The sequence below is a fragment of the Pseudochaenichthys georgianus genome, chromosome 21, assembly GCF_902827115.2.
Source record: "Pseudochaenichthys georgianus chromosome 21, fPseGeo1.2, whole genome shotgun sequence".
Classification (NCBI taxonomy): Eukaryota; Metazoa; Chordata; class Actinopteri; order Perciformes; family Channichthyidae; genus Pseudochaenichthys; species Pseudochaenichthys georgianus.
Genome location: NC_047523.1, coordinates 35,197,000 through 35,329,372, shown reverse-complemented (window position 1 = coordinate 35,329,372; position 132,373 = coordinate 35,197,000). Strand labels below are relative to the sequence as shown.

The following is a 132,373-nucleotide window of genomic DNA, read 5'->3' as shown; positions in this document are numbered from 1 at the left end:
AAGGTTTATGGCTGAAAAGCATTCTAGTTTACTATCTAGTGTAATATTAGAACTTACGATTCCGGGAGCTGTTGATAACACTATACTGGTCAAAGGCAAGAGGTCATTAATTTTGTTTCTAAGAGTAACAATTTTATCGTTAAAAAAGCACATAAAATCATTACTACTGAGTGCTATGGGAATAGAAGGCTCAATGGAGCTGTGGCTCTCTGTCAGCCTGGCTACAGTGCTGAAAAGAAATCTTGCATTATTCTTATTCTCATCTATTAATGAAGAGTAGTAGGCTGCTCTCGCTTTACGCAGTGCTTTTTTTTTGTGTGTTGGGGGGGCCGCAACTTCCAACAGGAGTCATTTGTCACTGCTATAGAGTGACCTGGCAGTGGAGACAATCGCATTAAATGATCTCGAGGATGCCCTTCCAGTTGAGGAACATGACAAAGTGCCCTCTGGGTTTCCCTTTCAGTGCAGAAGTATTAAAGTTCCTTTACAGTGGAGGAATTGTTTAAACATACTGTAATCTCTAGGATTAAACTGGATAAAACATAATACAAGATATTTTAGGCTGCCTTACGTGCTAGAAAACGTGCGCAATGTTGTTGTTGCTCATGATGCTGGTGCCCCTCTTGCTTATATTTTATCACTCAAGCCCCTCAGACAGTCCACCAAGGCTCAGAGCCTTCGGTGGGCTTCATATCAGAACAACTCTATCCACATTATTAAGGTCTAGCTTAGCCTGTCTTTTTATAATTGTAACACAAGTTTGACCCCCTCTAATCTGTAATAGGAGACACATTTCACATCACACATAGCTGTTGTCTTTGTTGGTGCTGCCAGCAGGAGATCACACGAGAGAAAGCTGAGAGCTCTGGGGCTTACATTTGAAAAAGAAAAAGGTCTAATGACCCTCTTCCCCCACCCTTTGTCCCTCAACTCATCTCCTCTGCACACCCCTACATTTAGTCTGGGTATTTGGGGCAAACCCTCCTTCCCATGTGTTGCCCCCCCCCTGACCTCACTTCGTCTTTGTCATGGACGTCTGGGTGCAGACATCTCATGGTGAGACGTAAATGTTCTGATAAGCTGTGAACAATGTTGTTACACGTTAATGATCCCGCCCGGAAACAGCCAACAAACACACACATATTTTACATCGAACAAATGCTGTGACTGCCAACTGTTTGGTTATTCAAACCATTAAGTTATTAGAAGCGTTTTCATTTGGATCTGGGTCTGGCCAAAAGTACAGCTATTTAATGCATGTTCGTTTATTTAAAGAAGATTGGGCTATTGGTCAATAAATACAAAATGTGACCATGATATAAGATTGGACCGTAGAATCCAAGCTCGAACACTTTAGCAGTTGCTATAATATATATATAAATGCATTATCTCAATGTACCCTGTTTCCATAGAAACGGCATGCTATGAAATAATTCATTTGAGATGTTCACAACCCAGACTTTCAACATTGTTCAGGAAGAAAACAACAATAAACAGCTGTCACAAAACATGTCATTATAATGTTATATTACATTAATAATGCCTCACTTTGCACCTAATTTGTTTCCCTATTTATGGACAAAACGCTGCAGAGAAACTGAGCTTTTTGGAACTTAGTGATGGGGTTTACAGTTGTCAGAGTTCATTCATCTTATTCCCACACCAGTTGTGCGGCTAGTCAGACTGTGAGAAGGAAAGGTGTGTGTGTGTGTGTGTGTGTGTGTGTGTGTGTGTGTGTGTGTGTGTGTGTGTGTGTGTGTGTGTGTGTGTGTGTGTGTGTGTGTGTGTGTGTGTGTGTGTGTGTGTGTGTGTGTGTGTGTGGTGTGTGTGTGTGTGTGTGTGTGTGTGTGTGTGTGTGTGTGTGTGTGTGTGTGTGTGTGTGTGTGTGTGTGTGTGTGTGTGTGTGTCATAGAGAGATAGCAACAATGTCAGGAAAAGCCAAATGTTTTCAGAAGCAAATCCAAAAGTTTCTTTAAAAAAGTCCTCATATTGAGCTTAAATGATGGTCGTCATGGGAAACACCGGCTGTCGAGCTTTGATTCTAGTGATTTCCATGTTTTTAATAGATTGCACATGCTGCGGTGCAGCTTCTCTTTCTGCACCTAAAAGGTTAACATTTGGGAGATGCAAGAGTGATGAATGCCCATTCATCATCTTCTGCCCTTCTGGAAACCTTTTCACGAGGTGTGTTGAACTAACATGGTTTTTGTGCAGTGGCTGGTGAGCAGTGACATGATTTCTGTGCAGTGTGTTAACACCATTCGTACACTTCCATAAGGGCACAATATGTGTGTTTATGTGTGTTGTGTATGCGCGTCTTCGTGTGCGTGAGTCTGGCCAGGCTGGGTTTGTTTGGCCAGCTGTTTGGAGGGAAAGCCTGATCCCATGTGACCTCGTGTTTCTCCAGCTGCTCTGGGATCAGAACAACCAGCGCTCTCTGCCAGGAGACCTGCAGGACGGGCCAAACCCTGCTCACCCTGCGCTCTGCTTCTCGTTCTGGATTAGTATTGGTAACAGTAGAGTGGGGCTGGTACAAAGAATGAACCCTTTTAGAGAGAAATCTGGAAACATAAATACAGACTGTACAACCCTCTGTAATTGGACAATAGGAAAAAAAGTCATTAGTAGCGTTCGGTTCCCAAGATGCACTTTCAGTTCGGTGTCGTATTTAAAACAAGTACGACTTGCTGCAGTGTGATAAACATCCTAAATGTTGTTTATCATAGTCTTCGAGGCGACAGAGTTTCAGGAACTGATGACCAGAAAGGAGATTCTCCCGAGGAGATAGTCGAGCTGAGATGAGGATTGGCGAGGTGCTGAAACCTGTCGGCTTCACACTGTCTCTCTCACACACACACGCACACACACAATATGCAGGGTACGCTTACCGAACACTGCCAGGGTGGACATGCATTCTCATGCTGCATATAAACTCACATTCATACACAAAGCCTGTTGTAATGAGAACATTATCATGCATGAGCTAATCACAGTCCCTATTTATAGTGTTGTTCACCACTTTGATCTGTGTGTGTGTGTGTGTGTGTGTGTGTGTGTGTGTGTGTGTGTGTGTGTGTGTGTGTGTGTGTGTGTGTGTGTGTGTGTGTGTGTGTGTGTGTGTGTGTGTGTGTGTGTGTGTGTGTGTGTGTGTGTGTGTGTGTGTGTGTGTGTGTGTGTGTGTGTGTGTGTGTGTGTGTGTGTGTGTGTGTGTCAAATGCTTGTGTGCATAAAATACAGAGAATTATTTATACGTTTAATATATCCAGTTTATTTGTATTGTATTCTCATTATTTGTATATTTAAATCGTTGTTAACATTGATAGCATATTATATAAAGCAGTACTTAATTAGTGAGACTTTGTGTTGAAATAATTAAAACTATTGGTTTTTATTTTTGCAGTTGCAATAATAACATCTTTGTTCTGGGTAAAGTCTAAATCTGTATTACTATGAATTTCAATAATACTTATAGTACATTTAAAAAGGAATGTTACTAGAAATAGGAAAGTATAATTATAATTCATATTAATTTAGCAGCTATAGAGTACATAAAATACAGGTTATCTTCTTTTGTATATTTTACCATATCCCTGAAAAACACTGAGAAAGCGTTTATGTACAAACTATTCTAATGCATCAATTATAAGAAACAACATTACCCCATGTGTGTTTCATACTATATCTTAAATTGCAAAGGAATCCATCTCTATAAATATTATAATATGTTCCACATGGTTGTGTAATCAGATCAAAAAAGATTTAGTCTGTGAGGTAATTATTAATAATTGTTCATATTCCCCCTGAAGTGAATAGACAGGTCATTTGTCAGTGAGAGGGTAGATAGACAGCTAGTCGTCGACATTTCCAGTAATCCCCGGTCTGTTCCCCGCTGTTGTTTACAGATGTCTCTCTCTCCGCTGCGAGTCGCTGATGTTTAAAAGTGTCCGCGCGGCCTTTTCACAGATTTCAACTGCCAGCGTCTCAGCTGGTCGCACATGTCTGTCAGCACCGCTATTACCATCCTCTGTGAGCGTGTGTGTGTGTGCGCGTGTGTGTGTGTCGGTGGGTGGGGACACACACCCGGGCCTGTGACCTTGAAACTAACGCTGAACATTATACTCAACACCTTACCGCAAGCACATGCACACATGCATACAAGTGAGCTAGCCCCTCTCCTCAGCCCGAGGCTATTGGCCCTTTTACTTGTTGAACATTGCCAACACATGTTCCAATCTTTGCATTCAGTGTGTATGTGTGCACATTTTAAATTAGTTCTGTCCTAGAAAAAAAAAACATCCCATCCAGCCCTGCTTGTAGGTAAAATATTAAAACTAGGCGGTGACATTAGTTTTTAGTTCAAAGTTCATAAACGACTCTTAAACCTTTTTCTATTTTAACTTAATATTTTTTTAACCTATACCGGCCTCTATTGCTACTGCTCTTCTGACTTTGCCAGGTATGACAGTTCAGGTGTTTTATGTTGATGCTGCAGTTCATTATGAAGTGTTGTACTTCACACCTACATGGTGGACAGACATCAATCAGGCAAAGCAGCGGTAGGAGAAGCACGTTTTGGAACAGATTAAGTAAATAAAGTATGCAGTTCATTTTGTTGGATGTAAATGTGTTAATTACGTTTAATTTAGTCAGCGGTACCTTTGATGCCTTGTGTTCGTCAAAGCACTTTTTCCATGACTAAGTGAAGACGATGTTATAACGGCTCAGAGGCCATCAACATTTCCTGTGACTATATTACCATGCGTTACTGTTGACTAAAAATGAGTATGTGTCCTCCTGAACACTAACCTGTATTTTCCAGCATATATAAGTACGAGATTAAGGAAAATAAAATATCAGAAAAATGTAAAGTGGAGAACATTTCTGCTTTTGAAAATAAGTGACAGCTGGACTTAGAATGTACTCTTATACGGATGCTCAGTTGATGGATTTTCTTAAAGTGACACTCCTTCCTTAGTATTTAGTATTAAGATGGCACATAACTGATCCCATATGCTTTATAATATCTCTCCCCTCCAGTCTTATTTTCCAAAACAGTTAAATGCAGCATGGATCAATTCATAGAGCTCTCATATTTTGGAGACGCCAAAGACATTTATATGTAAATGTGTTTCCCCTCGAGGGAAAAGTGTTTAAGCTGAAGCGCTGCGGTGCTAAAGTGAAGAGGCTCAGCGGCCATGACAATGTGCTAATGCTACAATGGGTCTCTAACGAGTGAGAGCCAGCACTATATCCCCGTCTGACAAAAGGACTCTGTTATGCTGGCTGTTAGCGGTTAGCTAGTGTGTGTGTGTGTGTGTGTGTGTGTGTGTGTGTGTGTGTGTGTGTGTGTGTGTGTGTGTGTGTGTGTGTGTGTGTGTGTGTGTGTGTGTGTGTGTGTGTGTGTGTGTGTGTGTGTGTGTGTGTGTGTGTGTGTGTGTGTGTGTGTGTGTGTGTGTGTGTGTGTGTGTGTGTGTGTGTGTGTGTGTGTGTGTGTGTGTGTGTGTGTGGTTCGTATCTAAACCAGGGAAGTTCCCTAGTGTGTGAGAGACAGATAGAGGGACTATAGAGTAGACCTTAAAATGACCAAATGGTATTGTATTAAAGGTCACCTGTTATGCAAAATCCACTTCTTCATGTCTCTTCTACATCAACATGTGTCCCCTCTTCTTCATGTCTCTTCTACATCAACATGTGTCCCCTCTTCTTCATGTCTCTTCTACATCAACATGTGTCCCCTCTTCTTCATGTCTCTTCTACATCAACATGTGTCCCCTCTTCTTCATGTCTCTTCTACATCAACATGTGTCCCCTCTTCTTCACGTCTCTTCTACATCAACATGTGTCCCCTCTTCTTCACGTCTCTTCTACATCACCATGTGTCCCCTCTTCTTCACGTCTCTTCTACATCAACATGTGTCCCCTCTGTGTAGAGAGATTCTGAAAGTTTCAGGAACAAAGATTCTCTCTCTTTTTGATCCATTTCTATAAAAACCTGTCTAAAAATGAGCTGATCAGATTTTGGCCACTTTATGATGTCATAACGATTGGCTTGTGTAACCATTAGCCAATCAGCAACCAAGGTAACCCTCCCCCCCCCCCCCCCCCCCCCCCCCCTTATCACCTGAATCTCCTCCTAGAGCACCATTGGGTTCTTTGTAACCAAATCTCTCTCAGAGGGGCGTGGGGAGGGGCTCCTTACTTTCATCTAAAGTAACAGACAGAGAATCAGCACTTTGGAAGCAGGGCTGAAACAGAGGGGATTATGGGTAATGCTGCAATGACCTGTTTGGTGTTTGGAGCACTTCAGAGACATGCTTTTTATATATCTGAGAGCTGTAATATATTGATGAAAGACAGTATAATAGGAGACCTTTAAGAATGCTATGTGTGTGAGTGTATGTTAATTGTTATGCATATGTTTACATACACATCTGTTAATATAAGGGTTATGAATTAGCTTGTATCAAAGTCTGTTGCTTCACGTGCGTGTTTCTGAGGTCATGGGGTCGGCGGCGGTGGCGACGGCCTGCTGAGGGTTACTGCCCGCGGGTCACAGAGCAGACAGGTTGAGCGACAGATCATTTACATCTCCCAGCATGCTCGGTGTTTTCTTGGCACAGGAAGTGCAACTGCTGCCGATTGATCATAGAAAAAGTCCTGATGAAGACGAGCTGTCGGCATCAACCTGTCACGCAGGATTCCCACAGTAGCAAACATTGGAGGGAGATACAGAGAGCTAAAGAGAAAATAAATGTCTTGCCAAAACAAAAACTAATTTTGAATAACGTTAATAACATCTTCTCAACGTTATGTTGCATTCGCTCTGAATGGTGGAAGAACGTTAGGCAAAGGTAGCTACTGTATGTCACAGTGTAGAACATAATCTGTAACCAGTAAAAGGCCTTAAATATCCTTAAGTACAAAAACTAAACAATTTCTGAATATTATTTATTATTTAATTGAAAATAAGTACGTTTTAATGTTCATAAGTAGAGCTAATTTTAGTTAATTTAAATACAGTTGCATGCTTGTGCATTTCCCTTGTGGAGCAGTAAAGGAGGAAACAAATCCTATTGGTTGTAATAATACAGATTTTATTTTTAACATAAATACAAAAATGTTCTTCAAAGTTCATTTATTATTAGAAGACTGTAACGATTGTGGGATTAGAAATCTTGTGAGATGTGAGCATGTGAGGGTATAATGTCTTCGCTCGTGTAAATCTCAGTGGGCTTTGGAAGAGCGGGACCCTCACGGCAGATTTAGAGTCTGGCCTGGATTAGGAGGATGCTTTCTTATCCCTCTCATGTTCCCACTGCTACCATTTCCTACTGAAATGCTAACAATGTACATGTCCATCGTACTGCAAGGAACTCGGGATAAAAGGATCCACCAAATGCCACATGTGAGAAGAGGAGACAAGTGCTGTGTGAGGAGATGAGGAGGCAGTGTGATGGTGATGAATGATTGGACAAGTGGAAAGAGTGAGGAGGGGAGAGAAGAAGAGACGAGGAGAGAAGGCCAGGCAGACGGTGACATCTCTGACAGCTTCAGGCCTCGGACACTCCTTCGGCCTCGGGATACATTTACATCTGATGATTGGGCGAGCTGTCCCGGACCTGTCACTGCTGCAGACTGCATTTATGTGTGTCTGCACATTTATAACCATCTTTTCCCAGGCTCTGAAATCCCTTTACACCAGTGTTTCTCAAACTTTTTCATACCAAGGACCACTTAACCAATAAATAAACACTCGCGGACCACCTAACTCCACACATATCAAAATACACATCGTTTTTCTAGAACAGATTACAAATCGGCTGAAAATGGTACAAACAAGTGGCCACATGTGTGATGAAGGTGTTGTGCTGGGCTATTTCATGCAATCGAAAGTGAAACTTAACCTCGCTCCATTGCGAAGATATTCCCGCGAGAGTGCGGAAAACTTAAATTGATTAATTAATTTCAAATGTGAAATGTTACCCATATACTCACGGACCACTAGGGGGCGCTCACGGAACACCCACTGGTCCGCGGACCACACTTTGTCTCTCACTCCATGTTGCAAATGTGCTAAATGCTAACATTATTCATTTATTTTGTACAGACCTGCGCTGTCTTTCAGGTTTATGTTGAACTGAAACTGACACACAACCTAAACCTTGTTACCTCACACATTCACTCTAGAAAACAAAAAGCTAGAAAAGGAGTTCCTTTTTTGCATTTGGCAGAAAAAGTGTTTGTAGTGCATGTGCAGTCAGCATGCTTAGTATGTCAGTCGTCAGAGTCGCACATTTCAGGCGGTCCAATGCCAACAATGAAATAACATTGCCTCACATTGGGCTCTATGGGAGTACACAGTCAACTTAATATTTGAAAAATGTGTGCATGTTTTTAAGCCATCTGTTGCTTTATACGCGAAGTGTTTTTGATACCTCTCGAAATCAAGAGCTTTCTTCCATTGTGACTTGCTTCCTTTTTTTTTGGCCAAGATACCACATATCTACTATTTCATATTTAACCATTCTAGAAGTATTAATGGCAACATTGACAACACTAAAATAAGGGGTATTTGAATGTATTGAAACAAAAGCCCCATTGAGATATAGCATTTCTTTCCCCATGTATTTTGACGAGGTTCAAATACAGATACACGTACAAAATAAGTTAGAAACTAAAATCACAGATACAGTCAGCTCACTCAACACACACCCCCAGACCTCAGTTGTTGTAAAAGAAAACAAGGACAAAGATCTGGATCATAAATCAATGTGATCAGCATATAGCACAATTATTCCGAATGCACACAAAGACATATCATATATTTAATTTACCTAACAAGTCATGTTAATGAAAAACTGCCAACACGACAATACAATCCAATTCAATGGACTTGAGTTGTAAAACCAGAACTGCTAAACTCATGGATATTTTGTACCATTTGCATTGATTAGAAAAATAATACAACGTTTTATTTAAATGTAAATGTGATTATAAACGTGCAGGAGACATATGAAGTGACAGTCTTGTGTATTTCATCATCCCTCTCTCAGCTGTGACTTGCCCTCTATGTCCCCCTCTGCTGTCCACATATCGAGTCGTACATACATCAAATAGTGTATACAGACACACAGACACCCTGGGGTGACAGGCTGGCATTAGTTTCTGTCTGTTCTCCATAGTTGCCTGTTTTACTCCTACTCACATGTATCACATATGCTAAGTGGGTGTCTGAGTGTCTGGAGGACTTGTGAGACTAATGACCGAGACGCACACCTGCCTGCCTGCCAGTTCATTCGCGATCAAAAAATACACGAAGAGATATCAACATTTGCTTAGTTGGTTCTTGGTGTTATACGTTCTTAGCATGTGTGCAGTGCTAACACCAACTGTTCTTGCACGTTATTTCCATCACAGCCACCTTATAAGCCTCGAGCATGCTGAGATGGTAACAGGCGAGACGGGAGAGAGAGGGGGTAAAGATTTAGTTTGGCGAAGGACTGGACAAGCTGATGAAGCGGGACACTTTGTATCTCCGGGGAGGGATCATGGCTCAGCCTGCATCAAGTTCTGCTTCCTCTTGTTTCTCAAGTTAGTGCCTTCGGTTTCTTTTGGAGGCCAAGCTTTAAATATCTCACACTGTGTGCCGCATGAGAAAAAACGATGATATAAGCACAACTTTGGAATGCAGCTTACATTTGATGGACGGTAATGTGAGCTGTGCCTTAACTATTAGATGTGATTACTGAACTGGACTTAATTGGACTGGAGTACGAGGCTATAGTTAGATAGAGCATTTTTGACTTTGGAAATGGTAGTTTGACATATTATCCAAGGTTTGTTATTGGATCTTCAGAGGTTTTTGACCATATTGCACCATCATCCATCTTCATCAGTGGATGGAATTCGTACAAACTCCAACCTGACAATATTGTTTTCGGATATTTTGCTATAGCAATGTGTTTGGCTAACTTTGTTTGTCTGATAGCAGGTTTATAGAAAAACTACTGGCCCGAGTTTCAATACATTTTGTAGAAAGGTGAAGCATAGACCAATGAAGAATCCATATATATTAGGTACACTAAATGTATTTTACTTCCGTCTATAATACAAAATGGAGCATTTCTGCTGCCGATACGTGAAGTCTAGAAAACAGGAAAAATGTATTCCCAAATGGGAAATTAATTTGAATTTCTCCCTCAAGTGGCAACAACAATTTGAAAATAATCTATAAATGTGATGTTTCAACTGCTTTAAGCAATAAAATACAATACACATTTTGGTAAGGTCCATGTTGGTTCCACACCACAACAAATCCCAAATAGCACTCACAAATGTGCTCAAATTGTCCCCTATGTATAATGAATCTGACACAACATTTTATATGACATGCCTTTGTGTCTACATTTGCAGTGGTTCACACTGTCCCGAGATTGACACCAGATGGACACACGATAAAGGAAATGTTCAAATTCGGCTGTGATCGTAGCAACATCGGGCCATTCGTGAGGGCATCTTAAGCCATCGTATGACCGCCGGTGGAGTTTCTCAGGCGCCGGGAGCAACTTTGTGAGCGGTGGCAAAATCTTTGGCATGCCAAAAAATTGCCGAAAGACCTTGCGAAGGTTCATTTTCGTGTTGAATTTGTGTGTCTATTTTGCCCTTCGTAAGGCCATTGTGAGGGCATCTTGTCAAATCGTGTCATCTTCGTCTTCGCCATCGGGCATTTTTCACCTCACAAAGACAATACGAAGGAAACAAGAAGCTGCCCGATTGTCTTAGGAAGGCAACACGACTACGTGAAGCCCTCACAATGCCGTCGTGTAGCCATCGTATTATAGTACAATTTGTGTTCTGTGAAACTGAAAAGGATATTACATTGTTTTTGTTACTTTCGTTGCAGTTGTATGTCTTAAATGTAATTTAGGTTAACTTCCTGTTTTATTTAGATGCTTTTATTTTGAAGGCGAGTTTACGCTGTTGACAGGAAGTTGTTGTTGCTATGGAAACACCATGACGGAGTGTGTGGTTCGGGTGCCATCGTGTGGACTTCTGTAGGCATCGTACTTGCTTCGGCTGTTGCTTGGCTGTTGACCAAGTTCGGGGCCATCTTCGTGCGAAATTCACAATTCCATATTCGTGTGTCCATCTGGTGTCAATTTCGGGACAGTGTGACGCGGGCTTAAACAATACAACATTTCCATTATTTGTAAGCCTGGCAGATGTAATCAGACACCACCAGTGCGAGCAAATTGATTTGTATGTTTCTTAAAACGAATTGTCTCATTTTCACACTGCTATCACATGACTGGCTGTGATCTGCCAGCTCCGGGTACCGGCTGGTGTGGATTTGAAATTAGGCCACAGCTGTCCCAGAGAACCTTATCGTGCTGCCATATTCGTGTTTCCCGCAGAACGGGGTAACCTTTCTGTCCCTCGGGGGCCAAGACAGAAAGGCTGGGACCATCTGACACCAGATCACACGTGGGGAATTTGGGGAATGGCGCTGTCCCTCCGCTGTGATCACCACACCAGGGTGGTGTCATTTCTGAATTTTGTTTATTTGTTGGCACCCTGTCGAGAAGAACTTCCCTTCAACTGCATGTTAATCTTGTCAGTAAATTACCAGACGTTGTAATTGTTGTCTTCAAACCGCCACGCGCCAATGAAGTTCACTAGTACACTCCTCATCATCCTATCATTTATTCTGCTGATACTCACTTATGTCTGCTTTGCTGCATTTGGATCACTAAGTCCCAAATACATAAACACGTAGCCCAGCATGGGTTTGGTGCCATGAGGCGCTGGTGGCACTAAAAAGGCACCAGTGTTGAAAAACCTCCCGGCCGCCCTGGGAAGCCATCTTCTATTTCACACCGGGCAGAATTGATGAGCTCAGCACTCAGCATCTCTGCTCTCCTGCTGAGAGGTAAAGACTTTGAGAGAAGGACATGTAGAAGGTGAGAGACAGTGGAGAGAGTGAAGAAGATAAAGATGTAGATGATCAGGAAGTGATTGAGTGAGTGACAAGAGAGGGATAAACAAGAACATGTAAGTGAGAGTTTGAGAGGCAAATATGTAATCCAAGATAAGCCGTATAAGAATGTATCTTGTTTCCAAACTGATTGAAATGTGTTTCGTAAACAGTAGTGCTAGTTGTTCAGATTTGGTCAGTTCAATAGTGTTGTACTGTTGATGTGAGCCACTCAAAGTGTCCCTGTTGTCAAGTCAGGTCAAGTGTAATAAATGTCAAATACATACACTGACATGCATGCCCAACATTGATACTGTAGGCACCTCAGCTCATCAGCTGCTAACGCTAACTAGCTCTCCCGCCGATGTCAACACCGATTTATTGGTCACAACGTAGCATCAGTAGTGAAAAAATGCGTGTCCTATTGACGCTTCAATGGTAAGTGTAATGTTATCCAAAAACATTTCCTTTCGTCTCCAGGGCCCAGGAGTTCAACACTTTTAATCCCTATCTGATCAAATCAGATTTGGATTTTGGGGAGTTCAAAACCAAAAACCTGGATTAGGATCACGTTGATATCCGATCAGATCAGGAAATCCAATCCAAGCTTTAATCTGGATCAAATCTTCAAAATGGGTAGTTCAAACCGACAACACAGGATTGGGATAAATTTGTTCCCTAAAAACTGGATTATCCTGATCCCACCAGAGGGGTGGATTTCCAGTGGATTACCAGAGCAAAATGTACTGTACAATTTATTTAAATATATGTTTCAATATAAATAAGATGGCAAAGTTTGTTGACTGAAATAATATACCATTTTTAGCCTTCATGGCAAATCAATTTCATTTTTCATTTTTTGGTCACGTTTGTGGTGGTCTATTTTGTTTTCAACTGAATGTTGATGACATAAATGTTTATGCTCATGAAATTATCACAACAAAGATTGTCAATCACAAATCTCATTTAGATTAAAGAAAAAATATCTTAAACCAAAAAAAAGTCCATCATCTGTCATCACCTTTCAAAAGTAATTGCGGACAACAGATGTCTTTGCAATGTGGTCTCTTGTCTTCCTTGTATTATTTTTCATGTCCACTAGATGGCGCTCTGTAGGATTAAAGCACTGATATTCAGGATCTAGTCATCTTGAAAAGGCGTAATCTGGATCAGGCTGATCCTATCCTGAATTGCTTTGAACTCCAGGGACAAAATCTGGCCGACTTGTCTGATCCTGGATCACAAAAAATGGGATTTCAAAATCTGATCGGATCTGATTGAGATTAAAAGTTTTGAACTCCTGGGCCCTGACGACGAAACCCCATTATTCTCGAGCCCTGATGAGAATACCTTTGGTACTGTAGATACAATATGAGTTCTGATGCCTTTCCTCAAATGAATAAAGTATTGGTTCTTTTGACCTCCTTGAATCTACTCTAAATATTTCCACTGTGATCTTTGACAGTTATATAGTCTGCTAAACAGTTACAAGTACTATGGATGAAAATGTCAGTAAACAGAGTAACTCTCTACTACTATTCTGACCTCAACCACTCACGCACCATTAAATGGAAACACTGTGCAGATGATCCGGACTTCATGTTTTTCCTACGTATTTGAAAGGCTTGAAGTCCTTTCCATGTTGTGCCCAAGTCCGTCAGGCAGCCGCCACATAATGCCCTCAAAGAGGAGGGTCAGAGCGACAGTAACAAATGACCTCCACCATCCATCACCATGTTAGTTACTTGGTGGTGAGATCAATAGGTATAGGAGAGCCTTGTGGAAAGTTGGGTGTCGTCACGGAGCGTCGAGCCACATTGACCGCTCGTGGAAAAAGCGTCTCTCGACCAAATGGCAGAAGCTCAGCCAGGGCAACTGACTGTGATAGATGAGGGACCTAGGAAAAGGGCTTCACAAGCACAACATGAGCTTTTGAGCGTTATCAGTCAAATCAAAAACAACCTGACTCCTGAAACCCACTCCTGCAGTTCACATGTCGAAGGGTCAGTCTTATGCTAATTAAAATCCCAAATGTCAGCCATGGGGTCAGTCCAGTTCACACCCCGCCATCTCTGCCGTTATTCATTCATCCTGCCACTTAACATGTTAGCCTGACACAACTACACATCAAGGAAAACCCAAGACTACAAGCGACAGACCAGAAAGCCAGAAATGCGCAGTGTGGAGATGAGGCGGGACAAACAGTAATGAGGAGTTCAGAGGGCAAAAATAACAAAGACAATGATCATGGCCATAAATTGTGCTGCAGACACATCAAGCTGTCTACGCACTCCGTAGGTCGAGTGTCAGCTGGTTTGGGAATGAAAACACTTAACCCCAGCGTAGCTTAAAAGGTCATAAATCACTAACTCTCCTCCCTGACATGAGTTACTGCCTCTCGTTAGGACTGGACATCCTTGTCTCTCACTTTCCGCCTCTCTCCTTCCTTCCCGGCCTCTTGTCCCATTCGTGTAACCAGTAGATGTATCCATTGCCTGTATCTATGAACAAGATACTCGTACCCAACCATCCAACAATGTGCCACAAGTGTGCCGAGAGAGGAAGTGTAAACCGTGGCGGTGGCATACGCACTGTATTTTTACAATTCGGACACGCGGCGCTCTGATGCGATACGGGCGGTTAATCTCTGGATGTACGTTTATAATCCATTCAAGCTCCTGTAAGGCAGGTTCAATATTCGGAACACCCCTGCTGGGCGATGGCACTCTGCCCAGGAGACCCCCGCCACCTGTACCGCCAGTGGATAGTGGTTCTTAACCTTCTCAACACCCCAGAATTCAGGAGCAACTTCATCTTAAATGGCTCTATTTCCAAGACTGATTTATCCGAGGCTAAACATAACCCTCAACACAGCAGTTATGCTCCTTTCTCAGCTAAGGATGAAATACAGGGGGCTTGAATCAACATGGACTTTAACAGTAGTGTGATGAATGAAGGATCTATACAGCTTCATAGATTTTTTTTTATTTTACACGGTAATTTGGGGATATGAAATAAATGTGCTGCCAAGGCGGTGTAATCGAACCGTGGGAGTCGCTGTGAGCACGGGGGAAGATTTATCGCCCGTACAGCATATTAGCCAGATAAAATGTTACTTGAGAGACATTAAAGCCCCTGCTCTGGGTGCTTAGGACTGAACACATGTGAGATAGCGAGGCCGAGGAATGTTGGCGGATAAGTGACGGAGAGGGGGAAATGTAGGAAAAGAGAGAAAGTGGAACCAAAAGAAATCCCCAGCGACCATATCTAATGATCTCTCACACATGCAGCTTCTCTTATCTCGGCAGCAGCTGAAAAGCCTTCTCCTCTCTTCTCCAGCGGCTGATAAAACAAGTGTGGCAGGGAGAGGATTTCTCAAAGAGATTTCTTCCGTTTTTCTATCCCTCCCCGACATCCGATCGGAACCACGGCGGCCGCCTCCCGAGACGAACTCGGCCGTGTTTATTCGGCAGCGGAAAAGGTTATCTGCAATTTCTGAAGGTGCGAAGCAGAGATCTGTCATAGTGAAGGAGGACGGGGAGTAAAGAGCGGGGGAGGGGGAGGGAGTTACGATGCAGAGATGGGATGAAAAGGACAGGATGTATTGGAGGATGGGGAGGTGGGAGAAATGAGTGAATTGATGGAGGTTTACCACACACTTTGAAAAGTTATGCGATTTTAATTGTACATCTAAGTCTGAACACTGAATATCGACAGCCCAAAGACAATAGGCTCCTTTTCTCTCCTCGTAGGTTGACAAAAAAAGCTGTTTCTGGTCTGATATATGCTTTACAATATTCTCGCATATACAGTATAACACCACCTGTTGTCACATGACCAGACAAGGGAGAGTAGTGTCCGACACAGTGCTCTGGCTGGTGACTGGGGAAGCATTTTGCCCGTTGGCAACTGTGGAACACTAGTGTGAACGGGTGAAGCTATAAAACTGAAAAGCTCCTCATAAAGAATACAGTTTGATTTCCCGTCGTCCAGGTGAAGTTTTAAAGAGGCCCTATTGTGCTTTTTGGGGTTTTGCCTTCCCTGTTGTAGTGTGTTATTTAGGTTTGTGGGCATGCAAATGGTCTGTACAAGTTCACACTCGCCCCACTGCTTGAAACACCTCCATTGGACTTCTTTGGTTTCTTCTGGAACAAAATCAAGAGAGTTGGAAACAAATTATCATTATAAGTGCCAGGGAATCCGTTCTATCTTAACTTAAAAAATGTCAAACCCATTGTTTCAATATATGCTTTTTTGTCAGTGGACGGTGATGATATAAATGCCAGATTGTCAACTGTATATTATTCATATTGAAAGTTGGCCCGAATGCTTTAAGGATAATATTTGAAAAACAAATCGGATTTTCTGGCTGCCTGCTTCCTCCTTTTAAATGTAGGATAAAAGAGCTCTACCTGCTTGTCTTGGCAGAAGTGAGACTGCAGTTTTGGCCGGAGGGTAACAACTTGAACCTCTGAAAGTGAAAGGTCGGACACTGTCAGAGATGAGAGGGAGAGCAGTTCGTATGAAAAGAAAACAAAACGAGGGGGCACCAAAGACAAAGCAGAGGAGGTTTGTGGACAGAGGGAGTTCTGTGTAATAGTTTTATTGAATTAATCACATGAGTGAGATATCGGCTGAGGCCAGAGGCGTCTGTCAGGGCTGCAGCGCTGAGGCCACGGTCTGCTTTTTATGGCCCGTGATCCCAGGACTGTGCCGCTCAGAGCCATGAAAGAATAGAAGCTTCAATTGAGTTATTGGACTGTGGAGCGAGAGAGGTGCAGAGAGGCCTTTAACTTAATTAAACACTAATACGAAGCAGTCAGTGCCTCTCTTTTCTGGGGGGCTTTCATGTGTGTGTGTGTGTGTGTGTGTGTGTGTGTGTGTGTGTGTGTGTGTGTGTGTGTGTGTGTGTGTGTGTGTGTGTGTGTGTGTGTGTGTGTGTGTGTGTGTGTGTGTGTGTGTGTGTGTGTGTGTGTGTGTGTGTGTGTGTGTGTGTGTGTGTGTGTGTGTGTGTGTGTGACCGGAAAGTTTGTGAGTCTGGACCCCCCCTGAAGTCTCCAATACTGACTGAAGTCAGAGGTGTTATTAGATGAGGATAGAAAGATTAGTTAGTGTGTGTGGTGTGTGTGTGTGTACTAGCATTACTATACTTGTGGGGACCTAAATCTGTTTACATAGTCACGTGTGGGGACTCGCCTCCTTATGGGGACAAATTGGAGGTCCCCATAAGGGGGATCATTAATGTTAGGGTGAAGACTTGGTTAGGGTAAGGGTTAGGCATGTGTTGGTTAAGGTTAAGGTTAGGATTAGTCTCCAGGAAATGCATGTAAGTCAATGTAATGTCCCCTGAAGTGATGTATACATGGTATGTGTGTGTGTGTGTGTGTGTGTGTGCGTGCGTGCGTGCGTGCGTGAGTGTGTGTGTGTGTGTGTGTGTGTGTGTGTGTGTGTGTGTGTGTAAGTGCACGCTTATGAGTGCACTTTTGTGTTTTTTTCGGCACTGTGTGGAAGTGTGTGTTTTGATAGCATTAGTCTGATAGGATTAGTCAGAGGCCACAGGTTGTGTGTGTGTGTGTGTGTGTGTGTGTGTGTGTGTGTGTGTGTGTGTGTGTGTGTGTGTGTGGTGTGTGTGTGTGTGTGTGTGTGTGTGTGTGTGTGTTGTGTGTGTGTGTGTGTGTGTGTGTGGTGTGTGTGTGTGTGTGTGTGTGTGTGTGTGTGTGTGTGTGTGTGTGTGACCGGAAAGTTTGTGAGTCTGGACCCCCCCTGAAGTCTCCAATACTGACTGAAGCCAGAGGTGTTATTAGATGAGGATAGAAAGATTAGTGTGTGTGTGTGTGTGTGTGTGTGTGCACGCTTATGAGTGCACTTTTGTGTTTTTTCGGCACTGTGTGGAAGTGTGTGTTTTGATAGCATTAGTCTGAGGCCACAGGGTTGTTTGTTTGTGTCTGTGTGTGTGTGTGTGTGTGTGTGTGTGTGTGTGTGTGTGTGTGTGTGTGTGTGTGTGTGTGTGTGTGGTGTGTGTGTGTGTGTGTGTGTGTGTGTGTGTGTGTGTGTGTGTGTGTGTGTGTGTGTGTGTGTGTGTGTGTGTGTGTGTGTGTGTGTGTGTGTGTCACTGAGTCCTCAAACCAAAAACATTGGTTTATGAGGAACGCATTTTTGGTATTTTATATTTTCTCTTTGACTTTTTGAATTGACTGGAAAACTGTTGTTCCCAAAGAAATGTGGACAGCCGGGAGGTCGCTGTAAACACTGTCTCTCTTATAGAAAAGATGAACACTTGTAAGTCAATAAGTGGTGGAAGTCCTGCTCTAATGAGTCTCAAAGCAAGGTCCCTAAATACATGCTTTCCTCAGCTTTTCACTATTTGGATCTCCCACTGAGAGCCAGGACACGTCACCGAACACCAGCGTAGCACCTCAGTGATGCTGCGGCTAAATGAATACAAACCCTTCAGTCGGGGTCCCAAACTATCCTTGAAAGCCTCTCCAGAAAGGGAGGACTTGAAGGCAGCATGTTATGCAACATGTTTTTGGTCACTAATCAAATAATATGCACATCTCTGCATTCTTGTTGCCAAATAGTGTAGCAATGTAGACATGTCTCACTGCCTACATTCTTACACGGGTTACAAAACGAGCAGCATGTATATCCAGAATCTCAGCACGTCTGTCATAAATACAGAATCAAATCTCTTTCACAGGCCATCCATTACTGTGATACTCTGTGTGTTGCAATATGTATGCACCCTGCTGAGGGCCCCTCTGCATTATCGTGCCACAGACATTGTTATTGTTGTTCCCCCTTGTGCATTTCCAAGTTACATAGCATTTAGTAATAGTTACACCATTTCAAACCACTATAAGTTGACAGACGTCCCAGGTAACTGCCAGCTCCATCTTTAGAGTATTACCCCAGTGGTTTAAAATATGTAACCCCTTTAGTTACATATTCCTGCTTCATGTTCTGCTGACTGATGAATGTTGCCCTAACTTCCAAGCATGCATTGGTTTGATGTCGGTGCAATATGAACATCGACTTGCCTTTAGTGCACTGAGAACACGCAGGTGACGATTACATGGCGTTTGATTTGTAGTTAAAGTACAAAAAACACCTGTATGGAGGATGATTTGAAACTAATAGCAACAACAACTTGTCAGTTCTGTCTACCGATAACATTTATATTAAAATAAAATAAGAAGTGTCTGTCAAGTTGCTCAATAACCATAGGTGGATCATGTCGGGGTTTAAGCATCTGCTGCCTCTTTGATAAGAGCTCCTCTCAGGTTCACGTATTGCTCGTCTCACAGCTCAATCACGAGAGGAGCTCTTTGTTTTCAATATGTAATGGTATATCACTTTGTCTGTCATTACATGAAAGGAACGCGGGTTACATCAACGTCTCCTAAATCTCCCCAGATTAGCCAGATGCCAGGAGGCTGTGTGGAGGCAGCAGGTTGTGTTTGGACTGGTGTTGGTCAGTGGTGTGTGTGTGTGTGTGTGTGTGTGTGTGTGTGTGTGTGTGTGTGTGTGTGTGTGTGTGTGTGTGTGTGTGTGTGTGTGTGTGTGTGTGTGTGTGTGTGTGTGTGTGTGTGTGTGTGTGTGTGTGTGTGTGTGTGTGTGTGTGTGTGTGTGTGTGTGTGTGTGTGTGTGTGTGTGTGTGTGTGTGTGTGTGTGTGTGTGTGTGTGTGTGTGTGTGTGTGTGTGTGTGTGTGTGTGTGTGTGTGTGTGTGTGTGTGTGTGTGTGTGTGTGTGTGTGTGTGCTACTGGCAGGAGGTCCGGTTATTGACAGAGGGATTACGGCGAGCTCGGAGTTCAAGCCTCTGCGCTGACAGACACCTCGCCCCAGAGAGAGAACACACACTCTGGAAACACACCTCGCTGCGCCCTCACCTGACCCTGGTGTGTGTTTTTATCACGGTGACGATCAGGCACCACTGCCGTCTTTATCGAGTTTATCATTCTCACTTTACTCTGAGGATTTATCTGTATTTTAAAGACGTCAGATGACAAGCGACCCATCATGCCTGCAGTCATGCCTGGTATTGATGATACAGAAAGTCCAGTGCGTATGATATTCAAAAGACTCCTGATGATATTCATGAAGAATTATATTCTGCACGAATGAAACGCTGTAGAAAGGTAGTCTGAATAAGTTCACTTGGTAGCAACAAGCATTGCTGTTTCTTTATAGAGATTGCTCATAACTCATATAGTGAGCCCCTGCCCCTTTAAAAACCGGTGTACACCACAGCGATATATCAGTCTGCCGTTAAGAGAAATCTGGAGCAATACTTCACTAAGAAACAAAATACTGCTCTGTTTATCCCCGAGATGAAATGATTGACAGCTCACTATTCTTTCTGGGTGGTCTCTAGTTTGTGGTGGTGGTGGTGGTGGTCTCTGTGCTAAACTCTTAGCTATTTTTCATCACTCGTTTCCACCACATATACACTTTAAAGAGAATAGCCACATTACGCAGGTCATGTGTTCCTCAGCCGGCCGCCCTGACGTGTCACACACAGAAAGTCACTCCCTTAAAGAGACACTGCCACTCTGGAGACCCTGCTAGCTGTGAGCGACAAATACATCAATATATATGCAGCCAATTACATCGCTGAAATATTGCAGACAATAACATCTGGCTTTGTAAGAACTTAGGTAATTCCATCTTCAACTTTTATCAGTTATTTTGTTAATCACGGTTGCTGAACAGGATTAGGTCATCGCCAGATGTTTGGGGGGTGAAAGATATGGCAACAATAAAATATATATAGTCTATGTTTTCCAGTGATTCCCCACTTTGCAAATACTTGTAGGTTTGTGAATTTGAAGAGAAAGGCCTTGTACGTTTTGAACTAATATGGGTTTTTTAATTGTGTTAAATTAATATGTTTTGACGAATAATACAAATTGAAGTCGTTTTTTATATTTGTGTGATTTGTAATACTTTTTCACATGATACCTGCCTCGACTAGGCCGCATTGGGTCATTCAATGGAAGGGAAATTGGCCGTTAAAGAAGGTTTGGAAACCCTGGATTTCTCCTGTTTGCATGATACAAAGATACATAGAGTCGGTGTCTGTGGCTCAGTGGGACCATCTTCTTCTTCTGAGAGCAGAGGCTCACGTTACTGCTTATGCAAGATCTGTTAGAGATAGAAGACACAGTCTATTTACGAACTGTAGAAGGATGCCTAAGGAAGGACACTCCGTCATAATCATGCAAACATCATGGTGAACACATGGTGAAGCTCTCGGTAAATCCTTGTCGGACCGTACAGTCTGGAAGTCATCGATGGAAGCGTCGTCCTCAGATAAATCCCGGTGCTGCCATGTTTCTGTAAAATAAATCAAACTACACACCAGTAGCCGGCTTTAGCATTATTAGCTTCTCCCTGTTGTAAACAAGGCAGCCATGCGGTAACAGCGCCCTGATGCACATCAGCAGCAACTCAACGGAGAATAAAACTAACAAAATATATATCAATAAGGGCGTTTAGAGAGGGCTTTAGGAGTAAGAAATAGCAGCTTTTGTCCAAAGAAATAACAAGCTCAAATAAGAGAGCTAAGTTGAAAATAGTAAAAGTCTAGCAGGCTCAACTGCAGGCTGCAAATCCGACCCATGGGCACCAGAAACGGATCACCTGGGCTGTCGTGGCTGAGAATGGAGAGAGTTGAACTTCCATATTTTCTAACTCAATCAACATGGCAGCCGCCTCATCACAGGCGTGCTCCTTCCTCCAGACTAATAACCATATCCTTGCCAAAAGCTTAAAACAGTGATTAACCTCGTCCCCTCTAAGTGCGGCCCCTCCTCCAGCTGCAGGGCTTCACCAGCGACCACACTTCACAGACATTCCTCACATTATTCCTCATTCCGTCCCATTATTCCTCGTTTCCTCTCGCTGGACCCACAGTAGTTTTGACACCTTGATCCAATTCTAGACCAAACAAGAGCTGGTCACGGCTGAGGATGATCCCCTGATCATGTCTGTCTCTGAGCCCGAGGACCCCGGGTCAACGGGGTCAACAGACCTCCTCAGTGAAGCCAGTAATTGGCTGTGTGTTTGGGTTTGTGTTCAACTACAACATCAGTGAGACTGCAGAGAAACAGAGAGGGAAGCAGGGATCTGATATTTTAGACAGGTGGGTTTTTATAAACAGGTGTATTAAATATTCAATCTTTTTACTTACATATTAATAATCAGGTTTATCAGTCATCCTTTAATTTTCTTCTTTTTAACCTACTCTGGGACATATATTAATGTTACTTATTTGCTATTTAACACTCAACACTCACTGTTTGACAATAATTAAAGCCTAACAGGTTCAGGTTCTTTGTTTGTACCCATAGGTAGATTCAGTTATCTATCCTTTTATCTAACTATTTTTCGGCTGCATTTAAATGTGTTTGTCTGAGCCATGACCAGAGTTGGGTGTAACGCGTTACAAAGTTACTGTAATAATATTACATTTGTCGGTAACGGAGTAGTGTAACGCGCTACTTTTATAATTCAGTAATCACACTACAGTTACTAACATTGCCCCGACACGCGTTACTTCGTTACTTTCTAAAATCAGTCATAATCAAACCTCAACAAACACCTGCAAAGAACACATGCTAAGGTGAAGCTAACGCACAGCAATTTGTTGTTTGTTTATATCACGCAGTCTGTTCTTCTTCTCTGTTTCCCGTTGTTGCCTGTTTTGAATGACGAATACACACTACCGCCGCCTGCTGGTAAGGAGAGTTATTGCCACTCACGCATGCGCAGTTCGTACGTGCTCGGCTGAAGTCTTTGCGGTGTCTGTTTCCAGTGCAACACATGGCCAACACACAGGAGAACACGCCGACGCAACAGCGTGAGCAGAGATAGACTGCGCTAAATATACAGATAGCAGGAGACAGAGGACAGCCACGGTCAGATAGCAGGAGACAGAGGACAGCCACGGTCAGATAGGAAAACATTCAGGATCTGGATCAGTCTTATGCGACAATGGAAACTGAAGTAAAGAGAACATTTGAAACTTTAGCAGTCTGCGTGATCTGCCTGCAGGGAGGGGCGGGCCGGCCCTGCGAGTAAAGTAACGAGTAAAGTAACGAGTAAAGTAACGAGTTACTTTATGTAGAGAGTAACGAAGTAGTGTAATATATAACTTTTTTTTAAAGTAATATGTAATATGTAATATATTACTTTTTTTTAGTAACGACCCCATCTCTGGCCATGACACTAGTGAGATATATAAAATAATAATAGTTATACTTAAAGGTGGGGTAGGTAAGTTTGAGAAACCGGCTCGAGATCGCTAGAATTTGAAAATACACAACCGGAGAAAATCTGCCACTTCCTCACAGAGCCCCTCCTCCAACACACACGAACGCGCACATGACCAATGAGGGCACGAGATAAGTTTGTGCCCCGATGGAAGGCTGACAGGAAGGTAGGCCATCCAATCCGTTTAGCCGGCCTAAACGGATTGGTTGTACTTTTTACAGTATTACGGCTTCTCCAGATGAAATTTTTTTTTGTATTTTTTGTCAAAGCACTTCAGATATTCATTGCTATCGGGATGTTAAGAGCATTCCATGGAATATAACAAAAAGTGTATCTCGAGCCGGTTTCTGAAACTTACCTACCCCACCTTTAAATATAATATATATATTTTTCCTGATGGACACTGTTGCCCATATTTCTCTCATAAAAAGCATCATTTTAAATACTATTGATCCCAATGATTGGCTCTCATCTTGACTTTTTAGTCCACTCTCAATAACGCCTCGTGTTTTTGAAAAATAATTTACTGGAAGATTTACGATACTGTCCGGGCTTGGACGAACACTTTGACTCAAGACGTGAAAGTGTGTTTTGATGCATGCGTGCAGAGTATTTATGATGTGTGCCTCCAGATTTGTGGAATTATATAGTAAGTAAGAAAACTTTGCAGGCCAATTGTGCCGTTGGTGTTTATGGATTTTCACAGGAAATACCGTAAAAGTAAATAGTCCGAGGCCTTCTCAGGAAAATATGAGTTGGAGGGTTAGGGTTAGCCCAACCGTCTCGCCTCTCAGCGGTTTGACTATTATTCACGAACAAATAGTTTCTGTCCGTGGTTTTCTTTGCTGCATGGATTAAGTTAGTGTTTTCTCACACAGGAAATTGCATGTCTGTCAGGAGGATTGTGGGTCAGCGTCCTGCTCGTAAATCACGGCTCTAACGGTGACCACGCACTAACTTCATGTTACACGAAATGGATCGCTCCCTTTTGTTATGCAAACTTGTTATTTTCCTCAGATTGTGCCACAACTCCTTTCCAGCAACGTTCACATTTCTCCAGCCTGATTTTCCTTTTTCTTCTGCAAATGAATCCCTTTCTCCTTTTTAATGTGCTCTCATTACACTCATTGGACTTTTTTCTAACACTTATTGCCTCTAACTTCCCATTGTTCCAAAAAAACACAATATAATAACACAGATTAAACCTTTAGTAAGCATCCAGTCATTTCTTCATTGCGCCAGAAGCACCCTGTAAATCCTGGATTGTTGTTAAAGTGTTTTTGGAGCTAAATCGTAGAAAAAGTGGGCTCGATTTTTATATTTATTTTCTGTGTTTAATTGGACAAATGAATAGCATTCCAGTCCGGGAGCATAGTGGCATTATTGTTCTCGGAGAATAAACACAGAAGGGTCCTGCGTGGACTATAAAACTCCAGAATAAACAGCTCTCTCAAAGCCCATATTGAATGTCTGTTTATGACTTGTAATATGAAGTGCAGAGCTCTAGAATCACTAATTACATCAGCTACGTGGATTTCTGCTGAGAGCTCCTAAAAGGGGTATTGGTGGTGTGTGTGTGTGTGTGTGTGTGTGTGTGTGTGTGTGTGTGTGTGTGTGTGTGTGTGTGTGTGTGTGTGTGTGTGTGTGTGTGTGTGTGTGTGTGTGTGTGTGTGTGTGTGTGTGTGTGTGTGTGTGTGTGTGTGTGTGTGTGTGTGTGTGTGTGTGTGTGTGTGTGTGTGTGTGTGTGTGTGTGTGTGTGTGTGTGTGTGTGTGTGTGTGTGTGTGTGTGTGTGTGTGTGTGTGTGTGTGTGTGTGTGTGTGTGTGTGGCTTCATAACAGCCCACAGAGGGCTGACCTCGGTGCAGCGCAGGAGGAAAAAAATAGTTTCCTCTCCCCTGATCTCTGCAGACTCTGGTTATTAAAACATGTTTCCCTCTTCCGTTGAGATGAGAGGAGGTGAGCTCCGACCCCCCCCCCCCCCCAACACGTGCAGGGAACACTTCTCGGACGCCATTAAAACCCTGACATGGAACGGAAAAGTCATAAAGAATCAGATAAAACACTTCTTCGGTGGCTTACTTGGTAGATCTATTGTTGGAATGATTGAACGTGTTGGATTTAATTAAGGCAGATTTTTCACTCAAGAAACCTCAATATTAAGGTCACATGACAAGAAAAACGCCATTTGTGACTTGTTCACGACTTGTGACTCAATCATCAGATTGAGTCACAAGTCGTGAATAAAAATAAAAATATAAAATAAACAATATGTGTTGATGTTCGATGATTTTAACCCTTGCACAATTAGCAGTCCTCGAACTTCAAGACGTTTATTTCTTTGGATGATGACGATTTAAGCTCAAAGTTCCTTCCTTTGCATTCCTCTTTATGAAACTAGCTGCGTACGAGGAGAACCATCACACAAACAAACATCAAGGCCTGAAGTGTGAAAGGTCTGAGGACAGCGGCGGGTGGAAAGAGAGCAGAGAAAGGAAACATTCATGGCCGTATGTGTGCAGTGGTTCAGTCCTGCTGGCTGCCTCTGCATGCACCATCACCTCATCACTCAGCACCCCCTCCTCCCCCCCACCCTCCTACTGCTGCATTACGGCTGCGTCTCATCAGAACGAGCCGCCACCTCATATCTCAGCGCAGGTATGGTCTCATTCATGAGTGCTGGACACAGATTTAACACGAGGCCCGGCGCTGGGTGACTTGCGGCTGATGGACGGCGCTCCCACCGAGCTGAGGTCATCGCAGACAGAGCAAATTGTTCTGCTGAGAAATGTTTCTGGACATGAGAAACTTTTTTTGATGAGCCAGTTGGCCTGGTTGATTTTTGAAGCAACACAATGTGAGAATTTGGATTTTTTTTTTAGGGCGATTTAACGTCCCTACAGTTTCAGAGTGGAGCTGCTCCAATTAGCAGAGGAAGAATTACTGGACAATAATGTTTTTTTAACTATTTTAGTAATCGATTAATTATTTAATCAAAAGTAGGAAATGGAAAACTTCAAGATTTTTAAGTAGATTGGTTGAGTAAATGTACTTACATACTCTTCACAACTGGTAGCTTTGGGCTTTATCTGTAGTTCAGGAGCTCAGCTAGTTACCTGTACTGACCAGGGAAGGTCAAATATTTTACCTGAAGTCACAATTCACTTTTTAAAGCTGCTTTTGGTCTGCATTATACGGTGGCCCTGAAGTGCAAGACACCACAGCATTTCAGAAAACACAGCAGCATTTCACAAAACGCCACAGCATTTCACAAAACGCCGCAGCATTTCACATTGGACGGAAAGGGCATTCCTTTAGGGAGAACACTTGTTTGTGATTGGACAGAGCCAGCCAGAGAAGCACTGCTGTGATTGGTTGTTTTTGCTGCCAGTCAAGAAATGACGCTTCGCGATTGGTCAACGCCCGACAGCGCAATATGTCCGAACCAAGGGGCAAACTCTGGGGTAGAGCCGGTGTAGGTACCATATCTGCTCGGGGTACCATATCTGCTCGGGTGTATTTCCGTCGCACCCGTCATCCGTCATATCCGTTATATTGTACAGCAACTCACCGCAACTCACCTCCCTCTGCTCCCAGTGCTCTGCTGCCACACACCGGCCGTCTGCGGAACTGCAGCCGGAGGAACTCGGGACAGCTTGTTATGTGTGGGGTGCTATGGTGGGGTCCCATGTACTTGTGCACGTAAATAATGTTTCTAATTATTTACAATTAAAAAATATATATATTCTGCGTTACTTTAGCCAACACTTTTATAAGGCCACGAGATTAGATAATTACGAAATGTGTAGATAGAATACATATCTTTCAGGTTGTTATTTTGTCATTATGTTTAATGTTTTATTTACCTTTTAGTATTTTTATATAGTATCTGAACTTTGGAGAGGAGTTGGGGGACACACGACACATCAAATCACATCTACAGATCAAGACGAAGCGAATGGAAGTACTCCTAGCGTGTGAAAATGTTTGTGAAAAACGTGTGCAAAGTCTCCGAAAACGGAGCAGTGGCTGTGATGCTAGCTTTGCGGCTAGTGGTTAGTTGTTATTGTTTGAAGTTGTTGCTATGGAAACAACATGACAGAGAACATTTTTATATCTTCTACATATAATAACCATGATAATAACGGACAAAGTAAAGAATGAAGTGTAGGCTGTTTATTTGACCGTGTATGATGGCCCTCTTGAGTTGCCGTACAATCCGTCATATGACGGATGACGGATGCGACGGAAATACACCCGAGCAGATATGGTTCCCCGAGCAGATATGGTACCGACACCGGGACGCCAATACGGAAGTGCCACACACTGCAGTTCATATATTGGCCGATAGGCGATGGCTGCAGAAAGGAGCCATTCCATAGACCCCATGTTAAAATGCCCAATTTTACAGCAGAAAAAAACATGTTTCTACCCCTGGCTCCATACATTTTATTATCGATATAGTTAGATTCCACCTTCATGATTATGGATCTGTGAGTGAATTGTTTTCTAACACGACCCTTTTATTTATATTAGGTCTTAACGTTTTTGCATAAATTAGGGCGTGGTCACATTGAGTGACGGCTCTGTCAAGTGACTGCTGTTGCTAGCTTCTTGTCTCTCTGCTACCTGCTCGGTGAAGCTACAGGGACTCTGCCTGCTCAGCTCATCCAGGAAACACAACTTGAAGCCGGCCGTGGCTGTTTGTTCTTCATGCTTATATATCGGACTATTGTGACTCGCTCTGCGGTTAAAACAGACGGTGCATGAATGCGGTAAGTGAAATTCGAGTGCTTTATTTATGTGTTAATGATTTTAATCAGCTACGTAATGAATAGTAAGGCTTGGGTTAGCGTGTAGCGAGTGGTAGCTACATCGGTGCTAACGATGCTAATCGTAGCCTCCAAGTTAAAATCATAGACTGTATATATAAAGGTTAAAACGAAATAGACACGTGTTAAGCGTTAAGTGGGATAATACTGTTGAACAAACGGCTTCTGTTTGAGGTTGATAAAATAAGGTTACATCCTTGTAACTTAGAGAGATATGTTATTATGTAGGAGGAACTGTATGCATCTAAGGTTAATTTAAATTGGCTATGCTCAAGTATGTAGACAAGTTAATGTCGAAGTAGTTATGTGAAATCAACCTCACAATAAGATGTGTGTATATTACAATTATTAATGTCATATTTCAAGATGATTACTTAGATATTACAATATGGGTTAGTTGAGCTGGAGTTCATTATCGAGCTTACACGTTAACGTCACAGTCATCTGAAGAACGAACCCAAACCTTGTTGTTTTTATTAATTGCATTACCAAATGGGTATCAAATAAACAGTAATCATTGGTAACACAACTTCCAAAGTTACAGTAAAATAAAAAGGACCCTGACTGGACAATACACAATCCAACAGAAGAGAATCAGTTATATTGTTTGTACACATGGTACTTTACATATATATATATATATATATATATATCTGTTTGTTTAAGGTGTCCAGGTGATGCAGACAGGCTGGACCAGAGAGTGAGAGACAGAACTGGACTCCTCACAGCAGTGCACTTCAGCACAGGTACAAAGACTCTTTTTTTCATACTGTACAAATAATCAAGAAAGATATTGGTATTGACTTGAATACACTGATATACATTCCATTAAACAATACTAAATACTAGATCACCTACACATCAGTTAAATTGAGGGTTTTTGCCATGCAAAAAGTTACATTTAGATGTTAACAAGCAATATGACTTTGTCAGCTTTCTAATGTAATGTATTGAAGGCAAAGATATTTAACACATAGTGAGAACTGCTACTATTTATCTCTCAATATTGTCTGTAGAAAATGTGGTAAAAGTTATTCTTTCAGTGAGACAACAGAGCAAGCTTCTACAGTTGCACTACGTTTTGATAACAGTTCAATATTATTTTGATAATAACATATATTTCAATGTTGATGAACTTCATACTTTTCATTCATAATCTGATTGTCTTTGTAGCTCACTGTTGAAATAAAACAAAAACATTACAATTACAAAATAATGATATCTACAGCCCCTAAACACACAAACACACCGCTTTCATAAATAACACACTTATTCTGCAATAATATGTTTTATGTTTCCTGTCATTTTTGTTAGGAAAGGACATGCCTGAAAGACACGACATGTTCTCCTTCTCTGAGGGTCAAGAAGAACATCCAAGAGGATCATTAAAAGCTGATGTTATGAGATTTTAAGACCAGTACAGGACATTCACTAAGAAACTACTTTTATTGTGAAAACACAGTCCGCTGATCGAATGCAGCTATTTCCACATCTACACTCCATCAGCTGATTATTTCTATTTGCCTCACTTTATGAGCTTCATATCACTTGTGCCTTGTACCGCAGAGTTTGCAACGTCACAAATAAATGGGGCTAATCTTCAGTCAGATGGGAATGTGTAATCTAACATTTTCAGTAAGAATAATGGACGAAAGGAGAGCAAATACAAATACAATTTATTGAAATGTGAACCAAAAGTTAATCAAATGTTTTAAATTAAAAGCACATATGGACAGAAGGTGTAAACCTATTAAATGTATAAGTAAACACATTTAGTCAAATAAAGTGACAGACTAGGCCTGTGCAGTTGGTATCAGCTGTGCCCAGCATGGGCTCCTCCATCAGGCCTGGTCCTCCTCGCAGAGGAAAGACCCTCAGTCCTCTCCACACCAACAGACAGGACATCCATCACACGGAGGTTTCTCCCTGAAGTCTCTGCAGCCCTCTGGACACCACGCTGTCTCAATCCGTTCACACTGAATATGAGAGGGGGGAAATGAAAATAATAAATGCTTTAGACAATAAGAAACATGAAGTCGACTGTTGAGTTGCTCAGTTTTTTTAGATTGTCAATACTATTACTGTATAACTAATATCTCAGGTTAAGAGGCTCCTTCAAATAAAGATTGGTCTTTAAATACATGTTGTCTTTTGAATTGTTTGTCTAAAGTCAAGGATCTAGAACTGGTACTTAGTTTTAATGATACAGTCTGGTTATTATGCTGTTTGGAGGAGGCCTCACAAGAGCACTAACTAGCTACCATCACATCACGGTTTCCGTTAGCCGGTAATTACCGGTTTTTAGCTGGTAAAATTTATTAAAAACCGGTAAATTCAAAACTTGCCGGTCAAAATGTCTGGTAATAATTAGGGAGGCTCCGATAGATCGGCCGCCGGTCATTATCGGCCGATATTCACTCTTATTAGTTTGATCGGTGCTCTCTATAAAGGCCGATCAGGAGAGCTGGATCTGATCGATATGGACATAAACGCGAGTGAAGTGTAACCGGACGTGAGAGAGAGATCAGATCAGCTGCTGAGTCTGACGGAGACACGCAGCTCTGCATGATCACCTGAAGCCCCGCCCTCTGTTTAGCGAGCTGCAGGAGCTGCTTGAGAAACTGACGGGCTGTCAGGAGAGAGAGGGAGGGAGAGGGGAAAAGAGAGGATCCGTTTCTCCCGTGTTATTATTATTCAAAGTTAATGTAAACTTTTGAATAATGTACTTTATCTACTACTAGTAGTTTGTTTGAATGTAATAATTATGTTGTTTGTTGTTTGTGGAATCATTTATTGAAAAATGTATCTGAATTTTTCGATCTGTTACGATTATAAACTGAAGCAATATAAAAATGAGCCCGTGAACTGAGTTTTAAACTGAAGCATATCTGCTCATAGTCCGGTAATTACCTGCTAACGGAAACTCTGCTACACAACTCTTATTATTATTATTGAAATATGACCGGTAAGTTTAAAATGTGTCCGGTAAAATAAATTCTGCCCGGACATTTGACCGGCGAGAAAAAATCCTAGCGGAAACCCTGCATCACATGTACCTTAGCTTGACTTAAATGTATTAAACGTATAGTTAAGTGATATCAAAATATAACTAATGTCATGCAAACATATTAATATTTGCTTGATTCCAGTGTTGAATTTAGCACAATTGCATACAAACGTTAAGGGATTTTAAGATTCTGAAGTATTATGCTAAAAACGCAATAACTTAGATTATTATTTATAGTTTTGCTGAATAGTTTCATGGCCGCTTACCTTAGAAACGTAAAATGCGACGGCAGTGTGCAGATGGGGAGCATGTTAGCTTAGCTTGGTAGCTTCAGCTAGCTCTGGAACTTCCAGCTCGGTGGCAGCAGGTCCCGCCTCGGCTCCGCCTCTTTGCCCTTATTTGGAGCATGCTGGAGAAGGCGGGAGTTGAACTCTGACGTCACTGTCGAGCCGTTAGTGGCCGACTCCGCCTACTAAGGGCTTCTCGGCAACTCTGCAGAATTATATGGGTGACGTCACGGACCCTACGTCCATTTATATATACAGTCTATGGTCCCAACACATCAGCCGTTAGCACAAACTCAGAGCTCACAGCTCATCATATCTGTTCAGAAACTGGACAAAAGTTAAACATGTACAAACCACAGACTGTCTATGTCATGGCGAATGCAGTCGCTGCTTTATTTATGTCTGTATGACGTTGTTGTGAGTGTGGACGGAGCAGCTACAAGTTAGTTTAGCCTAATGGATCCGATTCCATTCAGAAAACACGCATTTTAAAAGCGTTTCGCCTGCCGTCTGTCTGCAGACTTGCCAAAGCGTTAATTCATGGTTTTTACTAACCGTTATCAGTATGTAGTTACTTCGGCATCACTTTGAAACGTGTATTACAATTAAATCACGGTCAAATATGTTCATTTTGTTGTAGTTGGTATCTCCCATAGGATTTACATGGAGGTACGCCCCGCCCCCTCTCCAGCGCGTCTTGTTTGAATGACAGGAGCAAACACAGCTGACAGCCGCGGTGAAACTCGAGCGATTAGAGCGATGCGAATATTGGGTGGTCTACCATAGTATTTACATGGAGATAAGCCCCTTAAAAACCATGAGTTAATAAAGCATTAATTCTGTGTTTACTCCTGTCATTCAAACAAGACGCTGGAGAGGGGGCGGGCCGTATCTCCATGTAAATCCTATCGGAATCGGATCCATCAGGCTAAAATAACCTGTAGCTGCTCCGTCCACACTCACAACAACGTCATACAGACATAAATGAAGCAGCGACTGTATTCGCCATGATGTGTTGGGCCAATCACGAAGCGTCATTTCTTGACTGGCAGCAAAAACAACCAATCACAGCAGTGCTTCTCTGGCTGGTTCTGTCCAATCACAAACAAGAAGTGTTCTCCCTAAGGAATACCATGCTGTGGCGTTTTGTGAAATGCTGCAGTGTTTTGTGAAATGCTGTGGTGTTTTGCACTTCAGGGCAACAGTAGAATTATTTGACCAAACTGTTCACATGTTTGGAAGAATTGTAATATTGTTATAAAATTTGTAGATGAGTTTAATGTCTCACACTTTAGGTTTAAAGAAAGTATTTAAATTTTAGACCTCCGCATTTAAAAAGTAAGAGTGATAATGTTATTTTTTGTTGTTGTTGAAAACCATACCATGAAAACCAAAGGGCAACACTACCAATGTGTTACTCAATTTTCAAATACTCAGTACTTTATCCTCTGCCCCGTCTGTGGCTCTCTTTTCTATCAAAGATGTTGGTTTTAAAAATAGAGACATAGAATAGACATAAAATAGACACATTTCCACACAAGGTTTTTGTCTACGTGAGCTGTAGTTTAAACCAAATAGAAAAAATAGAGGAAATAGTGATTTTATTGTGGATTATTTTCAGTTGCGGATTAAAAAGTAATTTATGCTCTTATCGTATTTTTATAAATCTATAAATCTGACATTCTTACTTGCCTTTTACAGGATACCACTAATATAAGATCAAGTTGTGCTGCATTACATTTAATGTAAAGGGGACCTACTGTATCTTGCAAAATGCACTTTTTGATGTCTTTTATACATAAATATGTGTCCCCAGTGTGTCAGGGAACTCACGCGGCGTCAGAAAATAAAACCCTCTCTCTTTTCCTCCGTACCCGAATCTCTAAAAACGGAGCAGATCCAGATATGTGTCCGATATGACGTAATATCTGAAATGTGGACCCACGGCCCTATCAGAAACGTTGCTATCAGAAACAATGCCCGACTGTTTTGGACGTAATATGGTTGGTGTTTACATTAGCATCGCTAACACTCAGAGCTAACCTGTACTGGAGAGCATGTGTGTGAAGAAGCAGGAAGTAAAAAGGAACTCACCTTGTGGTATAACCGGCAAGAGAGAAAGCCTTTGAGCTCCAGACTGTTTCAGAAATAATCCTTAATCCATGATATGGCGTTTCATCACGGCAGCATTTAGTTTAGACAGTAGCTGCCGGGTCCCGCTTGAGCTCAGCCCCCTCCTTTTTATTTATCAACTGTTTTGTTTTTTTAAGCTTTATATCCTAAATCAGCACTTTTGAAACAGGAAGTGAAATAGAGGGATATGAGGCATGGACCATGGCGAGAATGGGGGATCTGTTTGGTATTTTGAGCAAAACACTTCATAAACATGTTTTTTATATATCTGAGACCTATGCTATTGCCTAAAAATAGCATGATAGGTGCACTTTAATATATTTCATGTATAAGTTATTTACACTCTGTATTCCACCATTCCCTAATTTATTTTAATTTTTTTATTTCACCTTTATTTCACCAGGATATGTCTCAGTAAAAAATCCACCTTGAAAAAAATAAATCAACAAAATGTCACTTATCTTTTGGTTTCACCCTCCTCTTGTTTTTTGTACACCTCCTGAGTTGGTCAGAGTTGCAGAGCGAAGAGAGTCGGTGGTGCTGTAACCGGAGTCCTGTCACTGCCAACAGCATCTATCTGTGGGGGGGTCAAACACATTTATAGCTCGTATCAAATTCACCGGCCACCAAATCAAGTCAGCAGCTCGGGCTGACGGTATCCTGCAGTATATAATCAGAGCACACGATGACAGACTATAGCAGCGTGCACCACAGAGGAACACTATCTCCTGTCCGTCAAAACCTAATGCAAATACAGCCTGTAAAATAACACTCTGTGCTGTCGGGGGGGGGGCTCTGCTTCCAGGGAGACAGCATCTGTCCTGTGGGGGGCTTGTTTGGAATAAACAGTGTAAGGGGTAACACAGGGCACGTTTATTTATATAGCACATTTTAACACAAGTGCTTCGCAGAAAACATTCAAAGCGCAATAGAAACACATCATAACATCACATTTAACTACGTTTTTAAAAGTAATTAAAAAAACTAAAATAGATATTATAATTAACACTCTGTAGCTTTTGAAGAAGAGATAACACCTACAAAACTCCTCTAAATATTTTATGGCAGTAAGCAGTCTTAATTAATATGTATAGGAAGAGGACGCACTACACACTCTTATCTACACTGTTTACGCCACATTTATAAATGTATTTTTCTTAATCATTTCATTTGAAAGAGCTGTTTATTAAAGGTCTTGTTTCAACAGGAGTAAAGATGCTTCTTTAACAAACACACATGGTGTCTGCAGGAAAATGTGTCCCTGTGCCGATGATGAGCTGTGATGTGCTGTTAGTGCTCGGTGAGGACATCAGAGAGGACGTCAGTGTCTCTCATTGTCTCTGAGTGCCTCTCTGTGTCTCTGAGTATCTCTGAGTGTCTCTCAGTGTCTCTGAGCATCTCTCAGTGTCTCCGAGTGCCTCTGAGTATCTCTCGGTGACTCTGAGTGTCTCTCTGTGTCTCTGAGCGCCTCTTAGTGTCTCTGAGTCTCTCTCTGTGTCTCTGAGTGTCTCTCAGTGTCTCTGAGTGTCTCTGAGTGTCTCTCTGTGTCTCTGAGTATCTATGAGTGTCTCTCAGTGTCTCCAAGTGTCTCTGAGTGTCTCTCAGTGCCTCTTAGTGTCTCCGAGTGCCTCTGAGTATCTCTCGGTGACTCTGAGTGTCTCTCTGTGTCTCTGAGTGTCTCTCTGTGTCTCTGAGCGCCTCTTAGTGTCTCTCTCTGTGTCTCTGAGTGACTCTGAGTGTCTCTCTGTGTCTCTGAGTGCCTCTCTGTGTCTCTGAGTGTCTCTCATTGTCTCTGAGTGTCTCTGTGTCTCTGAGTGCCTCTGAGTGTCTCTCATTGTCTCTGAGTGTCTCTCTGTGTCTCTGAGTGCCTATGAGTGTCTCTCAGTGTCTCTGAGTGTCTCTCATTGTCTCTGAGTGTCTCTCTGTGTCTCTGAGTGCCTCTGAGTGTCTCTATGTGTCTCTGAGTGTCTCTCATTGTCTCTGAGTGTCTCTCTGTGTCTCTGAGTGTCTCTCATTGTCTCTGAGTGTCTCTCATTGTCTCTGAGTGTCTCTCAGTGTCTCTATGTGTCTCTGAGTGTCTCTCATTGTCTCTGAGCGTCTCTGAGTGTCTCTCAGTGTCTCTGAGTGTCTATGAGTGTCTCTGGGTGTCTCTCTGTGTCTCTGAGTGTCTATGAGTGTCTCTGGGTGTCTCTCTGTGTCTCTGAGTGTCTCTCAGTGTCTCTCTGTGCCTCTGAGTGTCTCTCTGTGTCTCTGAGTGTCTATGAGTGTCTCTGGGTGTCTCTCTGTGTCTCTGAGTGTCTATGAGTGTCTCTGGGTGTCTCTCTGTGCCTCTGAGTGTCTCTCAGTGTCTCTCCTCTGTCTGATCTGAGCGCTGCAGCAGGTGTCTGCAGGAGTGTGAGCCCTCAACATGGAGCAGGGAAACAGACAGAATGCCAAAGAGGACAAAGCTGGAGCTTGTTTAAGAAAAGACAAGACTGCCATCTAGTGACTCAAGCGATGCACTGACATGGCGGTGCGTTCAAGTGACATCTTTTCAATCGCTTCACAACAACTTTATTTTTGTAGATTGCATTTTAGGGGAAGACCAATGCAAAAGAGAACTGAGCCAACAAGCCCCCACTGGTTATTTAATACACATCCAATCGTTGTTAGTTTACTTTTTAGTGTTACTTTGCCAATAGTCCCCGAAAGGAGAGACATCAATAACACCCACAGGACGTAGAATGAGGATCTTATGGACCTCAAGTCAGTCTCTGTCTCTGTCCATGTCAAGCCACTGAGTAAACACATCTTAAAGAGAAAAGACTTTAAAATAAATTGACCACAACATTTTATTTCCAACATGTCGTGTCTTTTTTGTTTTATTTAACATTGTATTTCCATGTAATTTGTTTTGACCATGTCAAGTACTTTGAAACGTTCTTGAGGTTGTTTTCTACACAACTTGAATATCTCTAAGAGCTGAAGCCTGTTCTGAAAACTCGCTGTGTGCTAACTCTAAGTAAAAGATGTGTGAAGCTTGAACAATCATTCCTTTGCCATTCACATAGTTGCTTATACATGTTCTCTTAATGGACTAATCCAGAGGTGCCCAACCTTTTTTGAACCGAGAGCTACTTTTAAAGTTGCCAGTCTGCCGAGATTTACCAAATAGAGGCATTACTGACAGCCTACACACTTCTACTTGTATAAAACTGACCTTTGTACGATTAATACTCCATAAAATACTGCAGATCCTTTATCTCACCTCTTTCTAATCTACACACATACAAGTATTTAACTGAAGTTACACAGCAGTGTTGTTGATACAGAGTTGGAGTTTATTCACACGTCACTACAGTGGGTAATGTTTAAGAAACATTGAACAGTGCTGCCACATATGACACAGGAAAAAAGAAAAGACTCTGAACCCTTTCTTTGCCATTATATAAAAAAGTGTTGCTACAAAAGTATAAATTAGGCGTACTAATAAGACAACTCAGATCTGAAGCTACTCAGGAATCTGCTGCCAACGTGCAATAAGAGACAAAATTAATAGAATCAAACCCTTTTTTTGTAGCATTTTAGTCGAGTATAAAAAGAAATGCCTTTAAAATAGGATGCAAGCAACACTAGCTTCTTAACCTGAATTGATAATAGACTATAATCAATTTAAACAGAACAGACCTTAATGTTTGCATTCTTATACCATTTTGTACAATAATTATAATGAATACGTTCAAACAACCTAAAACTTAGAGCTGATTAATAACGGTATCTAACTTGAGTTCTGTTTTGTTTTGACCGGTTGGGCACCCCTGGACTAATTGAATAATCAACTTGTAACTTCAGCTGTTCTTGTATAAACCGTTGGGCAGGTTAATGTAAACAATCATTTGAGCAAACATCTTCTATAGGCCTACTTGTATATGTACTTTTCTATGTTCCAGCACTGCATGAGGCTGAACATAATCAGAGTCGAGCTTTGAAAAGACTGGCTTGCTATTTAAACTGGTGACAGATAAACAAACTGTAAAAACACTAAGTGAGAGACATGGTTCAATTACGCTGCATTACGACACGATGAAAGAACACAGAACATGTGTGTGATTTAATATTTAGATTTTAAAACTCTCATTCTGTATCCTCACGTTAAGTTCATGAAATGTAACAATTATAGAAGTGTTTTGCACACAACGGTAGATTTCTGATCCTTCACTTCCACAAAGCTTTTCCTCTAACTTGTGATGATGAATCTGTTGGTGCTAATGCGGTGTAAATGCTGTGCGAGTGTGTCAGAGCGCGGTCTGGGATTTTCCTGAAGAATTTTTAATTTTGGTAGGTGTGACATTTACAGCCTGCAGACCGAATCCAGCCTCATAAATAGCTGCTGGTCTCCTTTTTAACGACCCTGTAAATACAGAGTTAATTTGTTTTTTTGTCCACCGTGAGATTAAAACACTAAGAAAGTGAGCGCGAGGTGTTTTAAAGGGTTCATTTCAATATTCCACAGCGCCCCACGGTCAGGAAATAAACACACTTGTGGAAAATGAAGTGTCTGATGTGGGTGTGAAACGTTCCTGAAGGTCACATGATTAGAGGGCCGGGCACCTGGGGGAAAAGCTGCACACTGTTCACATTTCTCCCCCGCTGCGTGTAAAATATGTTTACCACATCTACCCGGTCTTGGGACTATAAATTCAGGCCCGAGTTACAAGAGCTGTAAAGTCAAGATCCATCTCCCTGAGATTAGTGGAGGACGTCTGCAGCGAGGCCAGCGGACATCAGGGAGTTTCTTTCTCAGCCAGTAGCTACATGTTGCTTTTTGGGACAAACCCAGGTGGTCTGGAGCTCAGGTAGTGTGACAGCTTTTCGAAACGACCATCTTTTGCTCGTTTGGCTCCCGGCCCGAACCGCTCCCTTCAGGCCTGTAGGACAGAACGCAGCTTAAATCAAAGCTGTCCTCCGTGTGTGGTAATCATGGAGCGAGTGCTGCTTTTGACATGAAATGTATCTATTCAAAGCTTTAGCACGTATGATTGCATTTTATAGCAGGGTATATGCAGGAATCCTGAAGTCAATGTAAGACCTTTTTTAAGACCCTTTCCATACATTTGAAGACCTCATCGCCACTTTGAGTTCTAACCGGTTACCTTGGCGACACACTTTACCTCACATTGACTACATAAAGTATCGATTGTCCTTCCTCCTTATCTTCCAACCATTTGGACGCAGACTTGCATTTCCTCATGACGATGTTGCTTAACAACCGGCGTAAACTGACCTTCGCGCGCTATCAAGCAGTGAGCGCGCGATGTCCTGTTCAGATGACGTCATACCCAACGGGATGCCATCAATAAACTACACAGAATCACACTACACACTTACGCAATGATTACATTCAGGCACACTGTAGAATACAACCTCTTTGGACCATTTATATACTTATTGAAAACAAGCTACAAAATGTAATACCTTGGAAAATGCCCTTTAATACTTTTTAATAGCCTTCATTTTCACTAAATTGATTTATCAACTTTTAATACTTTTTAATGGTGACATGTCATGCTTTTCCGGTTATTGCCCGTCCCCTTGTGTGTTATGAAGGTTTTTATGCATGTAAACGGTGTGCAGAGTCAAAACCCTCAAAGTACACCCTGTAGGGAGTAAAACTCTAAAACAGAAAATACCTCCCAAAACGCCTCGTTGGAGATACGTCACTGTCCATTTGATTCTTGTTGTTCCGGGGACGACATGACGTCCCCGGAACAAAATGGACCAATCCGTGGAGCCGTTACGTTACGTCCGCGGAGCCGTTACGTTATGCCCCCGCTGATTGGTCCAAATTGACCAATCCACGGACTTCCTCACACACTCAGTGCAGGCAGCTCTGCTGATCTCTCCTCCCTGGCTGCAGGCTGATAACAGACAATTGGGATCGCGGCGAAATTCTCTCTGCAGACCCATTCTCACAGCGTTCATCAACCTTTTTCTTACTCAATATCAAGCCACACTTATTGTTTTTACTTCGGCTGTGACTTTGTGTGTGCTCAGGGTGAGTTTGGCTGTGTTTCGCTGTGTATCGCTAAACAAGGAAATCACACCTCCACGGAGCTCAGCGCGATTCACAACGTCCCGACTGGTCCCGACCAATCGGAGCACACTGGGCTCACAGGGAGGGGGGGGCAAGAGCTGCAGCGAGCCGTTTAGTGGAGAGAGTGAATACACATACTTTACAGAGATGCTGTGAGAAACCAATGTGAGTTTGGAACATTGCACAGTATAAATCTATTCTAGTAGAGCTCAACAATGGAATTATGATCAGTGGAAATGGCCATGACATGTGACCTTTAAGACCCCGCGGACACCCTGTATAGAGAGCTGCAGGGGGAACCACTGTGTAGACACACTATATTTCACTCTTTGTTTTAAAACCCCCCCCTAAAAAGCTGAAGTACTGTGAGAAAAAGTCAGACCGTTTATTTGGGAAATGAAGCGTGCCACTGAATAACACTGCGTTACATCCAATACAGATAGACCCTCTGGGAGGAGATGTTTACACACAAACAGTCACAAATATGTCCATTTAGATTCAAGCGATGGTTAGGATGGCCCGCTCCCTCCTCCTCCTCTTCCTCTTCTTCTCCTCCAGTTGGCCTGTGGCGTCGGTGAAGAACATCACGTCCTCCTTGCTCTCGATCTCCCGCTGCAGGAACTGGAGCGCCGCGCTGTTAAAGCCCATCACATCCTGAGGCACAAAGGAAAAAGGGATGTGAGGAAATGTAAAGATGTAATCAGGACAATAATCTCTGCCCGAGTCAAAAAGAGTACCGTACTTTTCGGACTATAAGCCGCGACTTTTTCCCCCATTTTTTGTGTACAGCTAACGGCCACTAGGGAACCTCCTAAATCTATGGATGTTACAGGTACAATTAACCACCTTTAATTCTATGGGCTCTATGACCGGTCCGCGCCCGCCACCTTTAAGCGGCGGGCTCCAGCAGGAAAAGCTGGAGGCCGGAAAAGAGTGAGACAGGTAGCGCGCCAAAGTAAAAGTGGAACCGAGAGACAGAACGAGAGCAAGACAGACGGACACTTTAGCTGCTGCGGCTTATATGCAGGTGCGCTTTATAGTCCGGAAAGTACGGTAAGTACAAAAGACAGCTTTTCACTTACTCGGATTTCTCGCACTTTTGTAACAGTATTTGTCCGTAGCTCATCTATGACGGACAGCATCATCTGGTTACTGGAGATCTGACCAAAGTGGATCCTTCAAAGAAACAAAAAAACACTGTTAGCGCAAAACTGTATCACCAGAACAGTCAGCAGCAGTGGGTTAAGAGCATTTAGCTTTTCTCTACCACTCTGAGATAAGCAACGGACACGCTGGAAACCCTTTAATCATTGACAAACCATATTTTTGTTATTTTCTCTCAGACACTAAAATCAAAGTTGGTAAAGAATCGTTTTTGAAGTCCACTGGCTAAGACTTATGATTGAAAGGAAAATAGAAGACTCTTTTAATCTTGCATTTCGCCCAAATGTACATGTTTCTATCTGTACAAATAATCCATACTGTGACATGTAATTTCACTCTCACACACTCAGTTGGTCGTGCTTTCAACTAGCTTGTTGGGCAGTGTTTGAAAGTGCAAAAAATGTTCTCAAATATGCAGAATAAACCTATTGTTTTGGGGGTTTTCCATTTTCAATTCACATATTTTGCACACTGGCAACAAATGACAAGCTGCCAGATCTCTGAACCTTTGACCTTACTTAATAACCAAACGCAAACCCAGTTGTCTCTTTCCCACACGGGCGGAGCACCTACTTGAGCAGGAAGAAGAGGCAGCGGCAGACCAGCTCCACCTCCAGGCCCTGATGGATGTAGCTGTTGAACAGCCTCAGCAGCTCGGGGACGTACGGGAACGGTAAGACCAGCAGAGAGACCTCCAGCTCACTGAGGAGCACACAACAACACAAGGTGACTATAGGCACAGAGCACGGGCCGTGGTGATAAGCTTTATGGGTAAAGCCAAAGTTAAACATCTCGTGGGTTTGTTCTCGTCATCAAATCTTACCTTGATCTGACCTTCTTTATGACGTCCAAAACATATTGGGAAGGCTGGAAGAGAAAACGAGACGGAGAACTAAGTAACTCTGAACATTGATAAACCGATATGTATTGTTTTCAGTTACTGTGAGAAAGTGTAAGTGCTGTTTTTAGATTAGCGAGCCTCCCTCATGTCTCAATAGTAGCAAATCCAACTACTTTTTAATTCGGTTTATTGCATCATTTTTATAATAAAATGTATGTTTGCCTGAATTCTTGTGTGAACAGTTTTTACTGGCTTAAGGTGTATTCTTCATCGCTGTTCTACTTACCGAGACGTTTCCAAAGGCCACGAGGATAGGATTGGGTTTCGGTGGAGGAATCTGCAAAACAGCATCCCATGTTTGTTAATGTGTTTGGCAGAAACAGAGCGACTGTTAAAAGTAGCATTACTGGATCCTGTCTCTACCTTGTTAGCTGCATTCTGACAGGCGTATTTATGCTCCTCCATCTTCCTGCTTTCCTCTCGGTAAATCTCCAGAGCCTCCATGATTCGCTCTGCCTGCAAAGAGACAAAAACAAGAACATCAACAAAGAACAAAAATAACTGATCATTCTCAAACAAATAGTCCCATTTTCACACACAGATAATATGAATTAAAGCTTTAAACGTTAACAAAACTATTTAAAAACGATCAAACCTTAAATATTCACGTCCATGCAATATCCACTAATAAGAGGGAGGATGATATTCACGCTAAACTCACGGCTTTGACTGTCTCCACGGTCTTCTTGGCGGCTGGTGCTGCCTCTCCTTCCGTCTCTCCAGGAACCTGCAGATAAGACAAGGTAATGCATCCCAAACTTCTTATATACAGTCTATGAGAATATACTTTGAACAAAGGACAAGACAGAACCCTAAAACGCACGGATCTGGGGTTGTTTTTTGTGAACTAAAGTTGCTTCTCGATGCTCCTGTTTAATGGGAATCCAACAAGTCAAGGTCAAGTTTGGACAGATGCTGCATCAGTTGTTTTAGGCTACAACTGCCAGAGTGCGGCTTATATTACAGGGACTGAAATCTGAATGTCCCACAACAGAATCTCAGACGTTGCTTGCTTGAAATAGAGCGGCGTAATGCTTTATTGTTTAAGTAGGTAATGTCTCACCACTGGCGCATCTCCTTTGGCCATGTCCTCCTCAAACTCGGCTTCTCTCGCCTGTAAATACAAACACATGGTCATTTAGATTGAACAAAGAAGAAGCAACATGGTGCTCAGCAGTCTGAAAAACTGTCAAATCCTCCTCCTCTTCCTCCTCCTCCTCCTCCTCCTCACCATCTCTCGCTCCTCCTCCAGGATGATGGGCTCCCTCGTCCTCTCCCACAGACGCAGGGATTTGTCGTGAGATGCCGACACGATGTGGTCTCCGTTTGGGCTGATGGTCAGACACCAAACCTCCCGATGATGGCCCTGTAACGCCAAGAGAAAGGTAATGAAAATGTCCAGCTGGAGGGAAAACATAGCACCTACCGACCACCAGGGGACTTCTTCACAATCACTAGTAAATATCAAGACTCGTGAGCAAAGCGTCACCTCTAGAGTCTGGACGAGCTGAAACTTGTCGGCGTCCCACTGCTTGATCTTCTTGTCCTTCCCTGCTGTGAAGAACAGGTGAGTCTTGGGGAGAAACTGGAGGAACATGACGCTGTGGAGAAGAGAGAGACAGTCAGCCAGGTGGAAAGGTGAAATAGAGCAGTGCTTCTCAAAGTGTGGTCCGCGGACCACTGGTGAGCGCCCCCTAGTGGTCCGTGAGTATATTGGTAAAATTTCACATTTGAAATAAATAAATTAATTTGATAATCCGCAATGGAGCGAGCTTAAATTTCACTTTAAATTGCATGATATAGCCCAGATAAGCACCTTCATCACACATGTTGCCACTTGTTTGTACCATTTTCAGGCAATTTGTAAAAAACGATGTGTTTTTGGATATTTGTGGAGTTAGGTGGTCCGCGAGTGTTTTTTTATTGGTTAAGTGGTCCTTGGTATGAACAAGTTTGAGAAACACTGGAATAGAGAATACATCCACGGCTAGAGAGTAGGACTGGAAGAAAGAAAACATGTGGAAAAATATCCAAGGATTAAAAGAAAGACAGAAATTGAAGGTTGTAATAAAACACAGAAAGGCTGAAAATAAAGCTATATGAAAAAAAGAAAAAACACTGAGGACAAAAAGTGACATGATAGAGGAGAAGACAGCGCAGCGACATGAAGGAGCAGCTGCTGTGAAGTCCCAGAACAGAGTTAACAAGACTCTGAAGACAACAGATGAAGTCACTGAACAGAGTTAACAAGACTCTGAATAAAACAGATGAAGTCCCAGAACAGAGTTAACAAGACTCTGAATAAAACAGATGAAGTCCCAGAACAGAGTTAACAAGACTCAAAAGCCTAGAACATTAATTCACCACTACATAAAACACAGTTCCAAAGAACACATGACATGTGTTGGGCGTGTGTTCACGGGCGTTACCTGTCGTCGTGAGCAAACATAGAGCGGTGACAGTCTCCGAAGTCCAAACCCCAGATCTTCACGTTCCTGTCTGCGGAGCCCGTGGCGATCAGTGTGTTGTCCTTGTTAACAGAAACACAAAGCTTGCTTAGGAACAAGTCGAGTCCACAAACTGATGCCATGATAGTCATAAACAAGTTGAGACCAATATCAAAACCAAGAAACTATCAACAATCATCAATGGCTGCACAAATGTGGAATTCTTGACGGGGACATATCATTAAAAACAACATGTTTCACTGCTTGTGCACATGTGTTTGGAATCTGGAGCAACTCCTTTATGACTGTGGACAACAAACAGCTGATGGTGAACACTTTCTAAATCCTGTAGTACTCACATGTGAGATGTCCAGACAGAGTACAGGCAGCTTGTGTCCATACAGAGACAAGAAGAACTGCAGCAGGGAGAGGGAGACATGTTACAAAACAATATATGCATATGTTTAATGAGCGAATGGCGTGTGTTCAGTGCAGTGTACCTTCAGAGTGTCTGTGTAGAAGACTTTGACGGTGCAGTCCAACAGAGAGACGGCCAGCAGGCGGTTGTCAGGAGAAAACTTCACACACAGAATGTCTTCCTCCAGCTGCAGCGTGCGCGTGTGATTCAGTGTCAGCCGCCTACAACACGTACACACAAATACTTAGCCATGAGTAATGTCTCTCAGCCTGGTTGCTGAGCATTTGGTGCTTTGCCAAGATATTGCCAATTGAAACAAACACATGCAACAGATTTTAAATGAACATATTCATATCTAGACGTGAGAACATGCTGACTCCTGTAGCATCTTCTACCAGCTCCGAGTAAACAGCCAGATAAAAAGTAGAAACAATAACAATTAAAGCTGAATTAAAATAAAAAACATTAGACAATTTCTTCTGTCCTTTTTGTCCCAGGAGGCAACATCTGAAGATCTGTGTTGCAGTTGAGTACTTCATCCGAGGTGCAGGGAAACATCGGATGGTCCGAAATAAACTGTCCTCATATTTAAACATTGAAGAGAGTGGTGACTTACTTCTGTCCGCTACTGCTTCCTTCGTCCTTTATCAGCTCAAACTCCCAGAACTTCACCTTCTTATCTGCACTTCCTGTGACAATCCCCCTCTACAGGAAGGACGACACACAACAAATGAGAACAGAAAACACAGCTGGTTAGAGTAAAGGTACGACATGGTAAGGTACCAAGGTACCAAGGACCACTTAACCAATAAAAAAAACACTCGCGGACCACCTAACTCCACAAATATCCAAAAACACATCGCCTGAAAAGGGTACAAACAAGTGACCTATATCATGCAATCGACAGTGAAACTTAACCTCGATCCATTACGGAGATATTCCCGCGAGAGTGCGGAAAACTTAAATTTATTTATTTATTTCAAATGTGAAATTTTACCAATATACTCACGGACCACTAGTGTGGTCCGGACCACACTTTGAGAAGCACTGTGGTAGGTGATATATATTTTTTTTGTATTGAGTCAGGCACAATGAGTTTACATTTATATAGTCAATATTTTTTATTTATTTTTTCCCCTTTCCCCCCCTCCCGGTCCTAGCTAGTAAATTAAATAACTAACTAAATAAAATAGATACATGTATAGGTAAAAGTAAAGTAATGTAGAAGATAATATTAAAAGAAAATGTATAGATAAGGGAATAAAGAATAGTAACAGTAATACATGTACCCATATACTCAGTCGGTAGGGGATGTTTATAAACAGATTTCTGCAGGGCGTGTACCTGGTCCGGGGCGAGGCACAGGGACCACAGAGCTCCACTGTGAGCGTCCACCGTCTCCAGGAGGCTCCCAGAGGCCAGCTCAAAGATCTGCAGTTTCCCGCTCTGACAGGAAACACAGGCCTCAGTTAACACAAAGCAGAAACTCAACAAGACTTTCTTTATCAGTCTTTTCAAGCCAAGTTATGCATCGAAACACAAAACAGACTCCAATAAAAAGGCAGAATCTGTTACCTTGGTTCCCAGGATGATCTGCCTGTCTCCGGGCACGAAGAGCGAGCAGAGAGCGTATTCACAGACCATGGTGCGGATCACCTGCAGAGTGGACCTGAAACAGACTCAGATGTTACAGTGTGTTATAGTGTGTGTTATAGTGTGTTATAGTGTGTAGCTAATGAGCTCATTTCAGCTGTGGTCCCTTTGCAATCTCTTACAAAGGGGGCCACATGTTATCAATGCGATGCTTCAGCTGCACCACAGTACAGCACAATACAATACTTAAATGAATTAGTATTCCAGAGACGAGGTAGTTTGATAACTGTGGATCTCTTAGGTTAATTTGAGGTAATTACTTTTCTCTCTCATTTGATGAGAAGGACTGTTAGTGGGTGGATTGTACCGAGAAGATGTTTTTCAGAACATGCTACGAGGTCTTTATTGCACAGCATGGTTCCCTCTGCCTTCCTACCATACGTCCTTTTGCGTTATGGTGCAAGCCAATGTTAACGCTTATAGAGGCGGCAAGCATATGTAAAAATGGCTTTCAATGTGTCCTTCTCCTCACCTGTTCCAGACTTTGACGGTGTCCCCGGAGGCCGAGAGGACGGCCAGGTTGTCGGAGCTGAAGGCCAGCGTGCGGACGTCGGTGCGGTGTCCGCCCAGTGTGAGGCGGGACGTCTTATTGGCTGTGGGCGTGTTGTCTGAAGTCTTCAGGCTGTACGTCTCCACCGTGTTGTTCTGCAGCAGCAGCGCCACCTTCAGCTCGCCTCCCACACAGGACAGGCAGTCCACCCATCTGAGGATATAGAAGGAGACGCGTGAGGGGGGGAATTAAGAACGTCTCAAGCTCTAACCAAGAGGTCACGATAACCCTGTGTTTACCGTCAATGACTGAATAATGATTAAGTTTACTTTATTAATTCCACATTGGAAAAAGTAACCAGTTAATATGTACATATCAACAGTTTATAGAATAAAGCATATCAAATCTATAGAATAAGTTAAAACACACTAAAGAAGCCCAACGTACTATTAGACAATTGTTATATTGGATTATGATAGAAATGGTAAAACCCCGTACGCCTGAATGACAGTGAGAAAGACTCTCTCTGAGCTGCTGTCTGTTTCCGCTCCTCCTCACTGACCTGATCTTAGCGGACGCCTTGATTTTGGTCAGTCTGAGGATCTCGTCCTTCAGCGTCCTCTCCACCAGCGGCACCGCTGCCTCCTCCTCCTCTGCTGCTGCCTCCTCCTGAGCTCTGCAGCACACACACACAAAAAACATCAGCAGGCAACACACACACACACACACACACACACACACACACACACACACACACACACACACACACACACACACACACACACACACACACACACACACACACACACACACACACACACACACACACACACACACACACACACACACACACACACACACACACACACACACACACACACACACACACACACACACACACACACACACACACACACACACAGAAATAACTTGTCTTTACTTTGCCGCCTTCTTTTTGGCTTTCTTCGTCTTTTTGGTCATCTTCTTCTGCACTTCCTCCTCTGACAGCACAGTGAAGATCTCCAGGACTGAGTCATTGCCCTGATGGAGGACAGAGACATGTTGAGCATTATTTACATACAAAAAACGAATATTGATGATGCATTTCAAAGTCAGAAATGTTGCTGAACACAAAAGTCCTTTAGTTGCATACAGCACTAACCAACAAAGTGAAATATCTCTACCTCCAGCATTAGAGACCTGACACCTTAAGCCATCTCCATAAAACCAACAGGGAAAATAACAAACCACAATGCCTCACTTCGCCTGGAAGTCACTTTCTTTTATTTTGGTCTGTATTCACTTTGTATGTTGAATAGGCTTTAGGCACAAACATTTCATGATTCTTGAAGAAACCCTAAGATACTCTCCACTAGGGGTCGATATTCCGCATTTGACCGATTATCGGTATCGGCCTTTTTTTATCAAATTGCCGATAAAACTTTGGCTCTGATGCGGTCGTTTCTCTGGCTGCAGTCACCACTCTGTGTACACGAGCAATGTCCCGCCCACAGCGCTATCTGATCTGCTATTACTGAAGATTTCCGGGCGGGAGCCAGCCAGAGAGGCGGGACCTTCTCAGATTACAGGCAGGTGCGAAAGAACGCAGACACAGACAGAGGCAAGCAGCAGCGCTGAGCGGCAGAGCCACACATGTGTTAAACCGAAGTTCAATAAACATCCCCATCCCCTATGCTGAAGTTGCAAAAACACCACGATCTTATGATCCAATTCTATCAGCTTCCCAGTTACACAGGGACGCGGGAAGTCAGTCAGAGTTGGGGGTGCGTGCAGCGTCTCGCAGCGGAGTACCTGTGGTGCGGGGGGGGGGGGGCTGCGAGTGGAGCCTCGCAGTTTTTCAGGTTGATATGTGAAGCTCATTAGCTAGCCAACATGTATTTAGCAAATGATTAGCAAAATATTAGAAGTGAGGCTACTAGTCTAACGTTAGGTCTACTGTAATAGCCTCACTTTTAATAGTTTGCAAAACATTAGCACTAGTGTTTTGCAGTTGCTAGCAGCTTATTGGGATGTTAATACTAGATAGACAGATATAATAAATTAAGCATTATTGTTAGTTAAGCACGTCAGCCTGCAGCCCTACGTCTTGTCTCTCTCTCTAACTCATTGCAGATGGCTGCACTAAAGAAAAGGGCACAGAGAGGAAACCAGTTGTAAGATGTTTAAAAAGTTAATTAAACATAATATAGGCTATGCTTAAATGCCTTTCAAAGAAGTTGTGTTGGAGTTTGTGTTATTCTACATTTTGACACCAAGATTTTTTTTTTTTACTGCAAATGTATATCGGTTCCAAATATCGGCTATCGGTATCCTTGATTACTAATAATCGGTATCGGCCTTGAAAAAGCCATATCGGTCGATCCCTACTCTCCACTGTGTATTTCTCAGCGGGGTCAGGAGGAGACTCACATGGCAGGCGATGACTCTGGCTTTAGCGTCCGCTGTCAGAGACACCACTCGGTCCCGAGCCTCTCTCAGGATGGAGCCGGCTTTCTTACAGCTCAGGATCCGCTGAGAGAGAGAGGGGGGGGGGGGAAGAGAGAACGAGAGAGAGAGAACGAGAGAGAACAACGTTAAAGCTCCGTGAAATTAAATCCATGTACCACAGTATTTCCCCCCCAAAAAACATGAACTATTTTACCTCCTCAGGACTTTCATCCAACTCTTCCTTATTGTCTTCATCATCATCATCATCCAGCAGAGTTTTCCCCTTCTTCACTTTGGTCTCCCCCTCAGCTTTCTCCTGAGCAGACAGAGGACAACACCTGTCAGTATTTACCACTTTCTCTTCATTTTTACATTTTGATTTGATTAACGTGTGAAACAATAATACAAAAATATTATAATAATAATGACATGAACCATGAGAATTACTATACTGTACAGACTCAAGCAGTGTCAAATTGATAAACAAGAATATTATTGACTTAATTACACATCCGAAAAGGGGTGGGAAGAAGTTTACAATTATTTAACGCCACCCAGTAATCATGACTATTGTAATGGTCTTTACTGGTGAAGCTGTATTTAACCATGGTGGCCATCAGCGCTCCAGATAATCTCCCATTTCTGCTTTGTATAAATCAGGATGTATCCAGGTGAACGTCCTCACCTCCTGCAGGTAGTCGATGTCCCAGGCTCTGAGCTCGCTGTCAGCTGATCCTGTGAGCAGCCTGTTCCCCTGGTTCAGCAGCACCATGCCCCACACCTACCACAGAGACAGTAACACACACATTCATCAAAAGCCATCCGGGGAAAACAAATACACAATATTGACATTCAAACTGTTTCCAAGTTATTGTTCCTACTTTAGGGGGCGTTACATGTTCCTAATCAGGACCTCATTTCATACGGACACGATAACAATGCAGCACGAATGCCTTGAATCGTTAACGAGAGTGAAATGTAATGTGCGATTTTTGGTCGAGCCAAAGTGCTGTACATATAATAATTACCTTACAGTAAGGACACTTTACAGCAAATACAACAGCACAGATTGTTCAGAATATCAGTATGAGGAAACAACACCCTTGGACCCTCTGTCCTTAGACCCTCTGTCCTTAGACCCTCTGTCCTTAGACCCTCACATCGTACAAGGAAAGACTTCCAGAGAAAACCCACAGTTAAAGGGAACATGGGAGAAACCTCAGGGAGAGCATCTTATTATCAGCCTCCGCTCGGCTAAATGAATGAATCCCGTCTCCACTCGCATCATGTTGCCACAGTAACACAATTCAATTACCTTTACGGATAAAACTCAGGGGACTGAACCCACTCTGCTTTAAGTGCAGCCGGAGGCATCGAGAGTGAGAAGTGAGAGAACACTGATTGTTTACACGTGATGACATTCAGCTGATTTGGTCCCTGCGTTGTGCAGTTTAAGGGTGCGTTCACACCTGCCTTGTATAGTCCGGTTGAATCGAACCCTGGTGCGTTTAGCCGCTTGGTGCGGTTCATTTGGGTCGGTGTGAACGCAGTCCGAGACCTCTGAAGTGAACTAAACAACCGGACTCTGGTCTCGGAGCGCTTGCGAACTCTGGAGCGGTTCATTGCTGGTGTGAAAGCCGTCCGCACCAAAACATAGGAAGCGCAGTATTTACGTGTCACAAGAACGCGGATGTCTTCAAAATCTTTAGCGAAAGAGTCTTTCAAGACATCCGCGGTTGTTTAGTAAAGAGTGAAGCGGAATGAACTGTTGAACAGTGTCGTGTAAAGTAAAAATTCTCCGTCAGCTACATAAAAGTAAGAACACCTGTCGTCGGTGAGACGCCCCTCCTCTGCAGAACGTCTCTCATGTGTTATAATGTTTTTTAACGGACGTTGTCTGATTATATAATCATATGCGCGGGCCGCTCGTGTCTGTTGATCTCCAGATTAACAGCAGCATGAGAATAACCTGCCGAAAGTGCCGATGCTCCATGGCGGAGGCTCCGGTAGAAATTGCCGGGATTTGCGTTTTTACCCCCTTAATGTCTGACCAATGGGTGAACAGCATTTCCGAGCACATGACTTGTGTTTAAAGTTTATAGTCCGTTTGAGTTTTGCCGTGTGAACGCAAACCGAACCATCTGGAAAATGAAACAATGTAACAAACTGTGGTCTGGTGCGCACCAGAGAGCGGACTATCAGGTGTGAATGCAAGTTACTTCTCCTCAGTCCAACCCTTTGTTAATGTTGATGTTAATGAATATAGAGTATGAAGCCCCTCACCTCACTGCGATGGCCCACCATGGTCTTGAAGCAGTGCTGTGTGTCCAGATCCCACCACTTCACAAAACTGTCCTTGGAGCTGCAGCAGAGCACAGACACATACATACGGTTAGTGACACTGCTATCATCACGTTATAAACAGTTAAAGGGACATTTTAACCCATTAGAAAAAATATATAATGTCCCTGTAGTTCCACAACTGTTGCTCTTAAGGTTTGAAATGAGAAAAACAATTATATATAGTATTTTATTAACAAAGGGCTATGCTATTTGGTTAATTCATATTGACTATGTATTTATTGAATTTAACAAATAACATATGCGCAGGATCATCATTGAGGGTAAGGTGAAAATATGTTTGACTTTTCTGTGTCCACAATCTCTAATTTAGAAACGTAATAATACATTGTTATTATTGTGTTGTGTAAAGGCCCCAGTGTGTTACCTGGTGACCAGGATGTTCTTGTCTTTGAGGAACAAGGCCTCAGTGATGACGTCTTTGTGTCCTCTCAGCCTGTACAGCCCACACTCATTGATGATGTCCCACACGATCACATCTGTGTCCTGAGGAGGAGAAAGTGGTAAAAACATGCTTAAAAACATGCTTAACACATGCTTTAAAACATACTTTAGCAAAAAAAAGAAATTCCTCCTTGCTTACCCTGGATCCAGTGACGAGCCGAGCCCCGAGTGAGTCGTAGTGCATGGCGCTGACGGCCGTCTTGTGGCCGTTGAAGGAGACGTTGCTCTCGCCGTTCAGCAGGCTGAAGATCCGCACAGCGCCGTCCTCGTAACCCACGGCGAGATGGATGCCGTCGGGCGAGGCGCAGAGGAAGGTCACCTCGTGTTTCTGACCCTGCAGGATCAGGACCTGCACAGAAAGAGAGACGCTGGGTAAGATCTGCAAAGCTTTTTCACAGGAGACCCAAACCTATTCTGTGATCATTCAAAACGTGTATATAATTCACCTTCTCTCCTTTCCGGACGTCCCAGATGAACACTTGTTCACATGCAGCCACGGCGACATAGCGCCCCTTCTCTCCTCCTCGGAGGGTCACATATGCGATGTTGGCTTTCTGGCTCCCGATGACTCCAAACACTGCGCTGGCCACATAGCGCAGGTACTGCTTGGTCAACCCCATGACCGGCAGCCTCTGGTAATTCTGAATACTGTTTACAACAACAAAGGAGAGATTTGAAATGAATCACACTGTGAAAAACAATAATAACTTGGATTTATATAGCGCCTTTCAAGAAACCCAAGTACGCTTCCTTAACAACTCCTACAGGAATCTAATGTGTCATTTTAGTTTCATGTAACCATATCTTTCTAAATATTTAAACAATATATTAATTGACCAATTCATTATGACTCATAACTTTTAATTAAGCTACCTATCAGATGCAGGATATAAGGTAATACATTTCCCAGCTACAACATTAAAGGGATGAAAACATTAATGCTTCACTCATTATAATGCATTTAAATATATTAATTTCAAATGGGCATATGCATAATGAGTACTTTCAGTAATTTAAGTACAAGTCCAGCTACATCTGATACTTTTGTATCTTTACTTAACTAAGGTTTTGAATGCAGGACTTTTACCTGTAACTTTGACTTATAAAACGGTGGTATTAGTACTTTTACTTGAGTTAAAGTTCCCAATTCTTCTTCCAACATTGATAATTAAGTATTGATTACACTATAATTATGTGTAATGTGTCAGTGGTGGTCCAGATAGAGATACAGTATTTTGTTCAATTTCTATCTCCGATTGTGTCACTTTAATATGATTACAGGTATATTCCTGTTTTTAAGTATCCAATACATACTTTGAAATAAGCGACAATTAACCTAAACGGTTACTTTTAGTAGCTTTATAGCTTGGTAAAGCACGCTAGTTTATTTAGTCAGAGGAGCGTTTGTTTTGAAACATATAATACCCCGCGTCGTCGGAGTTAAGAGCTCCTGGAACGTAAATTGACTCAATACGCAACAAACACCGCCCGCATAGAAACCGCTGCATTACAAATCGAGTGCACCCAACCAGGACAGACCGTTGCTTCCTGAACCCACGTGGAGAAGTTCCAGTGTTAACGTAGCTCCTAAAATCGGATATATCGTAGATTTATGTCTGCATATGTTCAACATGAAGTAAATATGTATAACTCAAACGTAAAACATTTAAATATATATTTGTATTTCATTCCCTTACCTCTGAAATACGGCTGCTAGCTTCACTTGTGTTTTTCTTACTGCAACGCTGATTCAGACGAAAGCAGTCGATGACAAACATCGATGCTGACAGTATGAGCAAATTGAGCAAATATATTCACACCATCAAACTAGTGGTTGAGAGAGTATTTGTCCTTTAATTAAGTCAAAAGTAATAATGAGACCCTCTAAAAAACACTTTGTTACTGCTGCTTTTTCAATACCTGCTTTTTTTTAAATGTTAACTTCTCTTACTGTCTATGCACTATTATACACCAAGACAATTCCTTATATGTGGAAACCCAATTGACAATAAAGGGAATTATAATTATGATTGGGTTGTGGTGGTAAATGTCTATAGAAAAACACGACAGTATAAAAGGTGCATAACTATCTATATATCTTTGCTCTGTCATTTTCTCTCTGTTGCTTTTGTCTGCGCTGCTAGAAGCACACTTGACTTGCGAAATACTTCTAGGAAAATACATTTGGAAATAATGCTCAGATTTTATTGCACTAACCAATGTTTTTTTTTATCTAGGTTTGCATCCAAGTTTATACAAATATAGTGACTTATCACAGGTACCATACACAACCACAGCGGAAGTGTTCTCCTCTTATTAGTCAGCTGATTAGAAGCTGGAGAACAGATGTGTCAAGTTAAAAAGAAACACCTAGAACAGAACCGGAAGTTCACTTGTATGGACCCTACACAATAAACTACTGGGTTATTTGTAAGTCAGAACATGACTACAGTAGAATCACAATGGGGAAAGAGCAGGGCAAAACAATTACATGAAACATACCCACAATAACAATTAAATGGACATTTTAAACATACAGCGGACATACAACAAGAGGGGACTTTTCTGGAGTCCTTTTTTTGTCATTTTAATGTTATATATTTTGTGGGGAAATATCAGACACAACACAGAAATAAGCAGAGCATTTGTGATATGCCTTAAAAAGGGTATGGAGAGATGTTGTATTTACTCTTTAGGGCAGGCAGGCAGGCAGGCAGGCAGGCAGGCAGGCAGGCAGGCAGGCAGGCAGGCAGGCAGGCAGGCAGGCAGGCAGGCAGGCAGGCACTTTATTGGTATATCACATAGAACATACAGTGTAGTTATGCCGATGAAAATCTTAGGTCACAGGCTCCTCCAATAGTGCAACACAATAACACAGAGAAACAGACAAATATAGTGCAAGTACATACAAAAAGAATTATTATGAATTCATATTATACTAATAGGCGCAGTTATGTGATATGTTATGTTTAGTTGTCTTATATTGCGTTTTTGAATTTGAATGAAATACTTAAAGGACGTTGGACTCTTGTTCTGAAATGCTTAACCGGATGTTGTCGCGTTCACCTTATGTTACTTTGACGCTGCAGCAAGCACCTAGCATACAGGCTAAATGTTGAAAACTGGTAAATTGGCACTTTTTAAACCTACTGTTTTGACAATTCTTTCCATGACTCTGCTCGCTAGTATGAGGACACTGTGGAAAGACACTCGTTCTTGAGTTTACAAATAGTCGTGTCAAGATTTATGTGTTATTTATTTATTTTTTGGCGTGTACATCCCAGCTGCCTGGAGGAAATACAGCAGTCGAGGTGAGTAAACTGCTGCTCTTTGATCCAGAGGCCAAAACACACTGATAATCGATTTGAAAGCAAATGTTCCTCTATGGGACTGTCGTAAATATGTTTAGAAATATTTAACAGAGTTCAGTTATCAGTGTAAAATCACATGTTTGACAGTAGCACGACTGTTTCCTTCTTTGTTTCTCACTGTCTTTATTTTGTTTAGTTAAGTACAGCAGCTGTCACAGAGCAGCAACCTAGAGGTTAACTAATCATAAGTATGTCGTGGTTGTATTGAAGCAGACAGTGAAAGTACAACAAAGAAAAAAACAGCATATTTTTACAGGATTATTGCCACTTGTGTGTCGATTATTCTCTGTAAAATGATCTGAAACTGATTGAAAATCTATTTATGGTAATTTAAATTTGAAACATGCAGCAAATAATCACACTTGATCAGCTTTGAGAACTTTATTTCGATATTTGTGTATTGATACATGATCGTCTAAATCAAAAATGTGCAATAGTATTCTGTAAATTGAATACTTGTATGAAAAACGAAATGATTAATCCTCACATAACTTGTCTTTAGTACCACTTCCTGTGTTTCCCTGTGCATGTATTTAGATTACTGAACAGAGAGTGTGTTGTAGTGTTTATGATGAAGCATGCTCTTCATCTTCAAAAACATACAACAACAATAATATATATATATATATATTCTCTTTTTTTCCTTTTATTTTTTTTCTCACGCAAATTAATAATTATAACAAAGTACAAAAAAAAATAATAATGCTCAGATAGTCTCTGTCATGTTCAACAGGGGCAAGAAGAAGCTTTAAAACACTTTTCTGGTCCTACCCCCTCTAACATATATTTTTCTTATAAATAAAACATTTGGTCATTGTCATCAGCGACATGTTTGTCTTGTTAATTTTTTTACAAAACAATCAGAAAGAAATTACTTTTAGAATTACAAGAAATAACAACAAATGGGATTTTACAGGTCCTGTTCACAACCATTAATGATTTGGCTCCTAAATAATACTTTCAGTTTAGATAGACTTGTACAATATGTCCGTGCATCATTACAGTTATCCACAGACTAATCTGCTGATAATGTTATTACATGCAGGCTTCTCAGTGGCTGCTCAAAAACTGTTACGTATGTCGCTGCTGTCAGTGATGTACCTGAACGCGTTCAATGAACGATCGTTCATGAACGCGTTCATATTTTGGGCGAACGTGAACTGAACGTACTGTATTTCCGCTAGATGAACGTAATTGAGAACGCGTTCATTCTCAGCGCTGTATAACGGCGTTCAAAAGTGCGTTCATTCTCAGCACTGTATTATAACGGCGTTCAAAAGTGTGCCAGATTTCATATGCCTTTCAGCCGAAAACCCAGTTAAAACACACCGTAAACAGGCTTCAAAATGCCTGTGACGCGTACGCGCCTGTCACCCCTGGCTGTCGCACTAAAATATAAATATACTAAATATATCAGACTCCTCACAACAAACAATGTGGAACCGCGGAACCGGCGAGCATTGAATGAATGAATGAATGAATGAATTAGTATGGACGAAGCCGAGAGCAGCTGCAGCAGCACTCGCTCAGAGTGAGACTCTACGGCAGGGGTGGGGAACCTCCGGCCTCTGTCCGTATACGGCCCGCGAGACAATTTGGTACGGCCCTCGAGGTAATTTATAAACACACGCAAAGAATAAAAAAATGAAAGAAATCTAGACCGCAAAAAAATTAAACAAGCTAGTGCCTGTTTTTCCTGGCCAAGGTCAGGGTCCTTGAACACAACACGAGCCTAACGTGTCATCACGTGGTATATGTCTCGACTGACAGGGGTGCAGTTCTGACGGAGAGCACCAGAACGCCACTCCAGAACTTCAGAATTTGCAGTACCGATAAGTCCATACACATGCCGCAGTTTCTGCGTGTCTGTGTCTTTAGTTGAAAGTCCAGTGGCGATCTGTTCATCTGTCATACAGTCAATAACTGTGTTGTTATCATTAGCATCTGGTTAGCTAGCTATGCTAACGAATATAAGAAGCGTTGTCTACAACCAGGGAGGTAAAGGCACATCTTTATATGATCATTATAGTTATAAAAAAAACAAGAGAATAAAGTAAACAGGTATAAAATACTATATGACAGTTATTAATAAAGAAGAATACAGTTTCAAAGGGGAGTGATTTGTCAAATATCCATAAATTAAAAGAAAATCTGCTGACAGTTGTGTTTGGGTGTTGAGAGATGTGTCCATAGATCTCCTAATGTTGCTCTCATAGTGCAAACAATCTTGCCAGGGGAGCATGCCCCCCGGACCCCCCTAGAGGAGGTTAGGTCCCCCCCACTTAAATCATGTTCACATGGATAGGAAACTAAATACATTTGCACACATCTTGTGTCCATATCTTTCTGTTTTGGTGGTCACGCCACACCCTGCACGTGCATGCATACGCGAGTCATGGTGAGATATCTGGATTAAGAGGTTGCTTTTTCTTTGCACAGAATGAAATGAATGGGCTGTGATTTTAGTTTTTTTAAGCAGAGGTCAATAACTTGTACGGCCCTCTGAGGATATTGTAAACATTTAAATGGCCCATTAACATCGTACAGGAGACAAATAATAGCTTGCAGCAACGTATTGAAAAAAGAACTATGAACTATAAATTAGTTCATTTTTGAAACCATGAACTTTAGTTCAACATTTTGAATTATGAACTATGAACTGAACTAGTTCATTTTAAAATGTGTGAACTGTGAACTGAACTAGTTCATGTAGAAAGTGAACTTTCCCAACACTGGCTGCTGTCAGACTAATGTTTAGTAGTTTGATCAGTGCTCAGGTTTTCCAATAGAAAGGCAGATTTTGTGCTGTCTTAAGTATCTCCAGATATGACCAATTTCCTTCTGACAAGGTCATGTATTCAGTATTCCCTTTATTCCGATTTCTCGTCTTTAATTATTTGAAACGGCATGTTTTAAAACTCCTTTAAACTGAAACAGACCTATTAAAGAAGTGTTCTTATGGCTTAAAGTTAAATACATATAAACACTTTTTTTTTTTAAAGCTGTTTATCAAGCACAATAATTAACCCTATATGTACATGCTAAGAATTCTGTTTTTGGCCTCATGATTTCCTGCTTTTCTCTGTTTTATACGCATTAATCAGAAGATCTTCTTGTATTTGCTTTTGGATTCTCGAAACAAGACATTCAAAGGCGACACCATGAGCGTTCTGACATTTCATAGAACAAAAAGCAATAATCGATTAATCAGGAAGACAGTCAAGAGTTAATTAAAATAATAGTGAGTTGCAGCTGTCAGATATGTAACTTGCACGTGTATTTTGGGGGTTGCCAATTCAAATATCGAGATGGATCAGGATAGATGCTAGAAAAGAAAACACAAACTCAAATGACAACATGTTTAATTAAGACCCCATTTACACGGGAGCGCAAACGGACCAAATTCGTTATCAAAAAAGTATTTGAGACCACTGGAAACGCTGTAGTACATATGCCGGGCCTGTAAGTGGCGCTGTACTACCGCACGAGACCGCTCGTAAGCGCTGGAGACGCTGTAGTACATATGCCGGGCCTGTAAGTGGCGCTGTACTTCTGCCACAAAATACACCAAAAGCACCGAAGAAGACCCCAGAGCATGGGGTAGAGGAGCTGTAGATGTTGCAGTACCATCTGTAGCATGGTCAGTAGCAGTAGTGTATGAACCCTGCTACCTACCTACCTACCTACCTACCTACCTACCTACCTACCTACCTACCTACCTACCTACCTACCTACCTACCTACCTACCTACCTACCTACCTACCTACCTGTAATTTACATTTAATCTAATCGCTGAAATAATCTGCGGTCGCGAGCTGTTATGTGCTATCATGACGCGCATGGTGTTATTTTTTAATATATGAAGTGCGAGCTGTGTGCTCGAGTCTTCCTGCCTGGAACCGCTGGTGAACAGCTGTTAGAACGGGCCGTTCAGGTGTTCAGAGCAGAGCGGCAGAGCGTGATGTGAACTGGAAAGTGTTTCTGTCGCAATATCATTTAAGGAATCGTTGAGCTAGCTAGCTTACATTGTCACTATCTGCTAACGTTAGCTTTAGCCTTCGTTTTCTAATAGTTTTTTTCATAGGCTATAAACAGAGGTGGTATAAGTAGATCTTGTACTTGATTAAAAGTAGAAGTACTCAGATCGTGTACTTTAGTAGAAGTAGGCTACTCAGATCTTGTACTTAATAAAAGTAGAAGTACTCAGATATTGTACTTAATAAAAGTAGAAGTACTCAGATATTGTACTTTAGTAAAAATAGAAGTACTCGGATCTTGTACTTGAGTAAAAGTAGAAGTACTCAGATCTTGTACTTGATTAAAAGTAGAAGTACCAGAGCGTAGCAATACTCTGTTTCAGTAAAAGTCCTGCATTCAAAATGTTCCTCAAGTAAAAGTAGAAAAGTATTCTCATCAAAATATAGTGAAAGTAGCGACAGTAAAAGTAGTCGTTGTGCAGATTGATCCATTTCAGAATAATATATCTGATATCTTTTATAATGATTGATCATGAAAGTGTTCTCAAAGCTGGTAAAGGTGCAGCTAGTCTGAATGGCTTTGTAGACTGCAGGGTAGCTTATGTATTTACTCCAGGTGGAACTAAAGTCTGATTCAACACTTGGTTATATTTCACATCATTCATCCACATCTGTAGAGTAACTGAAGGTATTAAATACATGTAGTGGAGTAGAAGTACACCATGTACCTCTGAACTGGCGTGGAGTCGAAGTACACCATGTACCTCTGAACTGTAGTGGAGTCGAAGTACACCATGTACCTCTGAACTGTAGTTAGTAGAAGTACACCATGTACCTCTGAACTGTAGTTAGTAGAAGTACACCAAGTACCTCTGAACTGTAGTGAGTAGAAGTACACCATGTACCTCTGAACTGTAGTGAGTAGAAGTACACCATGTACCTCTGAACTGTAGTGGAGTAGAAGTACACCATGTACCTCTGAACTGTAGTGGACCTACCTACCTACCTACCTACCTACAGGCAGGGTGTACACACTGAGCCGTTTGGCCCACCAGAGCGTTCCGGTTGCAGACCTATCCCCCTTGGGACCTGTTATCGTTTGCTGGTCCGTTTCCGTGGTTCCGTTACGGCCTCGCGTGAACGAACGGGCTATACGCGAGAGAAAGGTAGCAGATACAACCCGTTTCGTTCTCCTGTAAACACCGCCTTAGTGTCCTGCAGAGTCAGATGCAGGGGCTTTATTTCCAAAGCAGCTATTTCACATCAACCTGCAACAATCCATCCAAAGAAGAGGAAGCAGAAAATAGACCAGCTCAGTCTGACAACAGGCTGAAATGCATGCATGTAAATCAAATCACCGTAGTTTAATACACACAGAAATAATAAGCTTTATCTCAATGAAGACCTTTTTTTATCAATGTGTTTTTATTTGTTGTTCAGTATATCTATAAATAGCTGTTTTTTCAGCCAATGGATTTCTGAGAAAACAAGATGCACATTTAATTAACTTAATGTTACCATCCCATTCATTCTAGGAGCACTACTTTCACAGAGTGCTCGATAGGAGTGATTGTATGAAGAAAAGAAACCTTTGACAAGCTGAAACGGAATTAGACATAATATTAGGAATCAAAAGACAAGTGAACAGATACGATGCTGATTCGATGCACATGAGGGACCATTCAGTACGGCTGTATGTCTTGATTGATAAGCAGAATAATTATCTGACATATTAATGTTTATGTTTCCAAGGAATTTTAATGTAGAGATTATTTCTAGTAAACTACAGAAAGCATTTCAGACTTGTTGATATTGTCTAATCATCGTTGCTTATGTCAGCATGTTTCCTTTCAGACAAAGATTAGCACATGCGTCTCCACTCGGCAAAAAATGAAATTGAGATACACGGAAGTTAAGAGAAACAATTACACAATAACTCTTCCTCTCTAAATGTAGCTGAAATTTGAAAAAAGTACTATAGACAATTATTAATGCTGTGGCTTCCTTCCTTGTTTTTCTTTCAAGAAAAACAAAGCCTTAAGAATGTCTGTTTAAGGCTTAAACAGACATTCTTAACTCGTTTTCTTTCCTTTACATTACTTCCTTTGAAGAGTTGCTTGGCCTCTGATGGTTTGAATGATGTTATGCGATGTGTCTGCCCAAAATAAAATAGCAAACTTTTACACATGCAACAAAGAAAAGAAGCCTTAACAATATTTAAAACAAATAGGCAAAACAACTTAGGTATTCTTTCTTTCTTCATAAGGCTTATATAACTTCATAACTTAAAGGGTAATTGGTTAAAAACTGTTCCTCGACGGCGTCTTTCTAGCAGGTTGCCCATCACTGTCGCTTTAGAGGAGGCGCTGTGGGAATTGTAGTCTTTTATAGTGTGTTGACTACAGACGTCACAAGTATATAAAAAATACTGGCTATAACAATTATCATCATTGCTTTTCATCTGAACAAAAGGCAAATAATACAAATACTTGAGAAACTCAGACAAACATCACATTTTTTAATCCAGTAAGTTCCCCTCTCCCTGCTCTCAGCGTCAGCCGGCAAGGCAAGTTTATTTATGGAGCATCAATAAAGTATCTATCTATCTTACCTACCTACCTATTTATCCATCTATCAAGTTTATTTATGTAGCATCAATAAAGTATCTATCTACCCACCTACCTACCTACCTACCTACCTACCTACCTACCTACCTACCTACCTACCTACCTACCTACCTACCTACCTACCTACCTACCTACCTACCTACCTACCTACCTACCTACCTATTTATCCATCTATCAAGTTTATTTATGTAGCATCAATAAAGTATCTATCTACCTACCTACCTACCTACCTACCTACCTACCTACCTACCTACCTACCTACCTACCTACCTACCTACCTACCTACCTACCTACCTACCTACCTACCTATTTATCCATCTATCAAGTTTATTTATGTAGCATCAATAAAGTATCTATCTACCCACCCCGCAAACACCACCGTCAGGTCCTGTAGTTTACAACGTCTTGCTTGTTCAGCCCGTAGGTCCGCAGAGGGATGGATCCTCTGGGCGCTCGCTCCCAGTTCGTGGACCACCAGTCTCTCCCCACCTGGCAGCAGCAGCTGGAGGTGGGGGATGGAGAGGAGGCGCCGCTGGACCTGAATGACAGCCTGCTGAGCCTGCGGTCCTTCCCCTCGCCCTTCCCCTTCAGACCCCACATCAACCGCAAGGTCATCCTGTTGTGAGTCAGCCTCCATTTCCTCACGTTGGGCGAAAACCTAGCTATTATCAAATGGTCCGCTTTTTCAGGAACTCACAATGTCAGAATCACTACTTGTTTAAATGAAGTATTTCACAGATGGAAATTAAACTGGGCTGTTAATGCTGAAGGGAAAATGTTTTGAAATGATTGCATGACCAGATAATACAGATTTTAAAAAAAGGCTGTCATTTTATCTTGTGCTCAAAAGGGAGAAATCCTACAATAACCACAATGCACTGGGCTCCTTACACCACAATCCACTACTCCTTAGTGGTTAGTTCATTGACTTTAATCTAAGTTTTAGTAGTATCCCAAAATGTCAGATTCTAGAGTTACATTATTTATTTATTTTTATACTTTTTTTTTATTGAGTCAGGCACAATGAGTTTACATTTATACAGTCAATATTTTTATTTATTTTTCCCCTTTCCCTCCCTCCCGTCCTAGCTAGTAAAATAAATAACTAACTAAATAAATAAGACAGATACCTGTATAGGTAAAAGTAAAGTAATAAGAGATACATTATTTAACTCTTAGGCAAACAAGTAATGCGTGAGTCTGAGGTTTTTATCAGTTACTCTGGTGTACTCACATTCCACATTATACTGTCTTTAACTATGTTTGTAGATTGTGTTGTGAGCGTGAAATATAATTAAGTAAATGATGTCTTTTTCTGTTTCTTTAGTTATAATTTGGTTAGGTTTAATCTTCTGAGTGATAAATTGGCTGAGGGGACTTCTTGTAATGTCCAACTCCTGGCAGGCAGGGGCTTATTATTGTAACGGTGACACTGGAGTTGTTGTGTGATCTTTTGATTCATCCCTTATGGCAGGGGTGTCAAACTCAAGGCCCGGGGGCCAAATCCGGCCTGCGACTTCATTTTATGCGGCCCCACAAGAGCTTGCAAAGAACGGTTACAGGCTGATTTAAAGAAGCACACAAACTACATATCCCACAATGCATCTCTCATTTGACTTTTTTCTCAGAATTAGACCTTTATTTCAAGATTTCACTTTTTTTCTTTTTAAATCATTTTGTGACATGCTCACTGAAGAGACTTGCCATTATTTCCCCTAGACTTCTGCTTTCAGACGTAGTTAATTATGAAGTTATTACCCTGTCCGATAATAATCCAATGCAGAGGCAATAACATTATTTTATATATAACGTATTTATATATGCATTTTTATATAGTCTTGAAGTTACAACCGGCCCTTTAAGTGGGGTGTGTGTGTGTGTCCGTGTCCTCGTAAATCCTCTTGTTGGAGGAACACATGACCGTCCGCAGTTTGACTTGGCACAGTTTCTTTGTGAGAGCCTCGTTGTTTCGGCACAAATTCCTGCAGCGCTAACGTGACCGCGGCTCCTCAAGCAGCGGCACCTTTTTAACTTGTGATCACTTCTCCACAGCTCATGAGCTCTCAACAGTCCCACCCTTTCAAGTTTCAAGGCTTTTATTGTCATTCGTCGATGAAAAAGAGGTCACAGGCTCCTCCAACAGTGCCACACAATAAAACAGATCAAATAGTGCAAGTAATACAGATAAAGTAGAATGGAAATAGTGCAATCAGAGTCTATACCTGGTACCCTTGCTGCATTTCAATTCAGTTAGGAGGGGGCATTGGTTTTAATGAGGACATATTATACAGCACACGTTCTATTATATAAACAATTCCTTTAATTTACTGTATTATTAAAACAACTGTTCCAAGGAGTTGGCTTTAATAGTCTGTGAAATAATAATAGGAAATACATTTCACTGTGGTTGGTTGTAGATCTCACCTTTCACAACCAATGGCCACACTGCCAAATGTTACTTTCACTTTCAGCCATAGAAAGCTGTAGTCGTGACATAAGCACGGCAACAGTTCCCCAAGTTATTGCTTCCAAAGTCAAAGTCAGCTTTATTGTCAAGAATTCTACATGTTGTACATCCAGAAATATAGTTTCTCGAGTTCCTACAGTGTGACATATATATACATCAAACAACAACAACAAAAAGGGCCTAGATAACCGGGGTATACAGTTTAAAATGTTAATAATATGTTAAAGTGTTCAGCGGAGATGGCAGAAAAGTGACGTGTGTGTGTGTGTGTGTGTGTGTGTGTGTGTGTGTGTGTGTGTGTGTGTGTGTGCGCGTGCACGTGTGCATGGATGTCCCGATCACCTTTTTTTGCTCCCGATCCGATTCCGATAATTTAATTTTGACAATCTGCCGATACCGATTTTTTCCGATCTTTATGCAATGCATTAAGAGAAAAAAAAAAGGTAACCGATAACGGCTGGTCATCCAACGCGATGAGTTCAGCTATCTTGGCTGTTATTTTGTTGGCCTGTTTTTTTGGCACTGTTCTGTGGCAGTTTCTCTTTCCTTTTAAAAGTCTCTGAAAGTGTCGGTTGCTTCAGTGCCGTTACCTGAGTGGCCGCTGTGTACTCCCCGTGTTGTTGTTGGTTTCTCAGGTAGCGTATTAGATTGGTCGTGTTGAACGTAGCTCTGTTCTTTCCACCACGCGGGAACCTCCTTCTTGCAAACATTGAACCTGGCTGTTGCACTGCCTTCGCTTTCAATTTTATAATACTTCCAAACCCCTGACATTTTCTCTGTCCCGACTCCCGAGTCACCAGCTGAACGTAGCCTCTCGTTAGCTTACTGCTACTATTAGACACTGCGCCCACTCTGTTGCCAGATTTCAGAGAAATAAGCAACCAGGTCTGAAAACAAGCCCAAAGAAAGCAACACATACATGATGTTGTGTAATTTTAAACCAAAACTAAGACCTCAGGATGACTTTAAGACGTGAACATGGTCATTTTTGTTTTGTAACATTAAATGAAAAAATATATATATATAAAAAAAAAAGAAGAAGAAAAAAAAGATTCCGATCCCCAATTTTTTTCTCCCGATTCCGATCTTTTGAAAATCACGTGATCGGCTCCGATCCCCGATCACGTGATCGGATCGGGACATCTCTAGTCGGAGGCAGGGTGGAGAGTTCAGGGGAGAGATGTCAGAGGGGAGAGAGAGGGAGGGAGGGGAGAGAGTTCAGCATCCTGACCGCCTGGCGGAGGAAGCTGTTCCCCAGCTGAGGCTGCAGAACCTTCTTCCTGAAGGCAGGCGGCTGAAGAATGTGTGACACTATTATTATTGTAATGTGTTTGACACAACACATCTCTTTTGACCAATACATGTATTGGCGTGTTGATTTCCCAACATCAGACATATGCAACATAATTAATAAATAATCACAATGAACAAGTTGGCAGACAATATTTATAAGTAAATATAAATGCTTAACAAAAATGGAAGATATTATGAGTCAATCATAATGGAAGTAATTAAATAACATTCATAAGTCAATAAGGTTTTCACAGTGAGTTAATATGACACACCTGTAACCATGACACCATGGCAGCGTGTGGATTATTTTAGAGGGTGGTGAGTGAGACAGGAATGTCTTTGTCTGCAGCTCGGTTTATATAAAGCTGTTTGTCGGGTTTATTATGAACTCGATGCCATTTAGCTTCAGTATTTGGAACCTCAGGAGTTACACAGATGGAGATGCAAATAAATATAAAACAGCATCTTCAATTCTGAGGTCTGTTTGTTCAGTAAGTTTTTATTAACCTCAAAGCGATGATGAAGGGAAAAAGCTCTTCCTCTTCTGTCCTGGAGGCTGAACTTGTCTTGTGACCAAATATCCACGTGCTCGAGTAGTTCCTCATTGTTCTCTCCAGCACTGGAGGGCCTCACAGTGACGAATCCATTTCATAAAACAAGCTTTTTACTTTGGATTAATGTCCAAATGTTTATGGTTGTTTGGATGAATGTGTGCTCACTCACTGTCTTGAGATAAAACCACTTGAATGACCTTTGGATGCATTAAAGGTCCCCTATTATACTTTCATCAATATATCACAGCTCTCAGATTTATATACAGAACATGTCTCTGAAGTGTTTGGCTCCAAACACCAAACAGATCATTGCAGCATTACCCATAATCCCCTCTGTTTCAGCCCTGTTTCCAAAGTGCTGATTCTCTGTCTGTCACTTTAGATGAAAATAAGGAGCCCCTCCCCACGCCCCTCTGTTACCTCATTCACACCAACGGTGTTTCAGGGCCGGTTCGGAGCTGGAGCTTGAAAAGCACCGGGTTTTCCTGTTCACACCGCAGCGGAGCCGTCTCTTAGATCCGTAATCCGGTTCGTTTCAAGCACCAACAAATTGTCCGGCTGGAGCAAAAGCACCGCATACGTCACGCTTACGTCGAGGCGGGGGCAGGGGCGGGATCAACTCCTGAACAACAACAGAAAGCCGGCGTTTATCCAGTTTGTACACAACGATGGAGAAACTTAACAAGCAGCAGTGGTCCACTGAAGAGACCAGCTACCTGCTGGGAATCTGGTCTTCCGAAGAGGTACAGAGGAAGCTGGAGCACAATCGGCCATTGTTGTTGTTGTTGTTGTGTGAGCTGTGAGGGGTTTCCGCGCGGTTTGGCTTTATGAAGCAGGCACTCAAACGTGACGCAAACGTGACGCAATGACGCAGCACCAGTCGGACTCTGGGCGGTGTGAAAAGAGCCGGAGCTAAACCGAAGAGCCGGTTCTGAACCTCTAGCTCTAGCACGGAGCTTGAACCGGAGTTGCGTTGGTGTGAATGAGGTATGAGAGATATTTGGTTCAAAAGAACTCAATGGTGCTCTAGGAGGAGATTCAGGTGATAAGGTGGGGGGGGGGGGGGTTACCTTGGTTGCTGATTGGCTAACGGTTTCACAAGACAACAAATCGTTATGACATCATAAAGTGGCCAAAGTCTGATCAGCTCATTTTCAGACAGGTTTTTATAGAAATGGATCAAAAAGAGAGAGAATCTTTGTTCCTGAAACTTTCAGAGTCTCTTTCCACAGAGGGGACACATGTTGATGTAGAAGAGACATGGAGAAGAGGGGACACATGTTGATGTAGAAGAGACATGGAGAAGAGGGGACACATGTTGATTTAGAGGAGACATGAAGAAGAGGGGACACATGTTGATGTAGAAGAGACATGAAGAAGAGGGGACACATGTTGATGTAGAAGAGACATGAAGAAGAGGGGACACATGTTGATGTAGAAGAGACATGAAGAAGAGGGGACACATGTTGATGTAGAAGAGACATGAAGAAGAGGGGACACATGTTGATGTAGAAGAGACATGGAGAAGAGGGGACACATGTTGATGTGGAAGAGACATGAAGAAGAGGGGACACATGTTGATGTAGAAGAGACGTGAAGAAGAGGGGACACATGTTGATGTAGAAGAGACGTGAAGAAGAGGGGACACATGTTGATGTAGAAGAGACATGAAGAAGAGGGGACACGTGTTGATGTAGAAGAGACATGAAGAAGAGGGGACACATGTTGATGTAGAAGAGACACGAAGAAGAGGGGACACATGTTGATGTAGAAGAGACATGAAGAAGAGGGGACACATGTTGATGTAGAGGAGACATGAAGAAGAGGGGACACATGTTGATGTAGAAGAGACATGAAGAAGAGGGGACACATGTTGATGTAGAGGAGACATGGAGAAGAGGGGACACATGTTGATGCAGAAGAGACATGAAGAAGTGCATTTTGCACAATAGGTGACCTTTAACTGTTTTTGTTTCTCCCCAGCTGTGGTGACATCGGCCTGCTGAACTGCACGGCCATCGTGAACACCAGCAACGAGTCTCTAAACGATAAAAACCCGGTGTCCGACAGCATCCATCGGCTGGCAGGAGCCGAGCTGAGAGACGAGCTGCTCAAACTCAAAGGTAGAGAAAACACATTAGCTCCAACTTTGAAGATTGTATTTCAGCTCGCCGGCTCGGGACATGAATCTCATTGGGAGACGACACAATCTAAATGTGGCTTCACTGAGACACAGCCGGCACATGATGTTCAGCTGAATCTAGATTAAATAATTAAATCTGTCATCGCTACAAAATACCATCTCTGAGAAATGCTCCACAGATGCTCTCGTAAATCAATCAAAATCACAATACTTGGATTTATTTTATTAACAAATGATAAATAAAATACTTCTAAATATGTATATAATAAACATAAGAAGTAAAAGCAAAAATGTGCGATGAAATATGTGACATCAAATAAAGACATTCAGAGTGAAGCTCTCCGATCACAAATTGAGACATGTGTCTAAAAACAATCAGAGATACGTATTGTCTTGATATAAGCTTTGTATTTAAGCCGCCTGGTTTTATATTTAAAATACATATTTACATTCTGTTCATTTAAATTACATGTCTACTGTGTATAAATATATGTGCTCGAGGAGATGTTTTTCAAGTTTCTGCTACCAAACAAATACAAATATGTGAAAGCAGTTCTGTTCCTGTTGCCAAAGCATTCAAAGTTACATAATCACATTTCCAAAAACAACTCTAACTGTAGACAATCAAATCAAATCAAGTTTTATTGGAGCCAAAGTGCTGTACATAAAATAAAAATAGCCTACAGTCGAGACGCTTTACAGCAAATACAACAACACAGATTGTTCAGAATATCAGTATGAGAAAAACGACACCCTCTGTCCTTAGACCCTCTGTCCTTAGACCCTCTGTCCTTAGACCCTCTGTCCTTAGACCCTCTGTCCTCAGACCCTCTGTCCTTAGACCCTCTGTCCTCAGACCCTCTGTCCTCAGACCCTCTGACCTTAGACCCTCTGTCCTTAGACCCTCTGTCCTCAGACCCTCTGTCCTTAGGCCCTCTGTCCTCAGACCCTCTGTCCTTAGACCCTCTGTCCTCAGACCCTCTGTCCTTAGACCCTCTGTCCTTAGGCCCTCTGTCCTCAGACCCTCTGACCTTAGACCCTCTGTCCTTAGACCCTCTGTCCTTAGACCCTCTGTCCTTAGACCCTCTGTCCTCAGACCCTCTGACCTTAGACCCTCTGACCTTAGACCCTCTGTCCTTAGGCCCTCTGTCCTCAGACCCTCTGTCCTTAGGCCCTCTGTCCTCAGACCCTCTGACCTTAGACCCTCTGTCCTTAGACCCTCTGTCCTTAGACCCTCTGTCCTCAGACCCTCTGTCCTCAGACCCTCTGTCCTTAGACCCTCTGTCCTCAGACCCTCTGTCCTTAGACCCTCTGTCCTCAGACCCTCTGTCCTCAGACCCTCTGTCCTCAGACCCTCTGTCCTCAGACCCTCTGTCCTTAGACCCTCTGTCCTTAGACCCTCGGTCCCTAGACCCTCTGTCCTTAGACCCTCTGTCCTTAGACCCTCTGTCCTTAGACCCTCACATCGTACAATAATGTCCAGGATCCACTGAACAACTTTAATTCGATCTACTTAGTCCTGATAAAATCCTTAAAAGCCACACCAATAGGATTGTGTTATTTCACTGGAAAGAGCCGTCTCCAAAAATAAAGCCAAATATCTCCTAAGTTTAGCTTCCAAAACTAGAAGATCTCTCCGTGGCTCGATAACAAATATGTTCTTGTAATTTGAATAACTTTAACCTTTTTCAAAAGTTGAACATTCACACATGAACGTGTAAGTGAATAAGAAAATAATAAACGTTTTGATTTGTAAGACTTTCTACCTAAATCAGCTTCAGACTAAAGTGACTATAAATTAGTTTTATCTGCATTCAGTCATTGATTTCTTCTTGTTAGAAAAACCTCACTCGTCCCCGGCTTGAGCTTCAACATCAGGATCCATGTATCTCTGATCCTCTCCAGAAGGAGTCATCACATACAGAGCATCAGCTAGTTCCTGAGCAGTGTCCTTCACATGCTGATATCCAAGAGAGGGAGTCACACAGTCACAAGATGGAGGAATAGAAAGCAGTATTCAATGTTTAGTTCAGATCAGCTCCACGTCAGAAAGGAGCATGCTTGTCATATGTCTCTCTCCAGAGAGGCTGAATCATCATGTTCATCACATAGCTATCGTATGCCTCAAACAGTCCTGATGCTCTTCTCACACATCCTGTCATGTACACAGCTACAGTTGTTATGTGTACTCTGATACTGGAAGAGTACATTCAGTATTTTCCCAACACCTTTGCTTGCATGTTTGTGAGCAGGATGTCGGACCGGCGAGGCGAAGCTGACTAAAGGCTTTAACCTGGCGGCGCGGTACATCGTCCACACGGTGGGACCAAAATATAAATCCAAGTACCGGACGGCGGCGGAGAGCTCTCTGTACAGCTGCTACAGGAACACGCTGCAGCTGGCTGCGTAAGAACCCTCTGAGGCCAGAGTCATGAATCAGAGTCAAGCTCCCTTTCAACTGGCTTCAAAGCAACGTGATGCAGAGATGATACGGAATCAATTGAAGTTGTTGGCAACATTTTTAGATTTGAATTGATTCCCATCCGATATGATTTAGTTTTATAAACCATATTGGTTCCTGACGGGTGCAACTAAACAATAGTGTGATGGAAGACACTCACAGCTTCACAGTTTTTCTAAATACATGCATTTGAAAGACAGCAGGAATAAACAACTCAAAAAGTTGAAATAGGAATGTTGCATCTGTCTTTGAGTGGATGATAAAATGAAGCTAAATATATTAACTCATTCAAGCTGTGTGTGTGTGTGTGTGTGTGTGTGTGTGTGTGTGTGTGTGTGTGTGTGTGTGTGTGTGTGTGTGTGTGTGTGTGTGTGTGTGTGTGTGTGTGTGTGTGTGTGTGTGTGTGTGTGTGTGTGTGTGTGTGTGTGTGTGTGTGTGTGTGTGTGTGTGTGTGTGTGTGTGTGTGTGTGTGTGTGTGTGTGTGTGTGTGTGTGTGTGTGTGTGTGTGTGTGTGTGTGTGTGTGTGTGTGTGTGTGTGTGTGGTCAACAGTAAGTGAAGTTGTTCTTATTTTTGTTGTCGCCTTCAGAGAGCAGTCGATGGCATCTGTTGGTTTCTGTGTGGTGACAACGACCAAAAGAGGTTACCCACTGGAGGACGCTACACACATCGCTTTCAGTAAGACACACACACACACGCACACACACACAGCTTTTCACAGTTAGGCACAGAGAGATACACAAATCTCGTGGTTAAAAAAGAGGCATTTTCACTGTATCTTTTTGACCCACTTACTCACAGATAATCTTCTTCGAAACCTGAACCTCGCTCCTCCAAAGACACAGGACTCCAAAATGAGGTCAACTAATTATACAGGCAGACACACACACATTTAATTATAACACACACTTTATGTCGACCTTAAAGAGGTGTTCACTTTAAGCACACATGATGCCTGATAACATGAAACATCTTAAACATCCATGTTACAGCAAACCCACTCATTACAGGTCCAATGACCTTAAACTGAACGTTGATGAGAGGACGCACTGCAGGACTGGAGTTCAGCAAATACCACAAACAATTATTCATATGTGGTATTACTTTGGACAGTTCTAAAAGTATTTTTGCTGGTCTGTTGATGGGTTATGATGTATTTGATGAATGAATATACTAAATTATGTTTTGATGTATTTTCTTGATGTATTGTCTTAACAGAAAGGTCAAGGTGTCGCGTTACGCTAATACTTAGTGCCACTAAAAGTGCCGAAAATATTGAAAAATATGTTTAGAAACACATTTTATAGTTGTGGATAGTAGATCTAGATTCCAGTGTCCTACAGTGTGTGTGTGTGTGTGTGTGTGTGTGTGTGTGTGTGTGTGTGTGTGTGTGTGTGTGTGTGTGTGTGTGTGTGTGTGTGTGTGTGTGTGTGTGTGTGTGTGTGTGTGTGTGTGTGTGTGTGTGTGTGTGTGTGTGTGTGTGTGTGTGTGTGTGTGTGTGTGTGTGTGTGTGTGTGTGTGTGTGTGTGTGTGTGTGTGTGTGTGTGTGTGTGTGTGTGTGTGTGTGTGTGTGTGTGTGTGTGTGTGTGTGTGTGTGTGTGTGTAGGAACTGTGCGCAGGTTCCTGGAGCATCATGGGAACAGCCTGGAGGCGGTGGTGTTCGCAGTGTCAGACACAGAGGAGGTACGTGTGACTTTACTCTGCACCAATTCCCCTAAACACAACTACAATAATCACAGAATGGGGAACTAAGAAGTGGAACATATCCTTTCAACCTCAACAGAAATAAAATACAACCCAAACGAAATCACCAGCTCGAAATAATAAAATGTGAAAATATTGAGGCTCCACACGCTTTTATTCCTTTCTGTCTCTCCCTCTCTGCTGAGCAGCTGCTCAATCATTCTTCACATGCAGACCATTAACAAAAACAGCCAAATGAATTTGCAATGTCTAAGCCAATTAAAGGCAGCCGATATATTTGTACAATCGCCCAACTTACTCATCAAACCATGTTTAAAGCTGTTGCTGATGGCCGCTCTTACAGAGGATAAAAAGCTGATGATAGCATTCCCGTGGAGATAATGGAAAAAACATTTGGACTACATTTCCTCTAGATCAGTGGTTCCCAACCTTTTTTCCCAAGAGCCCCCCCAAATGACTCCTGTTGGAAGTTGCGGCCCCCTCCCCCCCCACACACACACAAACAAGGGGGGGGCGCACAACAGCGGTAATTAAAGTTTAAAAGTCTCAAAAAAGCTACTGTCACAAACTGGATGAATGTGAAGTACTTTGTTAAAGGAGGAAGAAAGCGTAATTAAGGAGCACTATTGGAGTGACTTTGATGGTTATTGGACTCAGGATTAATTCATTTGGATTCCCGCTGAATGAAGAAATTAAAGGACGGCGCAAGTGGAAACAATTCACAAAGGGATTAAACTGTTTAAAACACATGCTCAAAGTAAACCGGATTTTGCCGATGTGTTTATGTGGATTAAAAAGTCGTAAATAATCTACAAAATGGATGAGACCGATCTGATCGGAGCAACTGTGACAAATAATCCAACTGAAACCGGCATGGACAATGACTGTTTTAAAATGCACTTATCCAGACAAGCCTGGTTTGGACACTTTACGGGCAGAAGAAACATTTCCATTAAAGAAACAATTATACATTTCTGTCTTTTTCTGCCTTTAATACTAACTTGAATTTTTATTAAAATTAATTAGTCAATTATTTTTTATATTTTATTGTAATGTAGAGACAAGGCTTTTAGTGACAATCATGTATTGCTTTACAATTATATGTAAACAAAATACGATAAATATGATATTTGGCCTCAAATCATCTGAGGCCTGGCGCCCCCCCTGCGATCTTTGACACACACACACACACACACACACACACACACACACACACACACACACACACACACACACACACACACACACACACGTTCCAGGTTGGGAACCACTGCTCTAAAGCATTCATGCTGTTCTTATCACCGTCCAGATGAAGAGTGATAGAAACAGGGCGCTCGAAGTTCAAACCCTTTTGATATTCTCCGCTTTAAACACCTAGCCAATCCCTGCATACACGGAAAGAGCTGAAAGTGCCAGGTTTTGGAGAGGTACAGAAAAGGTGGCAGGAGGTCGTTCAGACACTCTTCCATCATCTGTCAGGCCCTGGAAGCATACCGCCACCTTTCATTCGTCTCAAAGCTCGATCAGAGAGTTGGATGCTGGGTTTCACGAGAAACCGAACCCACATGTTCCTCTTTTTTAAGATCCTTCCTTGTTCTGTAGTAGATCTGCCGATACCATATTCACACGGTGGCTCACAGAACCTCGTGACCACAGCTAGATCCCTCGATATTGAGATCCATCGTCCACGTTAGGTAACAAATGCGTCCAAACATGGAGAATGAAGGTGAAATTGTAAATACAGATCTGTAGGAGGATGAGGAATACGTCTGGTAACATGGACGACTTTGTCCTGAAGATGAAGTGTATCTTTGTGGGCATTTCTGTTAATACTTTGTGTGTTCTTTTAGCCGGTGTTCAGGAAGTTGCTGCCACTTTACTTCCCTCGCTCTGAGGAAGAGGAGCGAGCCAGCCTTCCTCTCATCCCCGCTGACATCGGCAACTCTAAGGGGGAACCCGTCGTCCCCGAGAGACAGATCCGCATCGCAGAGAAACCCGGCACCCTGGAAGGTAAAGAAACATGCTTCATCAGAGAGGACGCGTAATGTGATTGGCTCTCATGATAAGAGGAGACGTCTTTTTTATTCAAGGGTTTTTATTCACTTGTGTCAGAGAAATTGAGTTAGCAGAATAAGCAAAGGCGTAATTTAGCTGGTGAGCCAGCCAGCTAACTAATCAGAGCAGACTGGGCTCTGGTTTCAGACGGAGGGTGAAAACAGGCAGTATGAGTCAAATAAAGAGCTTTTTGACCATTAAATCATGTCACAGATGCACAAAATACAAATATGAACCTAAAGGCCCGGACACACCAATCGACAACAAAGAACTGACACAGACAGACCCCGACTGTTGCGTCTCTGCGTTTTGGCCATGTGTCGCACTGGAACACACCGCAAAGACTTCAGCCGACGGCCCAGAAGCACGTACGAGCTGCGCATGCGTGAGTGGCAATAGCTCTCCTTACCAGCAGACGGCGGTAGTGTGTATTCGTCATTCAAAACAGGCAACCGGAAGACAGACTGCGTGATAACCGAGAGAAGAAGAACAGACTGCGTGATATAAACAAACAACAAATAGCATGTGTGTTCCATTTTCTCTCTACAGCGAGAAGCTCACGGGGCTTTTCCGAACCTGAGTCGAGAGCTGGAGTTAAATGAAATCTCAGATTTGCCTTCTTAATAGTTTGTTTGGGTCCCTCACTTCCGTTTCGCTTCTCATGCACTGATTCGCTAGCTGAACAGCCAATCAGAGAGATTTCTTTTGTCGACTGCCTTTGGCCCGGCTGAAAAGACCCGACGGTGCGGGACACACCAATCTGAGTAGGGCGTGTCGACGCTCATCGTCGGCCTGCCGCTCACCGACGCCGCTAATCGGCCTGGTGTGTCCGTGCCTTTTTAAAATGAGCACAGGGTTGACACAGTGGTTGCGTTCCGATAATCCAAAAATCAGCTCCTAAGTTCTAACCCTATCGTCTATTCCTTGACCTCTGAGTGAAGCGTCACGGGGTTAAGGGATAGTGGATAGGAGAATTCAAAAGGACTTAGGAGAAGAGACTGCGGTACTTTAGAGAATCCGAATGCACTTTCATTATCCGACGTGTTTATGATGCGCCAGCGGACGTCATTGTGTGCGTCTGCTGCTGTGGGGAAACTATGGCAACCACAGTTTTCTATACAGCGGACTACAACATGGATGTTCAATAAGAACGACGGACTCATCTAGAGACTCTGCACCGTGCTCTGATGCTGCTGCTTTGCTTTATGAACGTGGACAACAGAGAAACATATTCTTCATGACCAAAGTTGGAATTGAAATAAAAAAGGAAAGTGAAACTTATGCTCGTCACCCTCTCCCTCCGGTCCACATTAATACAAATGATCCCAATACGTATGATTGTATGAACTAAAGATCTTAAAATCAATACAGATGTATTTATTATAAACGTTAGTCCTTAACATCTATCACTGTGTATATCACCATTCAAACATCTTTTAAAAGTTGAACAAACCCCACACAGCTCAGTAAAGACTGAAATGTTGACTTTATTTGATAATTTCAGTGAAAACTAACGTTCATATTTCTCTTTTTGATTATAATACTGATGAACGTTCAAAACAAAGCACTTTGGCAACTTACCACCTACGTTTTAAAAAGCTTAATAAGCACCGTAACTTTCATGATATCATTTCTCGGTCATAATCGGTTGTTTCCGTGAACGGCCGACTGTTGAGTGACGGCAAATGCTGCGGCTGCAATGCATTGTGGGGCAGAATTTTCTCCTCTCCTTTCGGTGAGGGAGGTCCAGTGGTTCCTAAGCTAAAGGAGGTTATAAAGGAAGTTTGAAACCTCCTTTCCTTTCATTTAGAGAATTGGAACGGCACTTATCGTGGCTGCCACTGAGGGACTTCCGGGTCATTTCACTCGGTTAGGAAGGTTCCTAAGCGAAATGGACTATTGGAACGCAACCAGTGTTTTGGATCAAGAGTCAACCAACAAAATCAGTCATTCAACTATTTAACTATTTACCTTTTTTACCATACTGTAAGTCAGTGTGTCAGCTGTCAATAAACTGCACGGTCAGTCGACCATTTAGGCCACCGGACATTGGATGAGGTCACAGTCGATTAGTCAAACATAAAATCCAAATATTAAGATCTGGATAATAATTCAGTTCTGATGAGGACACTGTTTGAATCACAGACTGGTCAGAGTTCAGTCAAAGGACATGAAAGAGCAGTACACTGTTTTGTGAGGTCAGTGAAACATCTGGAGCACTTGAGGTTTTCCACAGAGGCTCATCTGAATATTACAAAGAGACCGGCAGGCCTGACTAACACGGATCAGGTGTTTGTTCTGCGTCTCTATCCTTCTGCTCTGTGTTTACTCTGCAACAAGAGCAGTGATTTTGTTTGTCTGAAAACAGAAAAACATGGCGACAGATTAAACCAAGTGAACACACAAGTGAGCTCTGAGTCTCGTTTGGTGGAGGATATGGAATGAATTAAAGTGCCTGGAAATATGTGAATGCATATAGCATCCAACTGCTTAAAGTGAAAAGTGACAAAGGAAGTAAACGGAACAAATAAAACAAAAATAAAGTCAGTAATATAGACTTTGTGATTTTGCTTTCAGAGCTTTTAAACCCCGAGTCCTTTTCAGTCTCATTTAGGGCGATTGTTTAGACGGTTGTTGTTTTTGATGATGTTTTAGTTGTTTGTAAAATATGTAAATAAAAGTAGTAAGGCGAGAGCTGTTGTTCGCAGCCTTTTGAGGTGTTTTTACTTTTTAAATCACTTACCTAGCTTAACTAAACGGGAGACACAAAACATTATGACTATAGGCACCTTCAGTTCAAATCCCATTGTACGGTCTTAAGCACTTTTATAAACTGTATTTGTACGACCTCTTTAGTTGACCGACCTCAGCTTTTTCTTGATCTCCGTCAACATGTTGTTTCTTTGGGGTGAAAAGGGTTTTAAACGTAACACCAGGCCAGGTTGTAGTGGGTATTCGTGGTGTCGTCGTGGAGCCCGTTGCCCTCATAGACCTCCAGTGCGAACGTCTGCTGGCGTAACGCTTCCAATGTGGTGAGATGTGGTTTTGGGGTGACGATCAAAAGCGAGCAGCTGCCTGTGAGTCAAACCCAACAACAACAGGCTGATGTAAACACACTGACGGACACACTGACGGACACACTGACGGACACATGCCTATTTGGATACACATGAAATGCATGACTGTACATGTGGTTTTAGAAAAACAAGCAGAAACAGACGGTCTTTGAGTCTATGACCTCAACGTTTTTACAAACACACGGAAATACATCAACGTCATGCTTTCAGATTCTTAGATCATAGAAAAAACATATTTGTTTTTAAATATTATATAATTGCACTTCTGTAGCATTTGGCTTTTTTTAAGCAAGTGCAGTAGTTTTTAGTTTGACCTGCCGGATTGTCTATTTGTTTTAGTTTGTACCCTTTGGATAAAAGCATCAGCTAAATGAAAGGTAATACAGACAAAGCAAGTATACCCAAATAAATGAATGAGTTAGCTTTACAACTGAACACGAATTCAAGCACACAGTAGATCTCTTTGGGGTAAATAGTCTCGCATTAAATGAAGATAATTGAGTGGTGGTGTTCTGATGAACTGACAACTTAGGATTTAATATGTGTGAGTGTTTGTTCCAGTTCCAGTTCCTTGTGGTTTATGAATCATGCTGCAATATAAGCCTCTGATATCATCAAACCATTGTGTAGGCCTTCACTTACATCATGACTTGTTGTTGTCATCTTTTCTTTACTTGTTTGTGCAGATGATTCGGAAGAGGAGAGTCTGGACTCAGATCTGGGTCAGGTGGGGACTCACGCTTTCGCCCGGATGGAGGGGGACGTGGACAAACAGAGGAAACAGATCCTGCAGGGCCAGATGTCGGACGTGGCCCTGCAGAAACAGCACCAGAGAAAGTAATAAACACAATTATTAAATAATTGGAACGTACTGGGTCGAAAACGCAACATCTCATATAATAACATGCGTGTCTTTAGGTCTCAGTTGTGTTCAGTTTATGTGTGTCTCACGAAAACTATCATTTGTGATGTTATACAATACATTAAGATCCCTTCTCCGTGTCTTCCTCGCCTGCAGTTACAACCGCTGGCTGTGTCGGGCGAGAGCGGAGGATCTGTCTGACATCGCTGCTCTGAAAGCTTTATATCAAACCGGTATGTGATCGTGTGTTTGAGGGGCAGGGAGAGAGAAAAGTTGTGAATTGAAATGTTGTCGTGTAATTCTGTCACCTGTGAAATATAATTGTAAAAAACGAAACGGAAGCAAAAGGAGATGTTTAGAAGTGTGTTTTGTGCCAGACTGCCTGCATGTGTGTTCATGTGCATGTTGGTGTTTTGATTTTCTTCCACCTCATTGAACACAACACTGGTGAGGTACGATTATCCCAGATGTAATTCCAGTGAATGAAATCTCCCTTTGCGCAGCTGTTATCAGGTGCAGTTACATCTCATTACCAGTAGGAGGCAGTGTTTATTACAGTTTTGCCCCAACGCCATCTGTTTTGGTTACAAGGCATTTTAAAACTTGCATTACCTTGTGGAACCAGTTTTCTTAAAACAGGGACATGTGTCATCCTCAAATGAACTTAATCCCATATTTATCTGGTTAAGTTGTTGACAACATTTTTAGGTTTGAATTGATTCCCATCCGATATGATTTAGTTTTATAAACCATATTGGTTCCTGACGGGTGCAACTAAACAATAGTGTGATGGAAGACACTCACAGCTTCACAGTTTTTCTAATTACATTCATTTGAAAGACAGCAAGAATAAACAACTAAACAAGTTGAAATAGGAATGTTGCATCTGTCTTTGAGTGGATGATCAAATGAAGCTAAATATATTAACTCACTCAAGCTGTTGCAGTGATTTAGAAGTGAAGAATGCATCATTTGCCGTAGACCGCACAATTAAAGCTTCTGAAGTTGGATGTTTTTCATGATTAAGGCTTTTTGTTTGATACGTCAGCTCTGAATGTAGTTTACATATTTGCATCAGTGGGTTTTGAGAATTGTGAAAGGAAAAATAATAATAAGTCTTAAATGTTTTATTTAATAACATTTTATTTTTTGGCTCATATAAAAATATGTTGACCCTCAAAATACCTGATAATGGTCTTCTATTAACAAATTATTGTGTGTGTGTGTGTGTGTGTGTGTGTGTGTGTGTGTGTGTGTGTGTGTGTGTGTGTGTGTGTGTGTGTGTGTGTGTGTGTGTGTGTGTGTGTGTGTGTGTGTGTGTGTGTGTGTGTGTGTGTGTGTGTGTGTGTGTGTGTGTGTGTGTGTGTGTGTGTGTGTGTGTGTGTGTGTGTGTGTGTGTGTGTGTGTGTGTGTCCTCAGGGGTGGACCTGTGTGGTCGGACGGTGATGATTCTGGTTGGACGGAACATCCCGGTGACTCTGATCGACATCGAAAAGGTGTGTGTGTGTGTGGATTACTTGTTGGACACAAATATGTTGCTAAACTTCAGTTATGATACATTGACCTCCATCTAACAACAATGGTATTACTTGAACCAAAATAAACTAGAAACGAATTATTCAATAAATAATTGAATGTCCTGAGGACACACACAATATCAACAGATCAAACACACACACTCTAACACACACATTGTACATTATAAAATTAATATTGACATAAAACTGTGAAAGAATATGCATAAACTTGTATAGAATCCACTGCTATAAGCGTGTGTGCCCCTTATTAGACTGTAACTGATTCACTGTGTGTGCAGGCGCTGCTGTACTTCATCCACGTGATGGACCACATCACAGTGAAGGAGTATGTGATGGTTTACTTCCACACGCTGACCGGAGAGCACAACCACCTCGACTCAGAGTTCCTCAAGAACCTGTACGACATCGTGGACGCCAAGTCAGTATACCACTCTAAGTTCAACTGTTCAACTAAATGCGTTCGGAAATGGGACAACAAGTCAGATGAACACGAGCATTTAAAACACGGGCAACATTTTGTACTGATATTTTTACATTTTGCAGATATTTGGCTTGGTTTCGTGCTAAATGTGATCACTTTAAAGTCGAAAGCAGAACTATTTAAATCTGACATTGTTTCAGTCTCTCAGGTTCGTCTCATCCCTCGGCTACACACAATGGTTGAATAAGAAAACGCCTCGACTTTAATGATCTGTGTTGTATGTTCTGGGTTTGCAGCCATTTGCTCAGCAGCACAGCGCCAACGTCTCCTGTATTGAATTGCCAGAGAGTTGCAAAGCGAACATAAACCTTATGGATCTTATGGAGGAGTTTTCTTTTAAAAAGTCATAAGAGAAAACTCTCAAACAGATGGAACAGAATCTGATGGCTCTGAAAGCTCTCGGGCGTTGTTTGTGGTCGATTGTCTGCTTATTGGAATACGACAGTAAGTCTTGGCGCCATAATCTTTAATATCGCAGAACATACTTTTAGTCGTTCATGATAAATGTATTGTGAGGCTTTGGCTGCGATTCGACCCTGGTTTGTCTTTCTCCTGGCGCTCGCTCAGTCCTCCTTTCTCCTGAGTTCTGCAGCTGCATTCAAGCTCAGATACATTGTTCTGGCTGCAGCATCGCACCGCCAAGGTTACACTGTTTATACTTTTGGAAAAGCAAAACGGGCGGTGAAACGCTTTTTGTTTCACTGCGGGTTTTGGAAATCTGGCGGCCATATTTGGAACGGGAAACACAAAGTTGGAGCGTGTTCTTGGGGTGATGTATCGGCTGTGACTCAGCCTTAATCACAGGGTTCAACGTTTTAAAAGAATATGTTTGTACTGAGCTTGCTTTGAGTAGACGGCTCATAGGACTCACTTGACTAAATCACTTTTAGACATTATAGTTGTTTAAGAACGGGTCTCCAGGAGCTGATCCAATGAAACAACTGTGATAAGATTTAGAGCTGAAATGTCCGGAGGCAACGTGTTCTGCAGAGTTTCAGTATTAAGTAGAAATAAAGAAATGTTTATAAATATAGACAATAAAGATTAATTTATGAAGTGCAAAAACCGAATGTACCTAGTGCCAGGAAAGTAAACAAGTTAACAGGAAGGTGCAATCTAATTTAAAGTACCCAGAAAACTAAAGAAGTACTGTCTTTAAATGGATCTAAATCAGATGCAGACAAGCTATCGTATTCGGAATGAGTACACGATACAGCCAGCGTCACATATGTGAAGGCAAACTTGAAAAAGAATCCTACTTATCTTCACATCAACATATGGATGGCAATCTGTCAGCCATGCTGTGTCCAACAGCGGCCAGATGCAGCGCAGCAGTCAGACCTGGACCTGAGTCATCTGAACTTCAAAGATTGTTTGTATTCTTTGTATTCCAGATACAGACTGTTCATTTCAAACCTTTATTTATACAGATGAATCCCATTGAGACCTGCTCAAGTAGCTCCACATGAAACATAAAAACATAAACAGAACAACAAAAGGAAATCATACAGCATCATTTACATAATTATCCACATAAGCAGGTACCAACAGCTTCCGATTGACTAGCATCCAACCGAGCTTTAAAAACATTTAGTGGCACCAGATTGTTCAGTTTCCATTTAATTTGCAGACTATTCCAAGACAGAGGAGCTGCATCTAAAAGCTGTCTTCCCTAAGACAGTCCTAGCAGTTGGCACATTTAATGAAACCACAGCATTCGATCTCAGGCAGTAGCCACTTACAATTTCCCGTGAGATCAGGGAGCAGATATAAGATGGAAGTTTCCCCTAGCATGGCTTTGTATATAAAAATGTACCAGTGTACTGAGCCTCCGTACAGTTAGTAGAAAGCAAACCAGCCCTTGCATACAGGGTACAGTGATGGGTTTAATGCTTTACAGTTTGTCACAAATCTCAGTGCGCTGTGATACGCAGCCTCTAAACTTGACCAGGCAATTGGCAGGTGCATTCATATAGACCCAGATCCCCATAGTCCAGCACAGGTCAAAGGTCACAGTGACTAGCCTTTTCCTGGCCTCAAGTGAGAAACAGGACTTGTTCCTGTAGAAGAACCTAGCCTAACCTCAGCTTTTTAAGCAGGTTATTGACATGACGTTTAAAAGAGAGACAATCATCAAGCCAGATACCAAGGTATTTGTAACAGGCAACAACTTCAAGTTTTGTTCCTTGCGTAGTACAATATCTAAAACAGGCTCTGGTGTCTTTTTTTGCTTTTGAAAAGAGCATTACCTTGGTTTATCCACATTTAAAAGAAGCTTTAGTTCAGAGAGCTGAGTCTGAATAGTGTTAAAAACAGCCTGTAATTTAACACCAGCCTCCTTAATGGAGGGACCTGCACAATACATCACAGTATCATCCGCTAAAAAATGTAAGTAGCTTCATCACATTTTCACCTAAGCTGTGATGTAGATGGAGAATAAAAGTGGACCTGACCCTACTATGCTAACTATCACAAACACATCGACACACTAAATACTCTACACATGTAGTCAGATGTTGTATTGGTACCAGGCCAGCTTAAAATGGCATTGTTTGCAGCCTTCAGAGAGTTTTCACTTATCAAGCTTAAGAGGAGACAAATCCTCTAAATATCAAGGACAGAGAGTGGAATACACATATTTTTGGAGTTTGGAAAGTTGCACAATATAAATGTATTCTAGTAGACCTCAACAAGGAATTATGATCAGTGGAAATGGCCATGACGTGGGACCTTTAAAGGTATGTGATAGACTTGGGCTGGATTTAAGGAAACATGTATTTCAAATGCTGTAATTCTGTGTTCTGTCATCATGGGCAGGAAACATCGTGCAGATAGGTAAGAAGACTGGTAATAGAAAAGCCCCAGGTCGCGTGTCTCTTTGGAAGAGGAAACGAAAGTGAGTTATTACCCGAACGTCATCACAAATAAAGATCTGCTGGGTACATCTTGAGATCATAAATACTGACTCAAAGGTGCTTCAACTGTATATGTTTTTAGGAAAAGATCAAAAAGATACTCATTCGACTAAAAAAGAAAAAACAAGTTCAACAACCATTCCCAAAAGAACATGACTTACTCAAACAAGGAGATGTACCTTTTGATGGACAGGTTGCAATCTTAAACATTTTGTATTTTCTTACTTTCTTAAAAAGGAAACTCCGGTGCTCAATTGTTTGACTTTACCTTTTGTAGTCATAGTATCTTTCTGGTCTCTGGAAACCCACGCGACCGAACAAGCTTCCTGTGTGAGAGGGAAACTCCATGCAGTCATTGTGCACCTTTGAAACCCCTGTGTTTCTCTCTGAGACTGGCCACTCATTACGTTTCATCACACCTTTACTAAACCTTTTTCTGTCTGGAACATTCAGTCCATCACGCCCTTAGGACTTTAACATTTAGAAAGATAATTCCTCATGTTTTGATCTTTACTTTACCGGAGTCCTTCGTCACCCGATGGCTAAAAGGAGTCGTGTGTTGGTTACTTCAGTCACACAGCAGAGAACTTAGAAAGCCAAAGAAAAGATGGTAAGATATGAATGAAGACGCTGAATTCAGCTTCCTGTTTCTTTAGTAAAGGAAACGCATTCAGCCGTAAAGGTTAGCCATGACTCCTTTGATACACGCTGAGAGCTGCAGCTTTAATGCTAGTCACCTTTTATGTCACGGTTATTTTAAGTTCCACAAACTCTCTGCAAATATTAGCATTACATGTGAACTTGTTAGACTTGGTGTGATGAAAGCCAGATGTCTTTTATTTAACGTGTGCCAGCTTTTGAATTGGATATTGGATCCTGGCTGGCACCTGTTTCCTCCGACATGTTTGGACATCAGGAGCTCTCCATGATTCAGTGAGCAACACAATGTGTGATCAGCCTTTTCTGGGGGTCGTTGGACACTCCCGTTCAAAAGTTAGAAATCGCCAGCAACGAAGCCTACTGGTTCAGGCGACACGACATCTATATATAAAAGAAGCAATATTTATGCTTTGCTTTTTAAAGGTCACCTATTATGCAAAAAAAATCCACTGCTTCATGTCTTTTTATACGTCAACATGTGTCCCCTCTGTGGAAAGAGAAGTTTCAGGAACAAAGACGCCCCTCTTTTTGTCCCTGATCCATAAAAACCTGTCTGAAAATTTGCTGATCAGATTTTGGCCAATTTATGATGTCATAATTGGGTGTGTAACCATTAGCCAATCAGCAACCAAGGTAACCCCCCCACCCCCCCCCCCCCCACTTATCACCTGAATCTCCTCTAGAGCACCGTTGTGTTCTTTTCTAACAAATGTCTCTCAGAGGGGCGTGGGGAGGGGCTCCTTATTTTTCATCTAAAGTCACAGACAGAGAATCAGCACTTTGGAAACAGGGCGCTGAAACAGAGGGGATTATGGGGTAATGCTGCACATGATCTGTTGGAGCCAAACACTTCAGAGACAGGTTCTGTATATATATGAGAGCTGTAATACATTGATGGAAAACAGTATAATAGGAGACCCTCTAAGGGTTTTGAACGACTCTACAAAATGCTATACGGGCCTAACAGACAGACAGACAGGTCAAAGGGCAGAAAGACACCTCTAAGAAAAGTTAGCATCAGATGTGTGACGGTTTAAATAGAAACAGGTTCCTGTCCCAGTGTGTGAAGTGCACATTAAATCCCTTTAAACAAGCCGGCCTTATGGTGCTTGTGCTGTTCTTAAAACGTTACAGGAGAAACACAGATGAGTTCAGCGTTAGCACGGTGGAGGAGGATCAGGGAATTATCAGATCCTCCGCTCTCACACATCACAGTTCAACACTCTTAAATATAACCAATGAGCAGAGGTGGGGAAGTAGTGCAGTACAAATACTTTGTTACTGTACTTAAGTACATGTTTCTGGTATCAGTACTTTACTCCACTACTTATTTTTCTGACGACTTTTCTACTTCTCTCATTTCCCAAACAGCTGGTTCCCTTTAGTCTGAATGTGTGTTGGTGCGTGATCATTATTCTTTAGAGTCATTGCGTGCCTATTGATTTGAACACGATCCGTGTATCCATCACTTCCTGGTCTTCTCTAAAGAAGAGGGACCAATGGAAACGTTGCCGTTGTTCAGCATGGAAACATTTCATTAGCTAACAATGACATTATTGTTCTATTAATATAAATAGAGATGTCCCGATCCGATCACGTGATCGGGGATCGGAGCCAATCACGTGATTTTTGAAAAGATCGGAATCGGGAGAAAAAAATCGAGCGATCGGGATTTTTTTTTTTTTTTATAATTTTTATTTAATGTTACAAAACAAAAATGACCATGTTCACGTCTTAAAGTCATCCTGAGGACTTAGTTTTGGTTTAAATTACACAACATCATGTATGTGTTGCTTTCTTGGGCTTGTTTTTCAGACCTGGTTGCTTATTTCTCTGAAATCTGGCAACAGAGTGGGCGCAGTGTCTAATAGCAGCAGTAAGCTAGCGAGAGGCTACGTTCAGCTGGTGACTCGGGAGTCGGGACAGAGAAAATGTCAGGAGTTTGGAAGTATTATAAAATTGAAAGCGAAGGCAGTGTAACAGCCAGATGCAATGTTTGCAAGGCGGAGGTTCCGCGTGGTGGAAAGAACAGAGCTACGTTCAACACGACCAATCTAACACGCCACCTGAGAAACAAACAACAAAAACAACACGACGAGTACACAGCGGCCACTCAGGTAACGGCACTGAAACAACCGACACTTTCAGAGACTTTCAAAAGGAAAGAGAAACTGCCCCAGAACAGTGAAAAGGCCAAACAATAACAGCCAAGATAGCTGAATTCATCGCGTTGGATGACCAGCCGTTATCTGTTACCTTTTTTTTCTTTTAATGCATTGCATAAAGATCGGATCGGGAAAAATCGGTATCGGCAGATTGTCAAAATCAAATGATCGGAATCGGATCGGGAGCAAAAAAAGGTGATCGGGACATCCCTAAATATAAAGGAAGGTCAGGTACTCTTTAAAGCAGCTGGTAGCTATGGGTACTTTTTTACTGAAGTACACTTCAAAGCCTCTTTACTTTTACTTGAGTAAAGAAGTTTAGTCAGTACTTCTACTTTCACCAGAGTCTTTTTAAACACGGGTATCTGTACTTCTACTTGAGTAAAGGATGTGTGTACTTTTTGCCATCTCTGCTAATGAGTACAAGAGGACCCCAGAGACCTTCTCAATGGTCACTTAAACTGGACCAGAAAGAAAATGTATTTATTTGTATTTTATCCCGTGTCGTGCAACAAGAAGAAATAGAAGATGTTAAGGTTTTTATTATCTTGTGGGGGGGGTCAGGTACTAATCTTAAATGTTAAACATACAGTAACTGTCTTGTTTTAAGTGTAAGGAAAGAAGAAAAAGATAATAGTTTCTCTTTTTTGATAGTTTTTAAGTCTGTTTGTGCTTATTTTTGTACAACTGAATTGTCCTTTCTATCCATTGATTACACAGCTGCGTGATACGACTGTTTCTATTTCTAATTACTGCCAATTAAGCATAAAACTCTGTCTCACTTGGACGCTCTGTATTTATTACCATTTGAAGGGTTCACATGTCATTTAAAACAAACAACTTTTATTTATTTATGTTATAAAAGGCTGACAGTTTCTAATCATGCCTGAATTATTAGTTGCTTCACAAGTATTTACTGCTGCTTTGACTTCTGGAGGCGGTGTTGAATGAACACATGAACGGACTCGGTGACCCTCGCGTGTTCAACTCATCGGACTATTGATTTGCTGCAGATGCATGCTGGCTCCAGACAACTCAACCAGCTGACTAAAAGCCAAACACGATCACAAGAGTTTCCAAAACTGTCCGCCTTAGTGGGGAGACGTTGGTTACTTTCTCCAGTTGACTGATTTTTGTTATTTTTGTGCAGAGTAGAAACCCCTACATCACAGTTTGGTACTCGTGATTCCCTTCTGAGTCAATGTCTCAACTGAAAGCACCAAGTTCCTCCTTCGTTTGGCCGACTGTTCTGTGCCATATGAATAAACACCACTCACCACCGTGTGTGTGTGTGGGATTACAATGAAACTGTCACAAATGTGGCGTATTAATATCTAGCACTGCCAAGTCTTCACGTCCAGTGCAGAGTACGTTACAGATGACTTTCGAATCTAAAAAAACTGCTTATATTTGGTTTGTAATCCCGGTTAAGGTTACTTCAGGGTTTGTTGGTCATAAAGAGGCTATTTTTCAGCTGCCGATTAACAGACACTGACTCCTCGACTTGCAGAAAGTGGCACCCATCTTTTAAACAAGGCAGCCGAGTGTTTTTCCCACTGGCTTTTACTGGTTTTGCTCCTCTGCTTTTTGCCGAGCATGTGGCTTTCTTGCTTCATTGGACCGATACCCTCCAGCAGTGATTTGCAGCAGAGGGTGAAGTGGCTAAGATAAGTTCATGGTACCTTGCCAGAAAAGGGGTGAATGCCTCGTGCTGGTTGAGCCGGAGTTCGTATCCCAATTGAGTTAAATTCAAGTGTCTTGGGGTTCCTTTTCACGAGTGATGTTATGCTGTGAGAGGTCGGCAGACTGGATTGGTTTTGGCTGGATTCAAAGAGGTTTATCTGAAGGTTAGGCTCTCCATTTACCACTCGATTCCAATACTCTCCTCTGGCCATGAGCTCAGGGAATGAGATCATGGGTACAAGTCACTAACATGAGTTTCCTATTTTGGCCTTAAAATTAAGTCTAACTTTGGATTGTTTGAACTGTAGTTGAAAACGGTCTTTATCCGCAGGGTGTGCATTCCCCACTGCCACAGACATGCATGGCTCAGTTTCTGAGTTGCTATCTACTGTAAGTAATACAATGATTTCAGAGAAGTCATTGAAAACATCTGTAATATCCTTTGTATGTGGGTCTGACATCTGAAGATTGCAACACTGGTACTGTGGAGACTGCATTAACAAACACTATCACATTAAACATCTGCCTAACAAAGATTATTGAAACCATTGCAGAAAAACTAAGACATACATTGGTGATTCCAAAATGGGAATTTAAATTGAATAGTTGAAATCGTGTGTACAAAGTTGTCTGTATACCGTACTTTTCGGACTATAAGCCGCGACTTTTTCCCCCCATTTTTTCAGTACAGCTAACGGCCACTAGGGAACCTCCTAAATCTATGGATTTTACAGGTCAAATTAACCACCTTTAACGCTATGGGCTCTATGACCGGTCCGCGCCCGCCACCTCTAAGCGAAAAGAGTGAGACAGGTAGCGCGCCAAAGTAAAAGTGGAACCGAGAGACAGAACGAGAGCAAGACAGACGGACAATTTAGCTGCTGCGGCTCATATGCAGGTGCGCTTTGTAGTCCGGAAAGTACGGTAATTGTAATGTTGTGGAAACTAATTGCTTATTACCTAAAATACATTGCCGATAAAAGGTTGACACGTCCTGATGTCATGGCAGCACCGGAGGAAGAGTCAGAGTCTAATAATTACAGCGAGTCCTTTGAGGGACAATGAACAAATTGTATTGAACATCAATCCTACAGTTGTTGAGACGTTTAACTTTGGATGAACCCGCTGCTCTTGTGGTTACAGAATAACCCATCCAGCCTGAAAAACTATTCATCATCCGTTAAATGATTGCCCAGTGAACTCATTGTTGGATTCAATGACTTGTGTTGCATTTAAGTGCAGAGTGTGCCTATTTAGTAAATGGTCTGATGACATTAAATAGTAAGTCATGTTTAAATGGCATCACACCTGGCATTGGGGTATTACAACGCGTTCTTCTCTCTAACCGCTTCATCTGTACTCCTCCCAAAAAATGTTGAATGTTCATGTTGAAAGTTTCCTTTAAAATATTCACAAATATCCATAGAGAGGCGAAGTCCCTCCATGGGACCTTATTTCGGAAAAAGTATGCATTGAAGTCAATGGAGAGAGAAAGATTATCTTTGGATCCCGTTTGAATTGTGCCACGAATTACACACATGATGTTTGTCAATTAAAAAGATAATTTTGCAAGTCACAAAAAAAAAATGTGTCGTAAAACTGAAGTAACACGTTTTTTGTGTGAAACGCTCAATGAACTACATCTCCCGTCTCGCACCAAACACCAAGATGGCCGTCACCTTGGAACATCTCACTTCTTTCTTTCAGAATTAAAGACTTATGAGAATATTTATGTACATAAAGCTGGAATGTTGATGAAAGTTTTGAAGTGGAAAAAGTGCATTTTCAAAGAGGGGTTGATGAGTTTGTTCCAAGGCTGTGTATAAATGGAGGTTTTTGAATGTTCAGCTGACGGTGGACGGCCTGGAGCTGATTCTGTAGACGTTGTATTTGAGTCCAAAGGTGTCCCAAAAAACACAGTGATTACATTCACATCCTGTCTCATCTGTCAGCGGATTAATCATTTTGATCTCATTTTAGTCATGGTCATAATTCTCACTCAGCTTATGTTCCTCTGTATGTAAAGTAATGAGTCTTTCCCTTGTATGTGTTGCAGGTTTAAGAAGAATTTGAAGGCCTTCTACTTTGTACATCCAACATTTCGCTCTAAGGTAACGTCCTGTCATGTATTGATTATTATTATTACATGTCATGTGTTAGACGCTTTTATCCTTTGTGTATATATATCACCAAATTGCAACTAATCTATTTCTACTGTCACTTTTCACATTGAACATGTGCTCTTAAATAAACTAAACATTTTCACTTGAAGTTGTGAGTTTAGTGTTTTTGACTGATGCATTAATAATAACAATAGTCCACAGATCCTCTCTCTGCTCCAGAGGATTTAAAAGACATATATCCCAATGCCCCCCCCCCTCAGGCAGCACCCCCCCTCAGGCAGCACCCCCCAAAGCAGCAAACCTAGGGGACACACCGGGATACAATCACTGTATATATTTGTGTGTCAGTACTAGTGTTGCCAGAAACTGACCATGATCAAAATCGATTATTCGGCAGCCCTGGCGAATAATAATCGATTAATCAACCTGCCGCTTTGTTCATCGTTAGTCGCACGTGTGAGGGGGGCGGGGGCGGTGTGTAGCATGATGCAGCAGCAGTCTGCTCTGCACGCAGGCTTCCTCCAAGTTTACAGTAAAACAAACTGGTGGTGTGACCAATGGCCATTTACAATTATTAATACTATTACTATTATTAGCATTAGTCTATATTTTGGTTGAAACTAAGCCATAAAAATATATAAATAAAATCGATTTTTAAAATAATATTCGATTATGGAGACTGTAACGAATAATCGAATAATCGAATAATCGCTGGCATCCCTAGTCAGTACAAGATATTAAAAGTAAACTAGTAGTGTTGAAAGTATTATTGTTGGTGATAACAACGGTTCTGTTTATTTTCCTTCATTTGAACTGAATTATTCGCTATATGTTTTGGCTCATAATGTCAGAATAGTTTCTTATATTTCTTTTTACTCTCTGCTTTGCAAAACCTTTCACTATTATAACACATTTTAACCAATCTTTTTACATTTGGTTGACTTTAAAGAGGATGCTCTACTGGGACATGTCTCCATGCTTTAATGTTCAAAAAGCTCTTTATTTTTCTTATACTGCCTGTGCTGCAGCCCCTCTTTTCACCCTCTGTCTGAAACCAGAGCCCAGTCTGCTCTGATTGGTTAGCTGGCTGGCTCTGTTGTGTTGTGCGCTTAGAGATGTCCCGCCCCTTAGTCACGTACAATGTTATCAGTGGCGTCTGTTGTGAAGCGCTTCGGGATTTGTCTTGGCAGATGAGAAGCACTAAATAAATTTAATTTATTATTATTAATGTGTTGGCGCGCTAGCCAATAGAAGCGCGAGTGTTACTTAGTGACGTCACTATTTTACTGAAGTAAACAAATCAGTCCAATGGAGGCTTTTCAGACAGGGGGGGGGGGGGGGGGGGGGGAGTGTTGGAGAGAAACTCAATCAGCAGGGAATGTTAGCCGCTACAGACCATTTACATTCACAATGACCTATAACACACAACAGGAAAGAGAACACACTTAAAAAATCATAATTGGGCCTCTTCAAACTAAAATAACCTAACTGTTGCTGCCACGACTCCTTCAGGGAAAGCATTGTGCAATTCCATAAAAACAGCAACCGTTTAAAATTACCCCAGCAACATGATCATTTAAAATAACTCTGTGCTCATGTGTCTGCCTCCCAAGAACATTTCTAATAATTAGTCGTTGGCTAACCCCAAACATTCCCAAGATAAAGGTTCTTCCAAAAATCTGGATAATTATCCGCCGCACGTCCACCGAAACGTAACATGGTCCAGAAATAATAACCTCTAAATATTCTACTCGTATTAAACATGATTATTTTTCTTATCAAGATTTTTAGATAATTGTGAAGCCCTGGCCGAGATATGAGCTCTTTTAGTCGCCTGGTTTATATCCGTCTTTTTGCCGTTTACAGGAAATGCTGTACTTTTCCCTTCCCTTGCTAAACATCTCTTTTAGGATCATTAAAAGTTCATTCAACTTTTAATCTAGTTCTGTTGTTGGCTTAAAGGTCACCTATTATGCAAAATCCACTTCTTCATGTCTCTTCTACATCAGCATGTGTCCCCAATTCTTCATGTCTCTTCTACATCAACATGTGTCCCCTCTTCTCCATGTCTCTTCTACATCAACATGTGTCCCCTCTTCTCCATGTCTCTTCTACATCAACATGTGTCCCCTCTTCTTCATGTCTCTTCTACATCAACATGTGTCCCCTCTTCTTCATGTCTCTTCTACATCAACATGTGTCCCCTCTTTTCCATGTCTCTTATACATCAACATGTGTCCCCTCTTCTTCATGTCTCTTCTACATCAACATGTGTCCCCTCTGTGTAAAGAGACTCTGAAAGTTTCAGGGACAAAGATTCTCTCTCTTTTTGATCCATTTCTATAAAAACCTGTCTGAAAATGAGCTGATCAGACTTTGGCCACTTTATGATGTCATAACGATGTGTTGTCTTGTGTAACCATTAGCCAATCAGCAACCAAGGTAACCCCCCCCCCCCCCCCTTATCACCTGAATCTCCTCTAGAGCACCATTGTGTTCTTTCTAACCAAATATCTCTCAGAGGGGCGTGGGGAGGGGCTCCTTATTTTCATCTAAAGTAACAGACTGTTGCCCCTTTCACACCAACGCGGTTCCAGGGCCGGTTCGGAGCTAGAGCCTGAAAAGCACCGTTTTTTCCTATTCACACCGCAGCGGAGCCGCCTCTAAGCTCCGGAATCCGGTTTGTTTCAAGCACCAAAAAGTTGTCGGCCTAGAAAGCAAGCACTGCATACGTCACGCTTACGTCGGATCTGGGCTCTGTCCAAATAACAACAGCTGCAACATGATCTGTGGAAATAACATTGAGAATCAGTTTTAATGTTATACCGTAGTAATTAACGCTGCAAAGCTGGGTATGTTGAGCTTGGCGCATGCAGAGGCTAACAACAGCTAGCTCTAACGCCATCGAATAGGACGTATATTTACCTTCTTTCTCCGACCGAATCGTCGTTGAAGTTGATGATGATTGTAAAGAACTTTTGAATGTAGCAAGTAACGACTGTAAAGTTGGTAGTAAAGTCGTCCCATTTCTTCCATTTCGCTTCGACAGAGCAAAACCAAAACGAGTAGCGCTTCAATACAATCGGTTTGGCTTTATGAAGCAGGCACGCAAACGGTTACGTCGTGACGATGACGCAATGACGCAGCACCAGTCGGGCTCTGAGCGGTGTGAACAGAGCGGGAGCTGAACCGAAGAACCGGATCCGAACCAGAAAAGCTCGAGCACGGAGCTAGAACGGGAAAAGCCTTGGTGTGAAAGGGGCAAGAGAATCATGGCTGAAACAGAGGGGATTATGGGTAATGCTGCAATGATCTGTTTGGTGTTTGGAGCCAAGCACTTCAGAGACATGTTTTGTATATATCCGAGACCTGTAATATATTGATGAAAAACAGTATATTAGGGGACCTTTAAGCAAGATTAGTTTCTTGGTAAATCAAGAGCAAATGGCATCCGTGACGCATGAAATGTCCCCTTCGTATTTCATGCCTCTTTCGTCTTTTTCCCCAGGTCTCCACGTGGTTCTTAACCACCTTCAGCGTGTCGGGGCTGAAGGACAAAGTTCGCTACCTGGACACCTTGCAGCAGCTCTTCACCTGCATCCAACCGGAGCAGATCGACATCCCTCCCTTCGTCCTGGACTATGACGCACGGGTAGGCAGCGCACACACACACACTTTCATCAATAATGCACACACAGATGCACACAGAGATGTCGTGGACACGTATTCTATAACAGAGGTTTTCAGAGCGCTAAAATATGACATTAAATAACAGAAGAATCTCACACAGAACAGCTTGGAGGTGTGGTGGAAACACGACACCCGGCTCTTTAACCTTCTGCCCTTTTCCTGCGCAAATGATATGTGACGTGCATCGCAGAGGAATATATATATAATGAATGATATTAAGGGGTTTGGACAATTAATATTCATGTGCGTCTCTGTACAACACTCACAATCAATATTCTCTCTTTCAAAGCAACCAGGCCAAAGATAGAAACAAGAAAACACACCAGACTGAAAAGTCACACTGGTCTTTAGCGATCGCCTATTTCTGTGGGTTTTCCCGTGTTAAAAGCGTGTTATTTTGGTGGAAATATCGGTATAATGAATGCCTTGGGAACAAATGTATCATCATGTATGAAGTTTTGTCCAAAGGAAATATTAGTCTATTTCAGCTCAAGTGTAAATATCTAAGATCAGATAACATAAGCATGATTGCATGATCAAGGAACTATGCGAAAAACAAAGAAGGCAAACTTAGGAGGTTAATGAGAAGCCTTTTTGAAGGTTTTCTTTAGGCTCACAGACTTTGAAGCACCTGATCTGTAACCCTCTCACTCTTTTCTATGACTGGAGTCTAAACTTGAAAAATATGCATATTTCCGCTTTTAAAGAGCTCTGGTTTCCAAGACTTGGGGTGTTTCTAATGTCGAGGAAGGCTGCTCCAGAGCCACTATTTCAAGCATACTACGTCGCCGAAGAACTGTTCCAATGTCAGGAAACTTGGAATTCTACCGAGCCCGGCATACTTCGTTTGGAGAAATTTCGAGGCTGCACATGTGTAGACTCCGCGGTCTTAAAATCCCCACAATGCTTTGCGCACGGACCAATTTCCCAAAATCTGTGGCGGAAAATGTAAGGCGGGGCCTCTCATTTTGTTTCCATAGCAACAACATGACGGAGTGTGTGTGGTTCGGGTGCCATCGTACTTGCTTGGCTGTTGACCAAGTTCGGGGCCATCTTCGTGCGAGATTCACAATTCCATATTCGTGTGAACATTTCAGGACAGTGTGACGCCAGCCTTAACAAGCTCAGTCTCCAATCGTCTGCACACAACCACTAATATAAGCTTGATCTACAAAAGCTGATCAAAAGTGAAAACGCTTGAAAGATATTCATAAATACTTTTACTTGTAATTCTATTTAATGCATTCACAGCTTTTGGTTTTGTGGAATTTTGCACACTTGCTCGCCTGTTCCACTCTTCGTTTTCCGAATGCCAGGAAGTACTCTTGCCTCGCTTCTGAAGCAAGTGACTCGGAAGCAAGGGTAGTCAACATTGAGACATTGGTGTCGGTGAACTTCCTTTTACTCGTAACTTTGACTTCCTTGTATTGGTCTCTCTCTTTGTGTTTCCAATCAGTCTTTAGAATTAGCCGGAGTCAAAACATGCATTACCCGCTCTCCGGCTTACGGTGTTGGAAACAGAACACCCCTGCAGACTTCCCCTCGTCCTTGTCAGCCAAATCCTACACAATGAAGAGCTTGAACTTTACACCCTTGTGTGTGTTATTCCCTGCTCTATGAATCAGCTCTCCTTCGTCCCTTCGGTCACCTGATGCCTTCCTTACTGCTGACGGGATCCAGGAGGCACAATCAGCTCATGACCGGTTTGTTGTGTGCGTACATTTTAGGAAATGAAACTTATAAATCAGCAACAAGACTCAATTAAAGTGAGATTTCCCAGGATGCTCTGTGTTGAGTTCCCCTTGGAAATATAGGGTCTGATGTGAAGATAATTGAATGAAGTCATAAGTATCAAGAGCTTTGATCTAACGAGGCTTGAGGGCTGCGAGAGGAGGTCACTCTGTTCTTAAATACGCCTGGTAAGAGCTGTGATTGGCGATCTGAGTTTCTGATTCTATATATTTTGACTTTGCAGTTGTATTTGTACTTATTGCTGGCTGATCGAATCAAAACTTTATTTAAATAGCACTTTACGTACACATAAGCACACACACAAACTGCTTCAAAAAACACAACACCTCCAAGTTAATAAACAGATTCACACATAACTTTTAAATATGACATCAATAAAATAACACTTAATACTAACAAGTCCATAAAACAAGAATAAAATCATAAAATAACAATGAATAAAATAAAAAACCAAATAAATAGATGGGTCTTAGGTTGGCTATTATTTAAGTATAAGATTAAATATATAAACAGTGGTAACCAAGTACATTTAATCACGTACTTAAGTCGAATTTAACAAGACGGTCCTAATGCTTACCGACTGCACATTTTAGGGGTTTAATAATAGATTATTTCACAATATGTTATTTCACATTTATCTGTTACGGGAAGTAGGAACAAGGTGACAGTCTTTAATCATTCTGCTTCGTTGTCCTCCACGGCTCTGGGTCGTGCTCAGTCTCCTGCCGGGAAATAAACGGAGAGAAAGTGAACATAAAGCGCCGGCCTCCCTGAAGGCTTTAGTCCGGAGCATTTCCCCGTTTCTCAGGCCTGCAGCCAGAAGGGGAACGGGCCATAAAGTTCCTCTCAACACTCGAGTGTGTTTCTGTTACTCAGAAATAGTTTGCTCTGCTGGGTTGAATTACGTTTCTGCCAAGCAACGATTCCTTTTGTCCGCTAAAAGTGTAGGAGAAACAGACACCACTTCATACACAAGCTGTGAGCACAGATCATTATTCACCGGAGACAATAAGAAGTAGAAGAATATTTTTAATTATATTGGCTTTGTAGTGAGTGGAGCTCATTGTGTTGCTGTCGCTCTTAACCCTTGACTTCACATGATGTGTTTCGGTTGCAGCAGGCAGCAACAATCCACCGCCTGATTTGCACCAAACCGAAGAGACATATATACAGGCTAGCAGTGACATTTCCCTCGGGAGATTGTAGAGACGAAAATCAGAGAAAAGCACTTTTTTAGAATGACTTTTAATGTGATTTAATTTCATCATCAGGTTTGATTAAAAAAATCTCAATTTTATTATGCATTTGTGTTTCAAAGGTCTTCCGTTTAATAATAATATCCCTAATAATAAATAACTGTTAACAATAAAGCTATATAAAGAAAGCAGGTGAGGATATGTCCATGTTTTGTTGTACCCAAAAACAATCATTCATGCAGGATAACAACTTCTTAAAGGGCGGAAAGAACATGTATTTATAGGACAGTTTATTACCAGCCACTCTCCCCACACACACACACACACACACACACACACACACACACACACACACACACACACACACACACACACACACACACACACACACACACACACACACACACACACACACACACACACACACACCGCGTCCCATGGTATTTCACGATGATATAACACCGATAATCAGCGTGGGAGAGCAACAGGTGAGCTAAGTGTAGTTTACCTGGAGAGCTGCCCTGAACATGGAGTACAGAAACAACCCGCTCCACTTCTCTGAGGAGCTCTTTGTTTCCTCGGAGAGAAAAACCCGCCCAGCTCTCGCTCCGTTAGTTTGATAGAACTGTTCCTCGTGGAGCATTTCTCTGGCGTCTGCCCTGGCACAGCATCAGGGTTCTGACAGTGAAGAGGAAGTTAATTTGCACGGGGAAAAGGAGACGTTTTGTGTCCTCTCGTGATAAACCGCTGGGTTCTCTGCCAAAACATGAGGACATTCCTTCCTTTCAACACTTTCAATAAGGATGTGTCCTCTGCACCACTCGCTCTGTCACTCTTTTCTGCTCCTTTCGTGGCATCTGCAGGCAGCGGCAAGTACTTCCGGCATCTGCCACAGATGCCGGAAGTACTTGCCGTTTTCTGTCACACGCCACAATAAGGAGAGGAGTTTCTCAAATTTCGAGCTGACACACCCAAATATATTTACCGTACTTTTCGGACTATAAGCCGCGACTTTTCCCCCCATTTTTTTGTACAGCTAACGGCCACTAGGGAACCTCCTAAATCTATGGATGTTACAGGTCAAATTAACCACCTTTAACGCTATGGGCTCTATGACCGGTCCGCGCCCGCCACCTCTAAGCGGCGGGCTCCAGCAGGAAAGGCTGGAGGCCGGAAAAGAGTGAGACAGGTAGCGCGCCAAAGTAAAAGTGGAACCGAGAGACAGAACGAGAGCAAGACAGACGGACAATTTAGCTGCTGCAGCTTATATGCAGGTGCGCTTTATAGTCCGAAAAGTACGGTATATAAAGACAAAATGTTATGTTATTGCTGCAATTGGTAACAGAGGAGTTTCATTTAACAAGTTCAGTTTCCAATCTTGTGCACAGACTGCATGCTCCTACTTATAAATGTGGAAATCATGTCATCAGTGTGACAAATTAAAATGCTCTCAACCACTAATATTAGCTTGATCTACAAAAGCTGATCAAAAGTGAAAACGTTTGAAAGATATTCATACATATTTTGTACTTGTAATTCTATTTAATGCATTCACAGCTTTTAGCTTTGTGGAATTCTTTTGTATATTTTCAGATCCATTTTATAATTGCAACAGTTTTTGGGGAGTTTACAAATATTTTTTCTATTTTCAAGTTATTTGAACCTTTACAGAATACACATTTACACATGGATTATTAATCTGTTCCCACAAATAATATTGAAACAGTTCTACCTCAAGCACTACTATTCCCCCCCATTCATGGCTGCTGTAGACAACGTTCTTGTTGCTCTGCGTTGCGTTGTTAAGGAGTGAGACACACCGGAGTTGAGGATCTGTGGGGTTTATTCTCCCAAAAATAGAATTTAAAAAGTAGGCATTTAGCAGACGCCTTATTCCAGAGCGACTTACAGTGACCAGTTACAGGGACATTCTCCCTGGAGTAGCTGAGGGCTAAGTGCCTTACTCAAGGGCACACTGGTAGTGGTGTTCCAGGCGGGATTTGAACTCGCAACCTTCCGATCATCAGCCCACCTCACCGTCTATTAGAACACCACAATTGTGTAAATATGCAATATATGTTGTACCTTGTATGATGACAAATAAAGATATATTCTATTCTCCATATTGACCATGTGTGGGTTTTACCATTTAAATAACTCTCTCTCCTTCTCCTCTCCTCTCTCAGGTCAACGGACCGTACCACCCCTCCCACCCCTCCAGTCTGTGACAGGGGATCGATTCGACCCTCCGGTAACGAACGACGCGTTTTCAGTTCGTAAAGTGGAAACCTTCAGGTTCACGGTGTGGTCTGAACTCCTGACCTCCTGCAGGCTCTTTGTTGGGAAACTCTCCTTTTCTGCCAAAAGGACAGAGTTAGCAGCCTGTGGTCGGCGGAGCGGTCTCTCTCTCTCTCCACAGACTATTCGTGGATCTGGCTTCTGGATTATGCCTTACACCAAGACTGCTTTCTGCTCAAACTCCCCGCAATATGAAGTATCATGTGAAGCCTCAAAGCGTTTTCCATCGCGCGGTCGTATCAGACGTCTGCGCTCAGAATATGATCAGACTTTTTGAAATGCTGCAGTGAGATGACGTGGGTCTGGATTTCCACATCGTCTCCTCCAGTTTCTCTCAGGCTGAAGCTGGAAAACACGTTGTTAAAAACCACCTCCTCGTTGTCCTGCGTCACAATCAGCGAAAACCCTGAGGAGAGAAACTCTGTCTCTTGAAGCTCAGCGGTCACATCAAATCAACTTTATATCACAGCAAATAGCAACTCAAACTCTACATTACCTATTGGCTTACTTGCCTTTCATTAAATACCACGGTCGACAACACTCTCATATTTTTTTGCTAAATAAATGAAAAAACGTCTTGCATTTAGTTTGTACGAATTAAACAAACAAGCTGTACGTTTGTGAGCTTTGAAGGAGCTGATAGGTGCTTACCTTTTTATGTTAATGCAAAAATAGGAACGTGGTATCCTTCTTCCCTTCCAACCCATTATCTAAATATCACCAAACGCTTCAAATCCAGACAACATGCTTTCTTGCAGGAAGTTTGTAATTTCCCACGTTATGGTGTGTCTTGAAGGCACTTGGTTTACCCACCTTTTTGTCACGAAGGTTTCTAAAAGTAGCACTGAAACAATGAATCGAATGCTCAATCAACGGATCGTCAATGATGTCTTTCAGTTCCTCAAATATCATGCTGCTTTTTTTTGTTTTGGATCGGCACATTTTGAACACTTTGGACTTTTGGTTTGCACAAAATTATGATTAATCACCAGGGTCTCTGGGAACGCATCGTTCACTTTATTACAACTTTTTTTTCTCAAACAATTGTCATGTTTTTGCCCCACGATGTTATTCCTTTCTGAAACGCTGGCTCATGGCATCTGCTCTGCTTCTGCCTTTCCTGTAGGGTGTTATATTTGTCTTTGTGCATTCAAAGGGTTTTCACAATCACAACAGAGCCATCCAGCTAACCAATCAGAGCAGACTGGGCTCTGGTTTTAGACTGAGGGTGAAAAGAGGTAAAAAAAAAAGACCTTTTGAAACATTAAAGCGTGTAAACATCACAGAGGCACACAGTACAGATATGAACCTGTAATGAGCAGAATAGGATTTAAACTGATTACGTTGTCCTTTTTTTAAAAGCGTCTCTTTTTTACTTGGTGTTCTCACAAAGCACATGTAGTTTGTGATGGGACTGGTGGGTTTGCCTCATCATTGCAAATCAACTAAACTTTTAAAACATTCCTCTGTGTCAAAATGTTGAATCGGTCATACTGTCTGCCGCCCAAAGATTGAAACCATCACAACAAATGTGTGTTTCTGGGTTGGGAGGAATCCCTCATTCAGTCCCTCAAGCATCATGACACAAGTCACAGACATTATCCCTACGGAAAAGGCTGTTGTTGGATTTTTAAAGACTCGTCATCCAGCGAGGAGACATTTCAGATGGTGTCCTTCTTCTGTAAAGAGAATGAAGTAGATTTAAAAAACATGAATCAACTTTAAATCTTGTTTTTCTATAATACATGATCGGGAGGTGAGATGAATCCACGTGAAGTGATTGTTCTCACCTCGTGCTTTTACAACGATGAAGATTTAAAGACTGGATGTGACAATGAGTTGTGAAAAAGGTCCTAAATACACCTCTGGACTTCCAGTTACAAAGACAGCCAGTGAACTGTGATTATTTCAGATTAAATGTTGAGCCAATCTTTGACTTCCTGCAAATGTATATATATATATATTTTATGATTTCAAAGTGATCGGATGGGGTTGGATAACAGATTTACTGTACAATGCTGATTTTTTTAATATATATATGCATATACACACTTATTAAAATGACTTTCTTCTTCTGTAAATCTGTTTCTCAGTTTGTGAAGTCTCTTTTTGCTCTAGTTTGTTTATTTTAGGTAAAAGCCATGTTTTTTTTTCTCATGTAAAGGTCCCCTATTATAGTGTCTTTCATCAATATATGATAGCTCTCAGATATATACAGAACATGTCTCTGAAGTGTTTGGCTCCAAACACCAAACAGATCATTACCCATAATCCCCTCTGTTTCAGCCCTGTTTCCAAAGTGCTGATTCTCTGTCTGTTACTTTAGATGAGAATAAGGAGCCCCTCCCCACGCCCCTCTGAGAGAGATCTGGTTAAACAGAACACAAGGGTGCTCTAGGAGGAGATTCAGGTGATAAGGTGGGGGGGGGTGACCTTGGTTGCTGATTGGCTGATGGTTACACAAGCCAACACATCGTTATGACATCATTTAATCGTTTATTTGAAGAGGGACAATGCACATGATGAACATTTTTAATAATAATTAAGGCTTCATAATGTAAATATGCCGGATTTGAGCTTTTAGCTAATTCCCATCCGCAGTCCCTCACACACAACATTTAAGAACATGACATTTATAGCAAAAATAAATACATGATATGCAGAAAGGGTAAGAGCAGCACACACGAGCATTACCCACATGGCAGTACAATGTAGCAGCTTCAACACATACAGTGCAGGAGGAGATGCCCCTGTGTTGAAGTGCATGTAGCGGTGATTACACGTCTGTTTGTTTCTCAACCATTCTTTGAGGTGACCTTTGAACCTATTGAGGGTGGGACAATCCAGTGACTCAGTTGGGAGGCTGTTCCAGAAAGAGCTGCCTTTAACCAAAAGTGGTCCGTCTGCGGTGGACCTCGCAGTCTCCTCTGGTTTCTGACCTAGTGCAGCGTCCAGTGTGTTTTTGTGGATGAATTCCCCTAAGGGAGGGGGGGGGGGCAGTCCATGTAAACATGTATAAATAAACACGTACTTTTAAAAGACTTAAAATTGTCAAAACTAAAGAAATTGTGTTTTTCAAGGATGGTATGAATTTGGCTTTCTGTCAAAAACCTTGATAAATAAAGTGGCCAAAATCTGGTCAGCGCATTTTCAGACAGTTTTATATAAATGGATCCGGACAAAAAGTGAGAGAATCTTTGTTCCTGAAACGTGGGGACACATGTTGACGCATAAAAGACATGAAAAGGTGGATTTGACCTTTACTGTTGAAATCTGAGGGTTTACTTTTTTATTTTGACTGGCAAACACAAGTTGGTGCACTATAGGGTTACAAACGACCTGTATTCTCAACATAATGCACACCTCGAGTTAAATGGCTCATTGGAGCATTTTCTCTTTAAATTAAACTTTATTGTGATTGCAGAGTACACGTACAAGCCAAAGAGATGCAGTGTCGAAACATCTGGAAACTAGAATGTTCACATAACTTACTATGACTTATTTTCTACAATATATATATACTACGAGATATTTATGAAATTCTATGAAATGACAAACTTTAATCTGGCCTTTTGTGTGACTTCTTCACATACCTTACTCTGACCTATTTCATCATTGTTTTATATCTTTTACCATACTATGATATTTTGATAACCTTTAAGGCATACTATTCTTTGACATATGTATTATAACATTACACTATCACTTTATATGACAATTTAATGGCACACTTTACCATAGAGTAGCTCAGATGTACCTTGTGTGAGGCTGTGTGTGCCATGACCACGCATCAGAGCTGGAGACACAGAGTGGCTGAAACAGGAGGATAAACAGCAGGTGTTGCACTCAGAGGGTTTTTTTCGGTCTCACCTTCCCTCCGCAGAAATTAGCGTCATGTTCCAGGAAGAGAAGAAGAGGCTGTTCTGATTAAAGCTTTCCTCCTTTCACCTCTCTCCACCTGACAACATCCTGCCGAACGCTGTGACCCTCTTCCATCATCTTTTCTAATCCCTCTATTCGTTCTACCTGGATTAAAGTGCCGAGCAGGGGGCGAGGGCGCTGCTGTCTGTTTAGTAAATGAAAACATCAACAAAAAGCTGCAGTGAGTGCAGGAGAAAATCCATCTTTCATGGACCTCCTCCGTGACAGCAGGGATCATCTGGTCAAAACACAAAGGAGCAACAAAACACAGGAAACGATCAGGTCCCTTTTTGCTCAAATTGAACTCTTGAAGGGTTGGAGATTTATTTTCTGATCTGAAAAATACAGCCAAAGTACACACATCCTTTACTCAAGTAGAAGTATAGCCTACAGATACTCGTGTTTAAAAATACTCTAGTAAAAGTAGAAGTACTGACTAAACCTCTTTACTCAAGTAAAGTGTAAAGAAGTAGGGGCTTTGAAATGTACGGGAGACATGTCGTGCTTTTCCGGTTATTGCCCGTCCCCTTGTGTGTTATGAAGGTCTTTCTGCATGTAAGCGGTGTGCAGAGTCAAAACCCTCAAAGTACACCCTGTAGCGAGTAAAACTCTAAAACAGAAAATACCTCCCCAAAACGCCAAATAAATGTTGAAAGAAAAAGTAAATCTGTTTACAGTTCTGTTTTATATGGGTGTTGAAGAAGAAGAAGATGAATTGGGAGGGATGAAACCCTCTGTAATGGTCACACATGCAGAGCACACAGCACACAGTGACGTGTTCTCTGCTTTTAGTGGGCAGCTATTGCACAGCGCCCGGGGAGCAATGGGAGTGAGGGGGGAAGGGGGATGCCCGGTGCCTTGCTCAAGGGAACCACGGCAGGGCAGGAGGTGAACTGGGACCTCTCTAAGTAGAAGTCCACACTCCAAATGTAGGTCTGGTCGGGGACTTGAACCGGCGACCCTACGGCTCACAGTCCAAGCCCCTACTGACTGCCAGAGATTTAGTCCCTAATTTTGCTCTCAAAATGGACCAGATTGATGCATTTAACTTCGGCATTTAAAAAAATCTTCCCGGGGGACCTTCCCCCCGGACCCCCCTAGAAGAAGTGAGATCCACCACCTGCCCACACCCCCTGTTAAATTGTCTCACCCACATTGAGGATGCTTCCTACGCCCATGTTTTATTCCATGTGTCAAGTCAGGCAAATTGGGTCCAAATGTTATTGCATCAATGATCTGTTAACATTAAAATCACTAAATATATGCTGTAACTATTTTGCTCGAGGCAACTCAAGGGCTGCTCAGGTAATGTGAATACTTTATGAATAATTGTCCAAAATAACATTAAAGGCATAGGGTTTTTGTTAAGTAACATACTTTCGTCGCCGGCCGGCCGATACATGCCACGCATTAAGTGGGCCTGTCTGTCAATTAATCCCCAGGCCACTTATTCCCCCCAGTCCGCCCCTGCTACCAAACACACATTCAAACTAAAGGAACCAGCCTGTTTTGAAAATGTAAGAAGTAGAAAGTAAAAAGTCGTCAGAAAAATAAGTATTGGAGTAAAGTACTGATACCAGACAAATACTTAAATACAGTAACGCAGTACTCCACCCACCTCTGCAAACAAATAAATACACACTTGGAACATACAGTTTGTGTATGACATTGCTGCTGCCCAATATTAGGAAGATAAACAGCTCAAGTCCACTTAGCACATCTAGATCATTAAATGATTGAGAAAAACACCTAAAAGTGTCAATTAGACTTTTGATGTCGGAGGTTTTTATTTCTTGGCCAGGCACAGTGACTTCCTGAAGTCTGCTGGTTGGCGGCCGAATGCTCAGAGCTCAAAAATAATCTGACATATAACCCTCGCTAAAACCATAACCTGCCTTTTCGCCGTTGGGGTTTTGTAATTATTAAACACATAAACTGTTCATTTGTGAGCCTTAAAGATCCCTGTTATCTTTGGAAAGATCCATGCTAGCATAAGGTGACCAGATTTTCAAAATTAAAACCGGGGACATTTTGAGTTTTGCGGTCAATATATCATTAACATATCCAATTTTCTTCACTGTTAAAGAAAAAAGGGGGACAATTCTGGTTCAATGTAATTCGAACATTTGAACTGTTGGATACAAACAGAAGGACAATAGCTCATACAGTATATGAGTCTTTTATACTGGATAGTTTTTGTTTTATTCTTATCTAAAAACAGAGGGCCCATATATGAGACTTCAGAGGTCTTTTATTTTGAAACTCTACATCAGATAGTCCTGATTCTCTCTGAGTGACTAGATGGGGTGTCCTGCTATCACTCTGAAGTGTAATTAGTATTTGATTGACTTCGAATGACTCTTTGATTATGGACAGTTTCCATTAAATAATAATCAAAATATAGACGGACAATCGAACTAATTTGAGATTTTAAACAGCATTTTAAATAGTCACCCAGTGGAAATGTCAGATATGTCTTCATAACTGTATACTTACATTCACTCAGTTATAATGTGGTAGTTATAAGTAGTTTGTTTTAAATTATTATTGATCACATTATATAGTAGGCCTACATATTTCTTAATTTAAGCTGCAGTATATATGAATATGTTTGGTGTGTTTTTTAGGTATATTTGTTATTGACCGAGTAAATGCTTTTATTTTGAAGGCAGTTTTTACAGGCCTCTACCGTAATGCATAGGACATTTGCGCACCGCAATACAACGTGCTTGACTGAATTTTCCGAAGTAGAGGCTGGCATGACCGCAGTCTGTTTACCCAGTGTTTCCTGACATGGAACGTTTTATTTCACCTTGCTATGTGTTTTTAACGTATATTAAAAAACGGGGACATTTCCGGGGACAGGCCAATACAAATGGGGACTGTCCCCGGAAAACGGGGACGTCTAGTCACCCTATGCTAGCAGTTTCCCAATGTTTACAGCAATTATGCTAAGCTAAGCTAGCAACAAACATGGACACTATAAAAAAGGATAAGATATTTATTTTTAAATATGTTTTAAAGTCTATAAAAGGATGACGACGTCCTCAAATATAACACCAAACACCCAAAGCTTATAGAAACTTTGATTGTAAGACTTTATTCGGTACAGCTTTACACCCCCACCCAAACACATGTGCATAAATCAATGTTAATATTATGTTCATGTTAATTTGATTGTTATTGTGTAATGTCGAAATATGTTGACACAACATTGTTCTTGAAACGTTGATGCTGATAAAGCTCCTTTGATGTAAACCAGAGGGAGTCGCCTGCAGGACTAACAAACGACAGAAGGCTCACATATTTATTTAAGAACTAATGACTAATGAACAAAACAGCAAACATGAAATGAAAAGCACATTTCAACAGAGCGATGAAGGTCAAATTAAATAAACGTTGAGGTTCGCAGTCAGCGTGCAGGTTCTCATGAGTGAAATAACTCTTGGCTTTAACATGACAGCGTTTCCTTTGAAGCTCAGATGTTAAAATGTTTATACTAGCACTGATTGAACCCTTGATGACCCGATCTGCAGATGATTGAAAATGTAAAACTGTAAAACTGTAAAACTGTTAAAACATCAGCAATTAGAAACAGTAGATAAAACAAAGAGGAAAGGACATGTGGAAGCTGAGGCTGTTTGAACGGTTCTTTGAGTTTGTTTGATAGTAATAACTTTATTCATTAAACAAATGTAATACAAATATTGTTCATAATTGTATTCGGTGTCTCTACTGGGACATGTCTCCATGCTTTAATGTTCAAATAGCTCTTTATTGTTCTATACTGCCTGTGCTGCAGCACCTCTTTTCACCCTCTGTCTGAAACCAGAGCCCAGTCTGCTCTGATTGGTTAGCTGGCCGGCTCTGTTGTGATTGGTTAATGGTTTAGAGATGTCCCGCCCCTTAGCCAATCACGTACAATGTGTTTGTATGTGTTTGCGTGAGTGTTACATAGTGATGTCAATATGTTGCGGAAGTAAACAAAGGAGTCCAATGGAGGGGTTTCATGAAAGGGCGGGGGGATTGTAGCCTTTGTAGACCATTTACATACAGTAAAACCTATACAACACTACAGGAGAGGGAAAACCCCACAAAGCATAACATGGGCAATTCACCGAAGTCATAAGTTTGCATGTCAACTCGTAAAACTTAATTAAACCTTAAAATGACAAACAAACGTTGCTATTTAGCTAAACCCATGCACCCTGTTTCACAAATATGAGGGTGGGTAAAAGTTTGAGGATTTGTTTCCCTGAACCTTGAGTTTGAGACAGTTGAGTGAAACTCAGAATTCATCCTTCAGGGAACAGGAAGGTATGTTCCAAATGTCACGACAATCCATCCAAAAGGTTTCAAAAATATTTCAGTCTAGACCAAAACTCCGTGAAGCGATATACACTGTATACGCTGGCTGCTTTCCCAGACAGAAAGGAGGTGATGTAGTGATAAATAGCACCAAACACACACCCCCCCCCCCACACTTGCTTGCTTATGGTTGTCCATCGAATCCGATGATGACGTCCACTTCTTCCTGTATCATCTTAGAAACAGGAAGTGCTCAAACGTTTGTGTGAGTTTATGTAATTTAGCATTGATTCCATGTCAGCCACAGCTTGTTACAAAAAACCTGACTGATAGTGTGTTTAACGAACTTAAACTAGCTTTATTAAATGTCAGGTCTTTGGCAGGAAAAACATTTTTAATCAATGATTTTATCACTGAGCACAATCTCGATTTTATGTTTTTAACAGAAACTTGGATTGAACAAAATAACAGTGCAGCTGTTCTTATCGAATCAACCCCTCCCAACTTTAGTTTTATGAGTCAGGAAAGAATGCATAAGAAAGGGGGTGGAGTTGCTATTCTGTTCAATGATTCCCTTCAATGCAGGAAGACATCGTATGGAACTTTGCTTCTTTTGAATATGTGGCCCTTCAGCTGAAATGCTCCTCTCGAGCTCTGTTCCTAAATATCTATAGACCACCCAAATACTGTGCAAGCTTTTTTGATGACTTTACTGAACTGCTGTCTATAGTGTGTATGTTGACATCCCCCAGGACAGAGGGGCTAAAGAACTGTTTTGTGTTCTTGATAGCTATGGACTGACTCAGCATGTGACGGAGCCCACGCACAATAAGGGGCACACTCTGGACTTAATTATCTCAAAGGGTCTGAATATCTCTACGGTTGTGGTGACTGATGTTGCGCTCTCTGACCATTCCTGTTTTCTTTGAGAGCTCTATTTATGTTCACAAAAATGTTCAAAAAGAGGTAACCACAAAGCGATATTTAACTGAAAATACTAGGGAAATGTTTACTCATAACTTTTCTTCCACACTTGCCCCTGCTAACATCTCAGTAAATGAGCTAGTAGATCATTTTAATTAAAAAATTAAAAATGTTATACATGCCATTGCTCCAACTAAGGTAAAGGAAGTGTCTGGCAAGAAAATATCTCCATGGAGAAAGGCCATGACCGTGAAAACAGAAAAAAGAGAATGTCGAAAAGCTGAACGCAGGTGGCGAAAAACAAATCTCCAAGTTCACTTTGAAATCTATAAAGAGAGACTTGGCCTTTATAATTTGGAATTGAAAAACGCACGACAATCGTTATTCTCTGACATCATTACCAAAAACAAAAACAACGCTACCGTAGACAGACTAACTAACCCCCCAGTGTCAGTAGCCTCTGAATCTCTATCCACCAGGGCGTGCAATGATTTTGCCTTTTTCACTGACAACATTCAGAAAATCAGACAAGCAGTCAGTGCCTCTGCATCAGGAACAGCAAATGTGTTGTCTCTGTGTCCACTTAACATAAATTCAGACACCATGACACAATTCCATCAGATTAATGATAAAAACCTGGAGGACATTATACAACTTCTGAAATCCTCCTCCTGCTGCCTTAATATTATTCCAACAGGATTTTTCAAAGATGTTTTGCCTTGCATGGCCTCAGATCTACTTCATATAGTAAACAAATCTCTTCACTCAGGTATTTTTCCACAGGCCCTGAAAACTGCAGTCATTAAACCGCTCTTAAAAAAGAATAATCTAGATGCTTCAGTAATGAACAATTACAGGCCCATATCAAACCTGCCATTTCTAGGTAAAATCATTGAAAAAGTTGTTTCGATGTGTTCCATTCAGGCTTTCGTCCAAACCACAGCACTGAGACTGTTCTAGTAAAGGTCTTTAATGACATCCACTTAAACACAGACAGTGGCAGAACTTCAGTATTAGTATTATTAGATCTCAGTGCTGCGTTTGACACTGTTGACCACAGCATATTACTAGACCGACTGGAAAACTGGGTGGGACTTTCGGAAACAGTTCTAAATTGGTTTGAATCTACTTAAAGGACAGAAACAACTTTGTTTCTATAGGTAAATACACATCTGAGTTGACAAATATGACATGTGGGGTACCTCAAGGCTCCATCTTGGGGCCTCTTCTCTTTAACGTCTACATGCTACCACTGGCTCAGATAATGAAAAACAACAAAATAAGTTACCATAGCTATGCAGATGACACACAAATGTACGTAACAATTTCACCAGGAGACTATGCTCCAATTCAAACACTGAGTAAGTGCATTGAACAAATCAATGACTGGATGTGTCAGAACTTTCTCCAATTAAACAAAGATAAAACTGAGGTAATGGTTTTTGGAGCCAAGGCAGAACGTTTAAAAGTTAGCGCTGAGCTTCAGTCTGCAATGTTCAAAACAACAGATAAAGCCAGAAATCTAGGTGTAGTCATGGACTCTGACCTGAGTGTCAACAGTCACATTAAAACAGTTACTAAATCAGCCTACTATCACCTAAAGAACATATCTAGGATTAAAAGACTAATGTCACAGCAGGATTTGGAAAAACTTGTCCATGCTTTTATCTTCAGTAGACTCGACTACTGCAATGGTGTCTTCACAGGTCTCACTAAAAAATATATTAGGAAGCTGCAGCTGATTCAGAACGCCGCTGCTCGAGTCCTCACTGACACTAAGAAAGTGGATCACATCACTCCTGTTCTGAAGTCTTTACACTGGCTTCCTGTGTGTCAAAGAATAGATTTCAAAATACTGCTGCTGGTTTATAAAGCACTGAATGGTTTAGGCCCAAAATACATTTCTGACCTCCTGCTAAACTATGAACCATCCAGATCTCTCAGGTCTTCAGGGACTGGTCAGCTTTCTGTCCCCAGAGTCAGAACTAAACCTGGAGAAGCAGCGTTCAGTTATTATGCTCCAAATATCTGGAACAAACTCCCAGACACCTGCAGGTCCGCTGCAACTCTGACTACTTTAAAATCCAGGCTGAAGACTTTTCTTTTTGTCGCTGCTTTTAATTGAACTATTCATATCTTAGACTGCACTGTAACTTTCATCCATGTATTTTTTATGCACAGCTGGCGCTAGGTGTTACGGTCAGCAGCAGCGTCCTCCAGGGCCTCAGGTCTGATTTCACATTTCTTTAACGCAGTCTTCAGCTGGTCTCTATAGCGCTTCTCTTAGTGTGTGTGCGTGTGTGTGTGTGTGTGTGTGTGTGTGTGTGTGTGTGTGTGTGTGTGTGTGTGTGTGTGTGTGTGTGTGTGTGTGTGTGTGTGTGTGTGTGTGTGTGTGTGTGTGTGTGTGTGTGTGTGTGTGTGTGTGTGTGTGTGTGTGTGTGTGTGTGTGTGTGTCTGTCTGTCTTACATCAGTCTGGAGACGTGGCAGAGTTTCAAAGTGAGCTGTGTTTGATTGATTAGAACTGAACACACGTCCTGAGTCTACCTCAGGAAAGTGAGGAGGGGGCAGCCGGGGGTCAGAGTGCAGGGAGGAGGTCTGACCACCAGGGGGACGAGGGCTGTGTGGAGGGGGCAAACTGTATGTAATAATAATAATAATAATAATACATGTCATTTATATAGCGCTTATCTTGGTGCTCAAAGCTCTTTACAAGCAAGTAAAGAAGAAAAATAACAACATGTACAACATCTCAGTGTCAGGGGGTGTTTTGCATACTTTAACTTTTAATGCTATATTTTCACGAGTATGCTTTATGGCAGGGGTGTCAAACTCAATTTCATTCCGGGCCATATCAGCATTATGGTTGCACTCAAAAGGTCGGTTGTAATTTTAATTATATATAAATATACATATGTAAATATATATAATATATATTAAATAATGTATTATATTACATTGTTGGCCCTGCATTGGATTATTATCAGTTCTGGTAATATCTTCCTAAATAACTACGTCTGAAAGCAGAAGTCTAGGGCAAATAATTGAAAGCAAATATTCAACAATTACACCGCTTGTATTGTATATTATATTCTTTGCAAGCTCTTGTGGGCCACATAAAATGAGGTCGCGGGCCGGATTTGGCCCACGGGCCTTGAGTTTGACACCCCTGCTTTATGGAGTCAAGGTATATTTTGATAGTGTACTACCTAACTATTGTATTTATTGAAATATACATACTTGTATTTTTTATATTATTTTAATTGTATTTGTGTATTCCACACATGGCGGTTATTTTAAAACAAAACATGTACAACTTTAAAAAACATTAACACTTATACTGGTTGTTGTTTTTTTATAGCGCAAGGTGGAAAGGAGCAGGGAGAAGAACATCTTATTTTACCTGCTCCTTCTTACACAAATAAATAAAAATGAAATAACCATTAAAAAGTAAAATAAAAGCATTATTCTTTCAGTCACTTACAAATACTGAAACATAAACTAAACCAGGAATAACCTCAAGGTACAATGTCCACAGTGTAACTCCTCTATATATGTATTTCATTCTAAAAGGGAACTAATGTTTAAACAAACAAAAACCTCTCCCCACAGAGATCAATAACATATTTCAGAATGTTTTCTTTCTGTAAAGACCTGCATGTTTCCCCCACCACTGATTATCGTTTTAAGACGTGTTGTGTTTAATGAACACGCTGACTGTGTCCACATCACTGCGGACACTCAGGCATGTTGTATCTGAACGCAGCACAGACGCAGCGACACTATCAGCGGTGCAGATTAGCTTCTGTACAGATTAAATAAACTCCACCAGGACATCTGTGCTGAGTTGCTGAGACACTGAGGCATGTTCAGACTCCTGGTGTGTGTTTGTGGGAAATATAATGCCTTTGCTATTCCTGGGATAATTCAATACATTAAATAAATGATTTAGGCAGCGTCAACACATCAGAAATAGCCTTAAAACACTATTAGAATATGCTTTCTTGACATAACTAAGACTTAAAAAACTAGTTTTCTCTGAGCAGGTTTACTACGATAAATTAGGAACAATACAGAGTCTGCAAAAACAGACAAAGGTGTCATTTGAAGAATATAATACAAATACATGAAAGTAAAAATGTGTAAACTGGATTTTACTGCTGTGTCAAAGTTTGTTCGGGTGGAAATGGCTTATCAACATACTGCATCTTTTGAAAGGGTCTCATGCCAAAATGAGTTTGTTAGTGTATCATGAAACACAGTTTAAAATGTGTTGGAGAAGCAACATAAAGAAGCATTAAAGATGACATGTCATGCTTTTCCGGTTATTGCCCGTCCCCTTGTGTGTTATGAAGGTTTTTATGCATGTAAACGGTCTGCAGAGTCAAAACCCTCAAAGTACACCATGGAGGGAGTAAAACTCTAAAACAGAAAATACCTCCCCAAAACGCCTCGTTGGAGACACGTCACTGTCCATTTGATTCTTCCGGGGACATCATGTCATGTCGGCCCCGGAACTAAATGGACCAATCCGTGGAGCCGTTACGTTACGTCTGCGGAGCCGTTACGTTAAGCCCCCGCTGATTGGTCCAAATTGACCAATCCACGGACTTCCTCACACACTCAGTGCAGGCAGCTCTGCTGATCTCTCCTCCCGGCTGCAGGCTGATAACAGACAGTTGGGATCGCGGCGACATTCTCTCTGCAGACCCATTCTCACAGCGTGTATCAACCTTTTTCTGACTCAATATCAAGCCACACTTATTGTTTTTACTTCGGCTGTGACTTTGTGTGTGCTCAGGGTGAGTTTGGCTGTGTTTCGCTGTGTATCGCTAAACAAGGAAATCACACCTCCACGGAGCTCAGCGCGATTCACAACGTCCCGACTGGTCCCGACCAATCGGAGCACACTGGGCTCACAGGGAGGGGGTGGCAAGAGCTGCAACGAGCCGTTTAGTGGAGAGAGTGAATACACATACTTTACAGAGATGCTGTGAGAAACCAATGTGAGTTTGGAAAATTGCACAATATAATTCTATTCTAGTAGACAATGGAATTATGATCAGTGGAAATGGCCATGACACGGGACCTTTGGAAATACCCAAGTACAGAACAGGTACATTTTTACAGCGCTTGATTAAATGTTGTCAGCTGATCCCTCAACCTTTGAAAGACATGAGTTTTTACATTGCTGAAAAGGCGTAAAGGAAGATCCAGTTGCATCATGGGAAATGTAGTATCCAGGGTTATTGACACTAACGGCCCCTACACACCGCGGCGTGCGTTGCCGCTTGGCGGCGTGCGTTGCCGCTTGGCGGTGGTCGTGTCTTGAGCTTGGGGAGTCAACGCGAGCAACACGACCAACAACCAATCACATGAATGTCCCGCCCCGGACATACAAAGCAAAGCATTCATGCTACATCCATGCTGGCTAAATATACTGTCTGTGCTTGCTAGCTGTCCATTCAAACGAAATACACTGGATATAAACTCCCCAAACAAGCGAAAACGTACCAGTTTCCCCCACTGTCTCTGCCACCTCCCCCCCTGCCTGGCTCCTCCAGTTTGTATCCCTGTATGTAAAGAGGGACTGGTCATAGAGTACCGGGTGATTCCCTACCGCCACGATAATTTTCTCCTCCATTTTTTGACATATGGGAAATAACTGCGGTCTGGCTCTCCCAACATACACACGGTTTGATTGGCTAGCGCTTGTACTGTCAGATTTGCATACGAGGGATTTGATTGGCTGACGCCTCCGTTGAGGCGGCAAAAGTAGAACATTGCTCTACTTTTGCAGCGAGCACCGCGAGAGAAGCTACGCTTTGCTCCCACAATGCAGTTCGGCGAATCGTGACGTCACCCCATTCAAAGTGAATGGGCAGAAGCGTTGAAGCGGCCACGCACGCCGCCATGTGTAGGGGACTAAAAGTTAGGAAAGCGTGACCTCTGATGTCATTCTTTATATTGAATCTGTCTCCAAATTGTGTGTCATACATTTTGAGAAGAAGTACTTTCTGTAAATATCGTGATATGTTATTATTATAGATTAAAGTAAAACCCGCAGTTACATTTTCCCTGGGAGCTTTACGTCCAAGCAGGTGTTTTGCCTTTGACATCTGTCAGGACATCTGTTGGTACAGTACTGAAACATGCAAAACTCCAGCAGCAGCTAACTTTTATTTTAACATTTATTTCTTCATATGTTTTTGCTGGGTGTGTTTGCATGCTCTGCCTCGTGGCTGCCCTCAGCTCAGAGGGCACCGCTTGGCAGGAACAAAGTGTGTGAGAAAGAAAACTGAGCCTCCACCTGCGCCCTCATCGAGACTTCCTCTGCTCAATGTGGCAGCGACACGCCTTCAAATAATATGAGCCATATACAGAGCTGAGGATGTAATGCAGTAAGATTACACTCGTGAACAAAATCTAATTTGTACGAGTTCAGTTCAGTTATTTCCAACTTCCTAAGAACACAACTCAGCTTCGACAGGTTCCACTTTAGTGTATTTCACATGCGGTGTTTGAAAACTACAACATCGAGCAAAGAAATACAAGAGTGTGTGTGTGTGTGTGTGTGTGTGTGTGTGTGTGTGTGTGTGTGTGTGTGTGTGTGTGTGTGTGTGTGTGTGAAACTGCTGTGTTGTAATCTGCTGACAACCAAAACGGTCACTTGAGGACGGTATTGAGGAAGAAGACGTGTGTGATGGTGTGTGTGAGTGGTCGTTCATGAGTGTGTGTGTGTGTGTGTGTGTGTGTGTGTGTGTGTGTGTATGTGTGTGTGTGTGTGTGTGTGTGTGTGTGTGTGTGTGTGTGTGTGTGTGTGTGTGTGTGTGTGTGTGTGTGTGTGTGTGTGTGTGTGAAACTGTTGTGTTGTAATCTGCTGACAACCAAAACGGTCACTTGAGGACGGTATTGAGGGAGAAGACGTGTGTGATGGTGTGTGTGAGTGGTCGTTCATGTGTGTGTGTGTGTGTGTGTGTGTGTGTGTGTGTGTGTGTGTGTGTGTGTGTGTGTGTGTGTGTGTGTGTGTGTGTGAGTGAGACACTGAGAGACGAGGACAGAGATAATTCTTTCAATCTCATTACACGTTAGTAGTGAAAGTCAATAAGGTATAAGTAGGAGTGTAATGCTGCCAACATTTTTAGGGAGGCACCAACAAAGAGCAAAGTGTGTGTGTGTGCGTGCGTGCGTGCGTGCGCGCGTGCATGCGTGCGTGTGTGTGTGTGTGGGTGTGTGTGTGTGTGTGTGTGTGTGTGTGTGTGTGTGTGTGTGTGTGTGTGTGTGTGTGTGTGTGTGTGTGTGTGTGTGTGTGTGTGTGTGTGTGTGTGTGTGAGTGAAAGGAACTCACAAACAGAGAGACATGCTCGTCTTCGTCATGGTGCAGTTTTGTTTTCAGTGAGAGAGAAACTCTGTTTCTAAAGTCAGTTGGACATTATATGTCCTGTCTGTCCCTGAGCCGGAGCGGGCAGACGAAACTGTAATGAAAATACTAGAGGACATAAATAATTTCTACGTCTGGGTTTTCATCCACACATTTACTCATCTCCAGTTCATCTTTCAGGCACATGTACTTTCCATCCTGTTCTTCCATGTCCTTATAGTTCCCAGGATATATTGCACCCGTTACTTCACTCAAATCTTCACTTATTGCATTGTTTGAATTTCAAGAGACAATGCATTTTGTTTTGTAGAAAGAGATGTTAAAGGTTTCAAATAAACTTTGTATTATACATAATATAGCAGGATGTTTTAATAACCTTATCTGACCTGTGTTCTTCACTCTGAGAGCAGTGAGAGTGGCGTGCTGTGACGGAGAAAGGCCTGGAGGCGGATCACACACCCTGGGCTTCATCTGATAGGAATATAATAGGAACAGCATGTCAGAGTAAAAGAAAGTCAACTTATAGCTCACTAAATGTACAGGACACGGACACAGTCAGACGGATGCTTGAACGTCATGTCTCATAGATCTGGTGATACGATCTGAGAGTTTCACAGATCGATGGCGTGTTTACGTCTCTCTGGGAAACAAGCCATCGGTGCGTGACGAGGTACATGAAAACCTGCTGACTCTTCTTTCTAAATCTGTCTTTCTCTGTTTCAGCCACAGCCCCCCCCCCCCCCCCCATCACCTGTTTCTCCGCCCTCTCCTCTCCAGCTTTGCATGATGGGATGTTTGCGCAGCTTGCTTTATTCCTGAGAAGAGAGGAGAGTTTAAACGAGCTGTTCGACTTCTCACACCGTTTCTTTTTTATGGTCGTTTGTTTCCTTCACAGGAGAAAGTCCAGGCAGTCCGACACGATGATGGACTTCAGCTCGCAAGGCAGCTCCTATTGGAGTTGCTTTTAAACCCTCGGACACTTAATGAAGAGACATCGGTGTTTTCATGCAGAGTAACACGTGAAGTGATACATAAGTCAAGTGGTCTTTGATCTTCCAACAAACATTAACATTTAACTGCAAATTCCTCTTTCAAGACAGTTTGTAGTGGTTTTTCCACACCCCTGTTTGTTTCTGAGGCTGCTCCAATTGATGTAAATCTTATATTATTAATATGTTTGAGCTTCCAACTTTGCGACAACAGCTTGTGGAAGATTGTTTGCCACATGTGGCCGTAATATTTGAGATTCCACAGACTTTTTGCAACAACTCTTTGTGGAACGTGACCTACATTGTGATAAATGTCATTTCAAAGTGAGACAACTCTTTAAAACTAACTTTTTCACAGTGAACGCTTCATAATGTGTTTTGGCTCCACTAGACTCCAATCAATCAAGCTTATGCCACTACTTCTATTCTATTGTATTTGTATTTACTTGCACTAGTGTATCTGTTTTATTGTGTTGCACTGCTGGAGGAGCCTGGGACCGAAGATGTTCATCGACATAAGTACTGTAGCTACATGTAGCTATGCACACGTGACAATAAAAGCCTTGAACCTTGAATCTTTTAATCTCCCCCAACCGCCTAGCTAAAACCATGTTCGTAAAATATCCAATCCAATCCACTTTATTTATATAGCACAGTTTAAAAACAGAGGGTTTGCCAAAGTGCTTCACAATGAACATAACATTATAATAAAATATAATATTACACGAATAGATAAAAAGCACACATAAGAATAAATACAAGGCACATAAAGGCTATGGACAGACAGTGAAAGCATACAAACAGGTATGACATAGCTCAGACTGACTGGTAAGCGAGGGACAAGAGGTGGGTTTTTAGGCGGGACTTAAAAGCTTCAAGAGTGGGCGACAATTTAACATGAGGGGGCAGGTCGTTCCAGAGCCTGGGGGCTACCGATGAGAACGCTCGGTCGCCCCTGGTCTTTTTCTTTGTTTTTGGGACTACAAGCAGCAGCTGGTCAGCCGACCTCAAAGCCCTTGAGGGGGTGTACACCTGTAAGAGGTCGGAGATGTACTCTGGGGCCAGCCCATTAAGAGATTTAAAAACAAACAATAACATCTTAAAATGGACTCTAAAATGGACAGGAAGCCCGTGGAGCGAAGCCAGAACTGGTGTGATGTGGTCAAACTTGCGGGTTCCTGTGAGCAGCCGCGCCGCAGCGTTTTGTACCAGCTGCAGGCGGGCCGGCGAAGTCTTATTTAGCTCTCTCTCTCTCTCTCTCTCTCTCTCTCTCTCTCTCTCTCTCTCTCTCTCTCTCTCTCCTCTCTCTCTCTCTCTCTCTCTCTCTCTCCCCGAATACTTGTATCAGTATTTTTCGAGAAATCATGCATTGTTTGACCTGGCCGAACTCTGCTGGGGGGGTTTGTGTTTGAGAGTGTGTGAGAGTGTGTGAGAGTGTGTGAGAGTGTTCATGTGCACAGGGGGGGGGGGGGCTGTGTGGTTTTGTGAAGGCCCTGAAACTCTCAGTACACAGTTATCACTTCACTGTGTCTGAAACTCAGGAAACGGAGGGCGTTACTGTGACTTAGAAAAGGTGACGGCTCAATAGAAGGAAATGGAAATGTGTCGAGTACGAACTTAAGGATAATCGGTACCACTTTACAATAACACTACCCTTATAACGGATTCATAAATATATATATATAATTAGGCTATTAACTAGGTTGGAAACACTTTATTAATCATTAAGAGCCATTTATAAACCAGTTCTAACATAGTTTCCATAGATCATCAACACAAGCTCACGATGACTAAGCCTTATATTGGCTCCCTAGCTTCCTTCGTCTTCTTCATCAGCCAGCATCCTTGGTATCTGTTGTTCACTGCGTTGGTCCCCCCCCTTCCGTCTGGATGTTTCTTGGCATCTCTTATGACCATTTATTTACGAGTTACTAACATTTATAACTGCCAAAAGCGAGCCTTATTAAGGCGTAGGGGGAAACAGATCACCGTGGTCTTATTGTAAAGTGGTACCGGATCATTTATCACAAACTGTTTGGTTTCGTGTCAAAGAATCATCCACCGAGACGAACAAGATGTTTATAGTTTGAGATAACGGATAGGATTCAACCTTCTGAATCTCATTTTCATTCTTTTGTTCATCAAATGAAAGTGTTTCACTTGTACACACACACTGTGCACCGAACTGAGAATACCGTAGGGAATCCGGCTCGATGCCCTCTGTGTGACCTCTGATCCCCTGCAACTGATTTAAAGACACAGTTATTCGATGTGGCTCCGAGTGTTAGTTTCATAAACAACATGTACTTTACTGGAGATGAGAGGTGGCTCGCCAGCTGCTGCTTTGCAACCCTACCCCTACTAACTCTGATTACTCATGAGCAAGTATAAACTGGCCAAGTGAACACAACTTTGATAACAGTTCAATGTAAAAACCAGAATGCATGATGTTCAGTAAACGACCAGTCAACATCTTGAACTTGCTCCTGTGGGTACAGTGGTGACCATTGCATGTATGATATGTGTAATGTGTGTTTGTAAAGCGCTTTGAGCATCTGGAAAAGCGCTATAATAAATGTAAGGAATTATTATTATTATTATTATTAAAATCGAAGGATCCAACTTGTTTTTAAACGGAGCAGAATAGAACTAGTGCCCACTTCAAGTATCTTGGAGTCATACTGGACTCAAACTTGGCTTTTAAGAAACATATCAAGAAAGTATCCGTTACTATTAACTTCAACTTGCAAAATGTTAAACGAATCAGACCTTTCTTAACTGTCAGTGCTGCAAAGTCAGACCTCCACTGTACGATTCTATCCAGCATTGAATACTGTTTGACAAACGGGTCGTTTGCTTGAGCCTCAAACCTGAAACCCACAGAACATCTGTACGAGAGAGCTATCCAGGTGTTTGACAGAAAGCCACATTCACACCGCCTTGAAAAACACAATTTCTTAAGCTTTGACAATTTTAAGTCTTTTAAAAGTATGTGCTTTATTTATAAATATTTACATGGACTGCCCCCCCCCCCTCCCTTAGGGGAATTCATCCACAAAAACACACTGGACGCTGCACTAGGTCAGAAACCAGAGGACAATGTGAAGTCCACCGCAGACGGACCACTTTTGGACAAAATGTCCTCTCCGTTAAAGGCAGCTCTTTCTGGAACAGCCTCCCAACTGAGATACGGCATTGCCCCACCCTCAATAGGTTCAAAGGTCACCTCAAAGCATGGTTGACAACAATCACCGCTACATGCACTTTAGCACAGGGGCATTTCCTCTCGCACTTTAGGTAGCACTTGTATCTTCTCTTGCACTTTATATGTCGTTGCTGCTACATTGTATTACCATGTGATAAATACTTGTGTTTGCTGCTCTTGCTTTTTTGCACTTTTTGAATATCATGCATTTAGTTTTTGCTATGTTTGTAAAATGTAAACTTCTTAAATGTTTTAAAGCTAAATCTGGCACTGTTACGCTTGACACATTTGAATGTTTTAAGTGTTCAGCATTGTCCCTGCCAAATAAACGATTAAATGAAAATAAATAAACTACTGAATCACTTTACAGAACATACATATAAAAGGGGCTCTGTATTATTATTTTGAATGCAACATATTGGTTCATACATGCCAACTTAGTTATTGTTGGGGGCCATTTAAAATGTAATCCATTATTATTGCATATGTTTTAAGTCACCCTGCATTTAAAGGATTACCTACATCTGTTCTCATGTAGGATGTTTGCAGTATTATTCGTATTAAACCACAGAGGACGAGGAGCAGGAAGTGAGGCACTAATAAAAAATAAAGGTTCATTCGGTCCGTAAAGAAGCATTAGCATGAGGACGGAGGCGAATGGAAAAAAAGATGTCGGTGAGGTCGGAGCACTTTACTGCTTCACCTGGAATGAGTCATCGCTCAGATACAAGTCAAAGTGTTTTATGAATGGAAGTGACTCAAGGCTCGTGGAGGGGGGGGGGGGCAAACAGAAGGGGGCGTGTACAGTACCATGCACGAGAAGTTGCAGGTTAAACCCCCTGCTCTCGTGTGGTCCGTCGTACACGCTTTGATGCTCAGAGGTACTCCTGTGCACTAAAGCCATGGCCAGGGTTTATTACCCGGTAAAAAGAGTTTCCACTGAACTCAGATCAGCATAAACACCATTCAACTGTCTGGAAGCAGAGATGATGAGGTTCCCTCTAACCCCGTGATGAAGACCGGAAACATCTCTGGTTGAATTCATCTCCACTGAATAAAGGAAGGATGGTAAAACTAAAGCTATAGAAACACAATATGCCACTTTCTGTAAGTGCATTCAAAGATTAAATATGACTTTGAACTAAGGTAAAGTAATAAGGTTCTTTTATGGATGGGCCATTTAACTGTCGCGTTGATGTACCGTGTTTTTACATGACTGATTTCCTTTTGTGGAAGTGTTATAAAATGGGTTTTTCTTTTTATACCACATCTAGTTTTCGGGCACATGTGACAAATGTTTTTTCTTGTGGTATATTTTCGGAAAAAACTGTAATCCAATGGGTCAAATACTAAATATCGTACAACATGGCTATTCTGGAGAAAACACAAAAAAGAAAGTCATTTAAAAACAAAAAAATCTTAATTAGTATTTCTTTGTAAAGAGTACTTTTACTTTCAATACTTGAAAGACATTTTCCCGATACAATTCTCAGTGCAGGACTTTTACTTGTATCGAGTACTTTTATAGTGTAGTATCAGTACTTTTACTCAAGGATTTGAATACGACCTACACAACTTCATTCAAGTAATACTTTTTTTGTTGACAAAATAAAACACCGAAAAAAAGAAAGATTGTGTCCTTATAAGTTTACAGTTTAAACTCTATACATATTTTATTCTGACTTGTCTGGAATTTAAATGTTAGGGTTTTAAGTGAACAGAAAATGCAGTATTACCCGTAAGTATTTTTTAACATAAATCCATTGAAATGTAAGACGCCGCTTGACAGGCGAGATTTGGACAGAAACAGCTGAAGCAGAAATTGCATTTAATACTCTTTTATTCATCATTTCCTCTTCAAACACATTTCCTGATGCACATTTCCATTCAAAAGGAAAAACTCAAGTGAGGTAAAAGTCCTGAAAAATGAAATAGTATAATGGTTGTAACCATCAACTCGTCGTCACAATCGCGAAGCTGACAAAAGCTCTTTTGCATTAACTATTTCAAAAATATATATATAGTGCGACAAATTTCTTCCCACTTTTTTTTTTTTAAACTTTTATAGCTACTTCTTCATACACACATGCAGACAAGCACACACACACACACACACACACACACACACACACACACACACCTCCACGCATCAACGTAAACACAAATCTGCTGCAGTAATATTCACAACACTTCAAAAAGGAAGTGTAAGAAAGTCTCCATCACATTCCTATGGTGTAAGACTTTAGACACATAACCACTACACATCCCACCCACAGCTTTCTCTGCACCCCCCAGCGCAAAAAACACATCTACAGGCGTCATAAATAAATACACGCTGTACTAATAAACAAAGCCCCAAACAAGTGGGACGATCGGAGGCGGGGGGGGGGGGGGGGGGGGAAGCAGAGGATCCATACGTAGTTTACAGCAGAAAATAGAATGTGTGCCAACAAAAAAAGGGGGAAATAATCCACCCTCTTTTTTCTCCACATCGTCCTTGACCAAAAGTTCACACACAGACACATCCACCCTGATGAAGGAAATGATTCAACGTGAGCTGCTGCTGCACCCCCGCTCTCCTCTAGTGGGGGGAGGGGGGCACGGTAAAGCTTTCATTAAACAGGCACACATTTTTTTTAGTCATCAGAAAAACGCACGAGTATTTACATTCCAGGCTGCGTTCACCGTCGATTGTCTAGAAAACGCACGTTGCATTCTCTTTGACATCGCTCAAACTGATTATAAAGCGATGTCAACAAAAAGCCCCCAAAAAGGGACCACTCGTCGCTCGGACAGACTTTAACCTGCCGCGCCGAGCTTTACTCTATCATCTCTCAGAGGGGATAAACAAACTGGGGAATGATTGAGATTACGTGATGCAAAGACGGGGTTTTTAAAGCACCAAATCAATGTTTTTTGGCTTTGAAACAAGTCACAGAGTATGTTAAGAGTGTGGTGATGAATCCAGCTGTTGGCACTAAACAAAGAGGCGACGACCCGCTGAGAGATGATAAGAACAAAAGCCAACGCTGCACGCTAAAGTCTGCTACCTCAACTTCCAGGCATGATCTACTCTAACAAGAACCTGCTGGCACAATTATCACAGAGAGAAGACGACACTAAGGGTTAGAAGGGGATGCCTCACTATGTAAGGCAGATGAAACCCATTCACCCTTCCAAAACAAAGCCCTCAAAAACACACATGTCCCTGAGAACCAGCTCAACTCCCTCCAGCAAATCCACCACATTAGCTTATTTACATTCCTCTCCGGTGGCTGGAGTAAAACAAGGCCTCTATAAAGTGCTTCTGTCAGTGAGGGTCTCTGCTGGGGGACCTCCAGCTGCTGGGCCAAAAGTCTGGCTCAGTGCACTTCAGGTATTGCTCCGGTTTGGATAGGAACACAAGACAAGTTGCATCAGGGCCGGTGGAGCTACAGTTGATCGGCAGGGTGTAGAAATATAATGCCCGTTTGGAAAATCAAAAGATTTGATTTCAAAAAAGGCATTCAGGCACGACTGAGGTCAACATGGCTGCCAGGGGCAACAAGGCCCACACTGGTAGGAAAGACAGAGAAACACTGACAGGAATGACTAGACGGATGGCTTTCAAGGAAGATGATGGTTTGGGACTGAAACAACAAAAACTCAACTCATAATTAATTTCCCAACTGGAATAGGATGTAATCTTTTGTAATCAAAGATGTCGTCGTGGATCCTCCACATTGCACACGGCGTAGAACAATGCTTTCCCTCCTTAAAGATAACCTAACTCACTCTCCAAAGACTAAAGGCACTTGAGCGCTGCAGTTGCTGGTTGTAACCCTGACAATGTGTGGCCCCTGACTTGTTGTTAGAAAAGACTATGACAGGTCACCTACCAAAGTTCAGCAGCAGAGCGTGCCCTGACCCGGGTTGTGACCTGCAGGGGGGGGGGGGGGGGGGCGAGCTGACCGCCCTCTCAACAATTCATCTCCCCGGCCAGGAGTCGTGCGCCAGCCAGATAAGAGGCGCTGCTGGTTATCTGTGGAGCGAGCAGCGGAGAGGCAGGAGGGGAGCTTCTGGGAAACAGCAGCTGTCTCTTACTAAGAACAGCAACTCTCCCTCTCTCCAGCCTGGATGCTGCAATATCAGGAAAGTGAAGAGGAGGTACCACACGGGAAAGTTACAGCCGCACCGCAAGAGCTCATAATTAACTGTCTATAACAAGCTTGGCTAGAAATAGTAATTCATAAGTGTGAGGACCTGCACCTCCGTCACATTTGGCAGGGAGGGGGGGCCGGTAGTAGCTTCCAGGATTCCTCGAACTCCCAAAGGGGAGAGGAATCCCACTGGCAGACGTGAGCATTTCTCTCTCGACATACCAGCTGCACTCTGCGCTCCCATGACCACAAAAGGGGTTCAAACACTGTGTGGTAAAGAGAGGACAGGAAGTGACTCCGCTCCCCACACATGTAAGGTGGCGGGGCACCGAAGATATCACCTCCAGGGGAAAAAGAAAAAGAGGATAATTATAGTTCGAGAGCCAGTCAGTGAGCTGCGTCAGAGGAGGATCCCGTTTCAGGTTCGCGGTCGAGCCTGCGATGCTTGTGAGGGACGCCATGTGCTGCTCCTTTTTAGGGAAGGGTCTCCCAGCCGGCCTCGCTCCAGGCAGCGAGGCCGGCCTCCCGTCAGAGAGCTTCCCACAATGGCCATAAGACTGACATCTGGAGGTCACAGGTGAGGCTTTGGAAGAGACTTAAAAACACAGAGGAACATAAACTCCTCAGACACACAGGAGCCATCTTTCTGAGGGCCGAGCTGTCCCACTCGGAGCCCGTCTCGACTGCAAAGTACAGGTCTGAGTAAACTGGATACGGGGGGGGAGGAGTGGAGCTCGTCCTACACTGAAATTCACAGTGGAAAATAAAAATATACACGTTTTTTTTGCATCTCCTGCACTGTTTACAAATCACAGGCACTGTCGGCGTATCAGGGAGACTACAAATGTATGCAAGAGATATTTACATGTCTAAATGAATTAAAAATAAATGGACTCCGCTCGCTTCCCTCTTCATATCTGACAAAGTTATTAGTGTAACACCTTTTTTCCCCTCCCCAGTGAATCAAACATATTTATAACACTGGTGCTCTGCTTTTTTTGGGGCTCGTCACCTATTATATATCCCCTACCCCAATAATACCATTTTTAAATATTTTACATTTTTTTCTGCCTTTCACATTTGTATTATTTGTTTTACTAAATCACAGGAGAAACACATTTTAGGCTACAAGATCATTTTCATCCCTTTTTCAAAAACATAGCCAGTACTTAAATGATTGGGCCGTACATCTGGAGGTTAAGGCACAACACATGAAAAAAGAAAAAAATTAAGTCTAAACACTTAAAAATTTCACTTTCTATTGAATGACCTAGACAACTCTGAAGATGAGGAATGAGAAAGTATTCCAAAAACAAAGCAAAACACCTGTCCACTTAAATATAATTGTGCCTTGAGAGGAACTTTGTATTTATTGCCTCAATATATTTTTTTTCAGATTTTTTAAGTCCTTCTCTTGTCTCCCTCTTTTACGTCCGTCCACTTTATGTCAGTTACATGGCAGCCATGTTGGAATGTTCTGGTTAGCCACATAGTAGTTGCTGAAGTTGTGGTCTCGGACGTAGGGCGCCGGCTGATAGTAGCAGGTGACGCAGGACGCGTCAGGGATAGCGTTCTGCTCAGCCAGCACTCTGAAGGCCATCAGCGAGATGAGGTGCAGCGTCTGCCTCCGCTCGTGCCCCATGAGGCACACCGTGCTCTCGTTAACGACGCGCCGCAGGATCATGAGGTAGTCGTACTTGCTCTTCTCCTCGCCCACAAAGTGGCTCTGCAGGTAGGCCTCCACCTTGCGCTGCTGCTCACCAATGTCAGGGAAGTCAATGAAGAAGCGGGAGCACATGTAGCGCTCCAGGGCCTTGAACTCCTCCTCGCTGGCAGGATGGAAGTCCCTCACCAGCAGATTGCAGTATTTCAGCAGGCCGCCGCCGCGGATCTCCTCGGGCCGCTTGGTGGCGATGAGTTTGTCCCGCAGGTGGCCCAGCGCCAGGCTGAAGTCCCCGTACACACTCTCCCCGCTCACTGTGGGGTGGAAAGCCTGAGACATGGGCGTCTGTGCCAGCTCGTAGTAGGAGAGCATGGAGTCCAGCACGATCTGAAAGGAGTCCACACTGAACTCAAACTGCCGGCGTATCGAGTCCACAAACTTCAGCTCCACATTGCGCCCGTTGTTGTTGGAGAGGGAGATCAGACTCCAGCGGTCCTGCTCTGTGTTGACTTTCACCAGCTTCTGCACGTAAGCCTCTTTGAGAGTCATGGATGTGATTTTCTCCTTGTTTACACCCTCAGGCAGAAAGTCCAGCAGGGTTCCCAGCACCACGTCCTTAATGAGCCTGTACTCTGACTCGTGCGGCATGTCCACCCTGAAGATAACGTCCAGGTCCTTGTAGCTCCAGCCAACATCCTGCACCAGCACGTGGCTGGCTGTGGAGCCGTTGAGCCGGACGTCCTTCACTCGGATGCCCCTGCGCTCCAGGCGGGAGCGCACCCGGGCCACGATGTCCTTCAGCCGCACTTCGAGGGTGGGGAAGTTCCCCCGTCCGTGGACGGGCACAACCTCCGTCAGAACTTCATTCAGCCGGCTCACCTGCTCCCAGGTCAGCACACTGACGGAACAACTCTTTGATTCCTCCTTGTTATCCATCTTCTCACAAAGTTCAGATTAACTGGGGAGGCAGGAGAGAAAACAGATGTTAGTTGTGACTTTTAAACGGGACATAAACCAAGCAAAATACACAATCACTATTCTAAAATCATTTTCTTTGAACATGGGAAATGTATTAAATATATAATCGATACATTACACATACATTTTAGTGAAGCATGTCGTTACACCTACAGCAGACATTAAAAAAAAATACAAGTACTAAAAACCGTAAATACATATTCCACAGTAAAAATATATATCTACATGCATACAATATAAATACACGCTAGAATAGATCAAACTACTTCAATTAAAATGTATATAAAGAATGCTGTATACATTAAACAATTAGTGGAAAAAAACCAAAATATAACTTCCGGCTTCACTGTTGAATTATTGTCACTAAACAGTAGCAGCATCATGACCCATTCAGCACGAGCACAGCTGAATGTGAGCACGAGACAACCTGCTCGCTCACTCTGACACACACACTGGAGGACAGAGCGCGTGAGGCTTCTAGAACACCGCGAGCCTGGCTTTTATTCCAGAACTGCTGAGAGACAAACACACCAACTAGATTTAAAGTAAATAGACAACTAAACCCAGGGTTTTCAAAAAATAACAACCCCAATAACAGAGATGGGAGAAGTACTCAGATCGTGTACTTAACAAAAGAGTACCAGAGTGAAGGAACACTCAGTTACAAGTAAAAGTCAGGCTCTCAAAATGTTACTCAAGTAAAAGTATTAAGGCATTAGCATAAAAGGACTCATTTTGCAGATTGACATATTTCAGACTAATGTATCACCACCTGTTTTGATTATACTTATGGATGCATTCATGCGTTTATCAAAACTGAGAAACGTGGAGCTAGTTTTAATCACTTTGTATACTGCAGGGTAGCTTGTGAATGTTACTACAGGTTTAACTCTTATTCAAGTGTTAAAAATACAGCACTGTCCAATATACCAGTAATCGTGTCACACGTTGTCAAAAACATCATAATTTGTTCCAGCTGATTTATCAATTGGGCCGTGACGAGTGCAGCATTTCGGTTTTACGTAAACCGCTAACGTCTCCATGGTTGCTAACGGCTGTCCGCTACAGTAACTTTTGTAAACCATGAATGCGTTTTAAACTAACGGTAACTCTTGTTGCCATAAAGATAAGTAGGACGAGTGAAGTTTGACTCAATATGAAAACATATGCCGACGAATCTGAGAATCTAGCAAAGTCACGTTTAACATACGCACTGGAATAATGAAGAAAACTAAAAAAAAAAGTACTTAATACGTTAACATATCCCAACCAACATCACGTTTCGAATAATGCCTACGACTAGTTACACTTTTAAAAAGCGAATGTCATGTCACATGTCTATCCTAACATGTGGAGTTAAAACATGGCTTCTTTCTGGACATAATCACACAAATGAACTGTAAAAGTAGTACATACATTTTCAAAAACGTCCTCTGAAAAGCACTCAGTCAGAAAAAGAAGATGTTAACTTGGATTTCGTGCAGACACCTCCTCATAATCCACTTGCTGGGAGACAAACACATGCGGTCGGTGCTGCAGAACAGTCTCTATTTGAACCTTCTGCAGTAAGACACGCCCGCTTTATAAAGCCGAAGCACGACCCACTGAAACAAATGCACCGCCGTAGCATAACACAGTCCCCTCTATTTATATGTAGCGTGGCTTTTACAAATTAAAAGTTCACTATTAAAATAGTAAATGTAATATGCTATAACTTATATGTTTTACATTTAACATAAAACACACATGTTTGTATATTTACCAAAAGAATAGTCCAACTCTCATCATCAGCAAGTCACACAGGCGTGAAATCGTTGAGTTTGATTGTAGCAATGCGCGGAACGAAGCATCTGATTGGTCGACGAGGTTTTTGCGTTGCCAAGTAACCAGGGTCGTCTCCATTCAGCCGGCGTTCTCTGACGTTTCATTTGAAAATCAGCTGTTTTTGTTGAAAATTACACTGGTTTATTTGAACTTTAAATAATATTACATTCTACTCTGTTATTATTTTTAGATGAATAAAGATTTGAAAAACACTCCCACACACAGAAGTTAACCCAAGATAAATACTGCATAATATAATCAATCAATCAATCAATCAATCAATCAATCAATCAATCAATCAATCAATCAATCAATCAATCAATCAATGTTTATTTATATAGCCCAATATCACAAATGTTACATTTGTCTCAGTGGTCTTCACAGTGTGTCCCAGCGTATATAGACACCAAAAAGAAAGACATTTGGGGAAGCTGGGTTAATCGGAACATGAGTGTACACGGGTATAGACAGAGAGAAGGAAGAAGTAAGATGTCCCCCGACAAACTAAGCCTATATCAGCAAAACTAGGGGCTGAATCTAATCAGCCCTAACTATAAGCTTTATCAAAAAGGAAGGTCTTAAGCGCACTCTTAAAAACGGATAGGGTGTCTGCCGCCCGAACACAAACTGGAAGCTGATTCCACAAATGTGGAGCTTGATAAGAAAAGGCTCTGGCTCCCATTGTACTTTTAAAGATTCTAGGAACAACCAACAACCCTGCATTCTTGGAACGCAATGCCCTAGTAGGACAGTAGGGTATAATGAGTATAAAGCCTTGAATTATTGTAAACGTATTGATTATGTGTGGTACCTTTCTCACACACACACACACACACACACACACACACACACACACACACACACACACACACACACCACACACACACACACACACACACACACACACACACACACACACACACACACACACACACACACACACACATGAATATTACAAATTAAAATATGTTGTAATAATATCGTTTTTATTGAATAATTTGTTCTATTGTTTAGTATAACTAATACAAGTAAAATATATATTTTTCATTTATTTTCCTGAATTCATATATACATTTTGTCAAGTCTACACACTTATTCAAACGTTTTTATTAATTAAAATAGAAACAAATAACCAAAATAAAAAATACACATACAAATACATATATATTAATATAAACACATATACCTAATATTATATAACATAGTATGTTTTCTCAAGAAACAACCGGCTGTTGTTGAAAAGCTGAGGAAGAAGAAATCTGACTAGTCTTTTTACGTCACTAAAAATAATTCAGTCCCATATGTTAGGTGAAGGCCACACTGACACAGCAGGTGGGACCCTCCCTCAGATCTCTATACCTAATTTCCAGGGAACACATACAAACATTCCTGTGTAGATCTTGCTCAGAGATTGCACACACTCATTTAACCAGCATTGACAAACAGCACAGCTGCATTGGAGAGCCCCCCTGTGACATAACAAATAGTTTCTCCCTCCCTGCACCAGACATTATTCTGAATGACGCAGGGAAACCACAAGCATGTGTGGTGATTCTTTGGAAAATAAAACAAAGGTATAAACCACAGGATGCTCCTGCCACAATCTGAGATTGGGGTTTTATTTTTGAAACAGGAAACTTGAAGGGAAAGTTCAGATTTTCTGTAGTGCTGTTTTGTGAGGTATTGTTTTAGTAAAGCAATGCTCTGCTATATAAAACATATTGTAGTCACCTTGAAGTAGCTGATTTATCACTGTTTTAATTCAGGTAAGTCATTGTTATTATTTGTGTTTTAAGTTCAGATTTACCAAAGTAATTAATCACAGCAGTGAACATCATAAGACATGGACTTTTAAATTAAGCACTTTTATCCAAATGTACTCCCCTATTCAAGTGTGTGACCCAGTTTCAAAGTCAAAGTCAACTTCATTGTCAATCTTCCAGTTTGTGTGTACAGACAGAGAGATCGAAATACCGTTTCCCACAATCCCGAATCCAAAACAAAAGTATATACAAATATGTGTGCAAATATGTATATATATATGTATAACTACATATATATAAATATTAGTGCTGTCAAAATTATCGCGTTAACAGCGGTAATTAATTTTTTGAATTAATTGCGTTAAAATATTTAACGCATTTAACGCATGTGCAGAATGGCCCGCCCCATACGTGCCACCAGTGGCAGCGCCAGGTATGGCTGGGGTAGGCTACACACCCATACCAAGAAATGGCTTAGCCCCACCATGAAAAATGATGTTAAAGTAAGCAAAATAAAGTCTGCCAACTCGCGGAGTAAATTGCACAGACAGCAGTTAGTCAGATTGATTTCAGCAGCCACGGTTTGAAAAATTTGTCACGTAGTGATCGTCTTCTCAATAGAACATCTTTGATAACGGCGTGGTGTTGTTGCAGGAAGTCCCGACGGAGAATACTCGTTGTCTTTCATTTTGACATGCAGCATTTTTTTATAATAAACATACATACTGTATGTTAAATGGATATATCCGCCTGCTTTCATTTATCTTTCCATTCCCACAACAATATACATAAATAAATGGCATATTTTGGACATAGTTCGAATGGTGATTAATCATGATTAATTAATTTTTAAGCTGTGATTAATCTGATTAAAAAATGTAATCGTTTGACAGCCCTAATAAATATATATATGTATATTTCTAGATAACCTGACCCTCCCCTTCTCCCCCTGGAACGCATGACAAGTGGACAAGTCATATATCCATTTAGCTGCAAATCTGTGTATTGCAAATATTTTTCCACTATTGTCTTCAGGCACATATTCAAACATTCCTGTGTAGATCTTGCACAGAGATTGCACACACACATTGTGTGTTATTTTGGACAAATAATTGGAAAACATTTGCAGAGGATCAGCTGGTTCTTTATTCCTGCAGTGTGTGTATACATTTGGTTAATTTGCCCCCTAACGAGTAGAGTTACAAATCCCTTGAGCATCATCTGAAGCAGGTTTAGTTTTGATGGTGAGGGTCAGCATCTTTTATACAGCTATACTGCACTGTTAGTGTACAGTTTTATTATTATTGTGCTGCTGTGTTTATTGTATTTTTGTAACTCTGCCACAACAATTTCCTTTTTTTATCTTATCTTATGTGACTGGCTGCAAATGCTGAATTTAGTTTCCTGCTTGACTGGAAACACACACACACACACACACACACACACACACACACACACACACACACACACACACACACACACACACACACACACACACACACACACACACACACACACACACACACACACACACACACACACACACACACACACACACACACACACACACACACACACACACACACACACACATACCAATCAATATGTGTCAGTGAAAGGGAGAGTAGGGGGTTACAAGGAAGTGATGCGTGATGCAGATTCTCGCAAAAGACATTTATCCCTTTCGCTGTGTGTGTGTGTGTATGTGTGTGTGTGTGTATGTGTGTGTGTGTGTGTGTGTGTGTGTGTGTGTGTGTGTGTGTGTGTGTGTGTGTGTGTGTGTGTGTGTGTGTGTGTGTGTGTGTGTGTGTGGTATGTGTGGCCTAGCATTACTATACTTGTGGGGACATAAATCTGTTTACACAGTCACGTTTGGGGACTCGCCTCCCTTATGGGGACAAATTGGAGGTCCCCACAAGGGGAATCATTCATTTTAGGGTGAAGACTTGGTTAGGTTTAGGATTAGGGTAAGGGTAAGGTTAAGGGTAAGGGTAAGGGTAAGGGTAAGGGTAAGGGTAAGGGTTAGGCATGTGTTGGTTATGATTAAGGTTAGGATAAGTCTCCAGGAAATGCATGTAAGTCAATGTAATGTCCCCTGAAGAGATGTATACATGGTATGTGTGTGTGTGTGTGTGTGTGTGTGTGTGTGTGTGTCTGTGTGTGCGCGTGCGTGTGTGTGTGTGTGTGTGTGTCTGTGTGTGTGCGCGTGCGTGTGTGTGTGTGTGTGTCTGTGTGTGTGTGTGTGTGTGTGTGCGTGCGTGTCTGTGTGTCTGTCTGTGTGTGTGT

The 132,373-nt window shown here is 41.9% G+C and overlaps 3 protein-coding genes across 4 annotated transcripts; 1 reads left to right on the top strand and 2 right to left on the bottom strand.

Moving 5' to 3' along the window:
* Positions 1–39,949: 39,949 nt before the first annotated feature.
* On the bottom strand, positions 39,950–53,678 carry wdr3 (WD repeat domain 3). The gene is made up of 27 exons (XM_034110595.2): positions 53,602–53,678; positions 52,351–52,552; positions 52,044–52,253; positions 51,828–51,946; positions 51,383–51,461; positions 49,785–49,880; positions 49,314–49,415; positions 49,082–49,183; positions 47,592–47,692; positions 47,214–47,327; positions 46,634–46,864; positions 46,084–46,177; positions 45,853–45,954; positions 45,125–45,213; positions 44,591–44,729; positions 44,450–44,506; positions 44,073–44,173; positions 43,133–43,244; positions 42,875–43,009; positions 42,707–42,757; positions 42,305–42,370; positions 42,007–42,099; positions 41,870–41,920; positions 41,566–41,609; positions 41,316–41,444; positions 40,661–40,754; positions 39,950–40,232 (listed from the first exon to the last, which is right to left on the bottom strand). Exons 2-27 carry the CDS (start codon positions 52,522–52,524, stop codon positions 40,077–40,079), a joined length of 2,841 nt encoding a protein of 946 aa, XP_033966486.1. The 5' UTR covers positions 52,525–52,552; positions 53,602–53,678; the 3' UTR covers positions 39,950–40,076.
* A 1,291-nt stretch (positions 53,679–54,969) lies between these two features.
* Positions 54,970–101,075, top strand: gdap2 (ganglioside induced differentiation associated protein 2). The gene is made up of 15 exons (XM_034109739.1): positions 54,970–55,029; positions 55,189–55,215; positions 62,297–62,500; positions 68,177–68,316; positions 70,589–70,742; positions 71,385–71,473; positions 72,402–72,478; positions 74,350–74,509; positions 78,318–78,468; positions 78,650–78,726; positions 79,913–79,989; positions 80,310–80,449; positions 89,992–90,046; positions 93,567–93,710; positions 98,883–101,075. The coding sequence occupies exons 3-15, from the start codon at positions 62,316–62,318 to the stop codon at positions 98,922–98,924; spliced, it is 1,491 nt and encodes a 496-aa protein (XP_033965630.1). The 5' UTR covers positions 54,970–55,029; positions 55,189–55,215; positions 62,297–62,315; the 3' UTR covers positions 98,925–101,075.
* Positions 101,076–125,193: 24,118 nt separating this feature from the next.
* Positions 125,194–128,352, bottom strand: tent5c (terminal nucleotidyltransferase 5C). 2 transcript variants are annotated; one of them, XM_034109745.2, is made up of 2 exons: positions 128,263–128,352; positions 125,194–126,480 (listed from the first exon to the last, which is right to left on the bottom strand). In XM_034109745.2, the coding sequence occupies exon 2, from the start codon at positions 126,456–126,458 to the stop codon at positions 125,307–125,309; it is 1,152 nt and encodes a 383-aa protein (XP_033965636.1). In that variant the 5' UTR covers positions 126,459–126,480; positions 128,263–128,352; the 3' UTR covers positions 125,194–125,306. The 2 variants fall into 2 exon arrangements, with proteins under 2 accessions (XP_033965636.1, XP_033965635.1); XM_034109744.2 differs by lacking the exon at positions 128,263–128,352 and adding an exon at positions 127,917–128,063.
* Positions 128,353–132,373: the final 4,021 nt, after the last annotated feature.

Coding starts and splice junctions, on each gene's coding strand:
- tent5c (XM_034109745.2), bottom strand. CDS start 126,458: ATGGATAACAAGGAGGAATCAAAGAGTTGTTCCGTCAGTGTGCTGACC.
- wdr3 (XM_034110595.2), bottom strand. CDS start 52,524: ATGGGGTTGACCAAGCAGTACCTGCGCTATGTGGCCAGCGCAGTGTTT. Junction 44,730..45,124: donor GGAAGCAGTAGCGGACAGAA/GTAAGTCACCAC, acceptor TACGTGTTGTAG/GCGGCTGACACTGAATCACA. Junction 41,445..41,565: donor ATAAAGAAGGTCAGATCAAG/GTAAGATTTGAT, acceptor TGTGCTCCTCAG/TGAGCTGGAGGTCTCTCTGC.
- gdap2 (XM_034109739.1), top strand. CDS start 62,316: ATGGATCCTCTGGGCGCTCGCTCCCAGTTCGTGGACCACCAGTCTCTC. Junction 68,317..70,588: donor CGAGCTGCTCAAACTCAAAG/GTAGAGAAAACA, acceptor GTTTGTGAGCAG/GATGTCGGACCGGCGAGGCG. Junction 90,047..93,566: donor ATCCAACATTTCGCTCTAAG/GTAACGTCCTGT, acceptor CTTTTTCCCCAG/GTCTCCACGTGGTTCTTAAC.